Here is a 144,179-nt window from a genome sequence, read left to right as displayed (position 1 = left end):
TTCTGAAGGAGTTCACCTCCACGGAGTTCACCTCCACACTGACACCCAAGTTGCTAGCTGGGCTTTCAGCAGAGCTCAGAGCTGGTCCTCAAAAGCTCTGCGAAGAGTCTGGCACTAGGAGAGGTGGCTGAGAGGTGGCTGAGAGGTGACAGCGCAAACAAGTCCTTCTTTAAGTATGTATGCAGGAGGGTTTGGTCCCTGCTCTAGAACTGAGATCTGGGACTGGTGAGTGAGATTTCATTTCTTGAGTTGGCGTATCTAATCAGGCAACAAAGATTTTCTCACATCCAAAACCACACTCAAACCTGTAGGTTGAACATTTAAAAAACACGGCAGTGATAAAATAATACCAACAATACCGCCAGCAGATGTGACTGCCAAGCAACATTATCTACTTCACGGTTTATGACACACATTTGATAGAAAACACTTGCAGCAAGAGAGATTGGCATTACAACCAAGGAAAAAAATTCAACTGTGTAGTTAGTGCAAACCAAGGGTGGGAATCTCAAGTGCTGCAATTTTTCAGGAACAGGGCAGAATAACAACTGTCACACACCTCTAAAGAGCTGGCATTGCTTTGGGGCAGAGACAGTCTGGCTAACCTTGACATCCTGCTTTCTAGGCCTCTGTGATTTCTGCTAATACAAAATGGCATTATCCTGAAGTGCACAAGTCACTGCCTCGCTCATCCCTCACTCGACAGGAAGGGATGGATCAGCATTCACATTAGGTGATGAAACAGCATTCACAGTATGCTCCTGACAGCCCCTGGCCTTCCCAGAGGATAGCGAAGCAGTGTGAACTCACCAACTCCATTGCCTGTTAGTAATTGCTAAAAAGAGAGAAGCTTCTAACAGCATTCATGCTTCCCCCACCACACCTCACCTTGCAGTGTAATGGTAGGAAGTTGGAGGTGGTATTTAGTTATAAATAAATAATTAAAAAAAAGGAACAGGGAATTTGCACTAGAAAGATAAAACCTCTTTCACAATTGCAGCTTGGGAGTCTCAAAACAGTAAAAAATATATTTATTTTCTGCGTTTGCATTTACACTTCATCTCTGATCCGTTCCCAATATTCCCACCCTGCATGGCTTACATAAAAAGAGATGTACTAGAGACTCCAACTACAGTCTGTAGTATTTTCAGGCCTTGATGGAAGTCTGCAGTCTATTTTCCAGGCTCGTAAATCTCAAGAGAAGTGTTTCATTATTCTGTCCAGGCAGTGTGGAATATCTGAGCCATAGATCCTCACGGATGTTTCCTTTCTGGGCTATTCCATAGACAGGCAACATTCTGCATTTCAGAAGTGCCCTTAAATTCTTTCACCAGCCCATTCCTCTTCAAACAAGTTGGAACTGAAAATTCCTCTTTCAAGTCCCATGCGATAAATTCAGCCTCAACATTCCAGTCTGAAAGGAGCATTTTTCCTCCTCTGTTCAAGCATTTTGCCTTGTAGGTAGAAGAGGACAAAAGCCATGACCTTCTTCAGCAAATTCGGGACACCAGAAGCCAAAGTAAACAGCTTTTACAGTGTTTTGTAGTGCTTAGGACTAAAGTACACGGTCTTCAACAAAAAGCAGCACTGTTTCTGGTACCTTCACTATAAGCTCATGGATACGTTAATTAGCAACAGGTCAAAGTTGTGAAGCTTGCATATGGATCCAAATTAGCTTTGTATTTGGTAATCCTGGGTTAAGGACCACCTCACCCAGGCACATGAATTTGTAAGATCCTTTAATACTTTTATATATGTGCAAAGAATATTAAACCAGCTTTGTTATTAAGCCATCTGGAAAATGTAAGCTGCATTTTAGGAGTGACTGTACAAATTCAAGCATCTGTCCAAATGCAATCCATTTCCAGCTATTCTCGCTTAGCAAACAAAAGAGACAAGCAAAATACCTCCTAGAAAAAATCTCTTGTTTCTGACCTAAAAATCACAAGGGTAGTGGCTTCGGTCAAAACAGACCAGGAAGTTGGTGCAGAACCCAGACTACTCACTGCAATGCAATACATACTCTCAGGACCAGCTCTGCAAGAGCCCATGTTGTTCAGATAGCCATCCTTTTTCTTGCATCATTGTCACAAAAAGGCATTTCAACCTGGGAGGAAAGTGCTTCCAGTCAAATCTCCTCTCAGATTGCAAACCACTGAGGAGTCCCCAGAAAAGGGCCCAAAACGTCAGCCTGAAGGAGGTGGGCATACAGCAGTTTGCATAGAGGTCCAATGCACTTTTGGACCTGCAAAAGTCTGGGCTGCTCATGTCCCAGGCATCTTGCAGACCAGCTGGGAATCATGAGCAGTACCAGTTTGCTCTAAGGGGAAGACAAGTGGACCAGAGTACCCTCTTTCATGTCCTTGCCGAAGAGCTTCTGTCAGAAGAAGGGAAGTAGGGGAAAGCATGGGAAACCAATTAGGACTAATCATCAAGAAATAGATGAAGATCTGCCTTAAGTTTTTAATCTGCCTTTTTAAAGAAGGGTAGACCTATACTGAAAGATGAAGTCTTTGACCTTACGTGATGAATGAAAACATAACTGATAATTCAAACCTGCCATGGGGCAAGTTTAAAGAAGGGTTGCCCCAAATGGTTTCATTATGTTCAAAAGCTACTGCCAGGAACATGGATGTTTTTTTCCTGTGTTTGTTGGATGCTCTGCATTTAAAACATCCCTGTATGTTTGTTTTTCTTCCGGTCTTTTGTGGTTGCTTTGTAAACATCTGGGCTGCTCTTAGTACTTTGTACAAGAAGCGCGTGTGTGTTAGTTTTGCCAATGGCTCTTATGTAATGTTTGTGGGGATGAAGGCATTGGTTAAAACAGCTCCTTTGAAAGGCCACTCCAACCCAAAACTATTATGGAAATATCTCATGAAATGTCCTTTTCCCCCTTCCATACCGGACCATCAATTTCCCTGACTAGGTTAAAAACAGAGCCCTCTTTCAGTGGTAATTACTCAATATGACATTTACTTCTTGCAATCCCATGCTTCTGCTGTGTTTCATGGTGGTTGTATGTCACCAAAGGACACCTATGCACTTTCAGTCTAAATGAATTGGCTCATTTGTAGGGCACAGGGGAGTACATTTCCCAATAATGAGACTGATACATTTCTTCTCTAGTATGCAACACCTTAATCCCGCATTAAAATGTTAACCCCTCCCAGAGGTGCAAGAGCGAACCTTAGCAGCTAGAAAATAAATTGTTCAACAGCGTTTTCCTGCAATAGATATGATGAGTTATTTGACAGTTAAGATCCTAATTCTTTTACGTTCCTCTGAAAGCCCCTGCAGTTAACATTTTTATATTACTTCAAGCTAACTCTCCCCCAACAAGTGAAGAGCTTCGGAGCTTTTAAGACGAAAGGAAAAAGTTTGTCAAACTCTACTTTCATGCACAATCCAGACCATAAATTTTTACCTAGCATTTCCTGCTGTAAACTCAAAATATTTTGGTTGTTCTGTCACAGCTTTCCAACGAACATTAGATTTGATTTGATTTGGACCTCTTCTGTCCAAATCTGAGAGGTCCAGCTCGTCGCACCCTGCATCCAGCTGCCAATCCCTTCCCACTGCTTGAGTTAACAACTGCCTCTTTTCTAACCTAAGGTGAGAGCCTACCTCAGTCTTGTGGGAGGTCACAGGGAGCTGGATTTTTAGGAATGACCCCTCACCTCATTTCCTTCATACCCCAAAGGAGGAAAGGTGGAGGAGAGGAGAGAGGTAAAGGGAGGAGTCTTCATCAGAGGAGAGCTATGGATGCTGAGGCAGAAAGCTCTACAGGAAAAGTGGAGCTGAACAGGCTGAGAGCAGAAAGGTCAACATTATGGTGCTTCATAGCTTGTATATTAAAATTTCTTAATGGGCTCTTTTCCTTAGGAAAAAATAATCTCACTTCACAGTCTTTCATGACTACAGGGTTCCCCCTTCCCCACTCAAAAATACCCCCAGAAAGTTCAATCTTCTTAAATTGCTTAGTCACAAATGGGAACAAGCTGCACTTTCCAAATAAATATTTTATGTTTCTCCCCTTCTCCTCAACAATGGAGTTCATGTAACAGATTATGTGAAACAAATGGGTTTACAGCTCCCCTGCTTCCCCAGTTCCTCACTGGTAAGACTACCACAGTAGAGACAGACCACACTTCAATACCAGCAGTGAAGTTGAAGGGAAATGTGGGGTTTACTCTACTCGGACCTTGTGTCAGTTTACCCACATGTTATTTACCGCTAGACCACTAGTCAATACCAGTTCCTGCTTCTCAGAAGCCATACACGCTTTCATTTTGCACCCATGTCCCAGGCGTTAGTCAGACTGGTACAGGTTTAGGGAAAGGAATGGATTTCTACATGGCCTGATCTTAGAGGACAAGTGTGGACACAGGCCTCTGGGACAAATCAGTGGTTACCCAAGCACAGCCATCATTCAAACAGCCCAGTGTTGTACATCTTTGCTTGCTCCCTATTGCTGTGGTTGCAAGTTGTGTTTGTCTAGATAAATGGGGGGGTAAGAAGGGAAAGAAAAATACACTGTCACTAAGAAAATGTTACTCTGACTGTTACTGTAGTTAAAGATAGCAGATAAATCTGTAATAATGAGGAGGAACAAAGATGGAGAACTACAATCCTGACCTGAAATTTCCTGAGTTCACACAACATCTTGAGCTTTGTTCTAGGTCACCACATGATGCAGGATGTACCTCTTCTGGTTCTGGCTTTCTTCAATTACTTCCCCTTCTATACCCAAAAAAATCTGAGAAAAAGAAATAGGGTTACGATTTGGACTTAATATTCATTAATATAAGTGAGATTGATATAATATGAGAGAAAGATGCTCTTCCTGCTTGAAACACGATTACTACCCCCTAAAAACTCCAAAAGAAGTATCCCCATGGTCTTGCATGGGCTGCCTCAGAAGATCCTGGAGGACTGATATTCCCCTCTGACACTGGGTTCTCAGCATACATACCCAGTATAAACTGGATCAACCCTTCTCTCTCTGCATAGCAAAATGCCTTTCATTTCCCTCCACAGCACACATCTGTGACCAATGGTGTCTCTAGAAAAATACAGCTGCAATCAATATCCTAACCATCAAAGAGGAAATGCCCGTAAAAGACTATATGGCTTAACTATCATACCTAGGCTTGTCTGTGTGTGCATGAATTTAAGCCTCATGTCTTCTTACTCACTATGTTGGAAAAATTCATTGAAGATAAGAATCACTTAAAGAGAGCAAAGGTAGTAGAGTCAAAACTTCTGGTTCTGTCTTAACTTGCTCCCTGTTCGTTTCTCTGTCTTAGGACAGGTTAAAAGGTAACACTTTTAGACAGTCAGACATTTCCCTGAATGGAGAATAAAAACACATCAGCTATAAAAAGGGAAATAAACACACATTGGCAAAGACCACACAAGACTAAGACAGCAAATATTGCAAGAGAACACCACCGCCCTCCCCATGCTCCCCTGTCTTGTTCATACCATAGATGCCAGCAGATGAAAGTGACAAACACACCATTGTAACTCTCTGATGGGAGATTCTCACACTGTTTTGAAAAACCTTGGATGATAAACATCATGGCTGACAAACACCCCATCGTTGACCCCTGAAGAACTCCAACCACAGGTATCAGAAGGTTAGAAAAACTTCCCTTCATAGTCACTGGCCGAGACTGATCTGATTAACAACCATTACCGCTTCAGCAGCTCACTCAGCAGCTCATTACTTTCCATAGTGAAAGTCCATCACAAATCTAGAACCATGGGCTGGTTTGATGATAGCTTGATCTGCTCATCTGCTGATCACAAACTGATGTATCACTCATAACAGGAAAAAGGAAGAAAGAAAGAAAGAAAGAAAGAAAGAACTTTGAAGGGATTACACTTAGAGCAACCAAGAAAGATACTAAAATGAATATGGAAATAAACAACAGGAGATTAAAGGGCTGTTAAAACCAAAGAACTGAATTTTGGAGAGCAAGAGTCACAAATGCAAAGCAATGGTCTTGCATACCAGTCACAGGGAGTCAAAACTCAGCACTATGCTATAAAAGAATCATGAAAAGTTAGAACTTAGTGAAGCAATAATGGGAACAGTGGCAATAACCCTGAGCTCTCTGAGCTGAAATGGAAATCCTGCTCTCATACATTCAAATATCAAATTTCTAAAAGAAAAATGAATGTATCTGGAAGTAACTAAGCCAGCTCTTCCTTGAGGAGTGAAGACTTCAAGCAGGAAACATGTTGACTCCTTTCATGAGAAAAGTGAACCTCTCTACCCCAAAAAATATCTTCAAGGAAGTCCAACCTGCAGAGTATCTGTTTCTGCTTGCCTCAATTTTAGATCTGTTTTCAAAACAGATAGGTCAAATGCAGACCAGCACCCAATCACAAGAGTGAAATTCCAGCTCTTCTGTCTGCACATAAATCCAAACTTCGACAAAATCTGGAGGAACCATAGATTTCACTTTTGTCCATCCCTGAAGTTTCCAGAATAGAACAAACACTGCATTTTCAGAGTCTGGAGTGTGTCTACAGCTCCAGAAATGAGTAGAAAACATGTCTGGGTCCAGAGCTGAGGGAACGGGATCTGTATGTTTGCCAGTGGGAGAAGAAATATGAATATCCAAAATACAATGTTTTTATGTTTGCTTTTGGGCTGAAACTAGAATTTCAGTAATTTCCTGTAACAACCAATTGCAAGTTTTGTTGCTGTTTTTTTGCAAAAAAAGGCTTTAATTGGATCATTTGCACATAAACTCTGTTCCCACAGAAGCTTCTAGTTTATTGACAGCCAAGTGACTATTGAACTAAAAGTCTGGATAATGACAAGAGGTCTGACTAAATAACCTGCCAAAACTGATCAGATTAGCACTGTTCCTTCACACAGACAGTGCAGACCACAGATAAAACCTGAAATGTTTGTGAGGGGACCTAGCACCTGGGGATAACTAACACAGAGCCATTCACGCACACACAACTTCTGTTCTCCTGGTGGAGACACTAGGGCTCTGCTAATCCTCCCACTTCCACTGTGGCTTTCTGAGTCATTCCTGATGTACACGGGTGCATCTTTGGCCAACTGTTAGAAATAACATGACCATGCAAGGGTAACAGAATGAATCTGGCCAGAGGTAACTGAATAAAACATGACTTCAGACAGAGTCCCTCTTGGTTTTGCACTGTCAAGCAGCCAAGGCTACAGCTTGTAGCTGCATGAGGTGCATAGCTGAGATAAACAACCACTGGTGACATTTTAGGCCAGCTGAGGTAATAAATGAACATTGACCTCCATTACTATCTCAAATGAGTGGAAAATACTGGCTCAGTTGGCAACAAGTTTCCACAGGCTGACTTAGGATAACAGACCATGCCCTGCTTTTTCTGTATTTTCATTCAGAGTTTTGAATAGCTTTTTGTTACAGAAAACCTTTAAACCATGTAGCACGCACAGAGCTCCAAGCCATCTAAACCAGAACCTGGGTCAGGAACGCTCTGACCTTGACACAGGACAGATAGAGCGGCTGTAGATTACCATTATTTTTTAACATGCCAAAACTAATTCTTCATGCCTTGCCCACAAGACAGGAAGTCACTGATAAGCAATGTTTACATGCAGTGCAAAGCTCTTTAACATGAGGGCACAGCCAGTGATTGGCACCGTTGTCTGATCCGGCACAGACAAGCACTGGAGATGTCAGGAGGAACCATTACAAGATAATTTGCCAGAAGAGGCATAATGCACTTTTTGACAGAGCTGTGGAAAGCCCAGCATGTGGACTCCCTGTGGATACCTGTTCTAGCACTTGGCTGGTGCAAAGCCATCAATCACGGATGAGCCCTCAGCCCAAAAACCTGAGGGTTAAACAGGCCATGGGCTGAAGCTGCACTTGGAGAGCTCAGCTAGGAAAGAGGTGCACACACACACACACACAAAGGAAAAAAAACATGCCAGAGGGTGAGGAGGGGAGGTCAGTGTGCCTCCCACCAGAAGGAGCCCAGAGACAAATGAGTTGCTTTTGCATGCCATGGTCTGCTCTGCGTTGGCAGCCTCTTTTCCTCAAACTGGGTACCAACCGGTGAAACAAAAGTTGTGCCTAGAACAACCTCCCCAGAAGTCAGCATGTCCCTTTGCCCTCAGCACTAAGCAGGGTGGCGGAGAAGCAACATGCAAACTCTTGATGTTCACCTGCTGCACACATTGAGGTCTGCAAGCCAGGCCTGGCAGTGAAAAAGTAAACCTAAGGCCATTCAGATGAAGCCAGAGGGATAAAAAGGCAGCATTCATCAACAAGGCTGCAAAACAGTATACCAGACATTGGAGTACCAATGCATGTGGTCTGGTACAAGGAGACCCTTGAAGTGAAAGAATCAGGGTAAAGAATTACTCAAACCTGGACCAAAGGGTCTTTCAAATCCCCAGGCAGCCCTTCAGATATTAAACAGGGATGGGGTTTGCCTACAGGTTTATGGATTAGATAAGAGTTTCACAACATGGATATGCTCAGGGATTACCTAACCATTCACTCATACCTGGCCTGCATAAAGCATTTCTGCTACAGTAGTAGCCCAAAGCAGATTCTGTGCCTGCCTGTTCAAGGATGGAAGTATTTCCTGCAGATCTGGGCTTTCTTTTAATTTTAAAATCACAGAAACAGGATCATGGGTTTCTTTGGCAGTTTTTTGGTTTACCTTGCTGGAGATAGAGTAACCAAAGCAAATTAATCAGGAGCAAGATGAGTAAGTACATATCTATCCAGTTGATAGCCATCTTACAAAGCTGTTGGAGGGCAAAAAAGTACATTCTCCTGTACTGAATCAGGACATCACAACTACAAAATGTTCCAAGTTAAACACATCCAAAAACTGTTTGACTCATGTTTCACATTTAATTCTCTATCTCTAAAAAGTTTACAAAAGCAAAGCTTGCCTGGACTAAACAACTGAACTGCAGGAGGCACGTGGCATTAGCTCAGGCTTCTCTGGCCAGCTTTCTAAATGAAGTGTTTGGAAATCAGAGAAACACACAGATTTGGGAGTGGAATGGATAAGAGATTTAGTTTCTCCTTTTATAACAGAGTCCTGTGTAAATCTGAAGGAGCCTGCAAAGCTTCAGCAAGACATGCATTAAAAGCAGCAGCAGCTCTGTCCACATATAATAGAATTATTAAAAGCAAGGCAAAAGAGAGATTCAACACACTGCTGGAGAGCTGCCCAAAAACCCACAGTTGTGATGTAGTGTTTGGAGTCGAATTGTGTTAACAGGGCAATATAAATCTGCAGAGAGTAAGACAAAGTCTGAAGAAAGCAGACCTAGCCAAGAAGGCCCAAAAACTGGTCACAGATTCAAGTGGTAGGTAGTTCAAAAGGGAAGTATTTGAAAGTTTAATTCAATATAGTAAAAAGCTGGCTGCGTTCATGGTTTATTTTGAAGGTCACACATACATTATAGTACCAAGGGAGCAAACTCTGAGTGATCAAGAGAATGGCATAGCAAAGTGCACTATAAAGACTTCATTTCCCTCACAGGTTCTACAACAGACAGTTCAGTTATTGGCAGTGATGATATTATTTCTAATGTAAATATTTCACTTTCAGCACAGCTGAACTGGGAGGGATTATAACAAGTAATGAATGAACCTCCAAATACCTCTCCAAGCCAAAAAAACCCAGTGATGGCATGCAGAGCTGAACCCTTCCAATCATCCAGAAAGAGATGGAGAGGATTTTGCATGACTCTTAGTAATTACTACTTCCAAAACTGCCAATGATGCCTTTTCCCACCCCTCTGTGGTCAAGGCAGTTATTCTTCCAGGTTCTCACTCTTGGCCCACACCTTCACTGTCAAGTCAATGGAAGAATGACAACATCCACCAGCTGCCTGGACAACATCCAGCCTGGATTATTACAATGCGCCTGCATGAAAAACAGGATTAGAAAAGCAGAGAAAGTCTACTGATAAAGTTGCCCCATTTGTTTTGATTTGAGATACTAAGGTTGTTCAGTAAATATCTGTGGTAGATGGGAGACTTCCCTGCACTCTGAACAGGTCCATGGCGTTTGATTAGCTTCTGCTTTATTGCAAAATCGGGTAACTGGGGGGTGATAGCCCGGTCAGTTTCAGTGAAGGTTTTCTAGGCTTAACATTTGTATTATTTTCTCCTTGGTGTACTAAGAAGTATTCCTAGAGATTGCCTACAACATGATGGGGAAGGAAAGTTCTTGATGCAGGATTCTCACTGTTTAATTTACAGCATATCATAATGTTCCCCATTCCTTCTAATAACATAATCTAGCATCCATACTCTCTTAAAATATGGTCCAACCAGATGGGTTTGCATATATACAAGTCTAGCAATGAAATATTCAATGTAGTAATTGCTTATATCACATCCATTTTGTTACAAAGCTCTCTGGTTTAGTCTTCCAAAAACTAAAAAGACCACCCTGCACTGAAAACACACGGTATCATTTGACTGTGCACACTGACTTTGGCATGAGTTTATGAATGAAACTGTACAGCATGACTGTTTATCCTGTAGTATGCAGAGAATGGACTCAGCAACCACAGAGGTCCCCTCAAGTGCTGCACACCTATCTGCCCAGTGAATTCATAAAGGATCATATCTAAAACATTAACCAATCTCGATGTGTATGGTTCCATCTGTGAAAAGGGACACAGCTTTGAGATAGAAGGGCCTCTTCAAGCCTCTTGGGAAGGTGACAAATGACATAGTAGAAGGCAACATAGTCTGTCTTACATTGCTGTCATAATATGACCACTTCTCTGGCCTACTTTTAAAGCCTTTGTAGTTTCACTAGTATCACACCCAGGCAGATCCTGAACTCAGGAACCACTTTCTTCTTTTCTGTTGCACTTCCCTTTTCTTATTTCTTTGCAAGCCCTTACCAAACCAAATTCTGGGAAGCAAAATTCCCATAGTCAGGTATGAAGAAAGGAAGCAACATAAGAGAAGTCAGTTTTGAAGAAAACCAAAGTCAGTGCTTGGCTGACCAAAAACCCTGGTGTTGGAATCTTTCAGGGCTCCCAATACAGGCCATTTTTGTTAGAGAACAGAGATATTTTCTACTGTCTTCTGAAGCAAGGTGTTTTATGATCTGGAGGATCCTGTGACTGACATGGGTTTTTTCCCATGAAAAAAAGCATTTAATCCTTGGCTTTAGCCTTGTTTTTGGACATGAGGCTGGTAAAAAACTGAAGCAGTGATTACACACTGTTCCCTGTTCTGGGAGGAATAGTGACTGCAAAAACACAATCCCAGGTGCCAAGCAAAATGGCTAAGGTTAATATTATTTGTCATTACAAGTGCAGAAAGAATACTAGCTGCCAGAAGCTGTATGAAAAGATGTGAAATCCATATTTCTTGCACTTTTTTTTCTGTTTTGACAACTAGAAATAATATTTTTCAATTGCTAGTACAACCTAAAAGTTATGGCAATGCAGCCTTAAAAAGGATTCACAGCCTGCACAACTAGCATAGAGGCAAGGATATGTGTGCAGCTACACACACCAACTTTGACCATTCCTGTGGATCCTAGGCCAGGTCCTGACTTCATTCAGATCCATATAAATCCACGGCCATTTCAGTGGGGCTGTAGGGATGTGAGATCAGAATTTGGCTGGTTACATTGGCTGAGCTGTGGCAGGTGGGCACTTGCCAAAGAACTTCGTAATGGATCATGTAAACACCAGGATTGCTCACAACAGCTATGTAACCTGCAGTTACACTGCTTTAAAGAAAGACTTCCAAAAGGCAATGGTCTCCATGGCTCTCCTGCTCCACCCGTGTGCCATCATAGAGATCCTGTGTCAGGTCCACCCCTTCTGAACACAGGTGGTACTGTTTCTGAAATTACAATTTAAAACTCTGTCTCCTTGCACAGAGCAGTGCAACAGTTCAGACAACCCAACTAACAAGCCCAGAATGAAGCAGCTCTCCTGCTCACACACTCTGAGGTCTCACCCCTTCCAGCTCCTCACTTCATGTCCACTTGTCTCTCCTGGCCAGCACAGAGCTGCATGGTTCGGGTAGAGTGCTCAGCTCTGGACCCTCTAAAGTCAGCTCAGCTCAGCTCAGCCCAAGACAGCAAGGGAGAAAACTTCTCATGTAAAGTAAAGACAAAAGGACTCCTTAGGCCACCTGGCACACTGGTTGGCAGGAGGTGAAAGCAATGAGACTGGGAACGCTGCTTCTTGAGTATGATCTCAACTCTCAACAACACCCTTGTTCATCCACCATATCAGCAAATTTCTAGATATCTAATCATTACACACCTGCTACCCAATGTTCTCTCCCTCCATTCCATACACATCCTTATCACTATACCAAACCCTACTCCAGTGTTCTTTCTTCCCAGTTTGTGGCCCATTAAGTCATGGCTGGTGACAAATAACTGTAAGAAAGGCCCAAATTCAGAAAAACAGTATTTTACTCTGAAAGAAAACTGTCCACAATGCTCAAAGTTTAGTCTGATTCCTCACCCTTTTGCATACTTCAAGAAACATGACCATGCTGTAATATACTAAAAGATTTATTTCTAATATGAAACCCATATTTAGTATTGGTTTGGCAGTGGTAGGAAGGAAACCACAGGCAGCTGGCATGGATTAAGTGTTAGTTGCTTGATAAACCTGGAGTTGTCAGAACTTTCAGCTTCCTTACTGAACCTGCTGCTATCCAGACCTAACTATTTGAGAAGGGTGCCTTTGGATGAGCAGGGGTTTGTTCTTCACATCTTAGCTGCATGGATACCAGCAAGAGATACAGGTTTACATATATAAATTCTATATAAAACCTATAAAAAACAAGAACTGCCTGTAGCTTCTCTAACACTCTCACTGTCAGCTCCTTGGTAACAGCTTTAGATGTTACGGCAGTATACTTCTTAATCCTTTTAAATTATAAATATTACAAACACAGTAGCTCACTGTTTCCTGGAATAGCTTCACTATCTGAAATTTCCACTGTTTCAAATCAGAGAATTCTGAGTCTTTTTCCTCTGAATGCCAGAGATTGTTTACTGACTAACATTCAACTATCCCCTGAGGGAAATGCAAAGAACTCAGGTTCCCGATGCTGCCACCTGGATGAATGTGGTGCTTAACACAATGCAAAATTTGTATTAGATAGTCCAAATTACCAAATTCACTTCCAATGACTCACTGAAGTCTTTGAGCTTTAAAATCCTTATTTGCTAGTAAAATGCTGGCACCCAAGTGTTTCCACAAAGCTAACATGCGAGGCTTTTGAACATAGTCCAACCAAAGTCATTTTGGAATTTGAAATAATATCCATAAGGATTTTTTCCTATTTGCTCAGTTCTAGTCACCATTTCTTACTGACATTCCATCTGACTTGAAGTAGAAATGAAGACTCTTAAAAATTCCTTGCAATTATTCATTTATGAAGTGTGGGACAGAACAGTGAAAATTGAGATGATTGCCTTAAAAATGTCAGTGCAGGTGTCTTGACAATCTTCATTCTCTACCATGTATCCCAGGCACAGGCTTTTGCTATCCCCCCACTCCATGAGGGATTGCTTCCTCAGCCTCGGAAACTCCAAGCACTCAAGAGTCAGGACACTTTCTCCTGCTACAACTCCCAAGGAAATCATTCAGTTTAGAGACCAACCAAAAACAAGAACCACCATATTCTTAATTCTTGCCTTTTGTTTTATATGGCTCACAGGGCTTGTATTTTAAAGCATTTTCCTGTAACTTTGAGAACAACAAACTTTTAATTCCAAAAGCCAGAAGCACTGCAGAATCACTTGATTCCAGGAGACGGAGCTTTAAGGAAAAAAACTCCAGAAGTAGTAAGGAGTACTTAGCTTACAAGTACAATCCCTTACCAATAGTACTGATGTGTGTCCATTATATTTCCCAGCATAATCAGGACTTCATGTGCCTTTCTCCATTTAAGTGACAAAACACATTCACTCTGGACAAAGGCACCTCTGGCAGCCGATCACCACAAAGCAATCATGACTAAACAAAATCCATCTTAAGAGATGCGGGAGGTGCCTAACAGGGCACACTGCTGGCTTGTCATGGGAGAAACATTTTGGAAAACAGGCTTAGATTTATCAAGTAATCTTGGATTTCACAGTTCTAAATGCAATTATATGCCAGTTTTTATTATCCAACCTTCCATTAAACTTCAGGCACTACCTAGCATCATATTCCAAATGGCCTTTCACAAACCTGTGAAAAGTGACTGCCACTAAAACAAACAGTTTGCTTTTCCTGGCAACATTACAAGTGATTCCCATGAGAATGAAGCTGCTTTGGGTTCATCCACAGCAGCCCAAGTTCACTGAAGGCCAGCAAGGAATTGTCTGTACAGCACTAGTTTTGCTCAGGAATCTATAGAAGGACCACGAACTGAGCATACCACTAGTTATAAAGCTTTTAAACCAGCCCTGGGTAGACTCAGGAGGAAAGCAGACATGAGCAAACCCCGTTGGTCAGGGGTTAAGTGCCCTTCACAATGCTAGAACAAGTGGCCCTTGCATGCTCAGCCTGCTTGCAGCCTGACTTCTGTGAGTGTGAAGACTTCACCCACCACCAGCTGCCAAGACAGATGTAGGTAGCCAAAAGGAGGCTGGTCTGTGGGCATCTGTTGTTCAGGTGTGTTTCCAACAATAAAGTCACTGCACCAATTCTCTTGCAAATATTTCAGCCATTGGCTCTCTTCCCACACACACACCCTTCACCCACTAAATTAGAAGTGAGAAATATAACTTGGAGAGCACATTTAACATAAGTAAAGAGATTAAGGAATTTATCTGTCAACACTGGAGTCCAGATGTTTTTAAATTAAAAGAAAAAACAGGAGATCGAGGGAGATGTTAATTATAAGCTCTTTTCTTCCCTTTAAAATGTTTTAAAATATTTGTTAAAATACCTAACTTTTCCTGTAGGTTTTGGAGAGGGTTTAAAAAAAATACCACCATAGATTTCAGACTAAACTTCAGTGTCTACAGAGGCCTGTGGAGGCTCGAATCTGCTTCTCAGTGGTACGTACCATCGGAGTTTCTTTGCATATCCAACATTCATAGAGGAGTTATTTCACAGAAATTTCTGTGCATGACTTCACCAGTACCAGAGCTCAGGCTCAGGCTCAGAAAGATATTGGATTCCACTGGTTTTCATCCTTGACTCTCTATTTCTATCCCTAATCCAGTTCTACAAGCACTGAAATCATGGAGCTACAGCTGGACCTACAGCAGGCTCCCATGACACCAATCTAGCTTCCACAAGGATGAACATAGAATTTACCAAATGAGTTTAAAAAAAGAAACCAACCAAAACCAGATCGAAAGGGGATGGGACTCCTTTGAAAACAAGCTTACTCTAATAGTGGTTAAATTCAAAGAGAGGCTCGATTCAGAATTATACCCATTATAAAAAAAGAGAGCAGCCCCTTCTGTTTTACCCATCTTTCATGTGGAGGACGTCTATGTTAATGTTCCTAGGGGCTGCACCACTGACTTCTGGGATTTATTTGATCAGTTTGTGCTGAGTTCTTACTGCCAATTCCTCCACAAGAAAATCTTGATTAATGTCCTGTATCTAATATCTAATACAGACTGTGCTCCTGTAGCCTTCATAAGCCTTGAAAGGGAAAATAGAAGACAAGAGAGAACAGAATGCCTGCTTCACTGGGATTTCCTTTTGGAGATCCCTATGTCAGGCACATCAGATGGCAGTTACTATCCCCCCTCTTGGATATAAATGTCATGAATCAACCTGATAAAAATGGTGGCAAAAATTCAGCAGTTTGGGCCCAACTGAGCATTTGATAGTTCAAAGGATCTGATGCTGCAGGGCTGGGAGAGATTACTTTGGATAATAATAAAAAGAACTCAAAACTGTGAGTTTTCCTAGCACAGTAATTCAATTGAGATGGGACATTCTGAAAGAGCAATCATTAATTCTGTGACAATACCATGCTACTTTGATCAGTTAATGACCAGATACAAAAGAGTTGAGAAGCTAATGATTTTTTTATTGTAATAATTAATTTTGACAAGAAAGAGTCCATTTTATTTCCTAACTCTAGATCTGGGTGTTAATCCCTAAATTTGGAATGTGTAAAGAGAGAGAAAAGCTGTCTCACAATACCATTTAGTAGAGATAAAAAGTATTATATGGAAGATAAAGACATCATGCCCGGCCCATGTTCCTTATGAACCCATGCCTAGAAGAAATCTTGGTTTTTCCTACAAAATTTTCAAAAGTGTTCCTGATTTCTACTTACACAAGTCAAGCCTGTCACCCAGTCAAGAACACTGAGGTAGCTGAACGTTTTCAAATGCTGGGACACTGAAACCTGTTGATGGCAGAGCGCCTGATTATGGAGTTGCAGAGTTCACTGGATCAACATTGCAATGACGTTTCATAAACAGACTGCTTCCACCGACTGTAGCCCCCCCCCAATGGTTTATTTTATCCAAATTGGTGATCTTTATTAGATGAGATCTCACCACGTGCCTCTAAAGGATAAAAAAATGCTCACCTGAATTGGGGATATATTTCTTCATAAGTTTAATAAAAATGCTGTTGGCTCTATTAGCTGTTACAGAAACACACTCCATTTCAATAGTTTTTTGGCTCAAATGAACCTTTTCTTTCAAGCTTTAATGCCCTCCTGTCTTCATTTTATCGAACTCCTAAAAACATTTCCTAAAAGTATTCTATTACTGTACCTTTAAAAAATATTTTTTTAAAGCTATTAAAATTCTTGGGAAATTTAAGTGTATTCTGAGTCCTTTCCTCTTACTTTTGGATCTCCTTTCTAGTCCTATATTCTTTTCCACAAACCAAGCAACTTTACCTCTCTTCTTGGCCATGGACAATTATTGAGAGTCTATATCATTAGCAGCGCACACAAACGCCTGAGGGTCTCAAAAGCCGATCAGCAGGAGCGATGAGAGATGCTACAGAGATCCCCCCAGCCTGGCAATACTATAGCACCTACACTGGGAGAAGGGCCTATAAAACTCTGCCTACAATTGAAGACCTCTGCAGAAAGGATGCTCACACAGCAACAACTACTCACATTCTAGACATACTCATGTGTCGACAGATGTACAGACCACACTGCTAACCTGTTGCACATGACACCCATTAGCTGATGCTAACACTAAGAGTACTTCCCAATGAGTCCTAAACAATTCATAGATTTTTAGGAATTCAGAACTCATTGTCACAGAAAAGTTCCATTTATAGAAGACATCCACTTCTCTTCTTACTGTCAATAGTGTCTCAGAGTAATTCCGCAACATCCCTCATATGTCTCTTAACAGAGTACCTCTAACTGGGCCAAAATCTGCCTTCCTTTTTCCATAAAGACAGCTGACATCTTGAGTTCATATGAGGCACACTGTGCTTTCTCTGGCATATTCCTAGGCTTTACTTCATTATTTTATATTTATGTGACAGCAAAAAAATCTTATGCCATGTGGATGTGCTGCTGCGGGGGAAAGCAACCAAGCTCTGTTGAAATCAGTGGCAGACACTATTGTGTATGAAGTTGCAGAGCACCCTGGGCATATGAACTCACAGTGAAGACTCAGAGCTGGGCAACTAAACTGCTTTATGAGAAGTTGTAGATGGAGTACAGACACCCCTCTGTGTGCTCTCATGCCTGACAAATCTCTAAGTGGAGCAGCCTTTCACACATGTACAACCAGAAGAAAACTTAGTTTTCAAATCTACAATTATTACAAAAACACGGTGATCCTTCCTGCAATCCCTAAACACATCCATATGCTACAACAACTTCAAATTGAAGTGAAAGAAGAACTTTGTAAAACTGCCACATCTCAACCTCACTTACTCTGATTGCAAAATGTGACAACTTAAAGCTATCTCAACATGGGAACTTGCTATGATATTGTCAGAATGGAAGGTAACTTCAGCTTTTACATACTTGATCTGTTGTAACTCATTTGCTCTCTAAGGATCAGCTGCAGCCTGAGAAGACACCAGTGACTACTTAGGATATGGAATACATCCTGACTTCTATGCACACTCCAGGCGTGAACGACAGCAGTGCAGGACCATGTCTTTAAAGCCCATATGAAGGGGAAAAAACCTATTCTTCTTAAGAGCCGAAGACAGAATGGGAAATGGGATCATCTTTGTCTTTGAAAATGACGCCTCAAGTTCAAGTAAAATTGGTACATTGACTCCTGCCTTTTCTAGCCAGATGCATTAAAACAAACAAACAAAAAAAAACCTGGAACAATGTCCCCCGGACAAAGAACATCCTGTGAACTGCAGCCACAGCACATCTGGGGGCCTCATGTTGCTGCTGAGTAATGCATGACCTGGGGACACTGTCATTTTGTGCTTAACAAGTCTCCAGAGGGAAAGTTGACATTTGAAAGAGACAAAAAAGCTTCTTCATGTGATGCCAACGCACCCTCTCCTGTTTCACTGGAAAGTGGGAGCATGTGAACAACACAGACATGAGCTCATGTAGCTACAGTGAGCCACAGCTTCCCAGTCTCAATGCCAATATCAAAAGCCACGCACCGAGACACGTGGCATCTCACAGCACCTTTTATTTTCTATTTCTGTTCTGCCCAGATTTCCATCAAATTCTGGATTGAAACATCAGAAATGACAAGGTAGAGGGACAATCAGAGAAGCTTCACAATCACTGTTTGGGAAAGTACCTGATTGGTTAATCTCTTAATCAATAATTCCCCTATAAGCTGTTCTTTACAATCCACTCACCAAACAGGTACTATGCATGCAGATCTGGAATTGAAAACCTATAATGTCAGTAAGCTTTGCTTGAGATTTCACAGACCAACTATTTGCCATTGTGTTACACAGTGATCTAGACTTAGATAACTGAGGTGTGGAGGTTCCCAGTCTCATGAGCAGTTCATGTCCCTTGATGCTGGTCATGGAAAAGAGCATGAGAGTATGATGTCTGGGTAACTAGCTTCCTGATGGGAGGGCAGCACATGCAGCAGGATGATGGCAGCAGGTCTGATTTAGAACATCCTGGGTCTTGACTCCTTGACGCTGCAAAGAATCAGACTAGAATAAGTTTTCACCCTCACAATATGTAGCAGCAGGCACCCCGAGACTGAGTGGGGATGACACATGAAGACTGGAATTCCTTCACATCTTCCTTAAAATCACGCTCAGTGTCTTCAGGCATCGTCTAGATCACTGAAATGCTTCTTTCCGTCTCTGCATGGTGGAAAATTCCCATACATATGTTTAGACCTGGACTTTGTCAGAGTTGCTTACAGCTTGTGGCATTCATGTATACAGTGACCTAATTACTATACTGACCCCTTTGTGAAGGCTGCCTTGGCAGGTTACATGAAGAGCTGATAAGCTTTCTGGAGCAGAGCAAACTCCTCAAGGCCAGCTAAAGTTGTTTTCTGTCCCTGCCAGTTCCAGATGAAGTACCGGTAAGAAGTTTCACTTTTTAAAAGGAAACATGTTCTCAACATGGCTCTTATAAATTAAACCACATCACTCTTTCAAAAGTCAACAAAGGAACTGCATGCATGATTGATGAAATATCCTAAACACTCTTACAGAGGAAAATGTAACAAACGTATGGGCAGATCATAAGCAACATGCACCAGAACAAGGCCTGACAAACAGCACAGTGCAATAATATGCATTTAGGACTCAACAGTGAATATTTGCTTACTACATGTTTATTTATTTTAATTGGAAATAAAGAAATTCAGTGATGAGTCTTTAGGTACTGGTACAGACATTTTCAAGTGTCACACAAGCCAAAGGCTAATTATTACTTGGTGTAAAGCGTTAGAGCTCCTTGGATCTGACTGCAGGCATCAGTTGAGGAAGCGAGCCATCGCTTTGGTTACAAAACTCATTTTGAGGAGATGATCGGGTTTCAGCAATGCTATGCAGACTCCCTCTGGCTCACTGGGAAGCCATCCGCCAGCCTCTGTGTCACAGTAAAAGCTGTGAGGTGGTTTGTTCCATGCGAGGGTGGGAGACTGCCAATCTTAAAAAGATCGGTTTTGTTATTTGCAAACACAAAAATTGCTTTAGGCTCGCTGGACATGCCAAAGCCTTGATCAAAATCACGTCCCTTTCATGGGGACAAAACATATGTTCACATCATCCCAAAAAGAAACAAGGGGGCATGGGGGAGAAAGGGGAGAGAATCTTTTTATCTTGGTTTAGCATGAAAATACCATGCACGGCTGCCAGTTGTTTATCAGCTTTTCCAGATCAACAATATGTTCTTTCTTAAGGCTTTTCATTAAAGAGCTTTCTGTCAATCTAATTTCTATTAAATAACAAAAACCAAATGGGGAACAGTCTCAGGCTCTGGGTTTGTCACATGACACTGCATTTAAAGAGCTTTTTTGGTCACCACCTCACAGCAAGAGTATTCTGGAGAATCTAATTCATAAATACTGCTTTTGCTTTGGGATACTTCCCATTACTTCCCATGTGATTCCCTTTTCTTTTCTCTCTCTCTCTCCCTTTTTTTTTTTTTTTTTTTTTTTTTTTTGCCTGTAACAGAGGAAGGAGTATGCTTGCTGCTCAGGTCAGTCATTTCCACTTCTCCATTGCCTCGTTCTGCTGTTAGTCCCCCCTTTGCATGGTTGGTCCCTTCTTTGCATTGTGTGCTCAAAAGAGAATAAAACCTCAAAGAAGAATAGGAGGAGGAAATTTCAAGTCATGCAAAGAAAATCTGATACTGGCAGAAGAAGGATCAGGGAGAGAGATCAGGGATTCTCTTCCAGTATTGGAACTGGGGGAAACAGCTATGCAAAGAAAAACAAGCTGGCCTTATCTTCTAAAAACATGTCCCCTTCAGCTTCAAACGATCTTCTGCGAACAAGTACCATAAAGGAGAAGATAGTGGTTTGCATAGGAAGAAAAGTGAACCAAAACAGGGTTTTAACAACTCTCTCCTTTGTTCCAGTGAGGAGGGAAAACTGCAAATACAAACACACAGGTTTTATCCCAATTAGGGGTAGGAGAGAGAAGGAGGCAGGATATCAGCTTGTGTAACTCTAATTACAGGGACTCTGTCAATCATTAAGGCAAAGTAACTGGTATTCCTTCCTGCCAAGACAAATTCTCACACACATTGTGGCAGGTCTTTCCTGATGGATGAGCCCTAAATCGCCACAGGCAACGGAAACCATCCATGCTGTTAAACTAATGCTAAGATGGAGCAGGATAAGGCTGTGAAGGGCTGGCACTTGGAGTGACAACAGCAATCAGAACAAAAAAAAGGAAAGTCATCAGTCATCTGTTTCTCTCCCAACATCATCTTCCAGGTGGTCCCAAGCTTCAGGCATTTTTATAATTTAAGGGCCATTGGTATGTATTCTTTTATAGCATCCATTCTTCTGGCAGTGGCTGCACCTGATAACAGCCACAGATAACAAGGGCAAAGAAAGTTTAGTTCCTGACAACACCTGCTTTGCACAGGATGATGTTAGAGCTCCAAGTGGGGTTGTCTTTGGGCATTGTCAGCATTCACAGGGCTGAGCCCTGCTACTCTGCTGTCCACTGCAGAGCTAGAGGAGGTTTTCTTCCTGTGTCCACTCCCAGGGTCTTGAACTATGCTGGATGGGGACATCAGAGGCCCTTTTACTGTGCCAGACACATCTTGTCACTAAACCTGTCCCAGCATATTCTGACCAGCCAGCATCCCAGCAACATTTCACATTTTTAAAGCATTATATATCTTTCATATGAGGTTTGAATTTGTCCATAGTTCCTTCAGGTTCATACATTTTACAAAAATTGAGAAAAAGATTTCCAAGGTACAATATCTGTAGTACCTCCCAACAGAAGCTACTGGCAGTTGCCAGTGCCCAAATAATCTGAAAGAAACAAACCAAACTGAATTTATAACAAGTGAGGAAGTTATCTCATGTTTTGAGTTCTGTTTATCTTTATTACAAGAGCTATGGCTTTTTTGTCCTTACAGCTCTGTCAGCAGTACTCCAACAGAGAGCCATCCCTTGAATTTTGATCCTATGTTCTGTTTCTTGAGAGAATTTAAAACACATTATTTAAAAATAAATAAATATTCAAAGAAATATTTAAATTCAGTGCAATTTAAATGAACTCACATAAAGTAAGGATGATGGAGAGACTCAAGTTTCAAAAAGGAAGATTTACCATGTGCCTTAGAAAAGCAGGTGGAAGTCAAAAGGCCTGCAGTTCTTACTGTGCATTACTCACTTCCCACCCACCCAGTATTTTTATGCCCAAGGATTTGCTAGCAGAGAGAACAGTTTTCTTTTGGCCTTCAACTCTGAACTCATCTCTCAGTCTGCTGGTGAACATGTGGAGCATCATAACGTCTACTTAGGATAGAGGTTGTAACAAGTGAAACTACAGGACAGTCCACTACACTTAAAGCCATCATATTCGACTACTTCTCTATCAAGCTGTCAGACACAAATTAGCAGACACCGGCATGGAGCGGAAGGGTGACCAATCTCCATAAGGTTCAGGATGAATGGACTCTTCATAACTCTCATTTCTAATCTGAAGTAATCTACAATAGATAAATACTCAAGTTACTAACACAAGAGTTTTTCAACCATAGCAATAATCCAACTCCTTTAACATCAAGTGTAGAAACAATTTTTAGTTTTCATCAAGAAAGCTAAGGGAAGAATAGAATAACCTGATGCTTTCCCTCTGTCCCTGTACAAGGCTTTAAAAGTCAGTATCTGAAAAGGGTAAGTAATAAAGCTGTTGAGCAACATCAGTTTAGCAATGTTTCTTACCGTAGAAGTAGCCTGAAATGCCCAACAGACATTATCTCATCAATACATGAATGAGCAACAGTGAGGACAGTCATTTAGAGGCCCTTCTAAATCTCATTACTATGGTTCCTGCATCTTTGTCCACAATGCATATGCTATACTCACTGTTTTAAGGTATTCAGAGTTTAGCCTGCAGTGATGGTGCTATGCGCAATGGAGGATGACATGTCCCCTTCTTCCCAGCCCAGTTGATAGATAATATTTTCTTACTTACTCCAGACAATCACTGCACTGATAGACAACTGATTAAACCCCACAAAAATGCTGTATCATGGCTGACATTCTGGCCTGCATTCCTGTAACAGTGCCTCTCCATGCTGAAGTTCTGGGCAGATCATCACCCTTATCTTTGAGCTTCCTGCCTCATGTCACAACCCTACTGTTAGTTAAACATAGTTTTGTATTTAATTTAATTTCCTTGGTTTTGTTTAGCTTTGATAAAGAAAAGGAAATCTTTTCTAATCGGTTCAAAACAAGACCATTGACTCAAGACCAAGTTCAATGAGCTATCAGGGGCAACAGGATACTAATGGCTAATGCAAAAGTCTGAGAAAGAGTCATGGGAACAAAAGCCATTGGAGGAAGAACAACTCATCCTTTAAATCTGTAAAGAGGAAGTGGGATACAGAGAAAAGTTCTGAGTTGAAAAGCCATAGCAAGAGGGACAGAGAATAAGCAAAAGGCCAGGGTGAGCTGAAAGGGAGACCACAACGTAATGAACTGAGCCTTGTGTGCATATATATATATATATGTGTGTACATATGTCTGCATATACATGTATATGAAAATGTTAGTATATGTACAACAATAAATAAATACATACATAATTTTTTTCTTTTTTCCCAAGCAAGGATACTAGGAGGAAGACTGACCTGCAATCACAGAACATCAAGGAATTTAAACCAAAGTATTTCTGGAGTTGGGAAACGTCTGCATATCAGGTCTCCAAAGATGTAATCACACATAGAACACAAGTGATCACTTAATGTTGACTTGACTACATGTCAGTGTAGAATAAAAAGTTTTAAGAGATGAAAAATATAAAGGGATCAGTTCTATGGAACTATGTCAACATCTAGAGTTTGAACCTGGCAGAGAATCATGAAAACCTTTGGTCCTGAGAACCAGCTGCATGACAGCTCATCCACAAGTGTTTCCATGAGCTTCAGAGAACTTTGGCTCATATCCCAGACCAGCTATTTTCAGGCTAGCTAAGAACAGAAGTGCTCCTACAAGTGAACAGCATAAAGAATAAGTCCAAGTCATAAAAATATTGTGCTAACATCTGAGAAGGTTAGAATGCAAAAGCAAGTGAAGAAACAGATTAAGGACAAACAGTCATATCAGAATTATCCAAGTCTCAGGCATTTACAGCTCCTTATCTACAGCATGGACTTTTTGCCTAAGAATTCACATGATAAACCAGAACTGCAGCCATCAGAACCCTTCCAATAATCACTGTCCAGACTTTCAGCCAAACTGCTTTCTCTCACAGTTGTTAGTCCAACAGCTCTAACTTTTTTAAATCTTCCCAACTATATTGGCCCTGATTTTCATATCTCCATTGATGCATAATAATTGGGTCAGATCTACCCTCCAACCTACTTCAGGCAAAAGCCTCAGTGCACTTTTACTGCATCATATCTGCTATTACAGAAACACTGTTATGACATCCAGCTTTTAATGCAATGCTAGTTACTTATTTACTAGCTCTACAAACCCAGAAAAACCCTGGCTCTTTTCATAATTTGCTAAGACTCTCAAGGGCATTTTTTCTCCATTGCTACTAATTCACATTAAGGGCCCTTGGTCATGCTCAGTAATAGCTGTCTCTTTGATCAGCACCCAGGTCAAATACCATGAGAACAGCCTTCCAAGAAATAGTCAGTTATTCTGCCTTCCATCATCCTAAATGTAGGCTCTGCCAACATAATGGCTAGGGATTTCATTACCTTTACTATATTAGGTTCTTTATAGACTTCAAGCTCATCTTTATTAAATCTTCTCCACACATTTTCCCTTACATTCTCCAAAAATCTATCTTAGGGCTTTGTTCAAGTTATTTAGTGGTCATCCTTCCATCTAAGGAGAGGTCCAACAACTTGGATCTCTGCAGCTTGGTCTTTCTCACTATTTTGAACCCGAGTTACCTGCAGAAAAAGTAACCTTATTTTCCATCATTCTCGCTTTTAACAAGCCTTAGTTTCCTCTGAGGTGTTCAGACCATTTAACATCAATATAATCTGCTGTATTTACTGACTCCCAGAAAAGCTTTCCCAGGATGATCTTAAGCTAATAACTGGGGTTTATTTTCTTCTTTTTTTAATTATTTGCAGTACCTTCTGGTCTCCAGCTCTCTTTTAGGCTATATTTCTTCTCTCTCACAATAATTAACTCAGCAGCATGGTCGAAAAGGAAATGTAAACCTTTTAAATTCACACCATTCTGAGAATTTCACTATAAGTATGTTAATCCCATTAACTGCATATTAATCACATTAAAAGTGTCAGGAATGATACTTAAGCATCTCTCTAGCTTAATCTTTCACCATGGTCAAATAGAGCAGAATGTGTAACCTCTGCCATTTCACCCAGTTCACGTTTGCACCTTTTAAGACTTTTTTTCAAGATATCCAGATCCTTTTTCTGCTGAAAGTCCATTTGTGACAAATACACAAGCTTTCTTAAACATCCCTAAAAGCTACAGAGCAAACATACATACACACACCGATATATATATATCTCCTGACCACACTCCTGCCCTCTCTTGAGCACCTAACAGATCAAGACTCTCCCCTCTGTGAAAAACTTTTTTTTTATAAAGTAGATTGGACATAAGAGGCTATATGGAGAAGGGAAAATGCTGCAACATTTCTTCCATTCTGGTTTCTCCCTTCTTCAGAATTGGGCATATTCACTTGGAATTTATTCAAGCTTCCAAACCAAATCAGTTTCTAAAGTCTTTCAGTTCATGTAGGCCCTCCTGTTTTCAATAATGCAGCAGGAACACTATCAGCCCCTGGTGCTTTATTGGTCCTGAGAATTGTAATTGTCTCTCAAAGCTCCTCAGAATGTGGTATTTCTACAAAACAGCTGAGCTGTCTGGATTATAGCCAGTATCTCTTTTTTCCACCTCACTATTAAAGAGATCACAGTATTTTCTCTATCTTTTTATAGTTACACTATAATTCCCACTTTCGTCCTTAATCATGCTCACGCACTCCTCCACACATGGATATTCTTGTAAAATGCATGCACATTATTAATACTTTTCTTCTCTTCTGTCATCTCTACTGTGTTTTATTATCTGGTGTGTCATTTAACTCATCCTTCAGCTTTATTGTAATTCTCAGCATAAGGTGGCTTCTCATTCTTGAAGACAAATAATTGCCTCTGCAATAGCCCTCAGCTTCTATACATAAAGTTTAGCTGCAAGTTTCCTTTCTGTTTCTAGAAAGTATCTCATTCACTATCAACAAGTTTCTAAAACCTCAAACTTGCTCTCAGCTATTATCAGCAATACGTGGCGTTTCTGGATATGTCAACAATTTTGTCTTGTCTCATGGGCTTGTGCATTTTATTGTGTTAGGTCATTCTCAGCATTGCTTCTTTAAAGTAATACACTAAGCCACAGTCTGAAGACTCTCTGGTTATAATTTTGCCCTTTAAATAAATAAATATAGTGTCAGGCTAACTGATATCAGGTCTACTTAAGGTTACAAATGTTCTAGTGCTTTTCACAACTACATTAGAAATTGCAAAATTAACTCTTCTCTGTAGTATTTAATGACATTAGATCATTCAGAATTCTTTAGAATTCCATACAGAATGCAGTTTTAATTTCATCGTGTGCTTCTAATGTAAGGTCATATAAATCATTATGATCCAAACAGACTGTATATTATCCCTCTATTCTGACAACAGAGGCATTCACCGATAGCTTCAAAACCAACAACTTCTGAACACTGTCACTGATTACAAAGACTTTACCCATTTCATGCCTTCTAGTCTTTACAACTCAGTATGTTTCTGGAGAGAATTATGCACTGTGGTTTTTTGCAATGACAGGATACTATGGAGGTCCAGTCCTTTGAATGAATGTTCCTTTGCTGTATTTCAAAAATAAATTGGAGATATTTATTTTTCAAACAATCAAGGCTATGTATGAGAGTTACGTGTTTCATATAATTTGGAGGCTTTCTAGCCACATCGACTCAGAAGTTCCATGCATCCAAATTCCAGTCCTCTCTCTGTAGGTCCGCTATCCATAGAACCAACTGCTTGAGGGGTTGTTTGGGGGGGGTGGGAGGGATGGGGGGGTGGTTCCAGTATTTAACTGAGCTTTAATTGTCCTTTGTTCTTCAAAATATATGACTTAAGAAACACTTCTGGCCCCATCTCTGCTACTAATATGGTTCTTGCACTCATACGAGCACCTTTCAGAAAAAGAGAGAAGGTACCTTACAGATGCCTGGGTACGAGATCCATAATGCATCTCTAAGGAGATTGATGCTGAGTGTTTATGAAAGCCAACTTAAATATAGTCTGAAATGCAACGTGTTTGATCCAAGACTCACTAAACTTCTGAACATGAAACAGTCTGAAGCAAGTAAGTGACAAGCTTGATCCAGATATTTTCACATCATTCTCCTTAGATGTCAGAAATACACCAAGATTTCTTTATTCTCCCTAAGTGAAAAAGGCACAGCTCTGCGCCAGTATCCCAGAAGGAAGAGGGAGGGATGTTTCAGATCCCTTTATTCATGAATCTGGGTTTAGTAACAACATTACAAAGAATAACTAGTGCATGCCTATACCATTGTGCTCAGCTGAATGGAAACAGACCAGTTCATTTCAGTTCATTATCATAATAGATCCTTTAATGCTCATTGCTGAAGTAGTTGTTTCTGTTTCAAAGGACAAACTCCTACAGTTTCAGAGAAAGAAGATCTAACCTGGCATTGAGAAGTTCGAAACATTAGTTTTCAACCTGTGCATTTTCTTGGTATGCTTATGTTTTGACTAATGAAAAACATGTAAAATCCCACAGTTCATTTTCTTTCTTTATAGGATTATTATTTTTTTGCTATCCTGGTGCTTCAAATGAGACAGCTTCTGTGAACCTTGTTTGGACAGAGACACCATGTGCTTACACATTTAGGGGGTCCAAACTGTTCCTGACACTAAACTTAAGGTTCTTCATTAAAAACAGCTGAACACAAATAGAAGGGATTAATATATTTGTTCTCTAATTATTATATTAATATCTATGTACAGCTGAGATTATTCAAGTGGGGAAAAGGCAATATCTTTTTAAGATGTTAAAAATGCCTTTAGCACCAAATGCATCTAAGCAGACAGACTCACAAACGAGTTTGCACCACTTCTGTTTGCAGTCAGTGGCACCTCCTAGTTAATGTGGTTTGAGAAGGCAGTGCTTACTGCAAGAGGAACTGCATTCAAAACCTCTAAAACACTTTAAAGTTCTCAGAGTTTGTTAGGTTGTGGAAAAGCTCAGGAAGGATTTTCAATTACATATTTTACCTAAAAGAGACTCAGCAAGGCCCCTTGAATACTTCCTTTCTTTTCATTAAGATATAGATAGATAATTATTATCTAACCTAGTTGTATAAAAACAATGGAAATGGCAGTGGGTGCAATTCTTCTCTCTCTTGAAGAAAGGCAGCATGGGATACCACCAAAGTTAACCTCTACTTTACAGTGATCTCATCAGTATGAACTACGCTGACACTTTCCCTGCCAAGAGCAATTCTTTGCAAAGGGACTTCCTGGACAGATAAGGGTAAAGAAGCCTACTGTGTATGTTGTTATTCCAAAGCCTAACTGATCAAACAAACATATGGATGTTGAGCAACTTCTGGAGACCAGCTCAGTGCATGAGGCAGCTGGAGAAAGATCGCTTTAGAATTAGCACCTTGAACTTTTGTACCAAGCACATGCAACAAACTCAGATTTTCTCACTTCTCAGGGAACTTTTTCCCCTTACAAATCCATTTCTTTGGAATCTGAAGACAGCTTCTATGAACAGGCTTGAGCAAGACAGGCCATGATGGAATAATTATTAAGTTTACAGTGTTGGTACAATCTTTCCTATATATTTTTAAGAGTGCCTGAGCAAGATTGTATAATGAAAAATTGACTTATAAAAGTGTCGTTCAACTGCTCTGTATTCACAGTTGTGATCAGTGTTAAGTCCTTAACAAAGCCCAAACTCAAATACTGTGGATACTTTGTGCCCACAGCCAGTAGTTTTCTTTAATAATTGTTTTTGTTTAGAAAAGCAGAGTGAGAAACAAAAGGGAGGCTCTGAGAAAAGTAGCAGTAATTCCTTGAAAATAGGACTATTTTTCTTCTAGAAAGCTCCTAAACATCTTTTTCATAAAGAATTGTAGGGTCTGTTAAAAGTTTAACAGGACTTTAGATAGCAATTACAAATGCCTATAAAGTTGCACTATCTGCCTAGATTTGAGGGATTCTGGGACACTTCTTGCTTACTTTAATGTTTCATCCACAAGCTTGCAAAGGATGACTTTGTCCCTCCCAAAGCCCCCCTCTCTATTAAGCCAGCCAGTCTCCATTTGCTTCTGCAAGCATCATTTTCCTATTAGAAATGATGTTTTTATTACTCTCCTATCATGCTGAGCAGTGGGGGATATTACTTCTCCAACAGCTGGAGCGCAAGGCCTCTTACCCTGTGGGGATTTGGCAGTTACCAGTTGCAAACTAAGTGGAGCAGTGAGCAAGCCCTGCAAAGAGGATGTCTTTACTGTCAGCTAATAGCACACAGATCACTCCATTCCTGCAGAACTAAAACCAGGCCACTATTTTGCTTTTTAAGAGACAATGGGACTCTTTCTCCCCTCCTCCAAAACAGGCCAGGCACAATAGCTCCAAAATGAAAACCTTTTGTGTGCACATATTATTTGATTTCGAGCTGCCTAGGGTATAATGATGATTTTTTCAGCTCCTTGCAGCAGCTGCCAGCATTTCTGACAGACTGTACAAGGAGAGGGGAGTACTGAATATCTTTGTGTGTGTTATTTGCTATGACTTAGTTTTTAAAAAACTTTTGAAAGACTGTTCAAGAAATTGCTGCCAGCCCTTCTGGTAACCCCAATGCATTTTCCTTATGGAAGGAAGTTCAGCAAGGAGAGCCACCACTTAGCTTTAGAGAACACTAACCTATTCTGTGCTAAAAGGGAAACTTGCAAAGCCTAGGGAAAAACCTGGAGATAGAATGAGGAAAAAAAAAACAACACCAAAAAAGCCCCCACAAAGCCTCTCAGAAACAACCTTTCTCAGACTCATGTAAAAACATTGTTATTCAGAAAAGAATAAAAATCATACAATCTTTTTATCTTCCTCTCATCCTTTTCCACCACCTCAACCCTTTTATAAGAGAGAAGCTCCTGGAACTCACCTTTTATACATTCCCTGGGTGTGGTTACAGCCAAGCATACGTTACCGCTAACACAGCCTCAGGTATCTGGCACCTGTGGCAAATCTTAGTGTGTTTCTCCAAGCACAGCTAATGTGCTTATTGTTGCCTTACCCTAAACAAGCTCTACTAACTTTCTGAAGCTCTAAGGTGGCTCTTTGGCCACCTCTCAGGCTTGGCAAAGCAGTCTCTAGCTTCTCTGCAGATGATACAACTGAAGCCCTGAATTGAACCGATACAACAGGATCTCAAGAGATGTCAGTATACTTTCAGGTGCATGGCCCTGACTTCCTGCGTATCTGCACAAACAGCTTTGAAAATCCATGCTTAGGTTGTGAGAAGTATTGAATGTCTTGGAATAGAGATCTCAGAGCAGTGACATCTTTTAGTAAACAGTAATTGTCATGTTTTCAATGGCAGAAGATTTCAGAGGCCTGTAATGTGGGCTCTCAGCCTCTTGTAGCAAGAGGCAAGATTTCACCTTTAAACTTCTATATATGCTATCGCTTGCTCCTAGGAAAGCCATTAATCATGACACTTCGCTCCCAGACAGAACAGAGCAGGGACTTCACTGGTTCACTTCTCTGCCATGCCATAAGCAATTTTGGTTTCTGGCACACGAATTCTCTACCAAAGACTAGACATCTGCCTTACAGGTTGCTGACCACTGAATCCAAGAGCTGCCACTCAACCATATTCACAAAAGCTGAATTAGAGTCTTCCTGTATTCAGTATTTTTGAATAAACTGTTTCACGCAGTTACAAAAAAACTTTCCAAAGAAACTAAGGCCATACTTACACCGTGAAATAAGGTTCTGCTTTGAGGTGAGGCTGACCCAGGCTGATGATGCACCTCTAAAAAGCATACAGCTATATTTTTTGGCACTAAACAAAATGTAATGTTTGCTCTTCCTAAGGCTTATAAACCCATTACCTCAAGTCTGGTGTATGAAAGTGAAGCAGAACTCATTCATCCTGGGGAAAGGAAGAAGATCCTTGCAAAGGGCCTTTGGTTCTAGGTTTGTCCTGCTTGGAGAGGAGAAGGAGAGAACCCAAACCCAGGGTGTTGCTTTGCCCTATCTTTCACAGCGAGAACCGGATCTCATTATGTTCTGGCTTACAGCACTGGAGTCGAACTCTCTCAGCCTTGTTGAATCCCAGGCTCCAGTGGCTTTTAGCTCAGGCCTATCTCTAGCAATCATTCCCAGTCTTTGCAAGCAAGGGAACAGAGCTGCCGCTACTCACGGCATGCTGTCACAGCCTAAACCAGGGGCCTCCTGCCTTGTGATTGCTGATTTCAGTTCATTTCTCTGATTTACAGTTTCCTGATTTGCAGGTTGTTAAAATACTTGTAAAAAACACTGGTCTGGAAAATGTTCCTAAATAATTATGTTGATGACTAAAAATCAGCCTGAAAGGGCTTTAATTCATAGCAGCTTATACAATAAGGGAGATTTAGGGAGAGCTTTTATTCTCAACTCATATTTTTAATGTTTCATTCATGTTCATATCCTGTACTACAGACCCCAAAGTGAGTTTATATGGCTAAACTCTAACTCTACAGTCAGGAACCAGTTCATTCTCTGGAAAAGCTTTCTTAGGCAAATAAATTCTTTTATCTGAAAGTTAGTGTTGCATTTATGTTCTGGAGGGCTTGTGGAGAATTAGAGTCCTTTCCCTTTTGGAAAGGGATTGTGGGAATTGCAAGGTTAGTGTTAAAATAGGGAGTCTAAGCATCAGTGAAAAACTGAGGTCAAGATATGCCCTGTTTACTTGCTGCAAGTAAAGGTCATAACTGAGTCTGTGCTAGGGAATTTGTGCAGTACGGGCTGAAACATCCTGGATCTGCCAATGAGCAAGACACACCCAAGACTATTTTGATTGTTACCTTTGGTGCTGAGAGGAGAGAGATCTGTTGTCATTAGCCCAAGCTAATGTTTAGGCCTGCAATAGTGCTGTCTCAAGTCTCAAGTTTCTTATTTAACCAGTCCCAGCTGTGTCAAATCCTGCCTGCAACAGAACTAGAAGCTGGAATTAACCATTGAAGCTCCCAAAATATATGACTGATTGACTCTATTGTAAGGTCTGGTTAGGACCATTTTGACATGTCTTCTGCTGGAAAATGTCTTAGTTAAAACTCTTCAGAAACGCATCTGTTACTTAATGCCAAGACAACTCAGAATATCCTGAGCAAGGCCTGGGCAGCATGGAAGATGGGCTTTACCACATCCCAGGGGAATAACTTTAGTCTATTGGAGATATTTCTGATTTTGTAATGACCCTCAGCAGGCAAAAAGCTTGAGATTCCCAGTTTTTAGAGAATGAGAAAAACATTCTCTGCTCAGCTCTCTTTGCAAGTCTTATGTTATTTGAAGGCCTCAGCTTGCAATAAAAGAACTTAACCCAAATATCTGACCACATTCAAACAAGCCTTCTTAAGCAGGGTGCTGCAGTTTCTGTATTGATATAATGTAGAAGTACAGGATTCTGCCTGTCAGATGCAGGCAGCCCTGAAGTAATGACACATCTTCATGCAGTGCTGCAGGCCGAGGCATGGGTGTTCATATGCTCCCATCAAATGCAATAGGCACTGCTCCAAGGTACCAGAGGCTTAGGCCAGAGTTTACCTGTTGTTCACTCATTTATAGAGAAACAGACCTTATAGAGGTCTTGCTAATACAGAATTCCTAAAAGTCTGGATCTTGCTTAGGAGCCTAATGTATTAACAGCATTTAAAAAAAAAACCAACAACCCTGGTTAGTTAGTGCAGGTGTCTGCTTCATCTGCCAAGAGGCAGGCAAGAGGGAGTGTAGCTGTTTTCAGCTGAAACCAATTACCTTGATGAGTGAAGTAACTAGGGCTATAAAAACACTGTCTCCTGGTGTATTAGAAAGTTAGATATGCTTACCATCTGCATTTGTCAGGGCAGATCTGAATGTGATGACCTACCACAACTTGCTAGACTCCTCTTTGTAGAACAGTGCATCTTTCTTGTCCTGCTGTCAGGAAATATTTGTGACCCAACATTTGCTTTGTTTCATCCTTCTACTTCTCATCATGCCCCCCTTGCATGCAAGAATGTGCTAAGATACTGTGTTAGCTTCTTGAAGGCTACTGCAGTAAGATGATCTTATAATGCAGTTTTCACTGTGAAGGTAATCTGCAGGTAAAGTACGTCTGAGCTGTGGCTGCCCTAGCTCTTCTGAAAGCTGTTTTGAGACTGCAAATCCATTGTATGGTGTTGGGACAGTTTATAAGGTCTACTGCTGCACATTTACCTGAAAATGAAAGTAAGTTCTGCTTTAATTGTAAAAGACTCCACAACCTTTAAGTATGCTATATATGCAGAACCACATGCCAGCCTTCCTCGAGGGCAGAACAGTTGAATGATCCATCCAATCCATTATACTAGGTCTAAACAGAGTCAGATCTCAGGAGTTATAAACTTCTCATGCTGTAAGTGCTCTGGGGCAAGTGTACCAGTAACTAAGCAGAGTTGCAAGCAGTCAGCTTGGAAAATAGTACTTCAAAGGAATGTCCTTTGGTATTGTAATAAGGTACTGAGGAAAAAAATTTTTACTAGAGGAATTGCTGAAGCAAAGAAGAAACGATGTCTTGATCAAAAGCTTTCATTGAATTTTGATATCGAAGGATGATTTTTAGTTGAAGGAAGGAAGGAAGCAGGATGTCTTAAGAATTGCCATATCATGGCAACAAAGATTATGATGAGCAGAATGGAAGAGAAGAGCAACAGCTTTCTAGTAACCCAAGGTGAATTTGGAAACTAGATGCGTGTATTTCTGAGGGACAGACATATTACACGTGATAATGAACTAATCTGCTTGAACACTCAGAGATCAGCAAGGTATACCCTCTCCTTTAGCAATTTCCACAGCTGCAAGCAGTTTAATTTGTAGTTGTCTCTTTGTGTGCAAGTGAGGATGAGAATATGGAACTAGCCAGTTTTAGGATGGAAGTGTGGGTCTTACTACTGAAGTTGAGAAGTCTACTCTGCTGTACCAGAACTTTTGCCACTTATATCCCTGAAGGGATCCCTTAAGGAACTACTAAGGATGCAGCACAGACTGAGGCTGAGACTTTTTAAAAGCCTTTTCCACTTTGTTATTAACATGTGTGTGTATTGAATTTTATTATTTCCTTTTTGATTTTATGATTATTCATAAGCAAACTGAAAAATTCATTTATTGCCTGGGTTTGTTTTGTCTTTAAACCTGTAACACTTGAAAGCATCATGAAGAGTTCTGGGTTGTACTCACAACAGGGTGAATGCTTAATGAATTATAAGAATCTGTCTGCAAGTCTGAACACCACCATAAATGGAGGGGTAGGAGTCCATGTGGAGCTGTAAGGTCTGTTACAGTTCTGAAAACCTAGCGCAATTGTGCTTCTGTCAGTAGTTACAGCACCTCAAAAGTCTGCCAGCTTTGCTAAGGCTTCCTGCTCATTCCAGATGACCTCCTATAACTAGACTGATGATCTCCTGATAACAGGTTTTCCTGGTATGCTTCCACATTCTCCTGATACTTTGGGCTTTGCTAGAGAACAGATGTTCTTGGAGTACTTGACAATATTGCTTTGAACACTGGCAGGAATCAGAAACTGGAGAACACAGAAATAAGAAACTTTTCTTAATTGCACCTGATCATTCTTGAGTGTTGATACTGGGGACTAAGATTTGGGTAATGATCCAAATTGGCTCTTCCCCAAGAAATCCATTGTCATGTCCCTACACACACATTAAGGTTAGCATTAAGTCTAGTGTTTCAGCTTTAGACCTCAATTGCCTTGCTTAGGTTCCGAGTCAAATATTTGCTAGGGGAGAGACATGCACAGCAGATGAGTAGCCTTCTTCCGGGATACCTGTTTCCACCAAATGTGTGATGAAATTAGAGTATACTGAGTGGCTCTAGACCTTTTGTCCAAGAGATCAACTAATTAAGCAGCAATGTGGCCCCACCTTGATCAAGTACACTGTTTTTGTTTAGCACTCCTCACAAAATACTACAAACGTGCAAGTGGCACTGTGACCTGAAATTATTGCCCATGCCATCTGCATTTCAGAAAGCCACTTCTTCAGCTCACAGACTAAGTCTAGTTAAGTCTTCTGGAGGAGTTGCTTCAACGGAGAGGGGTATGGAAGGCAGCTCAGCAAAAGTCTATACGGATGACATACTCTATATACGAAATGTGAACTGTAAGTGTCTAGGCTGTATCTATAGATATTTAAACATGTATTTTTTTCCTGTCATGCTTCCCCAAACAAACCTCTTCAGCTTTTCCACGCAGAGACAGCTGCATTTCACTACTTACGTGATGTCTGACAACTTAAAATACATCTTTTGTGTTGTAAAGGTTTTCTAGTATAGTGGGCTGCTAGGCAAACTTTTAATGGCTTCAAGGATCATCTTATCAATGAAGAAAAATAAAGGCTGTTCAGTACACAATTATTGTAACTTTTGTAACTTAAGATAACTGTGATTTGCCTAACTTGGAAACTATCATTCAGCTGAGCAGACAGCACCTGATAAGGTTAATGTATATTCTGTAATAGGCTGTTGTCAGCTGTATGTATACTGGGTATAACCATGATGCTTCTGGACCTCTCTCAAAGAAATGTGAATCCACAGGTACTCTTATCTTGGCTATTGACCAGTTTAATATGAACCAAACACCTGATCCAAACAAGGGGTTTCTAGCTGGGCCGTCAATAACAGAGGTTGAACTTGGGATCTCTGGAAGGGATAGCAGCAAGTTTTGGTACTCTGAGGTTAAAGGTGAACCTCATACTATAGGAAAGTTATTCTCCTCCTACTGCCGTGCTGAAAACAGTGCTCCACAGAGTAGACACAGGTTATACTTATTGCTGCTTCTAGGATGGTTAGGTTTTGGGTTTTTACTTTATCTTCACCTCCCAGCCTTGGGCCAGTACCACTACTGGGGGTGGCAGGGTGACAAACCATCCCAGGAAACTGATCCACATGGGGGGGGGGGAAATTTGTTTCACCAGCAGACAACAGAACTGCTTGTACTGGCATACCTGAGGGGCAGCATAGAATGGGCTTGCTGAAGCCTGCGCTGCTGTGCTTATCACTGTGGGGCCTTAGATTTGTCAGTCAGGTGGTGGCAGTAAAATCCTGAAGTAAAAAGCACTTCCATTGTGTCAGGCCACTCCTGCAATAGGAATCCTGCACAAATCTCAGCAGTGCTCTGTGCCAAATGTTCTGTAGTAAAATAGGTAGCAAGTGACTTAAGTGATGCTACTGGCTTGCTTCAAATTATTCCAAATTAAGTCATTTTTGAACTTAAAACCTTTGATTTAAAATAAACCAGAGAGTCATCAAGGAAGAAAAATCTGAGTGCCATGAAAACTGAGCTGTGAGTTCATGGACATGATTAATTTTCCCCTTTCTTTTCCATCCATTCAGGGGCCAGCCAAATCCATCTCTTACCTGGCCTTTCTTTACCCTGAAGCTCAGAGTAATGGGAGTAACAGAAGAACTGATGTGACAGGATGTTTGTAGAGGGCTTTGCCATGGGTGAGCTGTGAATTGTTCTTGATATTCCTCAGCTGGTATGCTGCTTCTTTGGGTACAGACAGGTCTATTATAGCAATACAGAATCTAGACCTAAACAATACACCTGGGTGGTATTAACACGGGCTTTGGACAAAATCAGATCTCCCCGTTTCTCATAAGCTAGGGATGGAGAGATCAATCTCTCTCTCTCACACACACACACCCCCACATATACATAACCCCTCCAGAGTATGGCATGAACATCTGAAGGACCTGTGATTAAAATTTTTATTGCTGATGCTCACTTTCATCATGTCTAACATTTGCTCTGAACTACTTCTAAGAACGTCACTCTTCACAATGTGTATGGATATTAATCTTCCAAAGAAGAATTTAAATGGCAGGGTGGACCCTTCAAGCTAACATAAGGGAGGTGATGCCCTGTCTGTTTTTAATTAGAGCTAGCTTTCTTAATGAGGTAATGTTCTGTTGTGCTGGGTTATCTCCTAGAAGACAGGGCAGCAGGCAAGTTGTTGGGGAGGGACACTTGAAAAACATCACAGGCAGGCTGTTTAATGTTAGCGCTATCATTCATCACCCAGGCTCTTTGGAGAGCCTGACAGACGGAGCACGTCCTGTGGGGACTCCATCAGCCTCTGGCGTGCTGCTTAATGCAATTTAGCCAGATGTATCAAAGCAGCAGGCGAGACCCTGCTATTTGGACAGCATTTATAGCATCCTGGGCAAATAGTCAGGAAATGTTCAATAATGTGCCTTGCACAAGTGTGGCAAGAAGCACATTCTTAGAATGACGGGTTGCCAAGAGAAATCCTGGCAGTGCCTCATTCCAGCTTTTAGTCACATGCTGGTTTTGTTGTTATTGTTTGAAGGCTCATTTTTTTAAAGGTTGTCTCAGTTTGAGGTTTCCAAAGACCAGATTTAAGGTGACTTGAATACACCCATCTGGTTTCCGATCAAGTGGACAAATGTGTACAGCAGAATCCCTGGCCTGTCACACACAGTGTGGATCTGGGCGCCGGGCCTGCTGGCATCTTGCATTGTCTTCCCAGCAGAGAGAGTGCAGTGCAGAGCTGACTCACAGCAGCCCCAAGTACTCTGCTCGATGCAAAAGGGATCAGTGTTGTCTGGGCAATCAGAGAGCAAATGCCATTAAAGACAGGGAATTTAGGGGAGACTGGCTACATCTCTAGGCTACAGAATGGAATCCAGCCTGGTACGCTGGCAGCCTCTCTTAAGGAATTCAAGAGGAGCTCTGCAGAGCGTAGTTCAAGCATACCTAACTGTTTGATGCATAAATAATATTAATTCCCCAATTTGGCAATCTAGTCCTTTTCCTGAAAACTTGAGTATACCCACAGACCTGGCTGTGGTCCTCCCCCCAGGGTACTGAGTGTGAGAAATCTTTCCATCTGTTTCTCAGTAGGAGGACTGCACTCTTAAGAGAGCAGAGCCTGCGACAGGGAAGGCAGATACCCTGGGGTAAACGGGTTTCTGCTGCTTCCACTCAGTATCCTGCTGCCCAGACTGGTTGCCACTGCTGCTAGCTGCCACAGAAATCCTAGCCATAAGCCATATGGGTGCTGAAAGCAGACGTGTTTTGTGGCACTGGTGTTTTGCTATTTAAGTCTAAAACTTCTTTGCCAGCAATGGGAGAAAAGAACAAGGTTAAGGCACTTCCCTGTGGGCTGCTGGCAAAAAGATGTGTAGCCTCTAGAGGGGGAAAAGCTCCAATGGGCCTGGAAAAGGAATAGCTGTTATGTACATTTTCAGCCTAAAGGCCAAAGCCTCATTAAATTCCCAATGCAGAGGCAAAACTATCATTTGCACCATTTATTTTATTATTATTTTTAGCGAAGTTCTCCCCAAAACCGCTTTCCTGAGGAGACTTCTACTTCTCCTTGGAGCCAGAACTGCAGCCAGGGTGAGGGACAGACATGGAACCCAGGCACCTCCCCATGTGCTGTGGTGTCAACATCACCTGTGAATTCAGCATTGGCTCAGGGCTGACGGATAAAGATGTAAAATCCATCTGGGCCTTGCAGCCTTGGAAAGCTCTTTGATGATGTTTCCAGCAACAGAAATGTAGCATGTGCAGAGCCTTGCATCCTGTTGCTAATAAGTCTGCTTTTACACCATTCTGCTACACTTATTAACTTTCATTTACATATTTTTCCAATAATATTTTTAACATGTGACTAGATGACCATAAATCCCAGAGAGTGAGGAGTGCGAGGTATGTTGGAAGAACAAGTGCTTGGGGCTCAGTTTAACCCTTCAGTTACCACTAGAAAGGCCAGGTCCCAAGCAGCTGTGTCCTGCAGTTAGCCTAACAGAGACAGGTTGGCAGGGAAGGGTAAATGCTTTGAAAGGAACAGATTTTCTTCTTGTGGTATCCCAAAACAAATAGAAAATTTGGTGCTGCTGCCAAGTCCCAGAATGTAAATTAATGCAGAATGGGGCATTTTCATGTTTTGCTAGCAAGTACATGCCATGGTTCTGCCTTGATATTTAGCTGTTGATGAAACCCCATCTGTGGATTTAGCAACCAGGTTCACTAAACTAAATGGCTTCCCCTTTTCCCCAGTATATGATGAAGCAAAAGGAAATCTAGTATGGCTCATTAAGGCAGGACAGAATGGAGACAGCTGGTTAGTGTGTGTGAAACACCATTCCCACTGCAAAGAACAAGTGTTCAGCAATATCCAGAGCCATGCACTCCTATGATGAAATAGGTGATTACTGCGGGAGGTGGGGTGGGAGGATACCAACTCTGAATTTCCTAGGTTTGGGTTCTTCCCTTACTATCCTTGGATTTCAGACCTCTCACTGAGAGAAATGGTGACAAAGAGAAAGATTGTCCAATATATATTTTTTATCTTTTTTTTATACATATACACACATAGTTGCTTCCAGTTACCCAGGAATAACTGTTTCCTCTTTTGAGCCAGCTGCATCGATGGCTGAACAAGCTGTCTGTTCAAACATATTTCAGTCAACTTTCTCTAGCTGATTTGGCAAGAATTTTTCTTTCTGCAACTGGATCTCCTCCAGTAACAACTTAGACAGCCTTTTGACATTAGGTCATGGCTGTATGACACTGAAGGTTTCCTTTCATTTGTCTCTTTACAAGTAATGATGGGAAAAGCAAAGGATTGTCATGCCCCTAGTTAAGAAGAGACAGTTTAATTGTGCCACACATCCAAGTGTCAGCTGGTTTTATACCACAAAGTAGGATGCAGGATGGATTATCTCAAAAACAATGTTTTGGACTGGCACTCAAGAGTTGCAGGCACTATCCTGACACATCCTGGATAGTCACTTATTTTTGTATCTGATTGTATGGAAGTAACTTCTCACTACAAAAGGTTGTTGTAGGGACAATATTCTGTTATGACTGGAAGGCTCAGAAGAGTGATGAGCATTAGGGGAAAGAAATCTCAGCCCCAGGCAACCAAGCAAGATCTGGAATAAGATGTTCCAGCAAAGGCAAGGGTGAGTAGAAGGGGGAAGTGTTGCCATCGGGAAGCTGAGCTTCACTCCCCCTTTCCCAGTCCCACCCTTTTGTGACAACTCTACTCAAACTATGGCCAAAAAGACTATGAAAACCTTTAGGCAGCTTACAGCATATGCATTTTACATGTGCAGATTTATTCTGCTTCCACTAAAGCTTCAGCTTGGAACGACAACCATTTGCAAAAATTTCACATGCCCCAACTGAGAGGCTAGAAGAAAATGTGGCCTTGATTAGCAATTGTTAATCAATTTCCCTCTCAATTAAATCTTGTTGTTCCAAATACAGCACAAGGCCAATCAGTTTGTAATGTACCAAACCTTATGTTGCTGCTCTGCCGAGGAAACTAGATTCCAGTCTCCAAAGCTGTTGTTGTAGGGACTTTCACTTTCACGAGCAGTAAAATGCTATTTTCACAAGATCAGCACTTTTCTGCAACCGTGTCCTTGATGACTTAGGGCAGTCTGCTGGGACCGAATTTCATAATGGCCCCTGATCTTTGTAATGTAGTTTAATCTCCAAAAGCTGGATTTCAACGCTACCTAAATTGCATTGGGCTCCTTTGCTAGTCCATTATGCTGATACACACTTCAAAGATTTTGGTGGTATAATGATGTCTTCAGACCTATCTTTGCTATATTTTGAAATTCCCCATGCAATCCCATCTCTCAGAGCCTATAATATTATTTTAATTGCCAGTTCACTGCTTTAGGGACATCTTCCTTCATAACTTCTGCTTTGCTTGTAATGATGAGATCTCTTGCAGATGCAGTTAATCAGAAAGATTACAATCACTCTAGAAACACCTGCATTAGAAATGTCTGGCTTTTATTACTATGAATTTCTACTGCTGACAAGCTCTGGGAGGAGAGGATGGGGGAAAACCCAAGATCCCTTTGCACAGCCGGAATATAAATGTGAAATTTTCTTCCCATTTATTTTTCTTCTGTAAATGATTTAGCTGCTATTGATCAAGATTACCACCAAATAAAAATCAGAATCTACCAGCTTGTGTGTCTTGTGTAACACACTCATAAAACAAACCTATGCCTCCACCACTGGAACAAGCCATACTTTTTGTTATGATATGCATAGAACTGGAAGTAGCGTTCATTGTCAGGGCTCAGCTAACAAGCATTTAAGAGCAAGCGAAGTTCCTGTATTGGGACTCTATATTGCATACAGAAGACAGAATAATTTTGTTGTTCCAATGGCCTGTGTCCTCTTTACCCTTATGATATTAAGGACAAATGTAAAAGACTGAGTCCTTCAGTTGTCATATTCATGACGAGTACAGTAGGAAGCAGAGAAATCAGAAGTATTACGGGAGCAGAACAAAGAGGTATAATTGACTGCAGGGTAAAAAGACATTCTTAAGTCTGATGCAAGTACTTTGAGTCATATTCCTATTACCATGAATCTCTGCTCTCTAACTGTTGGGTAAGCACCAGCACAGTGTGTCCAAGAAATAGTAAGTTTTCAACAAAGCCCTACAGTGGTAAAGGTGACACAGTATTTCAGAAACCCGAGGTTTGTATAATAAAAGATCTTGGGATCCTGAAAACTGGCAAAACAAGAAATAAAATGCCATCCTTTACAGGAAACTGAAGGGCATTCACATCCTTCAAGGACAGGCTGGTAACAGTCTAAGAAATAGTTCAAGGTGCTCACATTTATTGAGGAATGTTAATCTACTTAAGCCTGCAGTTGTCCCAAGCTCTGGACACAAAGATTGAACTGTTTAAAAATTAAATATTACCTTTAAAAGCTGTGAAAGATGTTCACAATTTTTCTTATTTTTTAAGCTGGAAAGTACTGCTTCTACAGTGATATACTAGCACAGGAAAAACAAAAATGAAAATGTCTCTCTGTCTCCAGGACCAAATTCTCAGTCCACACAGAGTCAGTATGAAACGCTTCCAATCCACAACATCCTGCTTCCTCTCACTGGATAACAACTCAAGCCCAATATACACTCAAAGAAATTATATAGTGCAGGATAGTCTGTCCCACTGCTTCTGAAAGTTACAGGAAAGAATTTCTAATGCAAACGCAGAAAAGGTAGCCCCTTTACTGACTCCTGATGATAATGTGTTCTTTTTACCTTCTCTAGGTTCTTAGCTTATCTGCCTTTTCAGACCCACAAAACATCAGAGACTAGGCTGGCAAAGTTACTGCCTGGTTTTAAATGAAAGTATTTGTCATGCATATGCACATAACTTCCATAAATTTAAGTAGCCTAGAATTGGTATTAGACAACTAAGAAAAGGAATGGTCTTATCAGAGAAGATGCTCCATTAATAGAAAGATGACACTTCATATTTTGAAGGGAACAATTATTTAGGGCCAGATCCAGCAAACCACTTAGGTACCTACTTTGCAAGCTGGATGGATTTCAGATAGTGGGATCCAAGAAGATAAGACACAAACCCCATGTAACTAGTCAGATTCTTAATTTTGCATTAAAGAGCCACCCAGTGAAATATGTACAGAGTTTCAAGAACAGGGACCACTGGAAAACAAGGGAATATTTTCTGTGGTTAGAGCAATCCTCCCTCTGGCCCCAGCAGCTTTAACGAAAAAGCTAGTGAATCTCCTTCCCGCATCCCAGGTCATCTTCCAGTATGAAATGGGAAGTGCATCAGAAACTCTCTAGGCTAAAGAAGGTCTAAAGCATACCTCTTCTGCTTCACCAAGTGTTGTTACTTGAGGTGTGTTACAGAGAAGGCTGTCACTACTGTGACCCCAGCTGGCTGGATTTTAACAGAAAGCCTGTCCAATGGAGCAACACAGCACCACCATCCACCAGGCTGCTTTGGGTTGTGAAGCACGATCTCATAAAGTTGGTTGAATCCAGCCTGCAGGTACTTTTGAGTAACTGAAGTAACATGAGGGGAAATATTTCAGACACTGTCTTTGATATTTCTCTTGGCAGTCCTTCACAGCCCTCTGGGTGCCTAACTTCACTCAGTACACAACTGAGTACCTAGTACGTTAGAAATGGCGACACAGTGTTGCTCACTACTCACAACCAAGCTCCATTTCTTCTTCCCAGAGTGCTGACAAGGTTGTATTACTGAGGAGTGTCTAAACACGTGCTGCAGAAACAGAAGGATTTTGCCTAGTAGGAGATAGGAGGTCACTGAGGTAACACTCATTGCTGACTTCAGTGTACTTAAGTCAAACTTAGCCTGTGGTTAAATATACAAGTCCTTTGCCCTTTAAGGCTTAAAATAAATTTGTCTTAAACTACTGCATTGGCTTACATTACAAGATAAATTATGAAAAATAAGTTGGCCTCAAAGCATAGTTTTGCTTAGCTGCTCTAGGCATGAACCATTTCACTTGGACTCTGTTTTCCAGACCACCTATCTCCCTCACCAGGAGGATGAAGAGAAAATAATCAAGAGGAGCTGGGGCCTATTTAGACAACTGGCCAGCTCCTTGCAAAGAGGTCCTTCTCGATTAGAAGAGAGAAGATCCACCACAGAGGAAAAACAAAGCCTGCTGAAAACTGAACATGGCAGTGATGCAACGGTATGATGTTACTGGACAGAAAGGACCAGGTTCACTGGTTTAACCAGGAACACGGTATATGGTCAGGATCTACACCTTTCTTTTCCTGCCTCATCCTCTCCCTCTCTCTCACTCTCACCTTGTCTTCTTTCTCATCTTTACTACATTTCTGTAAGTGTTGAATACACACACAGTATTGCATACAACTCTCATCATACCCATCACTTGACAGTTATGTTCCCAGTGTCCTTTATAAGATCTGTAAACAATCATAGTTGAAATCAATATGAATCCATCAATATAAGCTCTTGAACTTTAAAACCAAGCAACAGTGACACGTACATCCTGAATCTTATCTAATAGCACAATCTAGCCTGACTCAAAAGGGGAACTGTATTAAAATCTAGTACTGATACAGTATGCAGCATATAAGGTCTAGCAAGAGGGAACTGGTAAACTACAAAGACACCTCTGTAAAAGGCATTATTGCACTGTTATTGAATAGTGCCTTTCAAAAGCAAGTCAATCATCAGCTCCCTTAAACTTACGCAACTGCAGAAACCGTTTCTAATTCTTATTCCCAAACATGGCCCAGGGTTGTGCCGCTTTCCCAAGTGTTATGACAGCTCTGCAAAGGTGACGCACTCCTCATGATCTCATCAGCAAACTCCCTAACTGCCTTGCTGTTACCTCTGTTGGTCAATACAGGCAATTCTCTCTGAAACAGTGAACAGGACCAACTGCGCCTTGCTTACATTTAATGTATACCCTACTTTGGGTTTGTGCCTAGACTTGAACTACGAAAAAAGAAAAATTAACAAAGAATTTATGATCTCATGAACCTTGAGAGCAGAGGCCCTTGAGCATCTTGTGAATGACAGCAGCACTCTTAAGTCTGGATCCTAGCCTGCGTTTCAATCCAAGAGGACTGAGCGATGTTTGGAATTACATAGCGAGGAATCTAAACTAAACCAGGTGTCTTCCTAGTTTTGCCAAAAAAATGGTTTGACACATACTAGTTTATAAATAGATGGTTCTGCCAGATCAAACAATGATATATTACACTGACCACTCAAACAGCCCAACAATGAAACAATTTTCATGAGGATGCAATACTTTTTAACATATTTAAATTGAAAATAATAAACAGATTGGCTTGTATTATCATGAAAAATGTGCTAAAGGGTAAGGTCTGTGAAGAAAAATCTGACAAGTCATAGGTCATAAAAGTTTCAGTTCAAGCTTGTTCATATTACACTGAAGTAAATTATTGCTGAAAACTTCTTTCAAAGAGTTCCTTTTTGATTGGGTCTTGGTTTTAAGATGAGCAAACACTTTAAATGTGAGCTATTTCCATTGTTTGTGAGCAATAAACAGCAGGCTGAATAGAAAAGCAGAGGCCACAGGTCATTCCCACTGGTGTAAAAGAAATACTACACAGTTTTTCCTTCCAGCTGCAGAATACCCTTTATCTAGCTTTGACTGTATACATCACCTGCCCATGCACAGGCACCTAAACAGGGAGTTCTCAGCATCATACAAGGTTTTTCCTTTTTGTACAGGTACAACCCATAAACCCAGCTGGCACCTGGGAAAATCAGACTGGCCCATGCAATTCTGCTGTGACTGACTACAGAACAATCTGACAGCAGTGAGATGCTCTGGGAGCATCAGTCTGTTTCTAAGATTTAACTCCCTTCACTGGAACTGTTTGCCATTTAATTCTGATTTTGTTCTTTCTAAAATAAGACTTTTGATCATGATGAGAAGCATCTCTCTTGGGACAAAAACAATTTTGAATGGAGGTGTGATGTAGATCAGTGTAGCTGCATCAAACCACAGGACCAAAGACTGCCTTGCACCAATGGTCTGCGGCAGAACTACTGAGTGCAGATGATTCACCAAGAAACCTCTTTTTCCTGATAGGCTCTGGAGAGGTGCCTGAACATGGTGATAAGGAGCTGACAGGGAACCAGCCATGCTCAAATGCCTTCCAGTTCATCCGAAGATGCAGGGAAAATCTCCTCCACATATTTAATGTCTTTGGTACCCTTCCAGTCATGTTTTTCTCTTCTGACAGTCTTCCAGCTCCCCAGGACTTTCTGGCCCTCCTCAGTATCTTTCTCTGTCTCCTCCTCCCCCAAAGACAGCTCTTCTCAGCATTCTGCTTCCACCTGGGAGGTTCCTGGGGAAGAGGCTGCAGGTGGTGCAGTGTGTATGTACAGCTCAGCCTGTCGCTGGGACATGCTGCCACCAGCTGCACCTCTTCCTCGCCCAGAGACCTGCTGGATCCTTTCAGACAAAGATTTTATCCAACACAGCAGCCACAACTCTCCCCCAGTGGCTGTTTCTAGCAGAGGCCTGCGCTCTGGCATGTGAAAGTGCTCCAACACACAGCACATACTTTTCCAGGCTCCACCACAGCGTCAAGCTTAATGAAACACTTAATTATCAGACCTCAAAACTTGAGATTTCCAAGCGAGACAAATGGATGACCTGCATCGGGGCCTGGCTGTGCAATCCTTCCTCCGCTGAACACTTGTTCCTGGGTACAGGTAAAACTAACAGGCTGAGAAACAAAGAGGCTACGTAAAGCATGCCTACTGATAGGAATGAGGCCGTGCTGGGAGCCTGATCTGCCAGCATAAAGAAAAGCCTGGTTACAGGATCCAAATAGATGCTTGGCATCTGAGAAGCAAGGAACTAAATCAGAGGCCATAGACCTAAGCATTAGTCCAAGAGTTAGAACAGGAAATACTGAAATCATTGCATTCATTGACTGGAGTAGTCTCACCCAGAACAGGTAGTCTGGCAGTCTGGGATGACTGGACTCAACCAGAGGAGGCAGATGAGGAGACACCACTGAAACAGTGGCTCTTGTCCCCATTGCCACTTCCACAACAGTTCAGTGAAGTCCGCCAGCAGCTCTCTCCTAGTGCTGAGGCGTGGGACCAGACACACAGGGAGCACTCTAAATTCTTAGCAGAAAAAGTTGCATATTCTGAGGCAAAGAACAAGCACTTTAAGCCATGGTGGCAGTAAACAGGTTTCACAGTATCCATGTCACAGAGAAGCACAGGGGGGTTGCAGTACTGACCATTTGTTTTGTACTGAGCACAACAAATCACCTATAAGCCAGATGCACATCATTTCTCTCTCCCAGCATGCTAGCCACAAAACACTCACTAGCTTGCTTTTCCATTAAAAATTTAAGTTCTACCTGCAAAATATAAAAAGCCTCCAGCATGACAAACATGCAGAACAACAGCAAGAGAGCTTAGGGCTGTCACCACTCTCTGTCAATCTCTTTAGTAGATGGGAATTTGTGAAGTGGAAGGTTTTCAGTACTGATCTGCTATTGTCTGAAATGGATTGTATGGTGCTCTGAATTTTTTTATCAAATCTGTAAAACCAGTAAAACGCAACAGTACTGGTTAGAAGAACTCTTTCAGGGCAGAGCAAAAAACAAGAAACCATTGCTGAAGAATATCTGGTGTTGATCACAAGGAGAATAAGTACTATTTGCCCAGAGAAAACAGGATTTTTCCACTAACCTCTTCTGCTTTCTCAGCAAATTTTTCTGTTTTCTCTAGTCTGCAGCCCTTCTCTAGCCAGTAAATTCAATATCTTGTGAGATCTACGGAGAACAAAGTGAGCATTAGACAGACAAACAAGGAAGGGGTCAATTATTGTATTAAAATCCCCAAGTGCATTGTTTTAGCACAAATTTCACATTTGCTTGCGCATGCTTTTAAGTGATTCCTTATTTTGTACCTTATAAATGGGCACCAGATGCCACAGAGAATGATCGAAATAGCAGTGAAACTTGAGATCAAATAAGTTTTGCCCTGACCTAAACCTACTTAAGAAATATTGTACATGCTTTTTCCCCAAAAGATTTAACAACAAAAAAAGCCTTTCTCCTAATTTGTCATCTTAAGAAGTTGACAAGGAGAAGCATGTGCACTAGTTGCAAAATCTCAGGAGACAGAAGTCACTCCCAGTCACTCCCCCATAGAGGCACTAAAGGTCTGGAATTAACCTTGTCTTAAAATCACAAGTTGGCTTTCCTTTCCCAAATTCAAACATCCAACAGCTATAAAAATGGCATCCAATCAACTGCTGACTCTGCCAGTTCTGCAGTGTTCCTGCTCACGTCCATCTGTCTCCTCCTGCCACGCTGCAGCATATCAGCAGTGCAGTGAAGAGGCAGGGCAAAAACTGGCTTGCTACCCATGTGTGTGGGCCAGTAGCCAAGTGATTCCACTTAACAAGCTGGCCACTGATCCACCTTTCATGTTGAAATATGGGGAGAATTAGGAAACTTTTAGAATTAAATAATTCTACAATTTATGTTCTTCTGTTGTTTTTTTCTTCAAAACCTTTTTCAAATTTTTAATTAGAAACACTTTATTTCTCTCCTTTTAAAGCCCACCTGGATTGAGTTAGTTGGGTCAAAGAACAGCAAGTTCTATACAAATAAGATCATGTTAAGTTACTGAATCTTTTTATGAACTGTATCTGGCTGCCTGCAGTATGGCTAAAATACTTTTTCGCCACCATATGAACTGGAGAAAGACTGCAAGCCTTTCATCAGTCACTGCTTCCTAAGAAAAAGTCCTTTTAGATAAAAACTGTTGCCTCACATTAACTGCAGGCTCTCTTAAAGTATTCCTAACTAAATTTTTAATGATTTGGGATATTGGAACCAATCTTCTGCTCTGCCAGAGCACTTTCATGAAGCCAGGGAGCTGAGCTTGACCCAAGCAAGGCCTACACAGCTTTCTAGAAGTATAAGTCACCTCTGTCTTGCTGTAAAGCAAAGAGCCACTAGTTTCTCCTCTCTAGAATGCCATAGGAGCTTCTTTTTCCCACACCTTGGACAAAAAAAATGTTCTTTCCTGAGTTTTCCCCTTGTGTGATGGAAACTACTCCTCTTCACAGTCCACTAATAAACTTTGAACCAAATGTGTCAGCCTCTGCTGCCTTTTCATCTAATAGCTAGTTACTGCCAGCATAGACAGCTAATGCTCACAGTAGATGGTGACTTCAACCACCCTGAATACACCCCCATTCAGGACACCCTGCCACGCAAACTTGCCATGGATCTTACCAGACAGGTGGTTTTCCACAGAGAACCTCTGACATGTAACTAGGCTTTGTGAGACAGAAAAGACATGGGCAGCACCACCGGGTGGTCCCAGCCCACCTAACTACTGGAAGATTTAGTAGGCACTCCAATGTCTAGCACCAGAGGCAGGGAGACCCAGTCTTTTCTCTCTGTAGACATTCCAGCCACCTTTGGTCTTCCCGGGCTTCTGGAAACACTTTATCCCTCCTGGCCTTGCTCAGGAGCCACCACACATTCTGCAACATCACAAATGTGATTTTGTTTGCACAGGTGTCACTTCAAACGTGACACCTTCCTTGCATGAATAAATGATATAAAAAAAGAGAGATATGAAAGAACTAGACGTTCCTATAATTTGTGCATTAATGTTTTTCACAGTCTGAACCAGAGGGTGCCTGCCAAGTTTTCAGAAGTTGGATCAGTTTGGCTGATCATAAAGACATCTTCCGTAAAGGACAGGAGCCTCCTCCAGTAGTTGAGTGAGCATCCATCTGACTCTTATAGATGTAAACAAAAGCTGCAGTTTGTGCCATGTTATTCTAAGCTGAGAGAACCAGCAGTGAACCACTGCTGTGGGTCTTGTTCCCTTAGGAAAATGGGATACAGCTTATCTCCATCATTTAGGAAAACATAAAGAAGAAATGGTATATGGGCATCAAACTTACAATTTCAGTATTGGCCTATGAATACCATGACAGAAATCTCTCTTCCTTTCTGTTAGGGAAAAGGGCAATTGAAAGGATGCAGCAGAAAAGACAAAAGAAGTTAGAAAAAAATGGAAATTGCTGTATCATAGAGCTCTGACTCAGAAATGAGTGGCTCCAATGTAACGAACTACCTACCACACATCAGCTTCTCTCAGTCCACATGCATGCTTATATCCCTGGGGAGCCTTTTATTTTTTTTTCCAAGTATGGGGTAGTTTTCTCACAAGTTAAAAACACTAAATCTAATTATTTTCCATTTATTGTGGATTGTCACAGGGTCAGCATATACCAACAGCAAGTTATTACTGGGCAGCTGACAGATGCTTGTGTGTCAAACCTTTTAGATCAGAAGCTGAGCTGAGTCCTGTTCTTTTTTAAGTCAACAGAACTTCTCTGAGATCTTTCACTATGTCCTAACTAACACTGCTCTTTATGGCAACCTTTAACTATGAAACACTGGGGACTGTCTAAGTTAGACACCTGGTTTTATATTGATTTCAAGTTAACATTGTCCTTAAAATGGGGACGGGGTGCTTAATGCCTTTGAATAGCCTGCTCCACATTTTGCCATACATTTGGATAGTGCAGATGCACAGGGACTAGATTTGGAAAGTCACTTACATGATCTTGCACTGAAACTCCAAGGTACTATTCAATAATTCAGCCTTTTGGAAATTTTTGCATGCTGCTTACAAGACATAGTTCATTCTTTTGACATAAACAAGAAAAGTTGTTGCATCAAAGCTTGATAGGTTGGAATCTTTCCTCTTTCTACATATAACACATAACAGAACAACTTCCAGAGCTGAAGTTCCTGAAGGCCAAACCCTGTCAGTGGGAGCTTTGCCATTTGCTTCATGAAAACCCCAGTGTGGCCCTACAAGAACAGTATATACTTTGTAACTGCAAGTTAAATTCAGTGTTGTTGCATAAAAGTCTCTCTCCAGCTGACAGCACAAGAAAATTACGCCTTCTGCTGCACCCCTATATTTGCATTCTATATGAAAGTCTTTCAGGCCATGCTGTCTTTCTCATTGGCTGGTGGGCTCAGTTTGTCAGCCCACAATTTTGCAAGTGAGAGTGATGAATTTACCATTTGACCTTAACAGGCATTTGAATTCCACCCCTTATTAAAAGACCTCTTTATCCTCCTGCTTAGGTTTCAGAGAGGACCTCACAGGATCAAACTCTTCCACCGCTTCAACAGCCATTAATGATTTGTACCATCAGAAGCTGACATTAGCACAGAAAATGTCCTTAGATGACCCACCAGCAAGAGGTCACTATATATACAGCTCTTAATCCAACACTATACCTCTGATATGCCTGCAGAATTTGGCACTTCACTCCAAAATGTAAAACCTTTGGACTCTCTGGAATTTAGACCATTTAACTTCAAAGCTCAGGCTCATTTGTTGGTGATGGGCAGTCTCACTGAGTCACCCTGTGTGTTTACTTGTAAAAAGTCTGTCCAATATCCTTTTTTCTGGAACGTTTATAAGCACTGTTGAGATGCTCATTGCATCTCCCCCATTCAGACAGAACATCTAAGTTCAGGCCTTACCTGGGGTGACACACAAGGATTTGGAAGTTGGAGGACAGGACATATCGTTACAGCTTTGAGGATGCACTTCAAACTACCTGATGGCCAAAAAATTGTAGCTTAATTCCTATTTACCAGGTTTGTGGAGAGGATTTTGCTACCTTCTTAACCTCCACAGTACCACTGCTGGACTGCTACCAGGCCCCAAGTTAGTCTACCTGAAGTTACTTCTAATATATCTGCAGCCACAGAACCATCACTACCACCGTATCTAGCTATGATTGGGTCACCAAAGACTATAACCCTGATGCAAATCAGCTACTGCAAATACATGTGTTCTCTGGTTAGCCACAGCACCCCACTCGTGTTTGTAACTAAGACCGTCACAGGTATGAGCAAGCAGGCAAGTTCCTATGGCAGCTGGCTGCTAAAGCCTTAGTAATGCCTTTGACACCATCTCCCACAGCATTCTCCTGGAGAAGCTGGCTGCTCATGGCTTGGGACGGGTGTACACTACTCTGGGTTAAAAACTGGCTGAATGACCAAGCCCAAAGAGTGGTAGTAGATGGAGTTACATCTGGCTGGCGACTGGTCACAAGTGGTTCCCCCAGGGAACAGTACTGGGACCAGTTCTGTTCAGTGTCTTTATCAACGATCTGGATGAGGGGATTGAGCGCACCCTCAATCAACTTGCAGACAACACCAAGCTGGCAGGGAGTGTTGATCCACTTGAGGGTAGGAGGCTCTGCAGAGGGATGTGGACAGGCTGGACAAACAGGCTGAGGCCAGTTGTATGAGCTTCAACAAGGCTCAGTGCCAGATCTGCACTGGGGTCACAACAACCCCAAGCAACAATGCAAGCTTGGGGAAGAGTGGCTGGAAAGCTGCCTGGCGTAAAAGGACCTGGGGGTGCTGGTTGACAGCCAGTTGAATATGAGCCAGCAGTGTACTCAGGTGGCCAAGAAGGCAAATAGCATCCTGGCTTGTGTCAGACACAGTGTGGCCAGCAGGACAAGGGCAGTGATCATCCCCCTGTACTCGGCACTGGTGAGGCTGCACTTTGAATACTGTGTTCAGTTTTGGGCCTCTCACTTCAAGAGAGACGTAGAGAGGCTGGAGCATGTCCAGGGAAGGGCAACGAGGCTGGTGTAGGGTCTGGAGGACAAGGCTGACGAGGAGTGGCTGAGGGAACTGGGGTGCTTAGCCTGGAGAAAAGGAGGCTCAGGTGAGACCTACTTGCTCTCCACAGCTGCCTGAAAGGAGGTTGTAGGCAGGTGAGGGTCTGTCTCTTCTCCCAGATAACTAGCAACAGGACAAGTGGAAATGGCCTCAAGATACACCAGGAGAGGTTTAGACTGGATATTAGGAAACATTTCTTCACTGAAAAGGTGGTCAAGCATCAGGCTTGCATCAGGCTGCAAAGGGAGGTGGTAGAATCACCATCCCTGGAAGTATTTAAAAAATGCGTAGATGCAGTGCTTAGCGACATGGTTTAGGGATGGACTTGGCAGTCCTGGGTTAACGGTTGGACTTGATAACCTCCAAAATAAATGATTCTAAAGGGCAGCAGAATAGTCTTTACTCCCTGTGGCTTAATTTGCCTGTGCGGAGCCCTGGAAAGCCAGGCTGGCTGGGAAAAGGGAAAAGGATAAAGGCATACTGCAACAGCATTTTGAGTAGACTGAAAGAGGAGGGAAGAACTGGGGTCTGAACAGCCAGAGGAGAGGAAGCTGCAGCACTTGAAGGAGTGAGTGAATCCTGGACAAAGGTAACCACCAAGAACAGTCAGTAATAATCCAACACACAAGGGCACATCAGAGACAAGCACTCCAAAACTGAAATGCTGTTCTGAAAATTCTGAAAATAAGCTAACACTAAGAAAAACACTAATGAAAACAAGGGGCTTGGAAACCGCATGGTGACAGGAGGAAAAGGAAGGTTGTTGAATAACTTGCTCCTCCTGCCCAGACCTGCCAATGCAGCTGGATTCTGACTTGCAGCATCATCACTTTTTCCAGTCTTGGCCTCCTGAACCTGCAAGCAGCCCCTCGAAGTGACCTGCCTAACCTTTGCTATCCAAACTTTTCTTCCTTTGAACAGCCTGATAAGGGGCCAACCTGTGCAGTAGCTTCTCACTGTGCCCCGAAGGGAGAATACAATGAGACCTATAAAGCCAATTGCACTTGTTACCCGAGGCAGCTTTTGAACTCTGCAAGAGAGGCTGGAATGCCCCCTTCCACTTAGCAGAACAAAGGCCAGCCAACCTGCAGGTTTTAAATCTGAAAGTTAAACATGAATGTGATTAATGTGTGGCTTTGAATTTCATGTATTATTGAACTGTATACATTACTCCAGGCTCGGAGGTTTTTTCCCTTTATACTGCAACACAAATGTATGTTCTGTTTGGGAGGGGTGCAGAGCAGGGAACACTAGGCAAAAGTATTTCCATATGTATTCCCCAAATTCTCTGCCTGAAGGACTTGAGCAAGCTGCGATTTATACCGTGTTCCACTGACCCCGAAAAAACAACTTGAAACAGATTTAGAGAAGACGCACTGGAGCTCATTGCAATTGAAATGCTGGATACTTATTTGACAGCCTCCAGGAATCCTTCCAGGTCCACCCCTTCCTGTGAATCTGCTAAAGCTCCGGAAGATTATCAGAGTTAAGCTAATGCGCAGGACACTGGGTTTGAGGAGATGGGTTGCCCTGGTAAGAGTCATAAAAATGATCACCTCTTGTAACCAGTGCTCCGACTCAGAACACTGAGTGCTTGATCCCATTTAAGTCATAATCCTCTGACAGGAGCCAGAAAGCTGGACCACACCACTTCTGTACGATCCCACTGGCTTCAGCAGAATGCTCTGGAAGATTATCCTAGTTTTCACTACTGGGGAAACCTTTAACAAATTTTTAGAAACAGTTAATAAACCCCATTCATTACATACAAGGGGCAACCCTAAAGTGCACCTGGACACTTCTGGTCAGGACATTTTCATTCTCCATATAGCTTTGGACAAGCCTTCTGACTTTACCACAGTCTAACACAAGACTAACAAAGGTGCTGACAAACACTTGAAAATTTTATTTTAGGGAACAGAGTTGTTTTTTTTTTAATTAGAGAGTTTCCCTGGTGAAATCTCAAATACAAACTGTCACATGGCCAGTATCTCATATGCACTACCTGCCTTTCTGGGGGAATGCACCTCTTTCTGCACATCCTGTGCATTTTTGTTTATTCATCCAGCCTTCTGCCGTGCTAGGTGGAGTTCTCATCACATTAGTGATTCTGTATAGAATTGAACAACACATGTGCATAAATGATGAAGCTACAAAATTCAGAACCCTGACACTTTTACTCTATGTTACAAGTCTGAGCTCTTAAGAAGCACCTTCAGCTTTGCCTCAAAGACAAGACACTGGTTTCTCTCCCACCAACTCGGTCAATTAGTACTGAATGCCGCAGTGTAATCACAGGCCCCAGGGTGATGAGTTTACTGAGAACATTCTTCAGTATCCAGTCAGAGCTTCAGAGAACTGTTTGCATTTGGATAAGACCACTGGGAGGAAGGATTTGCAATTGTATTGTATACCACATCTCAGCTTCCTATGGTTAATTTCACAAGGACCACCATTAAAATGTCCAGTGAATTGGCCTGTCACGAGACACTTCTTGCTGGCTGGACAGGGAGGATCTGGAAGAAATGAGAGATGATATGAAGAGCTCCCCTTTTCCAAAGCTCAGGCCTAGATGGCTTCTCATAATTTTCCATGCCAATTTGCATCTGAAACTTCCATTTCCTTGTGGAATGGAGCATGGCTATTAACAGGACAGCTCTGTCTCCAGAAATAGTTTCCGACTCAGGAGAATGACTGACCTTTGTTCTGAACAGGAATATGAACTCTGCTGCCTTGGGACACCGCTGAATCCTTGTCTCCTATGCTTTAGCCATTACTAGCCCTATGATTTCATGACATGAATCTAGGTTTATCCTAACAGCACTAAAAACTTCCCTGACTTGCCAAGTTTATTACAGAAAATGCTTCTTTAATTCTTTACTTCCCAATGAAAAGCTCCAGCCAGGAGATATGAGAATTATAGCAGTGATTTTTAGACTTAATGTATGTCCAGTACTACTTTTGCTAGAGTCATCCTGAAATATGCATAGAAAAATTATTGAAAACTTAGGACCTTTTAGGAGCAGGGAAGCCCAGAATGTCGTATCATAGATCCATGGCCTGAGATCAGCGCTGCAATTTCATCCTCACTCTGAAATCTGGCAAATACTGCGTGCTTGCCTGGAGTTTACAGAATCCAGCTGAAGCTCTGATCACTTGACTGCAAAGATTAAACCTGCTGCTCACCTTGGGTGTAGTACAGATGCAAACCAGACAAAGCATGACAACCATATTTCTGTCAAATGACTGAAAATACATTACATGGTGCTTATCTTGGCTATACAATTTATGCTTGAGGCAGAAGGACAAATAAGCTTTGAGCAGGGGACTGGACAAGCATGCTCTTACAGTTCCGTGATCCTCAATCTGGCCACAAAGCATGTCTCAATCTAGCAGTCAAATGTAGCAAAAATGTAAAATACATTTTGGTCCAGCCTTCAGAAACAAAAAAATCTCTAAATCTCCTCTGCAAAATGATGCTTGCAACCCTCACATACTGCTCCCAGGCCCAGAGAACTGCCTGTTTTCTGGGGACATCTGCATCACTCTTGCTATTGTCTGCCAGCAAGAAGGCCTGACCTGCATCTGAACTCATTCCAGGGATATTTCAATAAATCTGCAGTTTCCCAGTAAGCCCAAAAGTCCTTGCTTAGGACATCCCTGTCCTCTGCAAGCTAAACGAACTCTCCCATTTTTAATTTGGTATGGCTGGTCCTCCCCCAGTCTCTTAATTAAACACAAGAGGAAAAAATAGGAAGTCTGACAAGACCCACCGAGTGGCCTCTTTCTGCGTGCTCATGTGGCTCCATTCTTGGAGGCTGACCCAGGGCAGAACTCTGCTCTTCTACATACATTTTCCAGTGGAAGCATTTTTTTTCCTTCCATAGATTTATTCAGACTCCAAACTTCAAATTCATCAAAACTGTCATGGACCATTTGCAGGATGGGAAGATATTGTGGGTCTAATCAGCATGGGTGTCACAAACAATTATCCACTGCAGAATGATCCCAATTAGTAAACACCCTGCTAACAGACCACCTCCCCAAGGATGCTGATTGCCTGTGACAGTGTTTTTTTCAGGATGTCTGCTGGAAAGCTACAACTCAAGCCTTTGTGGGCTGGCTTCTGGCAAATTCCTTGTTAACCCTATACAAGAATCTACACATGAATAATTAAAAATAGATTGCAGTAGAAATTTGAAGTAAATCTAGCTTTGTCACCCAAACCCTTTATAACAAGACCCACTTCTCATCTGGAATAAAATGGAAATTCTATTCCCTGTCTTGGCTTGTCTGAGGCACTCTGTGTTTTGATGTTTTGCTCTAGGCTTCTGGAACTAAACAAAGATTTCAATATAAATGCTCCCTTCCATTTTCTCCTTTCTTCTCTCCTTTTTGGTTGGTGCAAAACTCTTAAAGAGTTGCCTGAAGGACTAAGTGTTTGAAACCTAGCTGCTTATTCCTTGCTTAACACATGCTGCCTCTTCTGCTCTATGCCACTGTCTAAAAGAACAGACTCGAACAATTCCAGAGCCATTTTTATAGAATGAAATCACAAAAACACAAGCAAATCAAGATATAAAACTAAGTATTTTTTTTAAGTAACCTTTTGACTACCTAGTTCTCTCCTGAAATGGACTAGGGAGCAATCAGTCTCTCCTCTTCACCCTGATCTACTATCAAATCAAAAGATAGCAAGCCCAGATATGGTGTAACCCAGGAATAATGCCACTGCAAGTAGTGAAGCTGCACAGAGACTGAAGAGAGGAAGAACAGAACTCTGCTTTCCACCATGTGAACTCAGCCCCTGCAGTTCACATAAGACAGGCTAGAGGACAATGAGCTGTAGCTAAAGTTCAGTACATGGCAGGTAATGCCATGAGTACAGAATTTTGAAGCCACAGTGTAAGATCATGCTATGAACTACCAATTGATTAGATCAGAAGATTTCAGCTGAAAGACTTCCACATTGAAAGCATCTTATATTAGCATTACTGCCTATAATGCAAAGTTATTGTCTGACCAACTTTGTACATCTTTTGACTAGCCGACCTTTTAAATGCTCTAATGTCTAAGTCACTGTTTCACGCTACTATCAACAGATGCTCCAAAAGGCTAAATTGCCAAATGCCACATAAAGCAATATAAAAAGCTATACCTCAGCAAAATGTACTGAAGAATAGCAGTAAATTGCAACTTCCTCACTGGCGGCTCTTGAGAAGGGCCCGAGCAGCTTTTGATATGAACTGTGGAAACCAAATGAGGAAATCCTTCATCATTCTCCAGTCCCAGATGCAGCAAGCCATGCAGAGTGATGCAGGACTGTTTCAGATCTAGCCCTTCCATTCTCACAATGCTGACTGCATTTTACTGTGTTGCAGATGATGCAGGTGGAAACTCACCCAGAGCAGGAAGAACATTAAACAAAGTATTCCTATTCTCCACATGTGATCAGAGCTTTATTGGATGCAAGTCAGATGGAGAAATACACTGCTGAGGCACACAGGTTTGTTCCTGAACTGGCCACAGTACATAAATGACACGTGTGCATGCATCTTTCCAAGGACAGGAGCTGAGATAGGACTGTGCATTATTGGTAAATAACTGGACTCCTTGAATCATGAGTGCACAGCCTTCTGAAAGAAAATCTCATATTGAGCCACAATTGGTTGGGCTAGACAATATTCGCATCTGCTACAGGATGGAGTAGTTCCTTCTTCTGTGAGACTTGGGTAAAATCTCATGACCTTCCTGTAATGAAATCTTAGCCATAATCCAGAGTTCAATTATACAGAGGTAGGAAGACTGATTTGGTTATCAAGGCTGCCTCCCAGCCAGCAGTCTTGCTCCCAAGGAATGGATTTTGGTGCCATACTCCATTTCCTTTCAAGTGTGCCAAGTCCTCCTGTACTGCTCGGTAACACTCCCACACCTCTGCAGTTTTGGCAGGCTCCTGTACAGCCTCCTCTCTCCTTCTACTCTGGCTTGGGGTAAGCAGAATCTCTTCTTTAATATGTGGGGGGAAGCAGATTCATTTAACTCATCCCTGTTGCTTTCAGTTCTGATTTCAGTCCAGTTGATTGGTAATTTGTTGGCAGTAAATTCTACCCCAGCTATATCTTCAGCAGGGATAAAGTGCCAAACCTCTACAGATTTCCACAGAGCTATACTGCTTACCCCAGTTTACAGTCTGGCCTAAAAACCTGACTTCCATTGCCTTGCTGTTAGTCTACCACACGCACCCAAGTATGCAAGCCCAAACTATACACTGCTCACTTTTGCTGTCTCTCACATTAAAGTATTCAGGGTTCCTCCTTCCTAAAGAATTTTGCTTTCAGATGTTTTTCTCAGATAAAAAAACTTCTCTTCTTCCTGTAACATTCCATCGCTTTCATTATTTTTATCTCACCAAAATTACCAAACTTCCTGGTTTCTGCCATGCTTCATGTACAAGGTACTCAGTAAGGTTTGCAAAACGTTGCACCTAAAACTGTTATTAAAACGCTCCTTACTGCTTTGCTAATGCACAGGAGGAGCCCTCAGTAAAACAGGTGAATCAAAAACTTTCATTGTCACATTGCTCAAAAATCTGCATGATCAGAGCCATGTATTTGTCATTTCTACTAATCCACAACTGAGTTCCTATCCAAAACAAGCCAAACAATATTGGAGGGAGGGCAAGATCTTGTAAGACCCTGTATCGAATGCTCTACTAGGCTCCAACTGCAATATATCTAATACAATCCCTTTGTCCAATAACTTGCCTTTGCATGACTGAGGATGAAATTGCGTAACTATTCCCTCCCTGCCTCTCCCCCAAGCACAATACCCTGCGGTTTGGAGCAATTTAAGACTTAGTTCAAGAATTTGTCTCACTTTTCTCCCGTCCTGGTGGTCCACACTAAATCCCAACTCTTCCTCCTTTGCTTTCTTATTCCTTCCTTCCTGATCCACTATGGCCCCAGCATCCAGAGCTTCATTCTTCTTCATCTTCAGACTGCTAAGTCATTGGGACTAAATGTGAAAGAAGATCTCCAGTATTACCAACCCAGTTTACACAAATCTCATGAACACTGATGCTATTGCTTTCCTATCCACCTCCCTCTTTCCAGAGGTTAAGACAGACTGAATTCTTGTCTTTGCTGAAGACTGTTCAAGCCTCTGTAAAACTGCAAGGGGTATGCACACTTGTGAATTTGGTAGAAAATGCAGGCTGGCTCACTCCCAGGGGAAGGGCTTTGCACATCAAGCTGAAGACAGAGAATCCAGCCCTGCTTTAAAGAGGAGGGACATAGTTCTATTTCTAGCAGGGACATCGTGTGAGTAACTCCCTGTGAAGCCAAAGGATTTTGCCATCAGATATCCAAGGTCAGAGACAGGGAGCCACAGAGTCAGCCTTTGTGCCAGCTGATGGAACAAGCACCTCCAGCTGTAAAAGCATCGCTTTGAACACTGGATAAAGCTGGAGCCACTGTTAGTGTCCTTGCAGTCACAAACAGATTTATGACCCCAAATTCACAAGAATTACCATTGGAACCACTGCTCATGCCAGGAAACGTTCATTCCCTGCCTATCCATCCTGTTTGGCTGGCAGATCCTAGTGGTCCTCCTCAGGACAGCCACACAATCTATGTGAAAGCACTTGGCTTCTGTGGATGCCATGAATTTTCTGCGTTCCTACTGTGCACACTCGCCAAGTAAGTCTTGATTTAACTACAGTCATCTCTGCTGCCTGTTTCCACAGAGACAAATGTTTATTTTATAGGCTCTGATCTCAGTGAATGGTAATAAAGGCCTGCCTCTGCAACAGAACAAGGTCACTGACCCAATCTGCTGCGCAGAAAACATGCATAAAGTCAAGCTAACCCCAGAAGTGCAGGAAGAGCCAAGCCTGCCCCAATCACCCTGGGCTGCCAAGCTGGTTGCCTTGTGCTGGTGTATCGCAGGCAGAGGAAGCCTGGCCTGTAAAATGTGACTTGAGAGGTGATGGGACATCAGGGGATTGCACCCTTGGAAGGACAGCAGACCCTAATCACTTTCACCACTGCAAATCCAACATAAGCTACACAACCAAAAGGGAAAAACTTCACAGGCTGGCCAGTGGGATCTTCCTGAGCTATGACCAGAGCAACAGCAGCACTTTGGCCTAAGAGGGAAGTAGCCTGCACGCATAGCTGGAGTGGCTCGAGGCACCTCTCCTTCACAGGAAAAGTGCACTGACTAGCCGACGCACTGTATATCAGCTTGAGAAACTGGAATGTTCTGGAAGAGCCTGCTTTCTCACCATGATGCTTCCAGGTCAGAGGACTCAGATGAATGTCTGAGCTGGGCTTTAAGTGCTTTACTGCAAATGGCCACTTTGACACCACCACAAACATGTATATTGTCAGGTCTTACAGTAGGGCCCACAGCACTTCCAGAGCTGACAGCTTCACAGAGCCTCACATTAAGTCAGCCAGCAATTCAGCATGCGGTCACCGGGCCTTCTTTACAGCAGCTCCCTGACCATGCAGTCCTGAGATCTTTGGGACTCTGGTGTGGGCCTGTGGTCTCATTGCTGCCCACACAGCCAGGACACAGGCAATGAAGTTTTTACTGGTTTTATGAGCCTACATCAGGATGGCAAGTGACACCTGGCCCAACATAAAGCCTGCCACTACCAAGGGAATCTGCCAGGATGGTTTGAACCAGCAGAGAGAGCTTGTACTGGACCAGCATGCTCTCTTGTTTGGCTGTGGTGTTTTGGATTCAGTACTAACAGCCCTAAAGACAGTTTTATGGTATCATTGGGGTGAGGACTTTGCTTGAACTCCTTTGGTTTAAGCCTTGCTTTAAGCTAATGCATAATTCATAATGGGGATGATAACAGATGGCAACTTGTTAAGCCACAGGAACTCAATCAGTTGTGATCACATGACAACACCCTAAATAATTTAAATCATATCTTACTGCAAAAGCTGTTCTGCTGGGGCCTCGTGTTACAGAGAGACACCAATGCCACACTGTGGGACTCATCTTGCAAGGCAGTTGTCACCAAGTCTCTCTGTTTGCAAAGGCAGAAACTGAGGCACAAGAGTGAGTGGCTTCCACAGGCTTTCTCCATGAAAGCAGATTGCTGGTGTCCTCCTCTGCACCACATCTCAGCCATGAGGCCCTGTCTCTCTCTATATATAAAGTGTGCATGTTTACAAAGATATTTGCAAGGGGTAAATTCAGACAAAAAGCATTCCTTAAAAAAACAGCATATGCCTATCCTCCACAGCATGGTTGCAAACTCCAAGCAGACCCTCCAGAGAAGTTTATCACCAGACCAGACTCATTAGCAGGTATGATCTAAACAGGATAAAGGAGTGATTCAATCCTTAAGGAAATCCACTGAAATCAATGGATCTAAAAACTAGATTCAGATCCCAGCTTTCCACTGGCAAAAACCCATCCTTGCTCCCAGCTTACCCTGCTATACGAAAGAGGTTGGCAGGGCAGGGTCAGGAGAACGTATTCAGACCAATTCACAATTTTCATACTCTACTCAGCAACGTAGCTAATCAAAGGGCCAGTGGGAAACAAGAGACTTCATAGAAAGGATTCAAAACTGGAGCAGTCCAAGCCGTTGTATCCTGAAATATTAAACCCAAGTCTAGGACTCCTCATACTGAGTCAAAACAGCCAGAGCTACATGATGCAAAAGTGATGATCCAACAGAAATTCACAGGTTTACCTCTTGCTGTTGCAGGTTGTATGTTAGATCAGGACTTTGCTGTCTCCCTGCAGCAAAAATAAGAGGATAAAGCCATCTCACCTGCTCTGGATAATTCATCAAAAATTTAAGCACATGCAGTCTTGCCACAGATCTCACTTGTACTCTGGGTATGACATGGCAGTGAGACATTGACCCTCATTCTCATGTCAGAATACCTCTTTCTTCTTCATCTACAGGAGGAAACTACTTTTCCAACACATGGCCTAAACCTCAGTGACATGAAGACCCTTCGGTGTCTCTATGAGAACCAGGTGGCCCTACCAAACTCCTCAGCCACTTCAGGAAGCAATGTGGGATGGAGGGGAGTAGGGAGTTTTCTCTTACGAGTTTCAGCACCTTCCTTTTCTTTACATCAGTTCCCAGGCTGCTACATGAAATCTGGGGCTCTGCAGGGAAGTTTCAATTCAACAAGTGAGTTGAAGCAGTCTTCTGAATGACAATACTCTTTAGGGAAGAATTTTTCCAGGAATATTCCAGCTCACTCGGGATTATGGAAATGCTTCTATCATTGCAGGGGACAAAGCATCATAGAGAATATAAAACTTGAATGAATTATTATTATCATTTCAGCATACTTTGAGAAGACACACTGAGCTTTGAGTCTTCTCTGGAATTCCAATCAATCATAATCAGCACAGTTAGTTCTGGTTGAAGCACAGGCACTGGCTGCTAACCATAAGCATAATTAACACAGACTGCTCCCTCCCGCCTCCTGACAGATTACAAGGGAACACTGCCTACACTACATTCATCCTTAAACATCACTTGACTGCCAGACCATTTTTACTTTTCACTTCTAAAATCACCATCCCCTTTTTTAAACACTTCAAATATAAAAGCACTCATGAGCTGACCAGCTAAATACTCTACAGTAACCGTTGTGGGCACTTCATCTCCTGAGCAGAAAGGAAACTGCCACCTAAAAATCTTTCCCCACAACAGAGGTGTTTGAAGCCCTGTTTGTTGGGCTAAGCACAATGCATGGAGTTCTTCAGTACACTAGTTCTCACCAAAGCCCAAGCATGAACTTTCTTGCTGGTGCACTATTAGCACTTGGCAAAGATGTTTGCAGAAAGACCATTACATAAAGCAAAGCCCTGTGTGTACAAGATGGACCAGATTCTCAGCTGGACTAAACTCTTTGAATTCAAGGCAGCTATGCCAAATGACATGAGCAGAGATACAGATCCATGTTTCCTCTAAACCTGTGTGTTAGCACTGAAAGACATAACAGTAGATGGTAACGACCTAGTCCTGATCTTCTGGCAATGCAGAACATACCTCATGCTATGGAGGATCCTAAACAGAGGAACTTCCCCTCCAAAATGGTAATCAACCCAAAACTTCTCACAGACAAAGCAGTTTTATATTCAGAATGAGGCCCTGCAAAATGTCTCTGTGCTGCTTGGGGCAGTGTCCCATTCTCCATCACTTTGCTAAGTAACTCCAAAAGTTGCAGCTGGGGGCAGCCAGTACTGAAACAGGAGGCCCCAAGGAAAGCGTGAATCATGGGTCTAACCACAGAGAACCAGTCAGGAGTGATTTTGTCCATTTGAGTCTGGACCTAAGGAAGCCTTCTCTTTGTAAGGTGCAAAATCCATTTTTACCACCATGAGTGAACAGTCCCCAGACAAGGCTCACAGTCTCTCCTCCACTTCCCCATCCCTCAGGCTGCCTATATGAGAGCCAGCACAGCCAAGCTGCTCTCGCTGGGATGGGGTGCTGAGAGGAACCTCTCACCAGCAGCAACTGACACCGCCTCTCTGCCTCACCTCAAGCCCAGACACCTCGATCAGCCCTGAGGGGAGGCCATTCCTACACACAAGTTATTCAACTTGCTTTTCTCAGAAGGAAGGCTGCAGGAACCCACATCACTCACATGCCCACCTGTTCAGGTTCCTTAAGGAATGCCATCTGAAAAAGCAATCTGACACTTTTTCTAAATTGCTATTTCAAGCAAGTAATGGCACGTCTTTCTTATTGCACAAACCATGAAGGCACTAACTTCAAAAGCAATGAACCTTACACTTCACTCTTATTACAGGGAATAGAATTTGAGGACATTTTTTAACATGGGGAACTGGAGTGGTCTGAACCCAGACTGAACTTAATCTCCTAAACAGGCCTAAACTCAAATCTCTACTCCGAGTGCTTCCAAACTTCAGGGCAGGTTGTGTCTGGTTTATGTCTCTTGGTCCCAACATGCCAAGTCCTGCAGCTCTGTGTAGGTCCTTGACACACTCCCAGCAAGCTGGTGTATTGGCTACCTGCCTCTGGGGGGGGGGGGTGGGGGGAGAGAGAACAAAACACAAGATACTGCAACACGGTGACCTTGGGTGATAAAATTGCCAGAGGAAAACGAATAGCCGGGGTTGCAGGGAACAGCTCTAAAGAATCCAGTGCCAGAGCAAGGAGTGCCAAGGACAGCGAGCTTAGCAGAGGGTGGTGGAGGGAGGGAGGCTGAGGCAGGGACAAGCTGAGACAAACCAGAGAGGGAAACCCGACCTGACAGGCCCGGGAGGGCTCTATAGACTATCCAACAGTGTCCCCTGGTGGTCTTACACGCCTGTCACCTGATCTAATTACATGGGTGACTAATGTAAATGGATAAATAACAGTTGCTAAGTCATTTTGATCTTGCCTGTAGCTATAAGGTCAGGTATGGTTTTGGTCAAGCTGAAGCGTGAGAACTGCAAAACAAATTGTCTACGAGAATGCACACGCTGCCGCTCTGGACTTCCCTGTGGCTACCTGCAGACTTGCCCAGACTGCTCACCAACAGCCCAACCTGCAAAAGCCAATCACTCAGAGCAGGGAGGCTGCCACATACATGTACAATGCCTTCCATGCAGCTGGCCAGCAGGAATCTGAGGCTGTCTTCAAAACCTGGCTTGTTGCACTGGAAAAAAAAATATGTTTTGGCTGTTTTTCCAGCTTTCCCTTTTTATTTCAGTTTTTTTAAAAAAATCTGGTTCAAACACCCAACCTCAGAAAGGTGTAAAACACTATAAAAATACTAAGTGGAGATTTGGAGTGAACTCGGGCTTGGAGAGTGCCTTTCCCTGGAACTAGCCCAGCCAGACAGTACCAGCACAGAGCAGCTTACTGCTAGCAGTAAGCTTGCAAGGCCACAGAAAGAAGTGAGGCTGGGCACTAAGGCAGGAACTTTCCATTTTCAGATGGCTGGTATATCACCAGCACAGGAGTAAGGAAATCACAACACAGCCAGCAGGCCACTAATACATGTGAGCATTCGCTGCATGGCAGACTCCCAAAAAAGATGCCACAAAACTCAGAAACCACAGAGGGGAAACATACAACCCCACTGAAAGGAGGGATGGAGAAGCAGAAGTAGGGGAGATTTAGCAAGAGAGAAGCCTTTTCTTCCTGTGATGGCAAATCTGGGAAAGGTTCCCCTTCCTGGCACCCTAATTCCTCCCACCATAATCTGACTTCTGGTGATCCACAGGCCAAGACTGCCAGGTATAGCCGATGGCCTGAGGAAACCCATGGGCTGCCAGACGAAAAGGCGAACTCAAGAAATGGGCATGGGGCTTCCCCCCTGCTCACCAAACCCACAAGCCAGACATATCATCAGTCTGAGCCGTGCAGAAAAACCCAAGTGCTTTGGGTCTGTGGCTGAGCCATGCTCCCAAGCATTATGAGGCAAATGTCAGCTGAGCTCTGTTAGCCAGCACATGCTTTGTCACCTAATGCTATATTTTAACTGTCATGGGAAAACAAGAGCTGGTCAGGTAACCAGCCCCATGTTAACCCGTCTCTCTGCACCTACCAGCCCCCCAGAATTCAGAACCCCAAATGAGGCACCTCAACTCTGCCTAGTAAGCATTAGGCATAAAACAATTATTTCTTAGAGTGAGAACTGGCAAAGGCAAGCAAGCAGAGACATCATTTGAATGCCCCCCTTCCTCTGACACTATGTGCTGTCAAGCTTCTTTACATCTGGAGCTGGGAATGCTCTTCAGGGGCAGGCGCTCCCTGCTGTGGGGTACTGTGGATCAGAAGTGATTTATTTTCCTTTGAAAAGTGTAAGAGAGTACCACCCTGGGAGAGCACTGGGCAGGTGTCCTGTGCCTCAGGACAGTGGGGGCCTAAAACAGAGATGCCTCATCAGGATCTTCGCAAAAGCAAGCTGAGAGCAGAGCCCAGAGCCTGCTCCTCCTGCCTGAACACATGAGGCTTTCTCATGTGGGTTACTCTGCCCCGCTCTATCCCTCTGCTTCCCAGCGAGGGTGCCCCAAGCCCTCCCTCTGCCTGTCCAGGACTTCCTCGGCAGCTCATGGTTTCAGGCAGTCTCTAGGAGGTGTGTACAAACTCCCCTGTGATGCAGAAAACCCAGCTCCCCCACTCTCTCTGTAGGTGTTTAGATTTTGACTTTCCCTAGGGTTTGACTCATGATGTGGGCATAGGAACCTCTGGAGAGCCAGACAGTGACAGCACCGAGCAGGCAGTACTGGGATAGTGTAGAAACAGAGCTACAGGCACAAGGGGCGATCTGCAACCCACACAAGATGTGCACAGTGAAAGGAGGTGACCCCTCAAGTAAGACAGGTAAGAGAGACAAGACATTTGGGATCACAGTATCTTCTTCTTTTTTTTAGAACCAGCTCTGTGGCTCCATGTGCATTTAGATGAAAGGAGAGATAACCATCAACTTGTGCAGCCCAAGGACACTCACTGTTCCGGGGCGCTCTGACCCAAGCACTGCCTATTTCCATCTGCCACTCCTTCAGGAGTAGGCGTGGTGAGTACATAACACTTCCAAGTCACATTGGGTTTTCTTGCTGACAATTATTTTGATAAAAGACAAAACAAAAGAACACAATCACTCTAAAAACCAGCTAACTTTTCCTAACCCCTCATCTTGCTGTAACATGAAATTTCAGTAATCTAAAAAGGAGATTGAGCAGATTAATGGGCTTCTCCAGGACATAAAAAGGTTCAACTATCAGGCACTGCCAGTACAAAATAACCTACACAAGGGCAGGAACAAGCACAACATGTAGTAGAAATATGCCAATGTGAAACCATTACATCCTACCTCTTAAAATACCTGTGTAGAGCAGCCCAGCACCCAGCTTCACACTAAATCACTCAGGCAGCAGCCAGGCACAGGCTCTGAGCTAGCATAATCCCAAAGGGCAATGCTGAAATCAAGTCAGAGATGCCTCTTTCAAACAAGTCTCTGTTCCCAGATTTCTCCATTATATTTGGAAGTGTAAATCCTCTGAAATGTTTATGTCATAATTATGATTTTCCAGCATTTATATAAAACTCTCATTCACAAGAAAAAAACAAATTAAAGTCTTCCACCACATGTTCAAGAATCAAGCTAGCAGACTTCTGCAGTTTCTTACATCACTTTCTTGCACACAATGATAAAGTCACTCGTAAGGTTGTTTTTTTTTCCCCACAATTGATTTCATGCAGCACTGAAGCTCCACATAACCCCCCTCATAAGGTCCTCGAGGGGATACTGGAATCCCCTACAAAGTCTGTAACTCTGACCAAGTTTATAAATCGCAGCACATAGATTCCCCCACAAGGCTCCAGCAACTGTCCCTTGGCCACCCAGACACTCAGGAAGGGCAGGTTTCTCAGTCCAGATCCAGAGCCCAGCAAGGACCAAGGGAGGGCACTGTGTCCTGCAGATAGACCCAGCATGCCAGGAGCTCTCAGATAGAAGGAAAAGTATCATTTCCTCACTGCAACCACATCACATTAGCATGTTTCTTAAGGAAATAAGGCTCATGCTATCCATTTGGGGTGCATCTGTGTTTGTCTAATCCTCCTTGAGTGCTTTGGTTGGCCCTAACGAAGCTGGACGCTGAGATGCAGACCTCAAAGGTAGCTCATTTCCCTCTACTTCATAAAAACTGGGAGTCAGGCAAAAGAATCATGCTCCCACTGAGGACAGGCTGAGAAGCTTGCCTCTTACTAGTCATCAGCAAATCCACATGTGGAAAGGTAAAAGATAATCAGATACACTAGAAATCCAGCTATATTAATCTTGCTGTTCAAGAAATTGCATGCTTTCAAAAGTGAGGTAATTTGCACCTTACAGGAGAGGAATAATGAAAGCAAGTTGCTGTATCGATTTTCAGAATATTTGAGAAGTATAGAGACTAATTCCCATGTGCCTAGGACTGCAGTGCTCTAGGAAAAGAGCCATTCCCTCCTGCACACCAGGCTGAGCCTGCTCCATACAGGAAGAGTAAAAGCAAGCAAAGACTGAGGCTGAATGAAGCCCAGAACAGAGCTGCGTGTATCTGCTGTGTAAAGGGAGGGGAAGACAGGAGAGGGGGCTGTGCAGCAGGAAAAGTGCCTCTCGCCACCCGGAAGATCGGAGATCATGCTGTAACAGGCAGAGCTAATGGGGAAACAGTATGCTGTTTCTTCACACCCACTCCTGACCCCATAAATCAACCCCACCGTAAAGACAATGCTGAGGCTCAGAAGTGGATTATTTTCAACTCTGCCACTAACCTCCTTTGCAGTCCTGGATAGATTCTGCCCTCCTGGTAGGGATTACCCTTAAATCGGAGCACAAGCTAGAGATGTAGGATCTCTCTGTGCATTTATAAATAGCTCACCTACACATTTCACAGGAGGGCAAATGCCAGTAAGCAGCGTTAATGGCAGCCCCAGCAACAACAATGGCAGCAGCAAAAACACTACCACCTTTCTCCAATGTGCCTTTATTTCCAGCATCCATCATACTAATAGGGCCAATTAAAACCTGGAAGAAGCCTCAGGACACTGACAATTAGTAACTGTAGGTCAGGCCTGAGACATGGTCAAGGATCAGTAGATACAAGTCTGTGAAAACAGGCTGGACAAGTTGTATGAACTAAGCACACGACTGGCACCTCTGGTCCCCGCCTCATTCTCTCCACAAGCCTGGCCCACATCGCATACATTCTCCACACCAGGCTGTGGCCCTTCTCCTGCCCACACACCAGGCAGAGCTTTTAACTTGCTAAATAGTTTCGCACAGATCAGTGTGGGAGAGAGGAAAGGGTTTAAGGCATAAATAAAACAAGCCCAACCTGGCCAATGGAAGGAAAGAGATTCATCACTATTAAATCACATTAGGATCAGCATACTGTGGTCAGGACTCCCAGCGTTAGGGATGTGTTGCAGATACAGGCTGCGCCACTTGGCTGGACCCCATTATAAGACAAACACCTAGGTAGCCACAACCTTCACTGATTTGCATGATCAAGTACAGTGAACATGTCCTCCACCCTGTATCCCAGCCAAGGCCCACTCTTGAGTGTACAGATGAAACGAACTGGATCACTGACCCACACCACAACAGCAGGAAGTGACTGCTTTATAGGCTGTGAGATGGCACCTCTTTGTTGCAGTGGAGTTCCCGCCCCAAATCCTACAAGTCAGGAAGGTTTTGCTAGGTCATTGGATAAGCACCATCTCCAGCAGAACCAGCTCATATGCTGCTACTGGTCTTACTTCCAACACTACAAGGAATTTAGCTGATTTTAAGCAAGTAAGTTTTAATTCTTGTGTTGTCTCCGCTTTTTCCTATTTGTCACTGTTAAAAAAAAAAAAAGAAAAACACAACTGTAAAATACAGGAAGTGTTTTCAGCCCTGCTGCACACAGAGCACCCCTCTTTCCACTGAGGTCTCTAGCTTTGACAGAATCAACCTCAAATTAAATAAGATCCAGCCTGGCCAGCAAAAGGGGACTTTCTGCTGGAGGACAGGATTCATCACTGCTCAGTAACATTAGGATTTACAAAGCAGTAAGAACCCACAGCACCAGTGTACGGATGCAGTAAACAGCCCCTACCCCGTAGTTTTTTAAAAGCAGCAGCCAGACAAATGCAACAGGGAGAAGGGAAAGACACACGTAGTCTGATGGAAACTGCCATCTTGTAGGAAACAGAATGTTTGAGGATTGGGGACAGCAGTAGTTTATTTCATGCTTTTGAGAAAAAGCACGGATGTACTTGTGATAGCAGCATACAGGCAGCAGAGACTGCAGCATTTGTGGAGTAATGACAGCCTTGCAGTGTAATGCAGCATTAAAAAACAGGGGAAGTTGTTGCTGCAGTATAGTAGCAGATCAAAGGCTGGGAGCACCCTAGGAGTGAAAGGAGTAGCTGACAGAGCTGATACATGGGTGTGACTCAGCCCTGAAGCACCTTGCTGGTGAAGATAGCCTTCAAATGAATCACTGACAGATCAAATGCATTGTGAAAGGGACAACATGGCTGTGCGTGCCAGCAGGCAGATGAGGCAGGAGAAATCCAAGGCTTTAGGCTCTCACAGCCCTGAAGAACCTTGTGTTATTTCTGCAAACTTATGCTTTGTGTTTGAACCAAAATAACCACGTGCTTCCACTTTCCCTGTAGTCCCACCTGCAGATCCCTAAGCACAGCACTGAGGCCTTCCTCCGGCATGGAATGGCTGCTGCATCTCACCCGCAGCTGAGTTTCAGTTTCAGCTGCCCTTTTTTCTGCACTTCATAATCTGCATGAAATGACAGAATCTGCCTCAATGATAAATTGAGAAATCTGTCCAAATGCAACTGAAGCAATGGTAATGTTAAAGAAACTCAAAAAGGGAAACAGGTTCTTCCATCATAGCCCCATGCCTAAATACCCCCAGATTTTTAGTCAGGATAGTAGTTTTCACTGCTCCCACCTCCAATCTCCTGCATAAGGCTATTGGTGCCAAGCAGCTGCAGTGCTCTAGTACAAAATCCTGGCAGCAGGAATACAATTTTGGTCTCCACATCACTGAGGGCAAACAAGGTTGTGTTTTGATCAGGAGGTAGAGGTGCCTCAAGAGCAGGAGAGGAGTTGTGGACCAGTCTTTAATATAAATCAGGTTTTTGTGCTAATTTAAGCCCAACACCACACAAGCCTGTGTTGCTGCAGAGCAGCGTACAATAAAAAATAAAAGGCACCAGATCTGTAAAATGGTTTCCATTTGGTGATTGTCTCTCCCTCAGCAGATTCCTTCCTACCTCTTCTGTTTCACTAATTAGAGCTTGAAAAATCCTCCAGCTTCACAGACTTGTTTCTCAAGCTTCGATGCAAAATCTAGACAATGAGAAACTGAAGAAGCAGGTCTTGTTTTAAAGGTCAAAACCTAATTCAAAAGGAATCTGCACAGGGCAAAAAGCCAGCAAGGAGTTCCCTGTTGCTCTATCACATTGCACCACATTTCAGCCTACACCAGGGGAACGGAATGCCAGCTGCTTTTGTTCCTGCATATCAGATACACGCGCACTACAGAGAACAACCTTCACCCTCAGCATACTGCATGTTACTACAGGCACTGTCACTGCACTGCCCTTAGCTAGTCCGTAAGTTGAGTATATCCCATCAGCATTGGACTCACTGTACTGCTTCCTACCTGCCTAAACAGAGTCTCCATACTGTTCCCCTCCACAGTCTCTTGCTTGTTTGCAGTTAATTCCTACTCCTGTTCACAGCTCTACTGATTATAGCATTTACAGACTGCAGAGTCTGTAAACTGCAAAGTCTGTAAATGTTGGATTGGTATCACAACAGCCATGACATGCAAACAGAGCATCATGCCCCATTTCCCCTCCCTACAGCAGCATGTTACTGTCAGTGGCTCTGTATCACAGGATCAGAAGGATCCCTGAGAAGGGATCAGCAAGAAAGGCTGGGACAATTTGAGGACAAAATAAAAGCACCCAAAGGCTACCCTGTAAAACTGCGTGGTGTCTCACAGACTTGTTCAGTGTAACAAGAACACCAGAAGTTTCCATTTCAGATTGTTTCACTTCTAAAATGTCCCTGCATGAGTTTGGCCCTGCACCAACTGAGCTCTACAGTCTACTACTACATCAAGCTTCCTCAGCTAACTTGGCTGAAGGATAGAGCAAGCACTCAAATGCCTGCCTGGGTGGGTCTCTCAGGGTGCTGCTGCAGCTTCACACTGAAAATCCTGTTTGTGCTGTTACTCCCCTTTGCCAGCAGCTCAGCCAGAGCCACTCCAGCATCAGAAATAATTCTGTCATTACAGTTCATCTGATATTGAACTCACATGTCAACATGTCATTTATCTAAAACGACAGAAAGAACTGTAACCAACATAGGGAGAGAAACGATCTTTATAAGAAGTGATTTTACCTACAACCACACATTAAAAATGGATTAGTCATAACTGCAGGTTTTTTCAGGGCTCTGTTCCAAATGTGGTTCTATTGAATGGCTTCACTCTGCATTTCTGCATCTTAACGCTTTCAGCTTGTCCTAAAGTTCAGCCTTTGCTCTCCATTTCCACATCTCGTGAAGCTTGTTTCAGGAAGAATAAACAGCCTCCTTGCAATTGTTTCATTTTCCAGCCCAGAGCTGTAGAGATGTGTTGTGAGACCCACAAGACTGTCTGAGCTGAAGAGCTGAAAACAAAACCATACAGTAAAGCAGAGAGGGCAGATTTGCTCAGCCCCTGGAGTCAGCTGTTCTCTACTTTCAGTCATGTTTCCCTAAACATACTGTTCCACTCTTTTCATGCTCACGTCATGCTGCTTTCATTCAAGGGAAACAGTATGAAACTTCATTTTTGTATTCAGGAGGCCAATGGGTATTCAGCTTCTGCTGCAGAAAAAATGGCCACAGTTCAGCTCCTGTTCCCTTTGGACAGTAGCATAACAATGGGGACAGACTTGCTGGAAGAGACACATGAACACTGCAGGTGCAGGATCTGTTCACCTTTCTTATTCCCTTCCAGCCCCACTACAGTCTGTAGCAGTTCTAAAAATTAAAACATGTTGAGGAGCTAATGATACCCCTCCATACCCCTATCAGGCTTGTTAGATACCCATCTTAAAAGCACTGTATTAGAGCTAAATATTGTAATTATGATTACTAGTGTACATGAGACCCAGCTTGAAACCAAGGTAAACTGCCTCTTTGCAAATCACTGCTGACAGCAGGCTTCGCCTTGGCAGTTACCCCAGCACAAATCTCCTTTCTAGCTGGCCAAAAGCTGTGAAGGCAACAAAATTCCCTAGTGCAGACAAAGTCTAAAAGTATACTGCAGTAATCTGTCAGCTGGTGCTCGTGAATAGATTCACACACTTGTATCTACCAAAATCTTTGTTTTATGTGAAGGTGCATCTGTGTATCTACTTTATTATCTGTCCATTGCAACTGTACTTTTCAGGGGGGTTACATGGTTCTTCACTACACAAATGCTTTTAACCCCTCTGCTAAAGGCAACCAAACACCATTCATCAATATCTACATATGAGAAATGTGATTTTCAGTAATTCAGGGGGGTTTGCACACCTGGTCCCTGAGGCACTTTCTCAAAACCTACCTATTACGTTTATCTATAAATAAAGCACAAGCAGGAAACTGGAAGAGACTGGGTGGGACAAGGAGCAAAAGGAAGGAAGGAAGGAATGATAAAGTCATTCCAGAAAACCTAAATTAATTCTTTGCAATACTATACAAAAGCTGGGTTCTGCAATATCTCACCTACTCTTTCTTCAGCTAGTAAAGAGTTCCTTTGCCTCAACAGCCAGCTATACTAAAAAACAAGAAGTGTCTTGCCCATCCAAACCATAAAATGAGGGAAACTTTCATAAACACGTTCTGCCTGTCAGCACTTGGTACGTTTAGGGGTACAGTGACAAGATACTTCTCACCAGCAAGTTACCCTCTTTCTTGTCTCCATTGGGCGATAAGATTTCCTGCAAAACAATACTGTTTGCTTTGCTGCCTCTTCTGTTAACCTAATTCAAGTCTACAAAAAGCATTCACCCTGCAGCCTGTGAAGAGTGTTTCTGTTCATCTGGCAGAGAGGACAGAAGCCTCTTATAATCCTGAGATCCAACAGTATTAGGTGCCTAATCCCAGACCATCAACACCAGCAAGAAAATGAGAGTTCTTCCCCTCCAAATGAAGGAGCTGGGTTTCATACAGGCTCACACATACTCCTCATTCATGCAACAACTGCAAAGGAGTTTCTTCTAGCTACTGTAATTCCAGTTTTCATACAACTCCTTCTATGCTTATATACCATATATGGTGGAGCCCTGTAATTAATTTTTGTCCTGATTCCCCATATATAGTCATTATTTATAAAAGATCTATGAATGGTAAGTTTTAGCATGTACTAAGCTTCCCTTGGTAATATAATCCTGTGGTACTTCTAACAAAATATGAGAAAGATACTCTTCTGACCCGAGTAAACCATATACATGAAAACAAAAATTTAGTGGCAACATAATAAACTTTAAATTCCCTTCTATAAAAGTCTCTGAGTATATATATAGTATATATAACAATCGTGGCTGGGAAGGTACAACAAAAGAAGGAAACAAAATGACAGTCACAAAGGGTGTTTTCTAATTACATCTGAGATTTTGGTTGGAATTCCCCAACAGCTGTAAACAACAAGGGAAACCTCCAAGTTCAACAAGCCAGAGAGTTACCTCTTAGGTTGGCTGCAGTTTATATTCCACCAGAACAATACAGCTGTTTCTCTTTGAAGGAAAACACTGCATTCACTGTTTAAATAGCAAGAAAGCTGTAAACACAGCTTTAAAACAGGCTTATGAAGAAAAGCATAAAAGCATTTTCAGTTAAAAAGACAGATTAACCAAATATTCCTCCTGTAACATCTCTGCAGAAGTCATCGCAATTCTCCATCAAACTCTATTTTTAGGCTACCCAGCAACACCACTGCCAACCCAAAAAGCCAGGTTTGATGTCACAGCATGACCACTTACCAAAACAGTTGTTTCTGTTCAAAAACATCTCTTTTCTGTAACACAGGGGTTTCTTGCATCCAGATTCGCTTCAGGATACACACATGATGCACTCTGTAGAAAGTAACTACCTTCCATAAAGTAACGTGATCAAATATCTAGTACATGTGTCATATTAAGCTGGCAACTACACAGGCACAAACTCCAAGTTATCCAAAGGCAGATTTTGAAGATATTTGTTCCCCATTTCAATTTCTTTCCTTCCCGTGTCTCCTTGCACCTCCCGGTGCCCCATACTGAAAGCCTCACTTGCTGCTTTTCTTGTTCTCAGTTAGACAAGTTTGCCATGCTTCTCCCTGCAACTGTTCTTGAAGTAACAACACATGAAAAACATTTGCAAACTGGGACTTCCAGGCTGAACACCTTTTAGAAGTAGACGCAGCCATTCCTTCAGTAAGCTGGAATGTACGGTCTTGTCCTTTAAGAGAGGCTGTCAGGGAAGTCTGTACAAACCGAGGTACAAAAGTGAGGTACCCCTCACCGACAGTTATGTTGAGCTGCTGTGTCCAGGTGTTAACCTTACATATTGGTAAATCCAAAACCTTTTGACAACAGCTGGACTATAGACCATAGGTAACTTAATGGTAAAGCATTATCCTCTTTCTTAGTCACCTGGGATTCAGTTCCTCCATTATTTTGGGGATGTTTTCATTAGTTAGCTCAGCACAAATTTACAGGAGCACTTCCTTGAAATAAAACCTGAAAGCAATAATGACATCTAATAAAATACCTGACTTTTTCCTACAAATGTTTCTTCCATTACTAGGGGAAAACGATGCCAACTGACTTCATCAGGCTGTGAAGATTAAACCGTTATTTATAATATGCTTCAAAAATAAGAAAGCATAATGTCAATGATGGTCACATGAGTAAGCAGTGAGTCAATATTCAGCATATTAATTTAATGCATTTGAAGTGCTGGAATGTTTCTGAAGCCTGACAAGCCTGAGCCAGAACAGTTTCATTTATAATTGGAGATCAGCATTAATGAAAGACCTTCCTTAGATCCAGAAGCTGAAGTTCAGAGTCATATGCCACTACCCCCATTTCACTGAATGTCAGCCTACAGAAAAAAAAAAACAAAAAAACACAACACAGCGATGAATGAGCAAGATGAAGAAGCTGTGATTACCTTTTGGGTCAGTATATAAGCAACATGAGATCACTGGTGGCATACTGCAATCTAAAAATGAACCTGAAACCTTGCCAGTCCAACTGACAGATCCATCAGTTTTCTTCTTTCTACAGACAAACTCAGGTGCAGAGACAATGAGCTTTGAATGTTCAGGTAGGTTAGACACCTAAACACTGTTGAGTGTCCCCTACACTTGATAGTTTCCATTATGCTGAATGTGATTTGTATCTAAGACTGCAGACAGCTGTTTCGATTCCTGACCCCAGCACTTTCAGCAACGTCAGCCATTGTTAATACAAATTGGTTTGCCAGAAAACACAAGCCTTAAAAGACAAGTATGTATTTGCAGACACCAGCACTGATCTTGACAAATCTTTGATCTGTTTCCTCCTTCCTCCTCTTCTCTGGATGTAGAGAAGACATCGTTAAAATGAGATGATAAATTTTGCCTGGGAGATTGCCAGGAGATCCAGATCTACTGATTTCATGCAGTACCAGAGTTCACTAAGCGGGTTTAAGGAATAGATACAACTTATTTTCTGCTGTGGGCACTATCAAGTTTTAAATATTTATTTTTCTTTTGCTATCCAACCGCACTCTGCTTCCTTTTGTACAGATCTGTGTCAGTTTGCAATGTTACACGCTTGAAGAACACAGTTCTACAGAGAAGCAGGCTGGAAGGGCAGCACTCCGCCTGCAGTCAGCCAGCAACCCCTCAGTGCGCTCGTGTGACCCAGGACCCCTGCCCGGGCAGGCCCCGAAGGCCGCCCCGCCCCTCCAGCCCCCGGCCCACAGTCCGCTGCCGCCAGCAAGCACAGGCAGGGCAGGACTGGGCTTCGCAGGAAACCCTCCCCTCGGCGCCTCGGGGGACAGAACCCGGGGGACAGAAACCCTCCCCTCAGCGCCTCGGGGGACAGAAACCCTCCCCTCAGCGCCTCGGGGGACAGAACCCGGGGGACAGAAACCCTCCCCTCAGCGCCTCGGGGGACAGAACCCGGGGGACAGAAACCCTCCCCTCAGCGCCTCGGGGGACAGAACCCGGGGGACAGAAACCCTCCCCTCAGCGCCTCGGGGGACAGAAACCCTCCGAAACCCTCCCCGAGGTGAGGGGACAGAAACCCGCCCCTCGGCACCTCGCGGGGACAGAAACCCTCTGAAACCCTCCCTGAGGTGAGGGAACGAAAGCCGCCCCGAGGCACCCCGGGGGGGACACAAACCCGACCCGAGGCACCTCGGGAGTCGCCTGCCCCTGCCGCGCGCTCCCTGACCACAGACGCTGACGGCTGCGCGAGCCCCTTCCCGCCTTCCCTCAGTCTCCCCCTGCCCCGGGCCTGTCGTCTCTCGCTGTGGGGACCAGCAACCGCTCCGCCGGCCGTGCCCCTGAGGGACCTATTCACCACCGTAATTAAAGGAGGAGCTATGGGCAGCGGTGAGGAGACTGGCCGAACGACCAGCGGCTCGGCTCACCGCTGGCGGGCCCCACTGCCCAAGAGCGGCCCTCAGCCCCGCCAAGACCCGGCCCGGCCCGCCCCGCCGACCGGGGTCCCATTGCCCGGGCCACGCCTACCCGCTCCTGTCGCTATGCCGACAGCCCCCCCTCCCCCCCGCTCCGTTCCATTCATGCCTGGGCCGTACCGCCCCCCACGTCACGTGACGCGGGTCCCGGCGTGCGCTCCCCAGCCGGGCTTCGCCGCCGCTTCCGGGCGGTAGGGCGGGGCGGGGGGGGGCGCGCGTGTGAGGGCGCGCGCGGGGGGGGCGGGGGCGGCCGCCGCGGCGGCGGCTGAGGGGAGAGGCGCTCCCGTCAACATGGCGGCGCGCGGGGCGGGCAGCGCCTGAGCCCGGCGCCCCTCGGTTCGCGGCCCCCTCCTCCCCCCTCTCCCCCGGCCCGGCGCGGCGCGGCCATGGAGAGCGAGGAGGAGCAGCACATGACCACGCTGCTCTGCATGGGCTTCTCGGACGCGGCCGCCATCCGCAAGGCCCTGCGCCTGGCCAAGAACGACATCAACGAGGCCGTGGCGCTGCTTACTAACGAGCGGCCCGGCCTCCACTACGGCGGCTATGAGCCCATGGAGAGCGGGCAGGGCCCGCCGGGCGGGCACGGCTCCCCGGCCGGCGGGCAGGGCCCCCGCGGCGGCGACGGGGACGGCGGCGGCGGCGGCGGTGGCTTCGACCCGCCGCCCGCCTACCACGAAGTGGTGGAGACCGAGGTGAGCTGCGGCCTGGGCCGCCCCCTGTCAGCCTGGGGGCCGCTGGTGCGGGCGGGCGGCGGCGGGGCCTGGCGCTCGGGTGGGTGCCCCGGGGGTCCGGGCTTCGCCGCGGCCGCCTGGGCTGGGTCCCGGGCTGCGCGCCGCGGCTTTGCCTTGCGATCGCTGCGAGGTGGAGGGCACCCGGGCTTTCCCTTGGCATTCCAGGAATGCGGGGCTGCCGTCGGGTGTTTTTTTCCCCCTCTGCCCCTTTTGTGCCTGCTTGCATAATCCGACTGACTAATGACCGTACTTTTTTCTAACTGTTCGCACAACGTGAGGGAAAGTGCGGTCTGGGTGTTACTTTACAGACGGTTTTACTTGGGTAAGCTACGCATAAATTCTGAAATAGGAATGCAGTGAGCTCGGATATTTTCAAAACAAAGGCTTTAACTCATACCTTAAATTATAGCTGTGTTCTAAAATAGACCTGAAGTAGGTGAAGTGCTGGAAAACACTGGCCTCTCCCCGATTCTCTCCTTCCTCCTTGTCTGCATTTTTCTCTTCCCCCCTTTTCGACAGCTCTGAACTGCTCAGCCAGCAGATACACTCGTGGTGCTTTTCCTGCCGCCTAGAACAGCCTTGTAGCGCTGCCTGTAAAGCCTTTTCCTCCTCCAGGTCTTTTTTTCTAAAACTTCCCACAGTGCTCATATGAAAAGAGCTAAAGGCTATGGAACTCGTGGGGATGAGAACTGAAGAACAGCCTTGCCGGGAGGTACCAGAGGGCCACCTTGCATGGTCTCTTGTCTCAAGAAGTGGGCGATGGATAGCAGACACCTAAACGTGTGAATAAAACCAGGGAAGCTAGTGTACCCTCCCAGGATTCAGTGAACAGTATCCTGAAGATTTCCAGTGCCAGAAGTGGTATCTTTCTGTGTACAGTTGTGTATGTATCTATAAATATGTACAAAGAATACACGTGTGTATCTTCCTGTACATAGCCACGCTTGCGCAGATCACCCATATCTGTAGCCTCGGTATATTGAAGTCCAATCTTGCAGAATAAAGATACATGATCCTGTTCGCTGAATTAACTGGTTTAGATCCTTAGCTCCTATAGGCTGATGATGTATGTTTGTGGGGTAAGGTGATTTGTGGAATGGCATGTGTGCTGTGCAGAAGAGGAGTCGCTGTTTAACTTCACTGGTGGAAGCAATAGGGAACTGGTTTCTAACTTTTGTCTTTAAGAGTTGGGGGTGAAAGAGAGTTCTCCTTGTTTGCATTCAGATCTCTGTAGCCACCAAGAGGGTGGATTTTCCTATCAGATATGGTGTTGGTTGGGACAATCTGGGTTGTCAGTATGACATTTCAAGAGAAGCTGTCAGTGTAAACGCCAGAGAAGCACTTTTTTCCCCCCTCTTGTTCCTATGACAGATGACACTTTGACAACTCTAAGAGGACTTTTCTCCCTGTTATTTCAGCTTGTATGTCTGATCAAACTTACACTTCATGGTTTCCTTTGCCACTCATGTTCTTGTTTGTTTTTACTTGTGTTCTTGTTAACCCACAGGAGGGAAACCAAAACATTTCAATGTAGGCAAATGACTGCACAAAGTAGACATTTCAGAAGGATTGCAGTATCTCGTTACTTGAAACTTTATATAAATTCAGACCTCAATTTTGTAATTGGCTTCATTTCCATATGAGCATCTGTCAACTGCACATGTATGCAAAGCAGTATTTTTGTAATGTGAGGGTTATACCTGCAAAACTCTTTTAAGACTTGGGATTGTTGCCTGTGCTTATTTGTCTCATGTTGCAGTACAACCTAGCAGCTTTTGACATGTATTTTGTAAAAGGGAAAAATTATATATGAGCAGTTCTTGGGTTTTTTTATTCTTCAAATATAATTTAGAACTACATTTAATAAATACAGCTATTACTTAGGTGGTTAATCAGTAAGTAGCTTTCTACTCAGCACAAGCTTATGACATATGAAGCTGTACAGAAAGGCATTGCACTAATAGCTGTATTATTCTTTGTAGTCATATACATTATGTTGAAACATATTGTACGCCGTACTATCTTGTGATAATTCAGATGTTGTTTCTGGTTTTTTCCCCTCTCAGTATCATCTCTCTTTCTAACAACTCTTAAGAGTGTGTATTCCCCCTCATCATAATATCAGTTTTAACTTTTATTTAGTGGGGAGGTAGTGGCATGTTAAGTTTTCGGTTTATTTTTGGATTTTATGTATCAGCAATGTACATGAACATATAGATCAAAAGAGCACAATTAATAGAAATTTTCCCTTAAATAAAATTTTCTGGTCTAGTAATCTTCTTCATGAACAAAAGACAGGATTAGATTTTTTTTACCTTAAAAATAACAGGAAAGCTGTAGTCATTCTCAAAGACGTGTGTGTAACAGGTCTGTACTTCCTATTTACATTCCTTTTTTTTGGCTGAGTACAGTTACCATGCATATAAGAATAGATTTATGAAAGATTAAACATTTTACATTTTCCCTAATCAGTAATGAATCTATTATGTTTGCATATGCTTATTTGGTTTCTATTACATAATGTTAGAATCTGTTCTGTTCAGTAAGGGTGTTGATCAAAGAAAGACTTGTCTGTTGGTTTTCTTTGAGAATAACACAGCAACTAGATATATAGCATACTAGTAAAGATGTGTTTTCTTTAGATAAGGTGGCAAAACCAGCGTGAGTCCTCTTTCAGTGGTCCAGACTGCTCATCTTCAGGGGTGCCTGGAGGCATTACAGAAGCCTGAATTTGGAATAATTGGCCCAGCAGCAAGACAGCTGCTATGAGCTCACCTGACATGTGCCCTGTGCTTTCTGTGTGAGACCTGAGATGAAGCTGTACATAAATTCATTTTCACAAGGGCTAAAACTTCGGTTCCAGCAGCCTAATGTCTTCCAAAGAGTGTGCAGCTGATTCAATTTTAAGTTAATAGCTGTGGTGCACTTGTGGAGTTGATACTGTTAGCATGACCATGCTTAACTCATTAAAAGAAAAAGGGCAGGCAAACTTGAAAGTACAAAGGGGACTTAACATTCGTTTGTGCAGCCTTCCTGAAATATCAAGAAGTTCAGTTTTAGGTTCACAGCTGGTTTCAAGTTCTACCCTGTGTAGTACCAAACCACTTTGACAGGCTGAGATCACCTGCTTTTGCAAAAGGTAACTTTGCCTGTTTGACATAACTGCTGTTTATGTCTGTTGGCTGAAGTAAATCTGGTAAGTGCATTTTGGCAAGAATCTGTGTTTATTCCTTAGGCAACATACAGACTTCTACGGTGTGATTCTTTGCTGAGTGGTGGGAGTGGAAAGATAGTATACTCATCTTTTCATATGACTGACAGATAAGCTGATGAACTGCCACTAAATCTTTATAATTTAAGATAAGACTATAAATGAATGTGATGACAATGTCTGTCAGTGTGTCCATGAATTGCCATGAGTGCCACAAGTGCTGACTTTCACCAGTTGGGGAGTAATAGGATGGAGATGAGCAGGCTAAAATTAATGCGGGGGTTGTGACCAGAGAACTTAAAATTGTGGTAAGGGATAGGAACCCACTTACACTAAAAGTATGGAACATGTAACAATGGTTTGTATAACCTTTACTTAAATAATTTTGATTTGTTTTTAAACAGCTTCTGAGAGTCATTACTATGACCCTTTGGGTAAATTGTGATGAACAGATTATATTACCTTCTGGCTATTCCTGTCTCCTTTGGCATGTGCTCTTTTGACTTCTTTTTTTTTTTTTTTTTTTAAGTTGAACTGGATCAAAAGCTCATATACGCCACATTTTAGTAGAGAAGGTTTATAATAAAACTTGTCCAGGGTTGCTTTTGAGGTGGTGTTTGATTTCAGAGAAGGAGGTTTTCCAAAAGAAACAGGACAGCAACTGTAGTAACAGTGCCAGGAACATTCTCACTAGTCATGCTGCAGAACTATTGTGTTCAAAGCCCTATCTCTCCACATTATTAGCGCTCAGTACTGAAAGCAGTTCTACCACAGATGCGATTCGTCATGGTGGGTGTGTAACTTAACCTCTGTTTTAGCTTGTGAAGTTTTTTGATCCTTGAATGGAAGGAGCTGTATTTATTTAAAGACAAAAATGGTATTTAGCCTTCAAGCAAATGAGATGGATTTCATGCTGTAATTTTATAAATTTAAAGTCAATCTCCTGTCTTGTAAGTAGTGTTGAGCTTTGCAAAAGTGAGTATTTCTGGCATTCTCATGTGGAAGTTTTACAGTGTGGCTTGTCTAGGAATTGGCCTTGTAAAACAATTAAGCAATCAAATAAAGCTCTGTGGTGGATTCTGGCATTGAGTCCCTGGCTGGATGCCATCAGAATGTCAAGTGGAATTAGTATTTTAGCACTCCTGGTTTTCAGCATCGCTGTTTTCCAAAATTAGTGCCCCTGGTGTAGCACCTCTTTTTAGATTCTAGTTAAGTTAATGATTTCTTGGATTTCGAAAGGAAATACCCTGGTTTTCATTCTTGATATAACACAGACTAACAGAGATGCTACATGAAGCTAAAGAAAATAGGGGCAATACTGAGAGGTGCAGTTGGTTAATTTTAAATGTAAGCTTTGTTTCAAATAACTTATGAACTCATTGCCATGTAATTGTTAGAGTAAGCTTTGGATTGAGACAAGCACTTTATAATTCCTGTTTCACCAGTGAAGGTGATGCCTTTGGGGTCAGTGGAGGTAGGACACAACTCTGTATAGCCAACTTCTCAGCTGGGCAGGAAGTGTCTTTGGTATAATGTTCTCTGGAGGCATTTTCTGGTCATCTTCCCAGTTTACAGTGCTATTCTGTGGCAGCTGTTTAATAAGGAAGTGAAATACTGAGGAAGAATGAGAATAAAAACAAATTAGCCAGTGTTAGAAGTTAATTCCAGCAAATCATTTGGATTGCTTTTGGATTAAGGAACAGTAGCTCTTTGTATGAGAAGGGCAAAGATAGAGAGGAAGTGCCTGTTTCTTTTGTAAGCTCTTATTTTGGGAAAAAAACCCCCACCCATGTATTTGTGCTGCCATAGGAATAGTCTTTGGTATGTATGTTTCAGTTATGCTTCACGGGCCAAATTAAAATTAATTAAAAAAAGCCAGTGTGTTTCTTGCCGCTTGATCTTCCTCCTCACTGCTTTACACCAGTTCTGGCTTCTCTTGTTCTGATGCCCAGTGGGGCATTTAAAGACTTTTCATATGAGTTAATAACAGTTTTGTAATTATACATTGTAGAACTTGATGTCAAACTTTCTGTCAGCTGCTTTGTCAGTTCTAGTTTCTGTCTCGCTATACATCAGTATGCATCCATAGAATAGAAGTATAGATGAGCGTTTAGCCGTGTTACTGAATTAATTCTCCCTTCCAGAGCCTGACCTTTGGTCACTAAAATGTTAAATACTTTAGTGTTTCTGCATCACTTCTCTATTAATGCCTGATGTTTTGGCACAGGGAGATAGAAGTATTGACCTAAAATTAAGTACTGAAATAATAAACATTTGTGATTCATTGTTTTATTGTATTAAAGCACAATGTTTATCTGATACCGCACAAAGTTATTTTGAGTTATTTGGAAATAAGCATGGGGTTTTGTGCTTATGAAAACTCAAGGGTTGGGAGGAATTTCGGTATCAACTCTGGCTTTTGTAGTTACACTAACAGAGTAAGTTTTTTAAGTATATCCACAGACAATACTGAAAACACATGCAAGATAAGTGTGTGTTTTCCTTGGTTCCTTATGAATGGCATTCTTAACAGTGCTTTCCATGACCTTTCCCTCGCCTACAACTAGTTATCAAAGATACATTGCCAAAAGTGGTTGTAACAAATCTGTCTGCTGCAGATTTTGCTGAATACTATGGTAACAGTAATATAAAAGAGCATATACTCCTTTTATTTTAGGTTAAATTGATCTTTTCATTCAAATGTGATTTTTTTTTTTTTTCCAGAGCCTTGATTATTTTGTTTTGTTGTAGTGCTTAGTACTGTGTTTACCTCTGAGCAACTAGCCGAGTACATTGGGGAATATTGCTTAGTAACATTGCACCATTATCAGGGAGACCAGTATAAGCAATGTTTTTAATCCTGGTTAATGTCTAGCTTTACTGAATGTATTTTTATTTTTAAAATTCCTGTTGTGTTCTTAGGCCCAGTCTTACACAGTTCTTGGTTGTGAGAGGTGGAGTGGCAGGGAGCCACAAGGGTTTGTAGTTGAATTGTTGTAATCCCTCACAACTACTACCATGCATTCATTGTAGTGCACTTGTACTCCTCTCAGTTAAGATCAGTGTCCAAAACTTTGAGAGAACATTCACCAGATAAATATGAGTTTTCTTAGGATATCTTCGTGGTGAGGTGAGTCCAAATTGGCTTCAGTTAGGTGGAGTCTGTAACATAAGATTTATTTTCCTGTAGTGATAGACTGGTCTCAGTCCTTATTATCATGATGAAATACTAATATTTTTTCTTATTGCAAGGCCACATGTACTTCTGTGAAGCAGTGCATAGTAAAAATTTGATCTAAATACCTTAATTTCTATGTAAAAAGAATCAAACAAAAAAATCTATGTGTCTCCCTTAGTGGAATGTAAATAACAAAAAGCACTTCTAGCTATATTCAGAAGTTTTGCATGCAGAGTTTTTTTCCTGGGGATGAAAATGCAAGAGGACAGTGCTGTATCTGTTTAGGACTTCAAACAGTTAAAAACTGTTACTATACTTTGCAAATAAATGTCTGATTGTCAGTAAAATGTTTGGGAAATCACAGTGGGTTTTCTTATTGCTAAATAAGAAACGTGGAAATTCTATGTATGACACTATTTTCTGAGGCTTACTAATATTGTCATATTCGTAACAGGATACCAAGCTTGCTCCTAGTAATGTGGGTTAAAAGAGTTTGATCTGATGGCAAGAAAAGGCAACTGGGAAATACTTCTCAATTTTGGCCACACCTGCCACATAACGTGAGTTTAAAGAAATTCTTTAAGCTCATGGAGTACCAGTTTATAAAAAGCAAGTAGGTTACAGGTATGGAAAATATAACAATATTTTTTAAAAACATTCAGTGGCATGCTTGGTGTGTTCAAGCGTAAGTGCAAGGTGGTAGTTTTGATTTATTTGAAAGCTTTTTAATTCTTACCCCTGTGAGTGTGTTCTAGGTAACAGAATAGCCTCCTTTTAGGATTTAATTAAAAGAAAAAAAGAATTGACATCCAGGCATGCAAGTAAAAGATGCTTTAATCTGTAGTCTGGCAGGTGGACAGACTGTCAAGTCATGACTTCAGGATTCATAGCTTCTCCCGCAGATTGATGGACGTAATAGATGAGAGAGCAGAGAAGGGCTCTGTCTGTTTTTATGGGTATGTGATGTATTTCTCTTACCTTGCCTCCACCTGAGCATCTTGCAGTACTTTGCACCATTTGCTAGTGTCTGCATCAGCGTGCTGTGACAGAGGGAAGTATTACTGTTGTCACGTTACAGCTGGGGAAGCTGAAGCATTGAAAAATTGATTTCCTTGTTATTGCTCAGTATATCTGTGATAAAAACTGAAAGGTGGACCTAGAACTCTTAGCTTCTAATTCTGGCTTTAAGCATTATTTTTTCATTATTGCTTTGCAGAGCAATTATGTTTGGTCCAGTTTACAGGTGCATAGTAATAAAATACGGTTTCTTCTTTTTTTTAACAATACAGTGAAGCATCAGAAATCTGTTTTCTTGACTATAAATGCTGGTCATTTTGTGAAAATTATTTATTAGGATGAGGTGAAGGCAGCTGGTCTGCTGGTGTCTTAGAAAGTGTGATCCTATTGCTTGTTTAAAGAAACATGACTTTGGGGGTTCTGTTTCATAAGTTATACTAGATTCAAGAGCACATAATGTGATTTAGCTCTGGTGATAATAAATTCTGTTAGTAGCCTTCTATCAAAATCATATTAACAAATTTAAATCATAATTTGACTGTAATTTCATTACTAAGACTGCCAATTAGCATCAAAACACTTTCTTAAACTCCTAGTTATTTTATGTGAAGTGACCAGACTGGTGTGGTAAATGTCAGCAGCTTTAGTTAAACAGTGTTTGATGAGTTAATCAGCTGAACACTGCAGGAATACATTTTGAAGCTTTGAACTATGACCTTTTCGCAATTAAAGTTAATTCATATTTTACTTTTTGTGTGAGGGCTCATCTTTGTTTTGTGTTAGTTTTACATGGAAGGTTTTACACTACAGATTCAAAAATGCTTTATTGATCAGATATTAAACAATTTTTGTTTATTCAGCCTTGCAAACAGCTCTGGGAGGTGCCAGGTCCCTGGAGTGAGAATCTTGAGTCAGTGCTTGAGACTGTTCATGTGAGGCTATTTCTTTTGGGAGCCTGTGTGTATATGTTTAGACATAACTGCATTTTCTTACTTTGAAAATAAGCCAAGAGTCAATACTGTTCGAATGGGGGGATATTTAGGGCTTTTGTGTAATAAGAGATACATCAGAGGGCATGCAAAATTATGTTAAAGGTCTGTCAGCTGCAGAAGGGAGAATAGTCGCAGGATGTGTGATGTGCACCATGATTTCCTATCTCAGAAAATGGTCGATTCTTACAGACTTCTAGGCAGTTTATCTTTGGATGACCAGTTGGCCACCAGGAATAGTGGTTTTTTTGCTTTTTACTATTCTATTATTGGAGAATATCCCTACAAATCCCTAACATGTCAGGTGCCAGTCCAGTATTAAGTCTTTTCATCCAGAATTGTATAGTCCTGATGTAGGTCATCATCAACTGGCAGACAGCATTCTTAAGTCATCTATTTGAGGGGAAGGAGGTGGTTTCTCTGTATATTTAATAAAATTAAAAAAAAAAACCAACCAAAACAAAACACAAAAGAAACAGAAACCCCCAAACAAACAAAAAAACCCACAACAAACCACCTAACATGTAATTCCCCAGAGACCCAGAAAACCACTTTTCTGGGAGGCTGACATGGCCCTGTGTACTATTTACTTTCATGCATAGCATACTCTTTCTGCAAAAGCTTGGTTTCACCTGTGGACCCATGTCAGTAGAGTGGGTAGTGACAATTCCTAGCTCCTCAGTTAGGAAGTGTTAATCGTGGCTGTCTGTTCAGAACTGTGCTGCATTTACAAATGTCAACAGAGCAAGTAAGTTCTGCAGCCCGTGTGGGTTAGTGAGCCAATGCAAAATTGTGCAAGAGCTGAGCTGACATTGCACCTTGCTACAGCTGCTAGCTGCTGTTAATAAACCCCTCGCTTTAAAGAGCAATAAACAAATCAATTTAAAAATTGGATGGTGGGCAGTTTGGGTTTTTTCTTGCACAGAAGGACACTAATTATAAAAGAGCAGCAATAAGTCTTTAAAGAGACTGTTACTCATACTAGGTATATTCTAAGAAACAAGACTCATTCTGCAGTAATACAAACTGAGCATAGCAGTAGTCTCCAAGAAATGCAGGGTATTAAATTTAGTAAATGTTTGAAGGGGAATTTGAGTTTTAAACTACCTGGGCATTTATTTGAGACTGTTGCAGGCTTCACTGTAGCTGTGATAGTTCTAAAATTAATAAATAATTTAATTTGGTACTTTCTGGGCAGGGTTTCAGTAGCAGAAAACTGACGAGCAAGAAGACTTGCTGTCTCTAGTGCTATGTACCAAAGATACGCTCCTTCAGTGCAAACAGTTCCCATTGTTACTAGGGCAGTATTCCCAGTACTGCACCCATTGTTATTTCTTGTGTAACGAAAAAAATAATTTTTAAAAAAATCTTTTCACTACATTGTTGGTAGATGCCATCCAGCAACAGGCCAGACGTGTCCTTAGTGCAATTTAATATAATGCCTTATTTGTGGAAGCTAAATGTACAGTGAAGAACATATGTTACTTCACTCTTCCCTTACGAATTTCTGTGTTACAGATACTGGCAATCGCTTGTGTCAAAAGAAGTAAATAAAGAGCAGCGTTGCTTAGATGCAGATGGGGAAGCAGAACAAGTGGAGCTTTTCAGCAGCAGTTTAAGGTCTGCGCTGCTATTAGACGGCACCTCTTGAAACTCTCCGTTGCTAACACTACTTTTATTGAACACGGACAGTTTCCTCCAAGGAATGGAGCGAGGGTAGCTCAGTTACTGTAATCATCTGTTGCAATGTTGCTTTCCTTTGCTACAAGTCTGGGCTGAACTGAAATTGCTGAACAGGTAGCAGTTGGGTGTTTATATTGTACTCCTACCTTTATTAGACTAATCACTGTATCCTGTACTCTTGCTGTAAGGGTTTTCTTTGTAACTGCACACTTATTTTCCACAGGAAGTGGTTTTGTGTTCTGGATGGGTGTGCTTTACAAAAGTTGTGAACCTAACTGTTGTTTGTTTACTTAGTACAACAGGATATTTCCTAGAAAACTTTTGCTTTCGGTGTCTTTTCATTTAAACCTTTAGGCATATCTTCTCCAAAACTTGAAGTATTTAAACAGGGCATGGTTTGCTAATTACATTAGACTTCCATGCACAGTACTGGATCAAATGACAACAGTTTCAGAATTTGATATTCAGGTCAGTTAAAGTACAACTTCCCATAATGGCAGACTTAGGACTGAATGTGTGGTGGAGGTTTGGGGAAAGGTAGCACCTTACTTCCCAAACACTGACATGTTGGGTTTTTTTCTGAGCACTATTTTGGTTCCATTCCTATAAACTTTACTGCTGCTTTCCAGAACATTTAGTAAGTCCAGCCACTGTTTGCTATTTTCACCTGCACCATTGAACTTTAAAGGGTACGCTCTGTACAATTGCTGTTTCCTTGGCTTAATATTTTTGAGCCATTATGGAAGTGAATATGACACATTTATTTTTTAATAAACAGGTCTAATCCTGCAAATAGCAAGTGTAGTGAGAGAGCTGGAAGCACACTTGTCTGCATGCGTTTATTTAATTCTTTGTATACCATACCCTCCTGAGTTCAGGTCTTTCTTTTGGTTTATTCCTTTCTGTTTGTTCCTTTTCTGTTCCTGACCCTGGTTTGGTTTCCCCCACACACACACTCTTGTACGTGTTTCCTACTTGCCCTTCCTCCCTACATGTCTCTGTCTTCTCTCTCAGGGGGACCTTGTTACCATGCTGCACTTGTGTTTGCCTCTGACAGTTGGTCCTGGTTGCTGCCTGGCCTGATCCCAACACTGCCCTTTCCCCTGCTTGAGTTGTCTGCTCATGTGAAGGCAGGGAAAGTTAGTCCATGTGAACTCGTTGACACATTGGGTAGCTGGTGTCTATGTGAGGTTAAAAAATAAACAAAAGAAAACAAATGGATCACTTGTTTACTCTTTCATTTGGTACTGCTGAGGCAGTTACCTCATATGGCACTTGGCAAGGAACGTGGGACTAATTCTGTGTTCTGCCTGTACACAGAAATAGCTAGTGGCACTAGCAAGGAAGCCTTGAAAGCTTAGCTGTGGACATGTGCTAGCTTTTTCCCTGTTTGCCTTCCAGAATATTTTCCAGTAACTCATTTTGACTTCAAGAGAAGGATGATTGTAGTTTCTTGTTGGGCAACTATATTTGAGAGATATATTTTTCTTTATAGAGAATTAGCTAGTAAAAACAAAATAATCCTGAGGTACTGAATTAGTGTCTTGTGTTTCTTAACGTGATAAGGTGAGAGGATGATGAAATTGCCCCCCCTTAGAATAAATTCTACAGCAGTTGTTGAACAGAGGATTAATATGCAGTTCTATGAAGATCGAGTTTTGTACCCTACAGTCTCACAGGGGCTGGAAGTGCTTATCACTTGGCTGTAGGATCTGACATGCTAAGGAACAAGATTTGCCACTTAGATAGGCAATTAGTTAGCAATTAGTTATGTAAACATGGTAGTTATCACCTACATGAAATACATAAAGGTATGTAATCCCTTCAATTGAAATGGAAATACTAAGTTCTGCTTTGAAAAACACAAGCAGCCTCAGGGTTGTTGAGAATTTGACATGCTTGTTACAAGCACAGCTGCTTTTTCTGAAGGTACTAAATCCTTTAAAGTGTCTAGGATAGAGATAAAAATTGTTTTGCTTGAACTTCCTTTTTATTCACAGAAAAATGATGAAAATGGAAATTGCTCTGGTGAAGGTATTGAGTTTCCAACAACTAACTTGTATGAACTGGAGAGCAGAGTTTTAACAGATCACTGGTCCATACCCTATAAGCGGGAAGAATCTCTAGGCAAGTGCCTAATTGCATCCACCTACCTAGCAAGACTAGGTAAGTTCTTTTTCTAGAAGTACAAGGATTATCTGTTCAAAGGATTTCATAGACATTATGATGGGCGGTTATCTCTTTCATATGAATCTTGCAGTTGTTTACTTAGCACCATGCAGAATGATCACATCTCTGTGAAAGTGGTTTAACATTGAATATTCTGCCCAATGCTCTAAAAAGAATGTTGGTATCTTTTTTTTTCCTCTAAAGTAATTTGTTTACTTAAGCTTTTTAAAAAAGTGGAGCACATGTTTCTTTATGTTCTACTGATTGTAGGAATTACGGTTTTTCAGAGCTGAATTACTGACAGTTTTTCTCATTGTGCTTGTTATTTTCCATTAGTAAAAACAAGCTGTCATCTAAATCCATGCTGTAGCATGCTTGTATAACTGGTTGTTTTTCCCCAGTGAAATGCTTATACTGCATTAGACCTGAATTTGACTTTTCTGTATTCAGTATTTGGCTGGGGTTAATAGTGTTATGGAGGCATCGTGCCCAACAACTGGTATATAATGAATGCAAGACAGCTTTTCCATCATGCCTGATGGCAGACTAAAGGGATATTATAATCTGTTGGAAAAAATGGAAGTTGTTAGGTTGTTCTGGGTTGCTCCTTTGTTTCTAACCTGTGTTAAAAAGCTGTACTTGGATTTGGTTTTGGGTGGAGGCTGTGAAGCATCAGCAATGATCTGAAGTTGGTATAAGTAGTAAACTTTGAAGGGAGAAATGCTTACAGTGCTAATAATGCTTGAATAAGTTGTATAAGGTGGAACATTGGGAAACTTCTTAATTCTAGAAGGCAGGTTGTCTTGACTCACATTTTGTGCCTGAAAAAGCATGCTATTTACAAATAAACAGTAGCACTTTATTACTGCTGGTTTTGATTGGTGTTCCCAAAAACTTGCAAAGAGCTCCCTGAGGTAATCTTTGAAAATATTTTTTAAAAAATACTTTTCTAAAAAAAATTACTCTCCTTTCTCTAAAGGTCTTTCTGATTCTGATGAGAACTGCAAAAGATTTATGGACAGATGCATGCCTGAAGCATTTAAAAAGGTAAGTACATGCAGTAGGCCAATTCAGTGTTCCTTTGTGGTGTTCATGGTGAAAATAGTGTCTTGTAATCCAGACTTCAGAAACTATGGTAACTAGTGAGTGTATTAATAGATTAAAATCATACTCAAGTTATTTTTCTAGATTAATATCATACATAGACTGAGATTAAAATCATACAAAGGCCCAGCTCTGCAACTCTGGCCAATTCTGGCATGCAGCTTTTGTATTCTTTTTTTTTTGTACCCACTTTAAATTAAGAGCTCTGTAGTAATTAGTGAAGCCTAAAGACAGGTTTAAAGACCCTTGGATACAGCCATTAGCAAGTTCAAAATCAGATTTCTTTTAACTATTTTTTTTGCTGCTGCTTCTTTGGAAGGCTGTTAAATTCTTTCTTACCTCTTTTCACTATCTGTTTAGAATTTGTATTTCCCCTCAGTGTTTAATGCCCAACGTGCCTTTGGCTGTCCTTCTCTGGGTTGTTGTGAGTTTTCTCTACAGAGCTCCCTAAAACCAATTTATTTCCCGCTATTCCATTTTGAAAACTGCCTGAATTTCTTGCTCAGGGTTTAAATGATATGAATAATGACATATATACACCTTTTAAAAAGTTACTCAGTCCTAATCTTAAAATAGTGAGATTGTAAGTATATTTAAGGAATATAGAAACTTAAGGAAAAAATTCTTTTTCCATTTAGCTGTTAAAGTACATACAGTGCTTTTAAAGCACTTGATATTTTTTGCATGTTAAATAGTGTAGATTGCTCCTCCAGAAGGATGATCTGTAGAAATCTAAAATTTAGAATGTTCTGAATTTACAACTAGCTGAAATATTTGCAAGAAACTCTACAGTACAAAACTTAATTTTATTTAAAGTATTAAGCTTTTTAACTGCTGATGTTCAGACACAGCTAGCAGAAATTAAATTAAATTTGCAGATGGAAGATTAATGTCCTTTATAAACTACAACAGACTAGATTTAAAGATAAAGGTTCTTTAAATGTTTCCACATGTCCCACATGTAGGTGGGAAAGCAGCATTAAATACCTCTCTCTTCACAGCACATGTTTTTTGTTTTCCAGTAGAAATGGCTTGAAAAGTGTGAATTGGTAAATGGTTATTACAGCTGAATCAGTGCAGCTTTGTGATACACCTACTTGAAGATTTAGTACCTGTGTGTTCAATCTGCAAACAAATTAGTTTCATATTAGTTGTTCTTTGCAAAGGTTACAGTCTTTACTAGTGCATGGGAATGGAAAACAGTTTGCTTTGATAAATCACGGCTTATAACAGAAAATAAAATGTAAGGTGTTCTTCAGTGAAATTACAAATTTAATTAATTCTTAAGCCTTTAGTGCAGGGAGAGCATCTGGTAAACATGCCAGACAGTGATTAGTACACTCTAAGGAAACATTTGCTCTGAAAACAGTCTCAGGGGTTGATAAATTTCTCATGTTTTGTGATCGTGCTTAAACTTCAAAATACTACTTTTTATTATTTTTTTTTTTTTTTAGCTGTTGACATCCAGTGCTGTTCACAAATGGGGAACTGAAATCCATGAAGGAATATACAACATGCTTATGTTGCTAGTGGACCTGGTTGCAGAAAGAGTAAAACAAGATCCTATTCCTGTGGGCCTGCTCAGTGTACTTACAATGGTATTTGACTTTACGATGCAGTTTCTAATATTTGGGTATTTGGCATTTCCTATTTAGGCTGCTGATGCTTTTTCTATTTAAGTTCTAGTGTATTGTGTTAAAATCTGCAGCCATTGTTGCTGCAGTTTGTTAACATCCAGTGTGCAAATCATAAAGGGGTGAGTGATGTTCAAAACTTCTGAAAACTAACACTTTAAAAAAAAAAAATTACATGTGCTGTCACTTCACAGTTTATTTTTTAAAACTGCTACTTTGAGTTCATCTCCCCCTTTTCTGGATTACATGGGTATTGGGTATTGTCTATACAGAATGGAAGCTTCAGAATGCTTTATACAGTGAGAACTGAGAGGCAGGAGTCTTCTGTTGAACTTTATTTTTTGCTAGATCTTTTAACTGTCAACCAGGAGAATGCTCAACTGAAAAAATCAAATAATACCAAGTTCTGAGACTGGCATTAGCCATGCTGTTCATTGCTATGGGCTTTTCTTTCAAGGCATTTAACCCCGACAACGAATATCATTTCAAGAATCGAATGAAGGTATGCCAGAGAAACTGGGCAGAAGTCTTCGGGGAGGGAAACATGCATGCTGTCTCACCCATCTCCACTTTTCAGAAGGTGAGCGTGGCTGTACCCTAAAACCTCTTTTTAGGGTAGATGTGTTTGTTTCAGAAAAGATTGTATGATTAGTAGGTATTTAGAACAGAAGAAAGGTAAATGTGTCGCCAAGAATTACAGCAAATAGATCTTTAATATATGTTGGTCTGTAGAAATGGATTTGTCCTCTCAAATTGTCCCAGTTCTCTATTAGAGGCTGGAATTAGAAAGTGGTGTACTTCCATGTCTAAAGTATCACAACAATCAGAATGGTAGATCTGTTGTATCTAAAAACTGACAGTTGTTTGGCTGTTGAGTGTGAAATGACCAGGGTAACTCAGTACAGTTCTAGCAGAGAATTTATGCTTTTTTGACAGCCAAGGATAAGGATATCTTCAAGTCAGACACACAGGCAAGGAGGCAGTTTTTGAGGTTTGCACTGTCTTGTTGCAGTTGCTCCAGATGGGTAGGTCTGAAAAAGATTGGTTGAGTTGATTTGTCCTTCAGGACACAACTTAGTGGTCATAGAAAGAAAATTCTGTATCTGCTGCTTTGTGAAATGTTCTTTAGTAATGTTCCACGCAGCTAATGTGCTATAAATATAGTTGCTTGTGAGTCAGCAGCCACAGTGCATACTGTTGCCACAGCACATGGTCAGTGATGTCAAGCAGAGTCCAAAAAAGGATGATGCTAATGAGAACCAACCAGAGCTCCAGCTACATGCTTAGTAAAGGAGCTGTTACAAACACATGGCTGTTTTCTTTGAAATATTAGCGCATGCATTTGAGGTGTGGGTTAATGGGATGAATGTGTCTGTCCAAATCTGTTTCAGAAGACAGCTGTTTAACGTTGATGTTGCTGCTACTAATTTGTTAATGTTTTAATTGTTCAAGGAACCTCATGGGTGGCTGGTGGATCTGGTAAACAGGGTAGGTAAATGTAAACCAAGCAAAATTGTTATTTGTCCCTTGAATTCATTGATCTTTAGAGATAATTTCTTCTTCCCTCCACCCCCCAACTTGTTTTTCCACTCTTCAGTTTTCTGACAACCACCGAAAAGAATAGCTTAATGTTTTAATCCTACATACAGGGAAGGGGCTTGGCTAAATACACCTTGTTGAGTTGCTGCCTTCTTCCTTGAACACCTTTATTCTAACGTGATAGCTAAGACTAGAGGAAGTTGAGAGCTCAGCCTAGGTTGCGGTGCTGTTTCCCAGTCTGATGTGCCACACAAGGGATCTGTTGCTATATGTGGTCTGACTTTATTCCCTATATCCATTTTTACCCAAGGTAGTTTCTAGCTTGATGTTTAAACTAGTACCAGATATAATTGCATTGCATTCCCCAGTGTGCCCCTGAATTCCTGTGAAAATCTAAAGCTTATGTGGAATGTCATATTCCACGGTAAAGGATACTTGTTGGCATCCCAGGAACTGTCCATGGAGTATTTTCTCCAGTAGCTTACTGAAAACATAAAATACTGTAGTTCACAGATTATAATACTGGGTATTTTATTTCAGTTTGCAGAATTGGGTGGATTTTCAGCAATTCAGTCCAAACTCAACTCAGAAGATATTGAACTTGGGGTAAGTTCACGTTTTGTAACGAGACTTCTCCCTTTCCGTAACATGCTTCATATAGAACCAGTAGCATCCCTTTTGGCAGTGCTCTTACCTTGCCTTTGGTACCGGAGCAACACTCGCACAGAGCCCGGGGGAAGTACTGTCAGACTGGATGTCAAATGAGGTTGGGCATAAGAATCCCGACTAAAGAGCTTCTGAGACATCACAGAAAAGAGGAAGGGTTAGTGTACCTTTCTGGCTAACAAATCAGCCTTCCAGTTAGACATCAGTCAATCTAGTTTCACTGTATATTCACCGGTATGTCCCTGGCTTTCTGTTTACTTCAGCTGTAGCTGCATTTAGCTGCAAGTGAATTGACTTCTGTCATTTATTATGAAGTCATCGTTTAAGAAAAAAATCCTTAGGAAGACAGACACTGTCTAATCCTAAGCAACTTCTCAAGAGCTGTGTCTAAAAACTAACTGGTTCAACAGTGCTAAACTATTTTTTCATGAAGCCTAACTTGTTAACTTTTAGCTTCCTAACCTTCAGAATCTTTCAAGCTTTGAAGAGCAGGGAGGCTAAGAGAAAACTATGTCATTTGGAATCTTTTACCCCAGTATAAAATCAGCCTTTCAGTGAAACACCATTTGGAGAGAATTCAACTTCTTTTATTGGAGTATTGATATTTGCTGTTTTATGAAGAGATAAGGTTCATATATGAACATGACATAAGAATAAGGAAACTCGATTTAAATCCTGATCCTGCAATAGAAACTTGGACTTCGTTTAATGATTTATAACTTCTTGCTTAGGGAGGAAGTCTGGATCAGCATCACTTAATTTAGGCCTTTGATTGCAGTGGTGCACGCTCAATTTCACAATTCTGATCCAGTGTGAGAAGAAACCAATTCTGAAGCTGTTTATTGGCAAACAGATGCCTTTATGCATTTAATTTCTTGTATAGATATAACTTGAAAATCACGCATTGAAGTGATCTTGACATGTATATGACACCTTTACAAAAGCTTTCTCCCACTTAATGCATTGGGAGATAAATTTGTCATACGGCTTTAACCTTAAGTCTTGTAATCACACTTCTCATTGCTGTAGAAAGCAACCAAAATGTGATGTGTCTCTTTCCATCTGTTTATTTCTGTTATTGAAACAAAATCAGAGAAGACTGAACAGAATGATGAGAGGACCAAGATTAGTGAAAACTGGGAAGGCATTTTTGATTTCAAGCAAAAATATATAACACGTACTGTATGTTGTAGAGTAAATAAATCTCTTTCCTGAACCATGTGTTATTATAAAGGACTTGCACACCAAAACAAATTTGTAGCAAATGACTGGAAACTGTTGTATGAGATAAATAGTAATTATTCACCTTCATTTTCTTTTTAAGGTATAGATCACTAGCTCTGAAAAGATCTCTTATGTGCACCTAAATACTTGCTGTATTTCTTTCAGGCAATCTCTGCATTAGTACAGCCATTTGGAGTTTGTGCAGAATATCTTAACTCTTCTGTAGTACAGGTAAAATGCCTTTGTAATGAGTTATCAGGGGTCTGAAAATTAGTTTACAACTGTGTTGGTGTGAAACTGGTGACTAACTCAAAAAACCTTCAAAACACGTTGCATAAAGTAAAAGAACCATTTTGAGCATCCTGAGGGTGATGGATAGAGGGCTCAGATTAATTCTCTAAGCACAGTGATCTGTAGTCATGTATCTGCATCTGCAAGAGTGAGAAGTTTTGCCACTGCCATTAGTAAGCTTCATCAATGTGAAGCATATGGGAAAAGAATTTAGCCTGATGGATGGATTTGGGTTTTAGTTTAACTTCCTGGCCGAGATCAAGCACATAGACATGGGAGTTTACACTGGAAAAATTGTGGGGGAAAAAACTCACTGTGACATATTTGTACATGCAAATGCACTTCTGGCTTCACATCTGCACTCACTAACAAACTATCAAATTAAGTGACTGAAAATATTTATTTGAAGAGGAGGTAGTTCAGAAGCCACTGGCAGTCAGAGAGGTGTATGCATGTAGTAACTGATGCATTTTGAAAGGTCAGTTTCTGGGTTTTTGCAAATCTGTATTATGGTGGTTTGAAATGGCTTCTTACTCTTAATTATTTGTTTTTCTGGACATACCTGGCCAGATAGTTTTATGTACGTTGTAGGTGTTGCTTTATGTCTAAGATAATTGTGAATTTTCAACTAAGTATTTGGCTTTACTGCAGCCAGATCTTCTGAGTAATGTAAATGGTTTCAGGAAACATAAAATGATTGGCATGCCTTTTCTCACATTCTTTAGCCCATGCTGGATCCAGTCATTCATAAAATGATTAAATATGTACAGAATGTAGAAGAGAAGGACTTGAAAGACAAGGTAATGTTTTGCATATTAATATTTAGGAAGAACTTACTGTGTATGTTGGAAATGCTGGCAGCCTAGACTAGAACAGCAGCTTTATTTCCAGTGGCCAAAATGCAGCCTGTTCTGAATTCTGACTGAATGACATAGAAAAAAATAAATTTACCCAATTATTTTCAATACCCTTTTCAGTAGCTATCTGGTATTATGACCCTTTGTAAAATATTTTGCTGCTGTTGCTATCAGACATGTTTTTGTCAGTCCCTTCTGCAGCATGCTGAATGCTGACTTCTCAGACTTGAAGATGCTTACTGTCTTGGAGTCTGTTAAATTCATGTAACTCGTGTGCATATGACTGTTGCGTTAGCTGTTTGCTTCTGAGAATTTGGTAATTGTTGATAAAATGTGTAACTTGTGACTACTCCCTGTATTACTCTGAATTTGGCATTCAGTTCCAATAACTTTGAGTGTTGACTTTTTACTTAGACTTAAATTGTTAATTGTAAACTGGATAGTCTGCATAGGTTGTATAACTACAGAGGAGCAGTGTAGTGTACCAAATCTGTAGTAGACAGAGAGTCCACTTTAAATAAAGATTTTGTTGTCTTAAAATTTCTAGTGTACAGGTAATACTTGCAGATGTACATGGTGCTGCATTTCATAGATTAAAGAGTCTGTATTGGGTCACTAAACCTACTCTTTGTGAATCATTGAAGTCTGAAACAGAATAGCAAAAATAGCAATGCCTATGTTTGTCCTTTTTGTTTTGGTTTGGTTTTTTGTTATGTTTTGGTTTTGTTTTAAACAGAGACTAGTCAGTATCCCTGAGCTGTTGTCTGGTATCAAACTGCTGTGTATGCGCTTCCAACCTGATCTGGTAACTGCAGTAGATGACTTACGGCTGGACATTCTGTTGCGCATGTTAAAATCTCCACACTTCAGTGCAAAAATGAATTCCCTCAAAGAAGTAGGTTTGCCTTTTGTGTGTGTGTGTGTGTGTTCGCGTGCACATGGGCATGGGTGTAGGTGGGATGGGTTGTTAATAAGCCATTGAAACCACAACCTTAAAAAAAGATGTTGTGGTATCTCCTTACAAATGATGTTGCCTTAGCAAAAGCTGAGTTCGTGATAAATACCAGAACAAGTCAATATGACAGGAATTGTTTGTAATATCAGTAGCCACTGCAAGGACTGTGGCCTCCCCGTTAAAGAACAGCTAGACATAGTCTGAACCTTATCAATCTGAAATTACAGTTCTTAGAATTACAAGCAGTGGTCTGTGCTATTCGCTGAATATTCACTTTTGAGATAACCTTGCTAATTCAGAGTGTTCTATGGGATATCCCTTTTCCCTCCTCCTCTCATTGAGAGGAAAGTAGGGGGAGAGGGAGCAAATGGGACTTAATCCTAGACGGGTGTCTTGGTCCAGTTATATCACGTCATTACACTATGTGATTGTAATTTCTTATTATGCTTGTATATGGACACTGTAGTAGCACCTAAGAGCTGGAGTTTATGGACTAGGGCTCTTTGTGCTAGAATCTTACATCTAAGTAGAAGAAGAAAACAGTTTATTTTTGATGGGAGTTGTGGTTTAAGTATAGAGCTGTTCATCTCTTCCTTCCAAAACTTGTACAATTTAAGTGTCCTTAAAAAATGTGTGCTTTTTTTTTTTTTTTAGTACGCAGGCATTATAAGGTTTTTTAGAGTCCCTTTTTTTGCTTTTCCCTTCTTTTTTAAATGGTAAAATTGGGTTTTAATCATAAATGCTGTGTATCCTTGGTGAAGTTTCTAAAGTGCGGCTTTTGAAGGCTTTAGCAGAAATGTACTCTTTCTCCCTAGAGTAAGGAGCCTATATTGGTTCTGTATTGGATAAAAAATAGGACACTTGATTTGAGTGTAACAAGCAGAAGCCTGACGTAACCTACTTCTGGTATATCTGCAGAAATATACCTGGTAGCACAGGCCAGCATTTCTGTGTCAAACTGAGAATAAGAATCTACCAAACCAGACAGTGATGGCAAGGAAGTGTTTCTGGTTGCCTTTAAACAGCTTATTAAACAAAACAAACTGACCAAACAAATAAAACAAAACAATCCCCCAAAACAGCCAAAAAACTCCCCCCAAACCCAACCACATAAAAACCCTTCTAACAATTCCTGTTCTTAGGATATTTCAGGATTCACACTTAAGCTTTGGGGTAAGCCTTTTGAATAGATTTCATTGTTTGTATACATAATGCATGTGGGAATCGGTGTTAGAATCTCAGGTTTTGCAATTTCTAGGTAACAAAATTAATAGAAGACAGCACTGTATCCAAGTCAGTGAAGAATGCAATAGATACAGACAGATTGCTAAACTGGCTGGTAGAAAATTCTGTCCTGTCAATTGCTCTGGAAGGTAAGTGCTTTCACAGAGACTTCTGGCATGTGCTTTGAATGTCTTAAATCTTAAAATATCGTTTCTCCCTTTCAATACATTTTGATGGAACAAAGGATTTCAAAGTTTTTGTTGTCTTAAAAATGGTAAGGAAAACCCTGCAAATTCTGCTACTATCATCTAATCCTCTATTTGACATCTGTGCAGGTATCTTCTGCTGTACCTGGAGTTTTTACTCTCAGTTTGTCTTTGTATATTGTTAGCCTCTAGAAAAGTGAGAAAAGGGGAGGGGGGTGTTTCCAAGTAGTAATGTCCTATAGGTGTGAACTGCTAACAGATGTATGAAGTAAAAGAAAATAAAAAAAAAGAGCCTTGCTCTTTTTCTTTGGACTGATAGATTTGTCTGTAACAAAGAATTTGCAAATGAGGATAGCTTTGTTCCTCTCCCTTCTTTTAAAAGAACTTGTTTATTCTTAGGCATTTATCGTATTGAATACTGATTAAAATATTTTAATTTAATTGTTTTTCTTTGTTTCGTAGGTAATATAGACCAAGCACAATACTGTGATCGTATAAAGGGAATTATTGAACTGCTAGGCAGTAAATTATCTTTGGATGAGCTTACTAAAATTTGGAGAATTCAGGTAAGCAATCAAGACTAGACAGGCGTTTTTAGAGTGTCTCACAAAAGGAGACATTCTAGTGGTGGGATTTTTTTTTAAAATAATGTATGCATCTCTATTCCTGAGTAGAGGTGGTGAGATTTTAACAGTATAGTTAATGCAAAGGCATTCTTCTACTTCTTTACCATTTAAAATCAAATGTTCTGGCAATTTCTTGTAACACAGCTGTTTAAATCTTACGATGAAGTTCAGTTCTTTGCAACAAGTGTTAAGGGGCTGCAAAAATATTTGACTTGGAATAAGAGGTTGTCCGCCTGAAATAGGTGATAGAGTGTTTGTCTAGACCACAGACCATGCCTAAGGATATTAATTTTTGTGCTGGAAGTATAAATTTGAATGCAGCTCACAGTGTGACTTTAAAGAGAGGGAGTTCAAATGATGTATTCCCGTTTAGCTTCCTGTACACACATACAATTGACTGACAAGTCATCTTTTCACATTCACCTTATGTGTACTTAACTTACTGCTGCGTAGGAAAGGTAGTTTGACTGCTTGATGCAAATGGCATGGAAGCTCTGACCAGAAATTTAATCTTCTGCTGCAGGAAATGGTTTTCTTCTCTGTCCAAATGTTGAAATTTTAGACTAAACCCATCAGACGCTGTCAGATCTGTAGTATGTGTGGGCATGGTAGCAAGTCTTGCATGCTTAGTAGAGCTCAAATATGACTGGCTCACTCATTTTTATTCTTTAATAAAATGCAGTACTTCGTACCCCCTTCTGCCTGTTATTCCCATGGTGCTCCCATCAGTGTGGGACAAGATTTTGTATTGTTTGCTTTTGAGAAAAGCCTTAAAGAGTGTCCGAGATGGAGCACCTCACACATGAACTTAACCAAGCAATGAAAATGGTGATGTTTGCATTGCTGGCACCACAGCCAGTGGTATGTGCCACTGCAACACCTTGAAGCTGCTCTAATAATGGCAAGCTAACTTGTACTTTCCTGCTTTAGAATTACTTCCAAAGACCTTTCTGGTAGTGAAATGAGGAGCTGGGACAGTTACTCTTACCTTGTGTTTCTAACATGTCAAAAGCTGTTATTCTTTCTCATTAGTATGAACAGTAGGATGATGCTTACATGAAGATTTTTCTCTTAACTCATTTGGGACAAAGACCTACCCCTTTGTGTTTTTCTTCCTCTTCTCATCTTCTTAGTCAGGACAATCCTCCACTGTGATTGAAAACATACATACCATTATTGCTGCAGCCGCTGTGAAGTTTAGTTCTGATCAGCTCAATCATTTATTTGTTCTAATCCAAAAGGTAAGTTTTCACATCAATTTACATTCCTTAGGAAGAGATTGTGCATCCAGCCCACCAAAAGGCAAATGCCTTGAATACATTTGTATTTTCTGTATAAATATAAAATTGGCTATAAAAATAACACTTTTAATACTGATTTTATTTTTGTTAACTCAAAAGCCTCTTCTGCTACGGTATTGCTAATTTACTTAGATTTTAAGTATGTTATATAGACAGTGCTAAGGTACTTAAAGTGGCATTTTATTATTATATTTAATCTCTTATGGTTTATATTTGAAATAGTTGGGCAAATCAGTACTGTAACTCCCGGTAACAAAAATAAGGAAGTATGCATGGTGGAAACATGCTTGTTTGTATTTTTATTTTTCCTGCAGTAAAACAATTGTAAATAATATTTTTGTGTACACTTGAGAGTTAAGAGACTGACAGTGCTTGCTGCTTTAATAGTGGATGTTATTTCTTTGCTATACAGAGCTGGGAGACAGAGAGTGATAGAGTGCGACAGAAGCTGTTGAGCCTGATAGGGCGCATTGGTCGAGAAGCACGGGTGGAGACAACGACTGGAAAGGCATGTGAATATTTTCAGGTTTTTGTGTTTGTTTATTTATTAAGCATAGGGTTGCTAGTCTCTGTACTTCCTAGGTCCTGACTAGTCTTGCACTTCTTCTTCTAGGTTTTGGAGGTACTTTGGGAGCTGGCTCATCTTCCAACATTACCATGTAGTCTTATTCAGCAGGCTTTGGAGGAACATCTGACAATCCTCAGTGATGCCTATGCAGTGAAAGAGGCAATCAAAAGGAGCTACATCATCAAGTGCATAGAGGATATTAAGAGGGTTGGTTTATTATTTTATCTTTTCCAAAATGAAATGTTATCTAGCCTCGATGTTGCCCTTTCTTTCAAGATGCACAAATTGCGTGTCCCATCTGTAAGTTCTTACCTTGGGGAGTCCTTGAGAGGGGTAGGCTTTGTGTGAGCCAGTTTGTTGACCATGAGACTCATAGTAAGTCTCTTGCCTTTGTTTTAAGCAAATTTTCAGCACAAGGAGTGATCAGTTTATGGGAAACTACCAGGATGGGCCCAAGGTTAGAATTTGCAAATGGAACCACTATAAAGGTATGTCAGTATTTTAACTGTCCCTTTCATGTGAAAGCCTAGATTAGTTTCGAGTTAAGCATGTGTTCTGGCATGACCATTAAGTCTCAAAATGCAAATCAGTATTTAAATCCTAGTAGTTTTGTATTTTAATAAAATACTTAAAACTCTTTTCATCTAACATAAGCCATTCCCGCAGCTGCCTGTGATGTTTCCTGGCAGCAGCAGAGATGTGCATGGCTTAAGACTGCATATATTATATTCTGCACTGTTCACATAGCAGGCAGTTTTTCTTGAGATCTGCAGGAATATTCTGGTCTTTTTTTTTTTCAGTCTGAAATACACTGTAAATTAATGAAAAGCTTACAAGCTTTTTTCTTTATTTCTTTCATGATAAATTAGGTTTTGTCTGTGTTGCAGCATCTGTAGAGGATTTTAGTTGTTTAGGAGACATTGTATGTTCCTTCTTGAGACTGATAACACCTTTTTTGTGCGTGTGTTTGAGAGTATGGATTTCAAACTTTGGGTTCTCGATGTCTGTAAAACTTGCATTTTTTTCTTTTGAATCTTCTCTTGTGCTTTCCTATTCTTGCATTCTTTTTAACGACATTCTGGCAAGGGCCTTGACAGAGGTGCTGCAGTGGGAAACAGTAACAGAAAGCTGTAACTGTAGGCTAGAAGGGATTGGAGTAAACATACATCAGACTTCTAAAAATAGGTCATTTTCTTATTTCCCTTTATTAGGGGAAATGAAGACTTAAACTGGGAGGGAATGTAATATTAAGGCAGCATTCTCAGATAGATGAGGGAGTCTTCAGTAGAGCGCACTCTGTGTTACGGGCAGGTTACTTTAATCTCCGTAAGTGTGTAGGTGGTATTGGTTGTTGTCAGTATTTAAACCAGACATCACTTCCTTGAACAAGCAACCTCAGTACTGGTTTGTGTGGTCAAACTTTACAGAAAATGAAGCCTCCCAGAAAAGTGATGAGCAGTTCTAACAATGAGGTAGGAGGGTTATTCTTTGTAGGATCTCTTCCAAAATGCAGCTTAAGTATCCTTTGCTTCCTATCAGAGGGCTTCTTGCAGCACCAATCAGAAATTTCTTCTCATCTCTTAACCCTCAGTAGTATTTCAGATTCTTTTTTCTATTATTCTTGCTTTAGCAATAAGTAAGATCATTTGAATGGGTTTGTCCTTTTATGCCCTAACAGACCTGCTTCATCTCCCATAATTGAGGAAGGTGGTGGTTATCATCTCTCCCTGGTGCAACTGAGTTCTTTTTGTCTACTTAATTTGCATGTTTTCTAGCAAAGAGGTGGCACTTTGGGCTTAATAATAAGGATAGCAAAATGGCATACGTGCGCGTCAAAGGACTTCTTGCAGAAAGTGAAGAAGGCACCTTGAGTTTGTTTGGAAAGGGACCAGGAAGAAGTAACTGAAGCCTTCAGAACTAGCAGCTGTCATTTCGCAACAGCGGCATTAATAGAAATTGTTAGTCTTCTAGGAGTCTAAGAGGAAAGTTAATCTGTTGTTGAGCGTGTACACATGTGTAATTGTCTTTACCTTTCCTACTACTAGTCGTCCCAGCACAATAATCCTCAGTTTGTGTGGGTGGTGCCAGCACTACGTCAGCTCCATGAAATCACACGTTCATTTATTAAGCAAACTTACCAAAAACAAGACAAGGTAAGAATATATGCTGAGATTATGTTTGAAGCCCTTGTTATGGCTGTGTGGCTCTACTTCTGAAGCTTGAATTTAGAAGCAAGAGAGGGGGGAAAAATTAAAGAACACTTTGACAAGTACAGTTTAGTGGTGTAGCATAAACAGACTGTTCAAGTAGAGATGCTGTGTTGTGTACAGTTCACTTGTGCGTGCATGTATATATATATAAACCTGTTTGCTGTGTCAGGACTAATTTATTCCCAGCTTTTTGTAGAACAATTAACAAGCACAACTCTGTTAAGAAATGTACTATGGCTGATGTTTAGATCAGCTGCTTTGTAATTGAATTGACTCTTGGAAAACAGACTAAAATACCAGCAAGTCACATGTGTTATACAGTGGCTGACTGAAAGTGTGGGACTTGGTTTGCAATCTGCAGCACGTGTATTTCAGCACATGCTGAAAACACTAATCAGGGGGCTTTGGATGCTTGCAAGGGATACAGCTGACTCTGGTGGGGGGGAACTTCCTTGTGATGAGACACACATGTCTGTAGAAGAGCAAACTGGTGTGTGTGTGCCTGTTCGTGTATTTTCTTCAAAAAAACCCTCTTTCTCTCTCTTTTTTTTTTTTTTTCTTTTTTTTTCCAAGAGCATCATTCAAGATTTAAAGAAAAACTTTGAAATAGTGAAGTTGGTGACAGGAAGCTTGATATCATGCCACCGTTTGGCTGCGTCTGTGGCAGGTCCAGGAGGGCTTGTTGGAGCAACATTAGTGGATGGCCGATACACTTACCGGGAGGTATTGAACCCCAAATTTCTTATTGCCTTAAGTTTTTGAAAACATGGTCTAGCGTATCACTGACCATGTTGTGTAAGATTAGGTGATGTTCTGGTTTTGGAATTCACTAGCATGTATATTGTCTCTGATGAATAATTAATTACACTAGTTTTTATTTATAGTTCTGACACGTATCTATTAGGGCTTGTGGTAGCTTTGTTCCAGTTTCTCCACCAGCTTCTGTTCAGCTACCCTTGTAGAGACTATATCTTTGAATTTGGTGTGAAGCTCTTGAAACCTGGAACAGGTCTGTTAGGACATGGCAGCCACACACAGAGATAGCTTGTAACAGTTTATTGCTAAGGTTTTGATAATTTTTTTTCTCGACACTTGTTGTGATTTAATAACTATTGTCAAATAGTATCAGGAAAGTAATAGCAAATCCAAGGGGACTTCAGTGTTCCTTTTTACAAAGGTAATAAAAAAAGTAATGTTTCTGAAGTGAGTTTTATAGCTATTTTATGTAATTTTTAACAATTTCTGTTTTCCAGGCTTTGCAAAGTGAACTATTTGACAACTAAATTTGCAAAAAATAAAAAGAATGCTCAGAGTTCTTGTTCAGAAAGAAAAGTCTTAAGCTTGAGGTTTTGTTTCTTCTTTTCAGTATTTGGAGGCACATCTAAAATTTTTGGCATTTTTTCTGCAAGAAGCCACCCTTTATTTGGGCTGGAATCGTGCCAGGGAGATCTGGGAATGCCTCGTAACTGGCCAAGACGTTTGTGAGTTAGATCGAGAGGTAAGAAAAACTTGAAAAGTTAGTGTCTGTGGTTACAGAGTGAATCTTAATGGATCATAAATAGCACGTATGTGTGTTGAGACGTGAAACATGAGTAGCAAACACAAACTAGTAATGCTTTTACAGGCTTTGTGTAAGTTAACGGAGCCAGTGTTACATGTTTGCTTATGACTAGGATGCTCTTTTAACATCAAATTTGACTGAAGGAAGAACGTAGACCAGGAGACTAGTTGCAGATGTAGGGATGCTGGTTTGAAAAGGGGTATGTGCAATTTTGCAGATTGCTGAATGTCTCTTTTATGAGACAACTTTATTAGGGTGAAAAATGACTATGAAGATTAAGTACCCTAATGCTGCAATACAGCCTGTATAATATGTGAGGTTGTGTGAGGTTACTAGATTAGGTTTTGAATCTTTTGCTGTAGATGAGTTACTGTAGTATCTGACATAGTTTGCCAATGCTATATAAAACTAAAATAATTGCCATGACAATGGAGTAAATATATATCTGCCTTTCATTCACAGATGTGCTTTGAGTGGTTTACAAAAGGACAGCATGATCTAGAGAGTGATGTACAGCAACAGCTCTTCAAAGAGAAAATTCTTAAACTGGAGTCATACGAAATTACTATGAATGGTAAGAAAAAATGGCTTTTGTCAACATACTTGTTTTTGAAATATATAACATAAATTTGCTTCTGAAGCCTTCAAATTAATATCTAAACAGTCCTGTAAATAAAGATAATAAAGCAGTCTTTTTCAATCACTTTGAGTTTTTATAGCTGTAGAGGGGAAAGATCATCTCTTGTATTTGTTATCTTCATCTTTCAAAAAAGCTTAGAAACTTAGTCTGACCTGAACCAAAAGTTTGCACCTTTTTTCATTTTCAGGTTTTAGTTTATTCAAGACTTTCTTTGAAAATGTGAACCTGTGCGACCATCGACTAAAGAGGCAAGGAACTCAACTGGTGAGTGTTCTGGCAAGTTTGTTCTTACATACAGCCTGTGGCATTTTGGGGATGGGAGGAGGTGAGACAAGGATTCTTTAGCAGGTGTTTGACATGGTCATGTTTGTATTGATATGCAGATCATTCCTCTAGCATTAACATTGTTAAATTCTGAAGCTAAAACTCCAGAATTATGATAATTAAAATTGAGCAATTGGTAGCTGGAAGCTGGTATGCAGCTTCTAAAACTTTGCAGGAGGAATGAGTAAACTGCTTTAATAATCACGAATTCAAGTGTGCAGTTTTTTTGATTTTCCCTAGAAGGGAAATACTCCTTTCTTTTTGGATTTTCTTTTCCTTTTCTTCTTTACAAAAGATTTAGGCTTATCATATTCAAATTCTAATCTACAATAATTTTTAACTCTGATCCTTCAGTGTTTTTTGTTAAATTAATGGTTATGTCAAGTAGTCTTCCACAGGCATTTTAGATCTTTATCACAGTTACCTTAATTCAAATGCATAATTTTTTGCCAAGTATCATAGCAGGTTTTGTGATGGTTTATTATGTGGTTAGTTACCAAGTTGACCTTTGTGAAACAAATTCCATTCCCAATTAAATTTCTCTGTGCTTTTGATGTTAGTAATTTTTCAGTTGGCTTGGCTGAGAGTGTTCTTTGGAACCTGTTCATCCACCTGTAAACAATTTTATTTTTTTTCTAGTATAAATATACAAATCCACAGCTATTGATTTCACTTTGCACTGTGCCAAAGCTTGGCAGTGCATTGGGAAAGAAATCTTTAAGATTCAGTCAAAAGATGCCCTTCTAGCAGATGGAAGACTATTTTGTTCCTGGGGTTCATCTCGCTGTTGTATAAGAAGTCCAGTTGTGTTTTACTGTTGTTTTTTCTTGCGTAGAGTGTAGAAAAACTGGAATTAATAGGAATGGATTTCATTTGGAAGATTGCAATGGAGTCACCTGATGAAGAAATCGCCAATGAAGCTATTCAGTTGATAATAAATTACAGCTATATTAATCTAACTCCTAGATTGAAAAAGGTAGGCATATATTTTTGTGTGGAAAGTGCTTTGACATTCATAGAGCATTGATCCTCTGCATGTTAAAATGTGTAATTTGTTGGGCTCTGTCAGTTTTGAGTAATTACCATGATTTTGTTGTAAGTTCTGATTCATTTGTACTTTTTAGGATTCAGTATCACTGCACAAGAAATTCATTGCTGATTGTTACACACGATTAGAGGTAAAGGACTAATTTTCTGTTCTTGTACCTACTTGCCTTTTCAGTTTTGTGTCTTAGAATTACAATAATTGACTGCGATAATTCTGTTTAAAGAAAACATTTCTTCCCACAAATATTTCTTGTCCTCTTAGCTCTCCAGGACATACTAATTGTCCACATAAACCAGCTCGTACACTCTGCTTTGTATTCTAGGCAGCCAGCTCTGCGCTCGGTGGTCCAACATTAACACATGCTGTTACAAGAGCTACAAAAATGCTTACAGCAACCGCTATGCCTACAGTAGCAACATCAGTTCAGTCTCCCTACAGGTAGGCCTGCCTTTAAAAGAATAAAGATGACAGTAGACATTTGCTCCCAGCTGCTTCCCACGTGATTTTGAGTGCTAATTAAAATTGTCAGTATTGGTAGTTGTGTATTCTGGTGGTTTCTCAGTGGAATCTTCCAATTACAATGCAATTTGAGTTCCAAAGAGACTTTGAAAAACCTGTGTTTTCAGAGAGAAAAAAAAAAAAAAAAAAAAAAGCCAAAAATACCCCCACAAAAAAACACCACCTAAAAAGAAACCAACACCCCCCTCTGACCCCACCAAAGCCAACCAACCAACCAAAAACCCACAAAAAAAGCCCACAGACTATTACCAGCCTGTTAGTCATGTTATATTTCTGGGGCAGTGGGGTTTATTTGTTTTTATTTTAACTGGGAGAGAAAAGGATGGTTTTTCATCTTCTAGCTTAACATATGCATACCTAAATGCATGTAGCTTAAATATATGAGCGCAGGGTGTGACCTTTAGAAACATGAAGCTGCTTCTGAAGCTGGCTACATCTCAAGCAGTATAATGCAAGCTTCTTGGCCTGTTTTCCTAGTTAATTTCAACTGAATTAACTCCAAGTTTAAGGAGTTATATTTGAAAGCAGCTAATTCATGGTAGTTACCCATGGGTGTTGAAAATGAATCTAAGACAAGTTATTCTTGTTTTTGATGTTTATCTCCAGGTCAACTAAACTTGTAATAATTGAGAGGCTGCTGCTGTTGGCAGAGCGTTATGTGATAACAATAGAGGTAAGAGATGTAATTTCTTGCTAGGCAAGGCTAAGAACACAACTTTCAATATTATGAAAAGTTATTTAAACCTATGCAACTCTATTAACTTTGTTATGTGCCGTTACAGGAATGTCTTTGTTTTCAAGGGTGGTATTTACTGTTATCCTTTTCTTCCTGTAGGACCTTTACTCTGTTCCTCGAACTATTCTACCTCATGGTGCCTCTTTCCATGGACATCTTTTAACGCTTAATGTTACATATGAGTCTACCAAAGATACCTTCACCATAGAGGTATGTGTGCACAGGTTATGCCTGTCATGAGGTGTTGATCACATAGATACTCTTGGTTTTTTTAATGCCTGGACTGGACAGAGGAAGCTGGTTTGAAGAGCTTCAGTCAGCTTGCAAACTCTATTTGAAAATGTTAAATATCTGTATAAGGCTACTGTAATGGAAGTGTCTGTAGACTAAATTTGTTTTGGTCATCATTCAAGGGTAGGAAAAATAAGTTGTTTGCTTATTGTTGGTGATGGAGCATTTCTACTGCTGTCCTACCCTGTCAGTCTCTTTTGTGGACAATAACTTTACCGCCCTATGCAGAGGCGCAGGAAGACTTTAATGGAAGATTTTTCTTTTGTTCTCTTGGAATTTACTGCTCGAGCAGACTTACTGAATTAGTGTTGTTTAATTTTACAGGCTCATAGCAATGAAACTGTAGGAAGCGTCAGGTGGAAAATAGCAAAGATGTTGAATTCACCTGTGGATAATATACAGATATTTGCCAATGATAGCCTGGTATGTGAACTACAAGGGATTCTGATTCTTTATGACGTTCAGTCTCTTTTCTTCAACTAAACGATAAATATTTTCTTGCAGCTAACTGTAAATAAAGATCAGAAACTACTGCACCAGCTGGGTTTCTCTGATGAACAAGTCCTTACAGTAAAAACATCAGGAAGTGGGACTCCGTCAGGGAGCTCTGCAGATTCCTCAACCAGTTCCAGCAACAGTGGCAGTGTATTTAGCTCATCCTATGCAATGGAACAGGTACAGCATAATAGCCTGAAACCTTCCCTCGGATTTTTCCTGGAGGGGACATAGTTGGGGGATTCACAACTGGGGTTGGAAGAGTTACAGTAAGATGAGACAGAAGCTGTTCACATGTTCAAGTGTCCAGTCTTTACTAGTCTGGTTTTGCTTTCAAATTGCAATTGAAACAAAACATTTAAATACACAATTGCCTTATGCATGCAGCTTGGACTTCAAAATCTGTTTTCTGTGACCTGTTGTAGCCTGCTTGGTGTTTATGAATCTCTACAGTGTCTTTTAAACAAACAAGACCCATATGATTTAATTTTGAGATTATATATTTGTTGGGAGGAGAAGTTTCCAGATTTCCACTATTAATAAAGTTGCAGGGTGAAAATAAACTAAGAAGCATCAGCTAGCATGTTCAGACTGGTCAACCCTAACTAACAGTTGACTTCAAAAATGGATAAAAATGTAAAAATTCAAATCTTGTCTCAGTGTAGAAAGTAGGTTGGGATTTCTACTGGCGTCTGGGTCAGTTGCTTCAGTGAAGAGCTCTTGTAAGTTACTTGCAACAGAGAGGGGGGAAAAAGACCTTTGTATTTCTGCTTAATTCTCAGGAGAAATCCCTCCCTGGAGTAGTCATGGCTCTCGTGTGTAATGTGTTTGATATGCTTTACCAGCTTGCCAATCTAGAGGAGCCAAGGTAAGCAGACTAAATGGTTATTGAATATTGAAGAAATGCTCGCACTGTCAAGTGTGAACAGCTACTTATTTTGCAGTGTGTAGGCACCCACTGGGCCACAGTGTGGCTGAGCCCTATTTTTGCATAAGTAACTTCTGGTAACTTTTCAGAATAACGCTGCGAGTGAGGAAACTTCTGCTCTTGATTCCCACTGACCCAGCTATTCAGGAGGCTCTTGATCAGCTTGATTCCCTAGGAAGAAAGGTATGGATTAAAAAATAACTGATCTTGATGAGCTTAACTTTACTACCAGGATTCTTAAATTCCTTGTCAGATTAAATGAGGGGTTTGAAATTCTACTGCAAATAATGCACGTGTTAAAGATTATTGACTCGTTTCCAGGCAGCTGGAGGTGAGGGGGTTATTACAGGGATTTTAGGAAATGTATTGCCAATTACAACAAAATGCAGTAATCTCAAAATAATTCTTCTGTGACTTTTTCTCCTAGAAAACACTGCTATCAGAATCAAGTTCTCAGTCTTCAAAATCACCGTCGTTGTCTTCAAAGCACCAACATCAGCCCAGTGCTAGTTCAATATTAGAAAGTCTTTTCAGGTCTTTTGCTCCAGGCATGTCGACCTTCAGAGTGCTCTACAATTTAGAGGTAAGAAAACAAATCACTTTTTACTTGTGCTTCTGAGCACTAAGGTTTAAGTGGTTCTAAATTTCTTGGGTAGGGTCATTACGGAAAATGCAAATGTCATGTCATAGTCTACTTTTGTGTATGTGATAAATTTTACACAGAATGAAAGGGGTTAAAAGTTCCCCTTTAGAGACTTTACTGTGAAGTCAGGTCCCTCTTTTTGTGATTTGCAAGGTGGAAGTAGTATTCTGAAGTAAGTCAAGAGGAGCAAAGAAACATAAAAGTCATTACTGTTTAGGTAAAATTCCAGCTTGAATCTCCAGAAACTCTGAATATGTGATTTTTAGTGTGTGTGTTTGTGTGTGTGTGTGTATATATATATATATATATATACACACACACACAGCTCTTAAAAATGAGTGGGCGCTGTTGTTCAGTTTGATTGGGTTTGCTTAATTCAATTTGAAGGAAAAAGAATGCTAACTTCCCTTCTGTATAAGTCTACTATATTCTGTCTGTAGAGGCTAAGGAGGAATATTTTTGAAAAGCATTCAGCTGTGAAGAACTTTTACTATCCAGATGTGCAGGCCTTTTACGCAGCAGCTTCTGGCCTGTTTAGCTGTGTATGTGAAGTGAGTGGAACACACACATGGTTTTTTTTAACCTCTAAGTATTGTCATGAGTAAGTTCTTCAGCCAAACACTGGATTGGACCCTGGAAAAAGGTTCTTTCCAAGCATTCAGTGCATGGATTTTAAAGAGTTTAAGGGAGTTTAGCTGGTGTTGTTGTTAAGGCACTAATCTGCATGCTCTTGGAGGCTGGACAGTTTCTCATTCTGCTTGAGGGCCCCCCACTGTGTATAACATCCCATGACAAGTATGGTTTGAACAACCTGAAGTTGGAGGACCGGTTGGCAGCAGATTCAAAAGCAGTGGACAAAGTTGTTCTCTTTCACTCCTGGTGTGTGCCAAGATCACTGTAGGAATTTTCTTGTAGTTGCTTTCCTTTGGGTTTCTGCAGTCTGATGTTAGCTCTTTATCTTCCTATACTGTTGTCATACTGCAGCGTTAGGATTCCCCCCTTTTCTGTACAGCTGGAATGAAAGGTATTTGATGATAGCTTTGAATTGTGTTGACAAGTTCTACAACCGAAAGCAAATGGTTTAGCATATCACAGCAAGGGTATCTTGTTGAACTGGCAGGTTATATTACAGCATGACGAGACAGTTATCTGCTGCTTCCATGCCAGAGAAAATAATAAAAGCAAGTAATAAATTGCTTGCTTTTCTGGCAAGGGATGAGAAGCAGTAAATTGGATTAGATGTGTAGATTATATGAGTGGACTTGTTCCTCAAATCCAGTCAAGCCAATTGTAAGATGACTTCAGTCAAGAAAAGGATGATGTACTTTTCTCTCTCTCTCTCTCTTTTTTTTTTTTTTTTATCTTTTATCCCCTCCACTGGTGATCTGTTGGAAATATGGCAACCAGTCTGAACTGCTCTCTGAAAAAAGATGCACAGGAAATTTGCAGAGCATATCAAAGAGATGAAAATTAAACGTTGCAGGTGTTCAGGGTTATATCATGCAGTGTTGCGATAAGATTTCATGCCTGGAACTCTGTAAACCATTGTTCTGACCTGTGAACCTGGAACAGATGTGCTTTGTTTTCCCATGTGCAGCTGTCTGTACATGCTGAAGAGACTTTTCAAGAACATAAATAACTTCTGGAGGTTTTCTGAGGTTTTGGGAGGAGCTGGGTTTTTTTTGTTTGTTTGGGTGTTGTTTTGGGTGTTCTTCATGTAAAATGAAGTGAAATTGATGATAAACTGACATGAGATCTGACCACAGACTTCCTTTTGGCCATGTTTCTGAGCGTAATTGCATCCTGTGCAGTTTAGTGCTGATTTGCAACAGGAGGAACGATACAGTGGTGATGTTCATAAGGCCTGCAGAATTACCTGGACCATCTTTTACAAAAAAACCCCCAAACAATAATGGCAATATGGTTATGTTTCAGAAGGCATGAATCAATAAGCCAGCCATCTGTAGGGTGTTCTGTGGCATACTGTCAATTGAAAATCTGGAAAGGGGAATGATTTGGGCTCTCAAGGAGCACCAACTGAGCCTGAAAACAACATTGCATGTGCTAGAGTTTGTACTTTATCCTTTCCCTTAACAAGTAACTGCAATGAAAAAAAAAATGCCCTTTGATACAGAATAAGTATCTGTCATAGCCATAGTTGTCCTGAATATTTTTAATGCAATTTCTCTTTACTGCCTACAGCTTTGCATAAGTGTACTGGTAGTTGCTTCATTTGTATTGGATCTTTTTTCTGTTTTGCTTTTAACCTTTAGCAGGTAAAGAATACTAAGGGGAGTGTGTGTATGCATGCTTGTTTATTTATTTATTTATCTTAGGTACTGAGCTCCAAGCTGATGCCAACTGCAGATGATGAAATGGCAAGAAACTGTGCCAAGTCTTTCTGTGAAAACTTCCTCAGAGCAGGAGGTTTGAGGTTAGATGTCAATCTTGACTCAATATATTTAACGTTTCATTTAGTTAGCAGTTCTGTGTAGTTTCTGATTTCCACACTGTAGCACACTAGCACACCTATCAGCTTCCTTTTCAGAGAAAAAACATCCACCCAAAGCTGTGTGTTCATTTTCCAGTGTCTGAAAAGCTACTGTAGCTACCTGTCGTGGTTTAACCTCAGCTGGTAATGAAGTACCACCTAGCTGCTCACTCGCTCCCCCCTCACACAGAGGGATGAGGAGGAGAATTGGAAAGGGTTGAACTCAAGGGTTGAGATAAGAGCAATTTAATAGTTGAAATAAAAAAAAATGAAAGAGCAATAATAATGATGACAATAACAGTTACAATGAAAAGGGGAAGGGAGAGAATAACACCCAGAGGGAGAGGAAGAAAGGAACATGTGGTGCACAATGCAACTGCTCACCACTCACTGACGATGCCAAGCCAGTCCCTGAGCAACCATCTGCCCACCCCAGCCAACCCCAGGTATATATACTAGGCGTGCCGTCCCATGGTATGGAATAGCTCTTTGGCTAGTTTGGGTCAGCTGGCCTGGCTGTGTCCCTTCCCAATTCCTTCTGCCCCTCCAGCCTTTTTGCTAGCAAGGCCTGAGGAACTGAAAAGTCTCACATCAAAGCCAAAACACAGCACTGTACTAGCTCCTAAGAAGGTAATTAACTCCATCCCAGCTGAAACCAGGACACTACCATAGTACTGTAACAGAGTACTTGTTAAACCCCAAAATAGTTAGGCACAGATAAGATGTGTAGTGTAGCTTTTACTAAGGTAGCTGATGCTTGAACAGTTAGCATTTAAGTGTTTCAGTTCAAATTTGCAAGTGTATGCATTACACGATGTCCTGCACAGATACCAATGGATATTTTAAGCAGTCAAAGCATAGATCGTGCAGTGGGAACCATATTAAATTTTACAGTTTCCAAAATTCAGACCCTTCAGGTACGAGTTGAGGCACAGTGTGAGTGGTTCGGAAGACCTGGCAATACTGCTTGTGCTGTGTCAGATTTACCAAGTACGTGTTGCTCTTAAAAATTCTGTCCACAGCCACCTCGCCCCATAGACCTTGAAGCATTTTCCAACAGGAACAGAAGAAAGCTTCCATCTGTAGATGTAGGAGGGGAAAACGGGGATGTTAGTCTCCAAAGATGCCAGTTTGGCAGTTTTAACTGACTCTGCTGGCTGAATAGGAGGAGGGGAGGACAGAAATAAATTAATTGCATCTCTCTCCTAATGTAAAGCATTTTCAAACAGTCTTATTGATTTGTTTTTAAGCTTGGTGGTGAATGTGATGCAGAGAGATTCCATCCCATCAGAAGTAGACTATGAAACAAGACAGGGAGTCTATTCCATCTGCCTACAACTTGCAAGGTATGTAATTGCCTTTCATTAGAGAAAGTGCTGCTTTCCTTGCTTTTAGAGTGTGGTTTGTAGTATTTCAGATTAATTGGTACTTCGAGTTATGTTTCATTCACTTGCTGTGAACTTTCAAATATAAGCCTGATATTTTTGCTCTGTGAATGTAGGTTCTTGCTTGTTGGCCAGACAATGCCTACCTTACTGGATGAGGATTTCATTAAAGATGGGGTAGAAGCATTGTCTTCGCGCCCCTTCCGTAATGTCAGCCGGCAAGCAAGTAGGCAGATGTCCATTTGTGGAACACCTGAGAAGTCATCCTACCGACAGCTCTCTGTATCTGATAGATCCTCCATTAGGGTAGAAGAAATCATACCAGCAGCAAGAGTTGCCATACAAGTAAGGAAGCATTTGATGATTTGTGGTGATGTAGTGGTGACGTCTCCAGTGACAGCTGTATAACTCCTGGGTTTTTAATCAAAAGTCTTTTTATACAGGTTCTTGCCCAAGCTCCATTTAAAAGCCTCTGAAGATCCTGACCATCAGTCTTCCCAACTTTGATCTGAATTTTAACATAGTCTCAAAAATTATTTTGGCAGTACAGAGGGAAGCAGTACCCCAAAAGCGCTTACCAGAAATAGCTCTACACAGAAATCTTACTTGAAATTTATTGTCAGTCACACTTAACTCTAAGATCTTACTCTTGTTAATTTTCTGGGAATAGAAAGAACGTTCCTGCTTGAACTTGTGGCTTATAGTCTGTATTTCTTTGAATTAGAAATCTTGGGCAAGTTTTTTGTTTCAAGTAACTCATTAAAAATTAAATTTGCTTGATAGTACCCTGGGAAGAAAGGACATTTTTGTTTTCAATACTTTAAGAGAATGCTATTTTTCCCCTTTATAGGTATGTCAGTGTAACGAATCTGAGACTGGGTATTTACTAAAACAATCTAATCGACAAGAACTCAACCCATTGGAAAGTTGAGTCCACTTGAAAGAAAATTCATGGTTAATCTAACATGTATGCTGTGTTAGGTTCTTGGGCAGTGGATCGATGGATCCAAATGGATCAATACGATTGAAATCGGTGTGCTTAAGTCCAGATAGGCAAAAAGGGTGTCTATCTTAGTGGAGAATTTCCTATTAAGGGAGCAACACTGATCTGTTCTTGGGAACAGACAGACTCTTGTATCCTTGAGCCTGCTTAGAGAAGAGAGGGGAGAACAAATCCAAACGTCAGTTTGACGCGATCCTGAAGATAAATTCCTCTTATCCCTATGATTAACAAAGGCTGTTGAATATCACAGAAGTAACTGCTGGTTTTTGTTCCTTCAGACTATGGAGGTGAATGATTTCACTTCCACAGTGGCTTGCTTTATGCGACTCTCTTGGGCTGCTGCTGCAGGACGACTGGACCTCGTGGGAAGTAGTCAGCCGATAAAAGAGAGCAACAGTTTATTTCCTGCTGGGATTCGAAACAGACTTAGCAGCTCAGGTAGGTTAACTATGTCTCTAAACCAGTCTAAAGAAAGCGTTTGTTTTATTCTTAATTGAACGCTTTGAAGCTTGAAGCTAAATTCATTGGAGTTGGGCTCAATGAACCTCTTGGGTCTCTTCCAGCTCAGCACATTATATGATTGCATTACACAAATCTGAGCAAAATGCTGTAATCCATATGGCATTTGAAGAAGTTTTTTTTTGAATTGCAGAGAGCTGACCAGAAGCTGAAAACATCTGAAAAATATAATGGATTACAGCACTTGTTCATTTCTTAATGCAGGAAGTAATTGCAGTTCAGGAAGTGAAGGAGAGCCGACTGCGCTGCATGCTGGTATCTGTGTCAGACAGCAGTCCGTATCCACCAAAGATGCTCTGATTGCTGGAGAAGCCTTGTCTCTCTTAGTAACCTGCCTTCAGCTACGCAGTCAGCAACTAGGTATGAAATAGAATTGGATTACTCACTATTTGGAATATAAGTAAGGTGGGAGAAGGCTTTTGGAGGCACACAAGTACAAAAAATCACAAGAAATTTGTAGCGCTGTCAGATGAGACAGGTAAAATTAAAACCACAAAATTTCGCTAAAAATTGAGGCGGGGGGCGGGGTGGGGGTGTGTGTGGCATGAAACAAGGCATGTAGTGGTGTGCCTTGGTGAAACGTTTTGGGAAAGCTGACTTCCTACCAGTATATTAAATATTTGCACTGGCTTTGAAGTAGGTAATTCTGTAAGTGCTGCTGTTTGCATAGCAAGTGTTTAGTACTTGAACCTTTGTGTACAGGGTGTGTAAACATTGGTGATGGTGGTGGAAGGCGAAGAAAAATGCTGTTACAACGTGATGCCAGTCTCTGGTGAGAAGAGGAGATGGGAAATACACAGATAGCCGCTACCACTTTTCAGCATTGATAGGGGGATGTCCTCTAGGTCCTATGGTATTTTAGTGCAAGACTGTAACTGATTGATTTTAAATTATTTTTTTAAAAAATAGCCTGGTACTCTTCTGTTCTAGGATCTTTTTACAATTTGCCTTGTGTTGCTGATTTCATCATTGACATACTACTTGGATCACCAAGTGCTGAGGTGAGGGTGTTTCTCTGTAAACTTCTTAAATGTTGTGTTTCTGAAATGTGTACACTATGATCATTTGATACGGTCTGAAGGTAAAAATTATTCATTACAAATATTCCCCCAAGTTTTTGTATTTGAACAAATAACCTTTGTATAATTGTTAGTAATGCCAGTTTCTAGTGATGTGTTGATAGAAAATGCTGAAGTATTACATTCTTTAGGGTCGTTTAATCCATGAGGCACGTAGGACACTGCTGTGGCTAGTCTAAAGAAAATACTGTCATTTTGGTGAGACACATCCTGTAAAAATGTACTTTAGGGAAAGTTCCAAATAACTTTAATCTCGAAAGATCTAGGTAAGATTTAATGGACTCTTCTGAACTTGAAGATCAGAACGCTCCTAAAATTCATTCTTTCTGATTTAAGATTATTCTGGATATTCTAAAATCTAGAGATTTTCAAGTCACATTTACTTCATTTCATCGCATCTCATATATTTTACATTAAGTCATTGCATCTTTTCTTCCTTATCTGAATTTATAATCTCTGTTTAATAAAGCATCAGAGCTTTTAGCTCAGGGATGAAAGTGGATTGCTAAATCCCTATAAATAGAGAAAACCTAGCTGGTGGGTGCAGAGCTCATGGTCTGGTTTACACAAGCTTTTCAATGTCTTTATTTTCTGTCAGATTTCTAGCAAAACAGAAATGTATTTTTTTGCAACCTTTGAGCAATTGCTAATGTTTGACAAATGACGCTTTCAGATTCGTCGTGTTGCCTGTGACCAGTTGTACACCCTTAGTCAGACAGACACATCAGCCCACCCAGATGTACAAAAGCCCAACCAGTTTCTCCTGACTGTTGTTCTTCATGCCCAGCTGCCTCTTTGGTCACCAACCAGCATCATGAGAGGAATCAACCAGAGGTAAGTCAGATGTGTGTGTGTTGAGGAAGCAAATCTGTCACATTTTTGGAGTAGTGCTGTGGAAGCTCTGAGGCACAAGGGTTTAGGACTTTGCGAGTCTGTCAAAAGTAGACCATCCCTGTCACGCCCCCGATGATTTTGGAAATATGTAAACTGAAGGGAAATAAAGCTGAGTTCTCAAGGTACAACTCTTCCTCTGTGAACTCTTACAGTTCACCTTAATTGACTTCCCATTTGGGAGGCAAGAATTGCTAAGTAGACCTGCTCTTTCTAGGATGTGGTCATGGTAGTCAGTTCCTGGCTGGAATCCTGCATGAGACATAGAGGCAATGGGATGTATGACAGTAACGTTGAATTTACTTGATAGCATTGCATAGATCCAGATCAGAAACCAATGCTAAAGGCTCCAGCCTTGTCAGTAGTGTCTGGACCCATGGCTTCACCTGATTTCTTGTTGCTTGTGTTGCCCATTACACCTATAAAGACTGTTAGGTGTCAGTCCTGTTAACTTGTCCTTAACTGGCCAAAGGTTGTTGAATTTGACAGTAACTTTAAGGAGCAATTTCTAGAGGAATCTAAATAGAGGAGTAACTGAGAAGTTAAAACACATAGTTTTATTGTTGGTTGACAATTGACTGAAATCGTTATGAGGTGAAGGAAGAAGGCAGGATTAAATGTCATTCATAACATTCAGAAGTAGCTGTGGGGAAGGAATTTGTTTTAAAACTTGCAGTGAGTACATGCAGAAGGATACCTGGATAGCTACTTTGCATTAGATGGACAGAGCACACAGGCCTTAAAGGCAACAGCTTAGAAAGAAGTTTCTGATTTTAAATTAAACCTTTCTTCTGTTTGTACCTGTTTCAGACTTTTATCCCAGTGTACAGAGTATTTTGACCTGAGATGTCAGTTATTGGATGACCTCACATGTAAGTATGTACAGGCACACATGTCATTCTGATTGCAGCTTCCAAGCATGTCTTCCTTCCATAGACAAGATGTAGGATTGCCTTCACAGAGGGGTTACCACACCATGAACTCGATGTGACCTGCCAGTGTGCTGGCTGTCCTGTGTTAATGCCTGGCATGGACTGTTCTTGGCGTTGAGTAACAGCAAGGCAGCTCACTCCTTTTGGAAAGGGAACTGAGTTCCTTTGTGGAAGGTATACTTTGTACACATTGCGGGAGAAACTAGACTACTACCAAACTTTTCGAAATTCTTTGTATTTATAGTCTATATTGATAGAGCTGTTCATTTTTCTGGGTTTTCTTTTTCTCTTGCAGCATCGGAAATGGAACAGCTAAACATAAGCCCAGCTGCCATGTTAGAAGATGAGATCACCTGGCTAGATAATTTTGAACCCAACCGTACAGCTGAGTGTGAGACCAGTGAAGCTGATAACATCCTGTTAGCAGGACACTTGAGGCTTATCAAAACTCTCCTTTCACTTTGTGGGGCAGAGAAGGAAATGGTTGGTAAGTGTTCCTTTTTACTCAAAAATGGCTAGACTAGTGTGAATTCTTCATAGCAGTAACAGAGGACTTGATCAGTAGACAGTATGTACGAAGACATAATCCATGTGTAGAAGTGATACAGAGCTATAAGGAGTAATTTTGGCAGTATGTTTGTTGTACCTTTGACATGTGATGAAATATTTGAATGTGGGTTTTGTTGATATGGTGCTATGAAGTGATTTTGCTGTTATGGAACACCTTTTGATGTTTGCAGTGATAATGTAAGTATTTAACAGTAGATGTGGATTACTGTGTTACAGGTTCATCTTTGATTAAGCCATTGCTGGATGATTTCCTCTTCCGAGCATCCAGGATTATTCTGAATAGCCATTCTCCAGCAGGCAGTGCTGCAATCAGTCAGCAAGACTTTCATCCAAAGTAAAAATTGTGGTTTTTTGTTTATGTTCTCATGAATGCAAATGTCACACTGGGACTACAGTTACTAGGCTTTAATACCAATGTTGGCGCATTTCTCCAGTTCTCTACATTTCCTACATAAGTGCCCAAACAGCGTTTTTCTAAGTTTTTGTGTGACCCAGAATCTTTGCTTTTCTGTACTTCCAAAGTCTGTGCTTTGTTAGATCACTGATGAACTGCAAGCACAACTGAGTGCTGGCTTCACGAGTCCAAAGAGTACTCCTTTAGCTCTTCATTGCTTGGGAAGTTGGCTAAATGGCTGAAGTTGGAGCATGACCAGGAAGTGAACTTTCCAAGCCCCTTGTAAATGAGAATTGCAAAAGTTCTGCTGCTATTTTTCCCCCTTCAAAAGAACTGTTTTGTAAAAAGCTAATGCTGAGCCAGTCTCCTTGTACCTGAGAGAGTTGATAATAGCACAGAATATATCAAATGGGGGGAAAAGGAGTGGGCTTTCTCTTTTGTGTCACGCCTGCCTTCTGTTGCCTTTACAATATCTGAAGGGGTGGATAAATTAGCTTATGTGGAGTTCTGTGCTGCTGTAGCTGGATTGCTTACATCACACTGACCTGTTGGTGTTAAGAGCTGGATCAGTCATATCTGCACTGCCTTTCCACAAGCCCTGAAGAAGGTTCCAGTGGAGCATTTAGCAATGCCTGAACTGAATGGGACTTGCTACACCTTCGTGTTTTGCTCCAGCTTTGCTCTACTGCAGTTCAAGCATGCTCTTTTGTTTGCTTAAAGTAAATAAAGCCTTTTCTTTGGCCTTTAGAAGAAAAGGCTGGTGTGTTTGATCCACTGAAAAGAGCTAAGTAGGAGTGTTCTGTACCGGTCTAGCCCAGCTTAGGTCTAAGGTCATCTCTTGTAGCAAGTATGTTACCTCTTTCAAAACTTTTCTCCCTGTAAATAAGTCATTGTGTCTCCATCAGTGTTACAGTGATAGAGACTATCTGTCTGATTGTCCTCAGCCATACAACCAATTCTGTCTCTCCTTTTTAGGGCACCTACTCTTCCTTGCTACTGAATATTAAAAACTGTCTCCATGTCAGTAAGGGAGGCTTATTTTAAAGAAGTGTTCCTGATGCTGCTTTTTCTGATTTGATTCTTCCCCGTTCTCCTTCCCCAAGAAAATAAAAATAGCACTCTGCAGTCTCTCAGGAATGTTCCTTTTGCACGTTAATTGTCACTTGTTCCAAGTAATATGGCTTTATGGAATTAGAAATAATTGAGTCATCCACAAAATAGATCTTGAATGTGATTTTCTTTTCAGGTGCAGTACAGCCGATAGCCGATTAGCTGCTTATGAAGTGTTAGTAATGCTGGCTGATAGCTCACCTTCCAATCTCCAGCTTATTACAAAAGAGCTGCTTTCTATGCATCACCAGTGTGACCCTGCACTTACCAAGGAGTTTGATGTAAGCAAAAACCCTTTTTTTATTCGCATGAGTGTGGTTTGGAGTACTGTGTGTGATCTACTTAATGGCTCCATTCATGGAATTTCCAAGGTCTTCAATTTAAAAGACAAAAAGCTGATAAGAGTAAATGCAGACCCATTAGATGTTCCTCAAAGCAAATACTCCACTTTGTCAGTTATTATCTGGATAAGAAAGAATTATTTCCTAAATATCACCTATTTTATTTAGATACATGTCTAAATGACCAAATACAGCACTGTTACGATCTTTCAGAATTTATATTCCTAGGTTTTCATTAAATTGCTCTGAACAGCTTATATAAAGGTGATTATGAAAACTATGGTATGTTGTTGGAGTCTTATGCTTTTTATAACTTACTGGGACAAAAAAAAAATGTGTTTTTCATTCTAGTATCTTCCACCAGTGGATAGTCGCTCCGTTTCAGGATTTGTGGGACTGAAGAACGGTGGTGCTACTTGTTACATGAATGCCGTCTTCCAGCAACTATATATGCAGCCTGGTCTCCCAGAGGTAATTGGTTCAATGTCCAGTAAAGTCTGTCACCTGAACTGCAAGTTCATCTCAGCAGCATTTGTAAATTAATTGTTTTAAAAAAAAACAAACACAAACCCAACAACCGTATACATGTGTGTGTGCATAAATACATAATTTATAAGTCGCTGTGCTGTGTGTCATAACAACTTACAGCAGTAATTTTGCCAAGAACCAATTTAATACGGTTATTTGTTTCCTTCCAGGCCTTGCTTTCCATTGATGATGATACAGACAATCCAGATGACAACGTGTTCTATCAAGTTCAGTCTCTTTTTGGTCATTTGATGGAAAGCAAGCTACAGTATTATGTACCTGAGAACTTCTGGAAGGTATTAGATCTTTTTGTTTAGAATATGTTGCGTTCCTACTTAACAAGTAATCACTTATTCAGCCTTTTCTCATTGCAGAATTTCTAGAGATAAAGTTGTACTTCAGAAAATAAAAACATGTAAAAATAACACACTTTTTTAAAAAAAAATCACTATCTTTAGGTATATGGAACAACCACCTTTTTATATATTTTTATACTTTATACAGATTTTCAAGATGTGGAATAAGGAACTTTATGTTAGAGAGCAACAGGATGCTTATGAGTTCTTCACCAGTCTTATAGATCAAATGGATGAATACCTCAAGGTAAAAACCTCAGGGATTTCTTCCCTTGGTTATATGCATCTCCTTGGTACCTTTTCTCTCTTTCTCCTTTGTTCTTCAGAAAAAAAGGCAGAGAGCCATTCAACATATTTTATAATCTATATAGCGTTCAGAAGTTTAAAATCCCTATTGTTTTCTTAGTCTTTTGCTCTGTAATATATCCACCTGATGTCTAAATGTATCTTCAACAGAAAATAGGAAGAGACCAAATATTTAAGAATACTTTTCAAGGAATCTTCTCTGATCAGAAGATCTGCAAGGACTGTCCTCACAGGTAATGTTGAATTTAGTGCGTCAGTTACCAAGTTATGTGCTCCCATAACTGTTAAAATATGTAGGTCAAAATAGCACAAAGTAGAGACGTGCCTTTGTGAGCCTCACAGCTATGGATAGCTATGGGGCAAATGCAGTATTCTTTCCTGTGCATACATCTTGTTAGTGCAAGTTGGGTAGGTGCTGCTCCATCAATGCCTTGACTATTTTTCTGCTTGAATTTAGGTATGAGCGCGAGGAAGCCTTCATGGCTCTCAACCTAGGTGTGACATCATGTCAAAGTCTGGAAATATCATTGGATCAGTTTGTTAGAGGCGAAGTGCTGGAAGGAAGCAATGCGTACTACTGTGAAAAGTGCAAAGAAAAGGTATGGGTTCTTGAAGATTCAGCTACAGCTTGGTATTTTCTTAAGCGCTACATGGTCATAGAAGCCATACTTAGATACTGCTTACTCTTTCTATTCTGAAGATTTAATCAAAAGGTTAAATCCATGTAGATAGCATTCTTTATTCCCTGAAACTCATATTGTAGACTGCGTATTTAGAGGGGATGGCAGGATGGTAAAATGTTGTTACGTACCAGCCCATGGCATAAACTGTGTAATACCTGTAATAATGCCCTGTCTGTATGTATTATAGTCATCCTGTGGTTGTCCTGCCTCCCGTGGCTGTATTGTGCCTCAGTTCGAGGTGGCTGGCATTGTGCATCTGTAGAAGAATACTACAGAATGCTTGAGGTATATAGGTAGAGGTGATACTTTTTTTCCTTTTTAAGAGAACTACAGTGAAGCGCACATGCATTAAGGTCTTGCCTAGCCTGCTGGTGATTCACCTGATGAGATTTGGCTTTGATTGGGAGAGCGGACGTTCTATTAAATATGATGAACAAATAAGGGTAAGAAAACTTTTCTGTGGCACCCTCCCCCCTGCTTCTTCATGGTGTGGATTCTCACTCTTCATATTCATTCTTCCTTCTTTTCTCCATGTTTTGATGCAGTGGTTTTGATTATGTGGTAAACTTACCACATGATGATGCTACAGAAAATAAGTATTTTTCCTTAGAGTTTTTCTTGTCTGCAACATTCTCAGGGTCCTTTCAGAAAGCAAGAACAAAAACCCCCATAAAGACAGTTTATTTAACTTCTGCGTCATAAGGATAAAAAGTTGAAGTTCCATCATATTTTTCTTTGGTGTTCCCAATGTGGGAAGTATTAATACAATTCTCATAAAATTACCCTAAACACGTACACAATATAACCTCTCAGTTAATCTGAAATATCTCTTCAAACAGTTTCCCTGGATGCTGAATATGGAGCCTTACACCGTGTCAGGGATGGCTCGCCAGGACTCTTCCTCAGAAGTGGGGGACAATGGTAGAAATGCAGATCAAGGAGGCGGAGGCTCCCCGAGGAAGAAAGTTGCCCCTACGGAAAACTATGAGCTTGTTGGTGTGATTGTTCACAGTGGCCAGGCACATGCAGGGCACTACTACTCCTTTATAAAGGACAGGAGGTAATGGCCAAGAAGATTTGCGTGGGGGATTGAGAGCAGTCTACAGACTGCTTGTTTTGGGAAGGTATGGTGAGCCATGCAGAGCTCTGTTGGAAGCACTCTTCCCTTTCTTAACACCCGACGTGAGTGTTAAGACAGTAACACAATAATATGGGACACCACATTATAAGTGTCTCAGCAATTCTTACATACCTTGTATTCTAGTTTGAGGGCTTCCTATGATGCTTAGTTGCACTTGATGTGCTTCTCATTTTTATCAAGCTTATTTTTTTAAAATGTAACTTTGAACTAAGCTTTCTATTTACTGTCAAAACAAGTACGAGTTCAGGGTTGTCATTTCTAGGATATTCAGGGTGGTTTGGTTTCTCACTCGACAATCCAGTAACTTTGTTTCTCTTGTGTTTCTCTTCTGCTTTGATCACAGGGGATGTGGAAAAGGAAAGTGGTATAAATTTAATGACACTGTTGTTGAAGAATTTGATCTAACTGATGAAACCTTGGAATATGAATGTTTTGGTGGAGAGTATAGACCTAAAGTCTATGATCAATGTAAGCAGAAGTACAGACTGATTTTCAGTAGCTTTATATTTCACACTGCTTCTCATTAGAGGTAGAGTTCGGTCCGTTATGTCTACTCCGAGTTACTTGGTCTGTCTACTAATCCATCTGAAGCAGTTTTTTCCTAAAGTCATCCTGTTTACTGAAGGACATAACAGCTTATATACAGCCTAGTATTAGCTGAACCATATTCACTTTGTAGACTTAGTAGCAGAGGAGATTCAAAAGTAAAATGGCATCTTGTTAAAATAGTTTCTTTAAAAAAAACCAGCCCAACCACAAAACAGACCTTACTGTTGGCTGGTAAAAATGACTGTGCATAGAATATTGTGTGGCATCATACACTTAAACTTTCCAATGCTTTAAGGAATTAATTCCAAATACATTTCCACCAATATTCACTTGTTTCATAATTCTGATAATTATCTTTTTCAAATACATAGGCTTTTTGCAAAAATATTTTAGAATTCAGGTTTTTGTTATTCACTAACATGGACTGATATTTTGATCTGACGGATTACTTTGTACTGCCACAGTGCACGTTACTTGCACACCCAATTTCACTTTCCTATAGGTATGAAAAAGGTACTAAAACTTCAAAGGCCTTCATCAAACGTTTTTTTCTCCCATCAGCTAACCCTTACCCTGATGTGCGTCGGCGCTACTGGAATGCCTATATGCTGTTTTACCAGAGAGTGTCTGATCAGAACTCTCCAGTCTTACCAAAGAAAAGTCGAGTGAGTGTTGTGCGTCAGGAAGCCGAGGACCTCTCATTGTAAGTTCCTCTTATGTCTGTAAAAGTTTTTCTTATGTTCATATCTAGACCCTATCTTCAGAACTAAGAAATTAATAGTTCCTGTTTGACAAAGGAGTATACTGACCCATCTGTTGTGTTGGTCTGGTTTTTAAGCTGCTTAATGAACAGTCTTTTATTGCTTTTATAATTTCCTCTTCCATATTGCCATCTCTGCTGCAGTAAGAAGTTCAAGCTAACTGACAGCCTCAAGTGGTATTTAGAGTATCATCTAAATTTGCCTTAAGGTTATCTTGGCTGTACCAGTATTTTAAACTTGAACTGTAGATTTGTCATGTGATTTCGTTACTCACCTTGAGCTTGTATATATTTCAGATCTGCTCCATCTTCACCAGAAATTTCACCCCAGTCATCACCTCGACCCCATAGGCCCAACAGTGACCGCCTCTCCATATTGACTAAGCTGGTTCGAAAAGGAGAAAAAAAGGGGCTTTTTGTAGAGAAGATGCCTGTGCGGATATATCAGGTAGAGCACCCTGAAAGTGGCAACTAAATCCTACTCATAGGAAATTTAAGTATGTAGTAAGAGGAACACAGTAACTTTGAAGGTGGCCTCGAAGTAATTCCCTTACTGAACACAAAGCTAGAAAATAATTCTGGATTCTGACATAAGGTTATTAACAAGCTGCTCAATGGTACATTATTTTAAGTTTTGATGTCCCTTCTCACAAAATTGACCCATCGTTCTTTGCTTTGAAGAAACTGCAGGCAAATTAGTCAAATGTGAGATATGGCAGCAGTCATCATGCAAGCAGGGAGAGGTAAGAGCAGAGGAGATGCTTCATTTAAAGTACACTTGAGGAGTAATGGAGACGATGGCAAATTACAGTCATCCTTGAGCTCTTGAGTTCACAAGAATGTAGAAGGAGGAGGAGAAGTAAGAAAAATCAAAACCAGTTTCAATTCTGTTCATGTCTGTTAGCTTACATAATACTGAATATGATCTCAAAGGGGAAAACTGAATGTTGAAGGCAAATTTGCAAGTCAGGACTGAAAACGGAGGTGTGATGGCATTGGCAGAGCAGTGAGAGGATAGTAGAACCTGGATATTGGCTAGCTGTCATAAGAGGAAGGTCTCAAGTCTGCAGGCCTGCAGCCCTGGTCCATACAGGAGAGGGTACAGTCTTGCGTTTGGCCTTCTGAACAGCACACCATGCTGATATGCACATCTGCAAGAGGGCCTGCATCACATACACAGTCAGAATAAACTGTGCAGGCTATGTATGGCCCTCCACGTGGGCTCTATCAGGGCATTAACAGTCACTTTAGGCATTCTTGTATCCAGGGTTGTGTTACTACAATAAACAGAACTTGGCTTGAATTTATGGAGAGTCTTTCAGCAAGATCTCATTTGAAAAAAGAAGGGCTTGGCATTTAAGTACATTATGGTGGCTGCAGCTTGCAATTATACCATGGCTTCTTGCTCTGTACATGTAAATTTGCTAAGCAAGCCTTTCGGGTTTGAAGGATGTTCCTCTTGGCTTTTTTATTAAAAGCAAGCAAGAAATAGAATTCATCAACTACTTCTTCCTTTTTCTTTTCCCTAAATGATTAAGTCCTCCTTCAGTTGTCTTCTGTTTTGTATTATCCTTGGAAGAAAATCACTGCTTTCATGCAAATCTTCTGACTCTCCTATATGTATTTTCCCCTCAACTGAAGTAGTGATTCAGAGTGTTGGTGTAGTTTAACCCCAGCCAGCAACCAAGTGCCACACAGATGCTGGCTTACTGACACACACCCCGACCTCATCCCAGTAGGACTGGGAGGAGAATTGAAAAAAGGTAAAATTTGTGAGTTGAGATAAGAACAGTTTAATAATTGACATAAACTAAAATAATAATAGTTGTAATGAAAAGGAAAAAGAGAGAGAGGAATAAAACCCAAGAAAAAAACTGATGCACAGTACAGTTGTTCACCACCTGCTGCATAATGCCCAGCCAGTCCCCCAGCGGTGATCAGCCCCTCCCTGCCAGCTCCTCCCAGTTTATAGACTGAGCATGACATTCTATGGTATGACATATCCCTTTGGCCACTTGGGGTCAGCTGTCCTGGCTGTGCTCCCTCCTGGCTTCTTGTGCCCCTCCTTACTGGCAAAGTGTGGGAAACTGAAAAGTCCTTGACTTAGGGTGAGTGCTGCTTAACACGCTCATGCTCTTAGTTGTTGCTATCAACATTATTCTCATACTAAATCCAAAACACAGCACTGTACCAGCTACTAGGAGGAAAATTAACTCTATCCCAGCTGAAACTGGGACGCTGTTTTTTAAACACCACGTATATTTACATAAAAGATGCAATTTTAGTTAGAGAAATGTTCTTTGACAACATTTTAATTTTTTTGGCCACCTTTTCTTTTACAGATGGTGAGAGATGAAAACTTGAAATTTATGAAGAACAGAGATGTATACAGTAGTGACTATTTCAGTTTTGTTCTGTCATTAGCTTCACTGAATGCTGTAAGTACCTAGATTTTAATCTTAGGGTGTTTGGAGTATGTTATGTAGAAAGGGTCACAACTAGGAGAACTGGGAGAGAAGGGTTGGTGTGATTGTGCTTTTCTAGATGAGCAATTCATTGACTCCAATAATTTTTCATGCTGATAACATCTGTCTCAGCAGACACCAGCCTGCTGTTCTAGAAGTGGCAGAAACATCATTGTGACATAGTAAAATTTAGGAAATAGCGCGCACACCTCTTTCATTAATGCAAACTGAGCTTTAGAGGGACAAAATTTCCTCTCTGTGTGGAAGATCCAAAAGTTGGTGTTAGTCACCTCAAAGTTGATAGACTTTCATTGGAAGTACAGTTTACTAATTAAGTTTTTCTGAGTGGAGTAATAAAAGAACTGGCATTTCTTACATTTCTGAGATCCAGAGATACAGTGGGCTTTACAGCCAACTTGTTCCGGTTATAGCATATTTGCTAACTAGCATAGTCGGCACTGGACACTGTTTTTAGCACAAAGTAATGCTTTGAGGAAGGGGGGTGTCCCCAGATGAAGTAAATTACTTGAATAGAACATGTTGATGTGTTTAAAGAGATAGTATATGCATTGCAGGCATACTTCTGCTGTGAAATAAGTTTGATGTTTCTTTCAGACTAAGGTAAAGCATCCTTATTATCCATGCATGGCAAAGGTGAGCTTACAGCTGGCAGTCCAATTCCTCTTCCAAACCTATCTCCGAACCAAGAAGAAACTCAGGTAAGGCCTTGTTCTGGGTGCTGTAACCACATATTCTGAGGCTTTCATGCTTATCATACCTACAGCACCTTGAAATACTGCAGGTAGCATAGACATTCGCAGGAGTAGCAATGCATTTCTGCTTTGCATTGGAGTCCCATGACAAAGAAATCTGAGAGAGGAAGGAGGGTTGTGTATAACCTGAGTTTGCTGCCTCTGCCAGCTGTCCGTTATTTCGGTGGTAGTGGATTGGGCATGGAGAGGCTTTAATGGGTTTAAAGACAGCCAGTTATTCTGTAGTATTTCTTGAAGTGTTTTTGTCTTACGCCATCTAATGTATGTTCAATTAAAGTAAAAAATTCTTCCTATTTGACAAGAAATAATGGCTTAGGTTTTGGAGGTGGTTTTCCTCTTTCGTTACTGACAGTTGTCCCTGTTTTGTTAAAGGGCTGATACAGAAGAATGGATTGCCACCATAGATGCACTACTCTCCAAAAGCATTGATGCTTGTCAGTGGTTAGTTGAATATTTCGTTGGGCCAGAGGGCCGGGAGCTTGTAAAGTAAGTACTGGTAATTCTGTCTTGGGTGGTTTGTGTCTGTGCGGATAAAGCTTCCCAATAACATGATCTGACTTACACTGATGTATTCCCAAAGAGCTGACTGTGCGCATTCTTTAAACAGACAGTCTAGATAATCACTTAGGGGTTTATTTCTAGTGTTTTCTCTAATTGTGCAGCTTTCTGAGTAATTCTGAAAATCTAATAAAATAGTGCAGCGTACATGGAGGAGGATAGAGAAGTTTAATTCTAATGGAGTGCCTTGGAATGTGTTCACATCTAGTTGCTCCTGCAAGTGGTGGGAAAGGAGAACATGGTGAAGGTGTCTGGGGTAAGTTAAATACTTACCTGACAAAGATGACAGATAAACTGGAAGTATTTTTTCTTGAAAAGCTCAAGATCAGTTAATAGTGTTTTGAAATGGTGTTCTATTGGAGTTCTGATACAGAGAGGTGTGTGTCAATGTAAAGAAAATTTTATCTTTATCTTTGTACACGTTGATTCCAGTTCTTTTTGCAGCTTCACCTTTTATCTTCCAGGACTTTCCTCCTGGAATGCAGCGTGAGAGAGGTGCGAGTTGCTGTAGCCACTGTTCTTGAAAAAACCCTCGACAGTGCCTTGCTTTATCAGGAGAAGGTCAGTGTCACCTCATCACCAGTGATCCTGTGGGTTGTCTCTACCTAATGGCTCTTGCTGTGTTTGCTGACAGTGCTGTGTGATTTGTAAATTACAAACTGAAAGCGTCTTGTCTTGATCATGCTCAAAGCTCTTAGTTTACTGAATAGGTTAATGCTTGTCTGCTCACGCCCTAGGAGGTAACGTGCTGCTGTAATTCTCAGAATGTAAGTTCAAAGTATTACTTACAAACAATTCTGCCTAATTTCAGCTTGTCTTATAAACTGGTATCACATGCTCTTTTAATAGGCTAGAAACAGTGTTTTCTTAAAATTTGTTATCTTTTTCTGATTCCAGAAATCAGCTTAATTTCTCACTGATTCTCCTTCTTCGCTCGGAAGCGTATAGCAGTAGTAATTGAGTTGTCTTGTTGCAAAGAGACCATAAGTATGGTTCTTCTTAGAGCTTTAATTTTCTATTAGCAAATTGTGGCAAGCAAGTTGGGAAGTACAGCTTTGTTACGTTTTGTTTATCTTAATATTCTAAGAAAACCCAGCAGGAAATTTGTGAAAAGGTGTCAACTGTCGAATGTTTGAGATTTGACTTATTTCCCTTGGGGTAATTGAACCAAATATTTTGTATTAAGAGAACTCAGACAGAAGCGGTATCTATGTTCTGGCATGTTTCTCTAGGTTGTCAATGGGGCCTTGGATGCTTTTGAATGTCCAAGTCTGTTTAATCTGAAATAATTTTTTTACAACAAATTTCAATATTTGGCGCAACAGAGTGCGGGGTGGGGTGGGGTGTGTGCAGGCTGTTTCTATCCCGTTTCTGGAATCTGTCTGTTATTTTTCATCTAGTGTCGTGGAGGGAGGATACTAATGTTGCATAGGCTTCTGTTAATGTTTGTCATATTTAGAGCTTTAAGGAAAGATTTCTACAGGGTCCTACAAGCTGAATACAGTAGCAGGGAGATGAACATTTACAGTGTCATTTGATGATTTTTGGTTACTTCCTCTTGGCTGTTAGTTGCTATCTATTAACTGAGATGTAATAAATTACATACCAGTGTGTATACCCTTAGTGTGCTTTGCAAACTAAACACTACCATTGCTTTTTGCATAGCTGAGTGTGATAGCATACTAACATGAGACCTTGAGTGGCAGTTTACTTCTAATCTGGTTTGTTTTGCATTACTATGGTGACTGGAACATTTGAACATCCGTTCAGCCTGAGGAGTAATTTGAATTGCTTTAAATAGATTGCAAACTTACGTAACTGCTGAGTCCTCTTTGAGCAAGTTACATGTTAATGCTTTCATTACTTCCGTGTTGCACATATGCAGCATATGTGGGAGCAACATGGGAGAGCTGCAGTCCTGTGTTAGCTACTGGTAGTCATCACAGCAAGCGTATCTGACCACACGTGCAATTTTGTTAACCATACCTTAACTCTGATATGTGAAACACTTGTTTTTAAAGCAGTAGCCAACTCTTTACATTCAAATTAATAATTTTTTCACAGTTAAAAATGCTACATCAATTACTGGAGGTGCTACTTGCTCTGCTGGATAAAGATGTACCTGAAAACTGTAAAAACTGTGCTCAGTACTTTTTGCTATTCAATAACTTTGTACAGAAGGTAAGAAAATGCTGGTTTTTCATGCTATTTTAACTTTGAAGGACAATAATAAAGCAGCTAGTCATCTATATTCATAGGAGGTTTAAGTGGCACATTAAAACTCTTCCAGAACTTTTATTAGAGTATTCTTTTTTTCTGTTTTTGAAAAGTAGATGTCCTTAAACACTAGATTAGGACAAAATCACACAAAAATATACCGGCAAAGTATACCAATTGAAGATGTAATTTCCAGAAGTCTGAATATTGGGGTTCTGTTATGGGGGGAATGTTCTTGGTTGTTCTTAAAAAAATAAAATATATATATTCAGTGTTCAGGATTTATGACCTATAGGAAGCAGAATGACTGACTGGACTGGACTGTTCACCTCAGTATGATTTCTCTTTATTCCCCTATTCTTTATTCTTTTCATTAATATGACACTTACTTAGCATATGCTGATTCTCGGCTGGTTTATAAAGTGTGCTCTGATAACAAAACAGCTTTGAGAGGTGTTTCTTATTGATCTGTGTGATGAATTTTTATATTTTTTTAGCCCATGCATTTTACTTTTGTTCCCTAGAGCATTGATTCTCTGTCTGCACAGGAATGTAACTTCTTATTGTTGTCTAAACAGCAGGGTATAAGGGCTAGCAGTCTCCTTCTCAGACACTCTGCTTTGAGGCACATGATCAACTTTATCCTTGGCCCCAATCGGCAGAGTAATCAGGTGAAGTATACATAGCATGCATTGTGCTGTAGTTTGTCTATCTCCATGTTTTTAATGATGCTTAAATTACGGACAGGTACTTTTCAAGTGGTAGGATAATAATCCTTGGCTTATTCTGTAAACTTCATGCAAGTCTTAGTCTACCTATGTGTAGTTAGCATGGAAATAGCTATTTTGCCAGAAGAGAGCATTGTGGTTTTGTTAATAACAAAATTTTCATCAGCTTCAAGGTATTAGAATGTGGTGGTGGACAGTTAAGGACATTGCTTTGGTTTGACTTAACAGAAGTTGACTAAGTCAACCAATCAAAAGTTAATTAAATCTCTCCTTTGGGTCAAGCAGAATCGCAGGTGGAGTTCAGCACAAGCACGTGAGTTTGGATATCTTCACAATACTGTAGCACTACTTGTTTTGCACTCTGACGTCTCCTCACAAAGAAATGTTGGTAAGAATTGCGTTTTTGCTTTTGGGTGACTTTACGTTTCAGTTACTTTGACTAGGAGTAACTTAAGAACAGTGAGGAAAATACAGTAACTTTGAATTGAAGTCAATAATGGTTAATGTATGTTTGGTTATTTTTTATTTTGCTGTAAATGTACTAAGAGGCTGTGGCAAGCAGATAGTATTACAGGTACTTGGCAAGGGGGGTGGGTAGAAATGTTGATATTAACATTGTGTCTTCCTCCCCCGCCCCCCATATGCCTAGAAGATCTTTCCTCATGTGAATCAAGCTGTGTCAGGCTGTACTTTGCTTAGATCTGTTATGCCTTTTGCTAGTCTGAAGGGGAGTATTTAGACTGATGTACTGAATAACAAGCAATTAAATACTCTCCCAGATATTTCTTACAAGAGGCAGAAATATCCAAATAAAGATAATAAAGGAATAAGTTCAGAACTTCAGTTTCCTGAAGGAGCAACTTTAAGTCATCTTTTTAAAAGAATACCTTGATTTCTGTCTAGGGTTAAAAGTTTCTGAAGTTGGAGGCAGTTAAAAGTCACAAAGTAAAAGAATTATAAACATTCTGAATATGATGAATGTGCAACAGTGACTGGGAGTGAAACTAAAGCTCAAAATACTGATAGTAAATATGAACATTTTGCTTTGTCCTTGCAGTTCCTTTGCCTATGTTATCACTAAAGTAAAGGACACTTCAGTGTGCAAAAGATTGTTACTGGGAGTGGTACCATACGAGCTATAAGCTAGTTGGGATGAGTGTCTTTAGAGATTACATGGTGCCAAATGAGCAGCAGTGTCTTCAAGGTGTGTAGAACAAACTCATTTATTAGTGGATTGTTTTTGTATTTGCTGTTGTAGCTCCTGGTCTCTTTAAGCAGCGTCCACCTCTAAGCATCACTGCTTCAGGTCCGCTTTTGACACTCCATGAAGAAGTGGAAGCCTTGTTATTCCTGTCTGAGGGAAAACCCTACTTAATGGAGGTATCTTCTAAATTCTGCCCTGCTTGAACGTAAAAGCTGGTCTGATGTCGTTTCTTTGAAGTATCCTTGTACCAGAAACACTGAATGTTAAAAAGCAGCTGGGGAGTATGCGATTACTGTTTTCAGCCTAAGCAAGAAGGCACTTTTGGTTTATTCTAGTATATCTCTAAACTTAGGGGTCCGGTTTGAGAGTTTACAAAGTTGGCAAAGGCAGCTGAACACATTTGGCAAGTGCCTGTGCAGTCAGTTACCGTGTCAGCTGGAGGTGTGCTAACTTGAATTGCTCTGACTTAATGGTTCATGCTTGACCAGACCCTTGGAGGTGGGCAGCAGGAGCTGAATGGAGTGCTGTGAGGGCAAGGGTTCAGCTCACTGAGCCATGCAGGTGGCGGGGGAAGAAGCTGCACCCTTCCTGGAAAAGACTTAACACTTTATTACAAACTTACTTAAAAATAATTGTATGGCTGTGTGTGAAATTGTTTGCACTTTTCCATTAGGTGATGTATGCGTTACGAGAGCTAACTGGATCTCTGTCAGTTCTCATTGAGATGGTGGTGTACTGCTGCTTTTGTAATGAGCACTTTTCCTTTACTGTGCTACACTTCATCAAGGTACAGAGATAATCAAGATAAGCTATTTGCATAGGTGTTTCTGCTAGGCTTTGGTCATACTGTGTGTTGTGGGTTATAATGGCACTGGGATCTGCAGAGCAATCAGTACAGTTTGTCGGATTTGCAGGGGAGTGTTGGTGGGTTTGGGGGGTTTTCTAGGCTTTTACTATTTAAAACAACAAATTCTCAAAAATCTCTAAAGCTGTCTTGTAATTCTTTGCATCATCAGCATATTTTACTATCTGAGTAACTTTGTGTTTCTTACATTCAGACTCAGCTGGAAACTGCTCCACCTCATGAACTGAAAAACATATTCCAGTTACTCCATGAGATACTGGTAGGTGAAGGGTAAAGACTTGTACAGGATAGGTTTTGTATCGATGCATAACAAAAAGGTCAGGATGTACTGGTAACATCAACATCCATGTATCTTTTAATCCTTCAGTTTGGAGTTTTCATTACTTTTTAAATTACTGTCTTGATAATCTGGTAATATATGAAACCTCACGTTTCATTTGTTTTTCATGTTGAGGTGGTTAAAAACATTCTTTAGAATAGATTCAGGTATCACACACAACTTACTTACACTGATCTTTTTCTTTCCTAACAGGTTATTGAAGACCCATTACAAGTGGAGCGCATCAAATTTGCCTTTGAAACTGAAAACGGATTAATAGGCAAGTAAGCCAGTGGGTGAACACTCCTGTCTCCTACTGACCCTTATGTTGACAGTGGTTCATACCATGTCCTAGTTTCTAATCCTTCTAAACTGTTTTACTTCTCAGGGAAAACAACTTGACACATTTCATTTAGCCACCACCACCTCAGAAAACGCTCTAAGGAAATCCAAAATAAGCATTAAAATACTATAGTAAGGGCAAACTGGAAAGGAATTTAACTGGGAAAAATTCATTATCTCCCACAACAGCAGTCAGGAACCCAGAGAAGAGTAGTACTTACATACTTAAAAAGTGACATTAAGGAACCTTAACCAAGAGGTTGGGTAAGAGAACTAATTCTTTTAAATAAGAAGCAGATCAGGAAGTATGGAGGAGGAAGGGGGTGATTAACATAACAGAGTAGCTCTATGAATCCTGTAACCTTAAAAATCAGTTTTTATTTCCTACATATCTCAAGGAATTGCCAATCTTTTTGTTTTGTCAGCATCCTAATTACCATTGAAAGAAACTGGTTCAGCATGGAAGGATGCTAATACTACTAATTGCAGGACAGCCTCTTAATCTGACAGGTGGCTCCGATTGTTGCTGCTCATACAAAGTATTGTCTCTCCATTTGATACAGAAACTTTACTGAAGTGAAGTTACTGAAGCATTCAGAAGCAACAGAAAAGTCCCAGAAGTGATGAGAGCTACATATGAATCAGGAGAAGGGGTTTTGCGTGCAAGAGATACGTGGGGTAGCCACATGGTGCTCAAAGAGCACCTCTGATGAGTTAGTGCAGCTTGAGCATGTCTTTCATAGCTGTTTGGATGAGAAGCAGCTTCAGATTGTGGCTTTCACCTTAAGTTATTTTAGATTCTGTTCTGTTTCCTTCTGTGAGAAGGAAGCTTTGTTCTTTTTTTCTCTTTTATACTTCAGTGCTCTTCTGTTTGGTAGTTCCCATGTATGACTGATAGAGGAAAAGATAACATGCGGCAGTGTAAGGGAATAACTGAGTGGTTTCTTTATTTTTCTGGGTAAATTGTTCCCACTTGGACCAATTCTGTTCTGTAATGTGGGCCATACGTGACCTTTTTTCCTCTACAGAAGAGGTGCAATTATCCAGTTGGATTTTTATGTTGAAGGCTTCAAGAACTGCTGTGAGCTTTGAGAGTGAAAGTTGTAGTTTTACCTTGGAGTTCCCTTGCAACAGCACTGAACAGCACCCGGTCTCACTGCACGTGGACCATGGTGTATCCATCACATCAGCTTAGTTTTACCTCCAAGAAAAGAAATCAGCAAATAGTAGTTTTCTGTGGCCCTCAGTAGGTTGTTTGTGCATAATTTGCAGTACATCAAGTGCTGTGATTTTAATAATCTGTGTTTTGACAGTAGTAAAACTGGCAATCTGTAGTTCCCTAGTACTTATTTACCAACTTCAGATGTTTCACTACAGTGTTCTTAGCTGACTGCTATGGACAGAGCAACTTTTGAGTAGCAGATCTGTTTGTGGCAGCTCTGTGGAAATCTTTGTGCTTCTCCTCAGTCAAAGAATTTTGTTAAAAGATGTGGGAATTCACGGTATAGAAAACTTCCTGGTAAGAATGGCCTGGGGTTTTGCCCAAATCTCCCATAGAAGAGTTTCATGGCTGTTGAATTCTGCTATGCTTGTTTGTGTGAAGAAGCTTTAAACATTCTTCCAGCTTTGCAAATTTTGATCCAGGTGGAAACTGGTGATCTGGTCCGTTTACAGGGGTTTCAGACATATTTTTTTTTCCCCTTCAGATAGATGTAACCATAGCAATTATCTAACATAGACTGGATTATAGGGGAAGAATAACTGCATTAGGAGAGGACTGTTTAAAATTCAGGTACCACATTTGAAAGAATTACTGCCTTTTCACTTTGATCTATTTTTAATCCAATAGAGTTGTGGAAGTACTCAAAACTGCCAGCAAGCAGTACAGCACTGTGATTAACACAAATACTCATGCGTTTAACATCTGTAGAAATAACTTCTACCACCTAACTGGAAATTTTGGCTTCATCTTTATGTTTTCAAACTGGCTGGTACACAGAAATCTGAATTATGTTTTTCGCTCCCACGTGTTTCTCCTGCAGCCTTGATGCACCACAGCAACCATGTGGACAGCAGCCGTTGTTACCAGTGTGTCAAGTTCCTTGTTACCTTGGCTCAGAAGTGAGTGATATGGGTTTCAGAGTGTAACCCCATCCCTACCTTAGGCCCCTCTGTGACTCTTTAGGCTGCTATTCTTTCAACTTTTGGTCAGCTTTATCTTTTGTTACTGTGATACAAGTGGTGCTCAAAGATCTTCAAAGTACATGGGTCAGTATGAAGTGAAATCTTTACTGATTAGTACCCAAGACAGATTTCTCGCTTAACAACTGATAATTGCTCTATATAAAGCTACATTCTGTAGAGCAGGAGCCTGGCATTAAGACAGAGATAAACTTACAGAAACTGTCCCAGATTTGTGAAATATTGTAATTCCTACATTCTCTTTGTTTAGAACTTGATGTATGTCCCGATTAAAGCATAGTTCTGAAATACGTGAATCTGTGTGGTAGACTGCTTTGTGTAAACTTTACTAGGTATTACTGCTCTTGCTAATTGAATTAATAGCAGGGCTGTACAGTTCTAGTCAGTGTTTGCAGTGATAACAGTGCATGCAGAGGGCAGCAGCACAGAGAAGACACCTTGGATTATTTTTTTTGTTTGCCAGAATGCCTTGTTTGTGACTAATGATTATCATTTCAATTTCTGAGGTGCCCTACTGCGAAAGATTATTTCAAGGAGAATTCCCACCACTGGAGTTGGGCTGTGCAGTGGCTACAGAAAAAGGTAAATCTGGTTGTGACTTCGTGGAGAAACTACCACTTGTTTACAGTGAGAATTATGAAGTCTCTGTCCTCTATATGGCTCTCTGAGATGACTCTAAAGACAAAATACAAGCTACTTCATTTTTGACAAGGACAGTTTGGATGCAGCTAAATCTGATGCATGCAAGAACTTCAGTAGCCCCACGTGTTTCAGGCATAGATTGTGTGTACAGTGAGTAAAACCAAGTGTGAATGATCGTAGTGATTATTCCTTGCCATATGGGAAGCTTTCAGTGCCACTGTATTTTGTGTTGGAAGGTTTCACTTTTTTAAAAAAGCAGTTTTTCCTTTGCCTGTGTGTTGATGCGAGAGAATGTGTAAATGAGTGGATTCCTTACAGAATCGTTGCAGCTTTGCATAAAACATAGCTGTTGACAGATAACAGCTTTTTCCTCCCACGTGTTGTTTTTGTTCTTCCCTCTAAACTTAACATAGGTTGGACAACACATCTTTATTAAAAACCCAAGGACACTTGGAAAACTTAAAGCTCTGCAGAATTGGCCCAGCTTTGCCTCCAGTCGAGCAGGGCCATGCTTGGTCTCACAGCACTGCACGTACAACACGATAGTATGCCAGCTCCAGGCTGCCTTTCTTTCCTGACAGCTGCTGCCAGGCAGATGTCAGATGCGTAAACTAGTACTGTGCTGAATGCTGGAAGCAGAATTAGTGGGACGCTTGCAGTGCAGCTGGCACAACTTGTTGCCACTCTTCTCTTGAAACACAGCAAACTGACAGGTCTGGATAGTCCTGCTGTACCCATTTTTCCTTTCTACTGGCTCATGTAAACCCTGGCTCCACCGCTCTTCAGCTGGCATCCAGTAACTTGCACACACATACAGTTACCAGGTAAATGGAGCTGGTTGCTGGTTTTCAACTGAGGGCAATAGCCTCTCTGTTTTGGCAGCATTAAAAGTGCATGCTTCTCTGTACCCCAGATCTCTGCCTCATTGGCAGAGGATGCAGGGAGTGTGTTCCAGACTTGTTAGTTCACCTACCATCAGAAATGGACAAGGCTTTACAGATGTAAAACTCATACAGCAATTTTGTGGCTTTCTTGGCTGTTTACGCAGATGTCCGAACATTACTGGGCTCCACAGAGTAACGTATCCAATGAAACATCAACTGCAAAAACATTCCAGCGCACTATTTCAGCACAGGTATGTGTCAGCCTTGGGAGACAACGTTAAACTTGCTTCATTTCCTTTTCTGCTTTTCAGGTAGCATCTTTAGTTTTGGCAACTTTAGCATATTCCAGTCCATTTAAGACCGTTCTTCCTTGAGAAGCCTAGACGCTGTGGTTGTTCCCGAAATAACTAACCCTTGCATGACATTAGTCAATAGCTCACAGCTATCTGTGGTGACTCAGCTATCTCACTACAGCAGTTATATTGTTTCAGAATCACCTTTAAAAAAAATAATAAATACATATATATAAAAAAATAAAAATAAATAAAGGTATTGCCGTGGCCCCTGACACTCTCTTGGACTGTTTCCAACTCAGGACACACTGGCCTATGCTACAGCCTTGCTGAATGAGAAAGATCAGTCTGGAAGCAGTAACGGGTCAGAAAGTAGTCCAGCCAACGAGAACGGAGAGAGACATCTGCAACAGGTAACAATAAAATTAGGGCATGGTTATCTTCTGTTGCGTTGCTCTGTTAGACAACGTGTTCCTGGGGCTCGGGTCAGAATGGTCACTGCATGTGGACATGGTAGTTGTGCGCCTCCACTGAAGTAATGTGCCTTATCTTTCTCTCCCAATCCCTTGTGTATATTGGAAGGGCTCAGAGTCTCCTATGATGATCGGTGAGCCTAAAAGTGACCTTGATGATGTTGACCCGTAGAGGATACCTATGAACACAAGAACAGATCAACTCAAATATTTAATGCCTGGTACCTACTGAAACTGGAGTCCCGTTGCTTATACCATTAGAAGAGTCTGGAAGAGGAGTGGCTTTACAGGATCAGAGGCAATGCTGGAGGAGGTTGTTCCCCTGAGAGCTAAAAGCATTTTTAACCACGAAGGCTTCAGATCAATACATGCTCTAGAAAACTGCATCTTCACCTGCAGTAGCTTATGACAGTCCAGACACCCGAAAACAGTTTGACAAGAAGATTTTATCAAATACACAAACGCTAGTGGTTGAATTTTTATGTGAACATTAAATGAGTGAATGTAAAACTGTTGCTTTTCTGTGATGCTGCAAAAAAATTCTGTTGGTTTTTATACAGGAAAAGAAAACAAAAACAGACTGTCCTTATGTATGGAGGGCAAATTTTTAATCTTTCTGATAATATTGAATAGAAATATTCAAATTTCTGTAAAGATGTGTGATGACTTACATTTCATTGTAAAATATTAGTTAAAGAATGGGTTTACATAAGGACTTCTGTATTTAATATGTCTCCCTGTTATTTTGTAAAGCTCTTTATGAGAAGGATCAGCAAGATTGCTCTGTAAAGAGAGTGATTCCTTACAGAATGGTTTGGTCAAGGAGCTCTGGAATGGGTAGTCTTTTCTGGTACCCTTCTGAAAGCCACAGACAATTGGGAAGGGCAATAAAAGAAAAGCTTTGTTCTCTAGCGTTTGTTAATAAAGGATGTTGGTGAATTTAAAAAAAAAAAGTTAATGAGTAGTTTAAAAGAAAAAAGCACTTTACGATGAAATTCTGTTGCAGTTTTACTCATTAAATTTTTTTTAACCTTTGGAGACATATTGAATAAAATGTAGTCTCAATCATGTGATCTGCAATCACTTGCTTGTGCTTTGAAATTACTGAGAAAGTTGGTATTGGTTGTATATGATGAATAATTCCTTGACTGAGTTGGGGACACTTGTGCAGATTTTATAGCAATTTTAACACAGGGAAAGAATGATTTGGCTTTGTTTGTATTTTCACTTGACCAGGCAACATTTAAAATATCACAGCTCTTTTGATTTGCTCATAAACAACTAGAAACCAGTTGGGATGATTTGAGCACAGTTTTGTTTTCCACGTCAAGTGCAGTTCAGTGATTTCTGGCTCTGGATACAAGCTTCTTTGTGCCAACTGACTCTTCATCTTTTGTACATTTTGCGTTTGTCACATTTTCTGCACTGCTTTTTGCCTTTATTTATGGATTCTGCCTTACTTTAAAAAAATTATATAAACAAACATGCACAGAAATGGGGGACATCTTTAAGGAGTGCCTGGGTACCTCCAGAATAGATAAATTTGCCAAGTTAAAGGCACAACCAGCCAAAAAGTGCCTTTTTTTTTTTTCTTTTTACATACTGTTGCGGAAACAAGAAGCAGCAGACAGCTTTTCACTGTTGTGCACTAATATTGAAATTAACCAGTCATTTCACTGTTGGAAGTAGACATCCGATCTGATTTCAGCTGTACAGCTTTGTAACTTATTGCAGGTTAAGAGAGCCGTTGTCATAAATTGCGTGTGCAAAGAAGTAAGGGTGGCATTGTAGTGAATCTCTCACTTGCTTTTCCAAACCATGTCTTCATAGACACATGGCAGAGTTAGCATTTTATAAATGTTTCTGATAATGTGCTGGGACATTTTAAATGTGATGTTTTAAATTAATTTTGACTAAATCACTTCTTACAGATACCCCTTCTTCCTTCCCCCATCCCTAATACTTTGTTAATGGGTCATAAATCATCACAAGAAGTCAGTACACAGCGGTGATGGTGACGGAAGAAGCTGGTAATGTTCCTATGGGTTGGCACCACTTGTCACTTCAGGTTCCTGTTATTTCCTATGGAAACAATGTCCTCGATTACCGGAGGCCCAGAGAAGCATTGATAAGAAAATTGCATCAGGATGGCTCATCACCACTGTATACTTGAAACCAATACAAGCTTTTTCATGATTCTGCTCACGCTTGTACAAAGTCAATGGTTATAATTTGCAATAAGATGATACTTGGTCAATTATTTTTGTTTCCAGCTGCTGTCATTTGAACCTGCTGAAGATTATTTTTTGGAAAATAGAGTTCAACAAAACTAGTTTTTGTGTAAATTGTGATGCATTTCTATGTTGTAATTTTTACTGCCAATCTTTTTGGATGAAAATGTTTTTATACAGCTTACAAAATGTTCAGTGAGGAGCAGCCGCAGCCTGCCTGTGAGCATTCGGGGAGATATTGTCCGATTAATACATAGACATTTGGCACTGGAAAAATGGGCAGTCTTGATGAACAGTCTCGGGATTCCTGGTCAATGGAATAAAGTTATTCCTTTCACAGAAAACTAGTGTAATCTTTAGACTGCGCATACGTGGCTACGCTGTTGTCTTGTTGATCCTCTTATCTTGAAACTTCTTAGGCCAGTCCTGCAGCTGATAAGCTCAGAGAGGTTGCCCTGATTGCCATTTTGGCTCCTGTCCAGAGTAAATCAAAGCAGCTGAACGGCCCCTGGAGCTGCACCACTGTATATCCTTATGCCATGGCACCTTCTGGTGCACTGTCAGATCTGTATCTGTGTGCAGTTTCTTTGCCTCACCTTCTTAGCAGAATGATATACCCTGGATACGCTTGCAGTCATGGATTAGACCGACTTCCGTGTGTCAGCAAGATTTGCAGGTGATCTGGACTTGGATATACTGCTTTTTCGGTTGGTGCAAGAT

The 144,179-nt window shown here is 41.1% G+C and overlaps 1 protein-coding gene across 1 annotated transcript; it reads left to right on the top strand.

The window, feature by feature from the left end:
- The first annotated feature begins 77,905 nt into the window (after positions 1–77,905).
- Positions 77,906–143,803, top strand: USP24 (ubiquitin specific peptidase 24). The gene is made up of 68 exons (XM_055815001.1): positions 77,906–78,349; positions 90,467–90,632; positions 91,615–91,682; positions 93,194–93,337; positions 93,831–93,953; positions 94,826–94,861; positions 95,453–95,518; positions 96,968–97,033; positions 97,819–97,893; positions 98,687–98,845; positions 100,164–100,278; positions 100,798–100,901; positions 102,095–102,202; positions 102,675–102,770; positions 102,876–103,037; positions 104,258–104,302; positions 104,876–104,983; positions 105,614–105,763; positions 106,407–106,538; positions 107,064–107,175; positions 107,429–107,505; positions 108,401–108,541; positions 108,690–108,743; positions 108,936–109,051; positions 109,739–109,805; positions 109,968–110,078; positions 110,484–110,582; positions 110,664–110,834; positions 111,437–111,522; positions 111,672–111,765; positions 112,010–112,165; positions 114,562–114,659; positions 115,967–116,062; positions 116,218–116,446; positions 117,383–117,542; positions 117,828–117,983; positions 118,554–118,624; positions 119,376–119,536; positions 120,404–120,465; positions 120,821–121,012; positions 121,312–121,429; positions 122,736–122,880; positions 123,292–123,411; positions 123,639–123,764; positions 123,973–124,071; positions 124,281–124,363; positions 124,588–124,729; positions 125,137–125,256; positions 125,653–125,873; positions 126,298–126,422; positions 127,065–127,206; positions 127,561–127,711; positions 129,606–129,701; positions 130,344–130,447; positions 130,874–130,987; positions 131,524–131,620; positions 133,124–133,240; positions 133,855–133,947; positions 134,290–134,392; positions 135,263–135,384; positions 135,882–135,995; positions 136,267–136,332; positions 136,606–136,672; positions 138,777–138,855; positions 139,443–139,518; positions 140,627–140,713; positions 141,058–141,168; positions 141,338–143,803. The coding sequence occupies exons 1-68, from the start codon at positions 78,044–78,046 to the stop codon at positions 141,398–141,400; spliced, it is 7,839 nt and encodes a 2,612-aa protein (XP_055670976.1). The 5' UTR covers positions 77,906–78,043; the 3' UTR covers positions 141,401–143,803.
- Positions 143,804–144,179: the final 376 nt, after the last annotated feature.

Source organism: Falco peregrinus, chromosome 10 (genome assembly GCF_023634155.1).
Source record: "Falco peregrinus isolate bFalPer1 chromosome 10, bFalPer1.pri, whole genome shotgun sequence".
Lineage (NCBI taxonomy): Eukaryota > Metazoa > Chordata > Aves > Falconiformes > Falconidae > Falco > Falco peregrinus.
This window is presented reverse-complemented; position numbering and strand designations above follow the sequence as displayed.

Excerpts from the sequence above, each read along its gene's own strand:
- USP24 (XM_055815001.1), top strand. The coding sequence starts at position 78,044 with ATGGAGAGCGAGGAGGAGCAGCACATGACCACGCTGCTCTGCATGGGC. Across the intron at positions 111,766-112,009 it reads TTGATTCCCTAGGAAGAAAG|AAAACACTGCTATCAGAATC; the intron begins GTATGGATTAAA and ends TTTTTCTCCTAG. Across the intron at positions 125,257-125,652 it reads AATATGATGAACAAATAAGG|TTTCCCTGGATGCTGAATAT; the intron begins GTAAGAAAACTT and ends CTCTTCAAACAG.